The sequence below is a fragment of the Scyliorhinus torazame genome, chromosome 8 (assembly GCF_047496885.1).
Source record: "Scyliorhinus torazame isolate Kashiwa2021f chromosome 8, sScyTor2.1, whole genome shotgun sequence".
In the NCBI taxonomy this organism is placed as follows: Eukaryota; Metazoa; Chordata; class Chondrichthyes; order Carcharhiniformes; family Scyliorhinidae; genus Scyliorhinus; species Scyliorhinus torazame.
This window is the reverse complement of record NC_092714.1, coordinates 221,120,693-221,239,278: the sequence shown is the minus strand read 5'-3', so window position 1 is coordinate 221,239,278 and position 118,586 is coordinate 221,120,693. Positions and strand designations below refer to the sequence as shown.

The following is a 118,586-nucleotide window of genomic DNA, read 5'->3' as shown; positions in this document are numbered from 1 at the left end:
GGTGGGAAACGCCCGGGACGGGCTGTCCGGCGCACGGGGAGGTCCCAGATGGCGCTTGCACCTCCACTCTGCGGGGTAGGAGGGGAGGGCGGCCCGAAGGAGGCAACAAGTTAAGGGTTGGTATATAGAGGCGGGAGCGGCCGGGATCAGCATGGGTGAGCTGACCCACGGAAGCACAATGGGAGGGGAAACCAGAGCTAAGCGGATGCTTAGCAGGGGAGGGGGTCTGCGGGGGGTTTGGGGGAGGGGGAGGGGTGTTGCTTTGCTGACTGAAGGGGAGCCAGGTGAATCGGGCGAGGGGGCCGCCGGGGGGAGAGCTGGAGGAGGGAGGCGGGGGCACGCGGTTGGCCGAAAAAGGGAAATGGCTAGTCAGCGGGATGGTGGGGGGGGGGGGGGGGGGGGGGGTGGCTACCCCCCCGCCCCCCCCGCCCCCCCCGATCAGGCTGATCACATGGAACGTGAAGGGCCTGAATGGGCCGGTCAAGCGGTCCCGCGTGTTCTCGCATTTAAAGGGGTTGAAGGCGGATGTGGCCATGTTGCAAGAGACGCACTTAAAGCTCGCGGACCAGACGAGGCTAAGGAAAGGATGCGTGGGACAGGTGTTTCACTCGGGGTTAGACTCAAAGATCAGAGGATCATGGCGGATAAGGGGGGCAGGTATATAATGGTGAGTGGCAAGCTGCAGGGGGCCGGGGTGGTGTTAGTGAATGTATATGCCCCGAACTGGGACGATGCGGACTTTTTGAGTCGCATGTTGGGTAGGATCCCGGACTTGGAGATAAGTCATCTGATTATGGGAGGGGACTTTAATATGTTCTTGGATCCGAGCTTGGATCGTTCCAAGTCCAGAACAGGAAAGAGGCTGGCGGCGGCCAGGGCCTTGTGGGAGTTCATGGGCCAGATGGGGAGAGTGGACCCCTGGAGGTTTACGCGGCCAAGGACAAAGGAGTTTTCCTTTTTCTCCCATGTCCATGGAGTCTATGCGCGAATAGACTTCTTTGTGTTGAGTAAGACGTTAATCCCGAGGGTGGAGAGGGTAGAATACTCGGCCATTGCGGTCTCGGACCATGCCCCTCACTGGGTGGACCTGCGACTGGGGGTGGAACGGGGTCAGCGCCCTCTCTGGCGACTGGGTGTGGGCTGCTGGCGGACGAAGAGGTGTGCGGGCAGATAAGGAGGAGTATTGAGAATTATGTGGGAGCGAATGACACAGGAGAGGTGACGGTGGCAGTGGTTTGGGAGGCTCTGAAGGCGGTCATTAGGGGAGAGTTAATCTCCATTAGGTCCCATAGAGCGGAGAGGGCGGAGAGGGAGAGACTGGTGGGAGAGATACTCAGGGTAGATAGGAGGTACGCGGAGGCCCCAGAGGAGGGGCTGTTGAACGAGCGCTGGAAATTACAGGCGGAGTTTGACCTGCTGTCCACGGGGAAGGCGGAGGTGCAGCTGAGGAAAGCGAAGGGGGCAGTTTATGAGTATGGGGAGAAGGCGAGTAGGATGCTGGGGCACCAGCTGCGCAGGAGGGAGGCGGCCAGAGAGATTGGGGGAGTGCGGGATAGGGAAGGCAACATGGTGCTGAGGCCAGAGAGGGTCAATGAAGTCTTCAGGGAGTTCTACGGAAGGTGATACAAGGTCGGAACCCACCGTGGAGGGGGAAGGGATGAGGCGGTTGATGGATTAGTTGAGGTTCCCAAGGGTGGAGGCAGAGCTGTTGCAGGAACTGGGGGCACCGATTGGGTTGAAGGAGTCAGGGGGCTGGCAGGCATGCAGACGGGCAAGGCCCTGGGCCCGGACGGCTTCCCCCTAGAATTTTATAAGAAGATCTCGGAGCTGTTTGAGCCCGCTCCTGATGAGAACCTTCAGTGAGGCAAAGGAGAAAGGGATCCTCCCTCCGACAATGTCGTAGGCATTGATCATGCTTATCCGGAAGAAAAAGGATCCGCTTCAGTGTGGGTCCTACAAGCCGATATCGCTCCTGAACGTGGATGCCAAGCTGTTGGCAAAAATTCTGGCCACCAGAATAGAGGACTGTGTCCTGGGAGTGATTGGGGAGGACCAGACGGGTTTTGTTAAGGGCAGGCAGCTGAACGTGAATGATGAAGCTCCTGAATATTATCATGATGCCCTCGGAGGGGGGGGGAGGTGGAGGTGGTGGCTGCGATGGACGCGGAGGCCTTTGACAGGGTGGAGTGGGAGTATCTGTGGGAGGCGCTAGGCAGGTTTGGATTTGGGGAGGGATTTATAGGGGGGGTCAAGCTGCTGTATCAGGCCCCTGTAGCGAGTGTGTCCACAAATGGGCTAAGGTCGGAATATTTCAGGCTGCATCAGGGGACGAGACAGGGGTGTCCCTGTCCCGTTGCTGTTTGCCCTGGCAATCGAGCCGTTGGCCATTGCGCTCAGGACTTCAGGGGAATGGAGGGGACTGGTGCGCGGAGGGGAGGAGCACCAGGTCTCCCTCTACGCGGATGACCTGCTGTTGTACATTTCAGACCCGTTAGAGGGGATGGGGGAGGTCATGCGGATCCTGGGGGACTTCGGGAGGTTCTCGGGGTACAAGTTGAACGTGGGGAAGAGTGAGCTGTTCGTGGTCCACGGTAGGGGCCAGGAGGAGAGACTGAGGGAGCCCCTGCTCAGGATAGTGGAGAGGAGCTTTCGGTACTTGGGGATACAAGTGGCCAGGACTGGGATGCCCTGCACAGGCTCAACTTAACCCGGCTAGTGGAGCAGATGGAGGGAGAGTTTAAAAGGGGGGGGGGGGATATGTTCCCGCTTTCCTTGGCCGGATGGGTGCAGACTGTGAGGATGACGGTTCTCCCCAGGTTCCACTTCGTGTTTCAGTGCCTCCCCATTTTCATCCCCAAGTCCTTTTTCAAGCGGGTGAATAGGATTGTTATGGGATTTGTGTGGGCGAATAAAAACCCGCGAGTCAAAAGGGTATCCTTGGAGTATAGCCGGGGGCGGGGGGGGGGGGACTGGCACTGCCGAACTTCTGCGGTTATTACTGGGTGGCCAATGTGGCCATGATCAGGAAATGGATGATGGAGGAGGGGGCGGTTGGAGGAGGCGTTGTGTAGAAGCACCAGTCGAGGGGCACTTGTTACGGCTCCGCTGCCGTTCTCGCCGGTGCGATACACCACTAGTCCGGTGATGACAGTGGCACTGAGGATCTGGGGGCAGTGGAGGAGATACAGGGGAGAGAAGGGGGCCTCGGTGTGGATCCCAATACGGAATAACCACAGATTTGCTCCGGGTAGGTTGGATGGGGATTCCAAGGCTGGTATAGGGCAGGTATTAGGATGGGGTCTTGTCTATAGACGGGACTTTTCCTAGCATGCAGGTGCTGGAGAGGTTCGTCCTACCCCCGGGGAATGCGTTCAGGTACCTCCAGGTTCGGGACTTTCTTAGAAAACAGGTGGGGACATTTCCCCGGTATAGGATCCAGGACGGGGTGTTGTCTGGCATCTGGGTAGGTGTCGGACATATATCAGGAGCTGCAGGAGGTGGAGGAAGCCTCAGTGGAGGAGTTTGAAGGGCAAGTGGGAGGAGGAGCTGGGTGAGGAGCTGGATGAGGGCCTGTGGGCCGACGCCCTGGGCAGGGTGAACTCCTCCTCATCATGTGCCAGGCTCAGTTTAATTCAGTTTAAGGTGGTGCATCGGGCGCATATAACGTCAGCAAGAATGAGTAAGTTTTTTGGGGTGGAGGACAGGTGCCCGAGATGTGCAGGGAGTCCGGCGAACCATGCCCATATGTTTTGGGCATGCCCGGCGCTTTAAGAATTCTGGCAGGGGTTTGAGAGGGTGATGTCTATGATTTTGGACACTCGGGTGAAGGCGAGTCCAACAGCAGCGATATTTGGGGTGTCGAAGGATCCGGGAGTGCAGGAAGCGAAAGAGGCCGAGGTACTGGCCTTTGCCTCCCTGGTAGCCCGGAGACGGATCTTGCTAATGTGGAGGGACTCAAACCCCCAGGTGTGGAGACCTGGGTTAGCAATATGACAGGGTTCCTCAGCCTGGAGCGAATAAAGTTCGCCTTGAGAGGGTGCTCCCGGCAGTGGCAACCTTTCCTTGACTTTCTAGGGGAGCAGTGTCAGCAGCATCAGCATCTGGGGAGGCGGGGGGGGGGGGGGGGGTTCAGGTGGGGGTACTGTTGATATAATGTGAGTTGGGCATGGAGACAAAACCCACCTTGTTCTGTTTAAATAAAAGGAAAAACTTTTCTGTTGTGCAAGTAGTTTCACTGTAAGCTTTGGGATATGCTGATTGTTATTTTTTATTATCTGTGTTTCTATTTTTGTCATGTAAAAACTCTCTTTGTAAAAACTTTAATAAAACATTTTTATTTTATTTTTTTAAAAGGCAAGTGACTTGTTGGTCTTTTTGCAAGGGAATTGGAGTATATGAAAATTGTACAGTGCTTTGATGTGACCACACCTGGAAAACAGTGGCGTTTTGGGTCTCCATATTTAAGGACGGCTATATTTGCATTGGCGGCAGGACAGTGAAAGTTCGATAGATTGCTACCTGGATGAAAGAGTTCTTCTATGACAAGAGGCTGAGTAAATTGCATTTATATTCTCTGGAGTTTAGAAGATCTCATTGAAATAAACAAGCTTCTTACGGGTTTTGACAGGATACACACTTGGAGGTTATATACCCTGGCTGGAGAATCTAGAACATGGGGTGCAGTCGCAAAGTAAGGAGTTGATCATTTAGGACTGAGATGAGGACTCCAAGATTGTGAATCTGTAGAATTCTGAATCACAGTGGGTTGTGGATATTCCATCATTAAAAATACTTACGACTGAGAAAAACAGATTTTTGGTGTCTCAGGGAATCCAGGGATATGGGAAGTGGATGGGAAAAGAGAATTGAAGCTGCAAATCAACGATGGAATTGACCGCTGGAGCAGGCTTGACAGACTTTATGGTCTACTCCTGCTTCTGTTACTTATGATGCTTAGAAACAGAGAAACACAAGAGTAAAATAAGGGCCCATGATATTCGAGGCAAGGTACTAACATGGATTGACGATTGACTGTCAGGCAGAAGGCAGAGAGTTGGGATAAAAGGTTTTTTCGGAATGGCAACCGGTGACGAGTGGTGTCCCGCAGGGTTCAGTGTTGGGGCCACAGCTGTTCTCTTTATATATTAACGATCGAGATGACTGGACTGGGGGCATTCTGGCTAAGTTTGCCGATTATACAAAGATAGGTGAAGGGGCAGGTAGTATTGAGGAGGTGGGGAGGCTGAAGAAAGATTTAGACAGTTTAGGAGAGTGGTCCAAGAAATGGCTGATGAAATTCAACGTGGGCAAATGCGAGGTCTTGCACTTTGGAAAAAAGAATAGAGGCATGGACTATTTTCCAAACGGCGACAAAATTCATAACGCTCAAGTGCAAAGGGACTTGGGAGTCCTAGTCCAGGATTCTCTAAAGGTAAACTTGCAGGTTGAGTCCGTAATTAAGAAAGCAAATGCAATGTTGTCATTTATCTCAAGAGGCTTGGGATATAAAAGCAGGGATGTACTTCTGAAGCTTTATAAAGCATTAGTTAGGCCCCATTTAGAATACTGTGAGCAATTTTGGGCCCCACACCTCAGGAAGGACATACTGGCACTGGAGCGGGTCCAGCGGAGATTCACACGGATGATCCCAGGAATGGTAGGCCTAACATACGATGAACGTCTGAGGATCCTGGGATTATATTCATTGGCGTTTAGGAGGTTGAGGGGAGATCTAATAGAAACTTACAAGATAATGAATGGCTTAGATAGGGTGGACGGAGGGAAGTTGTTACCATTAGCAGGGGAGACTAGGACCCGGGGGCACAGTCTTAGAATAAAAGGGAGTCACTTTAGAACAGAGATGAGGAGAAATTTCTTCAGCCAGAGAGTGATGGGTCTGTGGAATTCATTGCCAGAGGGTGGGAGGAGGCCGGGGCGTTGAGTGTCTTTAAGACAGAAGTTGATAAATTCTTGATTTCTCGAGGAATTAAGGGCTATGGAGATAGAGCGGGTAAATGGAGTTGAAATCAGCCATGATTTAATGGTGGAGTGGACTCGATGGGCCGAATGGCCTTACTTCCGCTCCTATGTCTTATGGTCTTATAGGAGCAGGCCATTCGGCTCTTCGAGCCTGCTCCGCCATTCGTCACGATCATGGCTGATCGTCCAACTCAATAGGCTAATCCAGCTTTCTCCCCATAACCCTTGATTCCCATTCGCCACGTGCCATATCTAGCCGCCTTTTGAATGTATTCAATGTCTTAGCCTCAACTACTTCCTGCGGTAATGAATTCCACAGGCTCACCACTCTTTGGGTGAAGAAATGTCTCCTAATCAAACTATTGGCCCTTGACATTCAATGGCATTACCATCACTTAATCCCCCACTATCAACATTCTGAGGGTTCCCATTGACCAGAAACTGAACTGGACAAGCCATATAAATACTATCGCTACCAGAGCAGGTCAGAGACAGGAATCCTGTCGCAAGTAACTGACCTCCTGATTCCCCAAAGCCTATCCACAATCTAAAAGGTTTGAGTCAGGAGTGTGATGGAATGCTCTCCACTTGTCTGGATAAGTGCAGCTCAAACAACACTCAAAAAGCTTTACACCATCCAGGACAAAGCACGATTGATTGGCACCTAGTCCACAAACATTACTTCCCTCCCCCACCGGCGAATAGTGGCAGCAGTATGTACCATCTACAAGATGCACTGCAGAAACTTACCAATGCTCATTAGTCAGCACCTTCCAAACCCATGACTGCTATCATCTAGAAGTACAAGGGCAGCAAACAAATGGGAACACCACCAGGTTCCTCTCCAAGTCAGAAACCATCTGATTTTGAACAATATCAGCATTCCTTCACTGTCACCTGGTCAAAATTCTGAAACTCGCTAACAGCACTGTGGGTGTACCTATACCATATGGACTGCAATGGTTCAAGAAGGCACCTCACCAGCACCTTCTCAAGGGCAATTAGGGATAGGAAATAAATGCTGGCCTAGCCTGTGATGCCCACATTCTGTACATTAATTTTACAAAGTACTGCACGTAGAAATCTGTTTCTACCGTACTTGTGGTACATGCAAAAGACTCAACAATGCAATTAATTGCAAACATAAATCCATGATATTAAATTATGCCAGGGCAAAGTCAATGAATATCCTTTATTTAAAGAAACACAAGAATTTGTGATACTCTAAATTAGTTGAAATTGAGTTATTTAATCCAGATTATGAAGATTCAAGAGTTCAGAGAAAAACACTCCACAATTGGTATTAACGCAATGGAAAGGTTTGTGGCCAACGAACAAACAAATAGATAATCAAGTAGCCAAGAGCCAGAGGAAAGTAGCCAAGACATGAGAAAACAGATGGAAGGGAGGGAGGAACAGGGAGTGAGGGAGGCGGGGGGAGAAGAGTGGGGCAGGGAAGGAAGGACAATGGGAGGAGAATAATAGAGGGCTGCCAGAGGGGAGGAAAGAGGAGGGAACACAAACTGGACGGAGAGCGCGGGAAACGAAAACGACCACAACAAACACAGCAGGGCAACAGAGTAAGAAGGTACAGGAGGAAGAAACGACAGACGGCCGAGGCAGAGGCAAACGCACAAAAACAAAAAGAAAACCACTGGGAGAAGCAAGTAACACCAGGGGCACCACCCTGATGCCCCTCCCACCCAGCTTTGCTTTGCCTGTTCTGTATGTATTTTTAAATAAAAATCAGAAAGGGGGGGTGGGGGAAAAGAGAGAATCCCCCCCACCCCCAATAGCATGTGTAATGAAAATTTTCTCTTTGTTGCTTCTCTGTATATACACGTCCCGTTTTTATTTTACACCCCTTGGTTTTTTAGTTAGGTAGTGTTTTTGTTATTTCTTTTTGATTTCTTTGTGTGTACATCTGCAAATATACCATGTACAAAACCCAGTAAAAATATTCTTTAAAAAATTAATGCAATGGAACTCAGCAGCTCCCTCTAAATTATTGTTAATTCTGCAGGAATTCATCAGCTTAACATATGTACGTATTCAAAATTTTTTACTCATGACAGCCCATGATTGGCACGAAGCAAGATCAAGTTTTAAAAATAGCATGCGGTAACTAAATTTTCTTGCATGGTCCTTTTCAGGCTGCTGCGTGGATGCACACCTGTGCAGATTGGCAGGAATATAGTTTGCTACACTATTGTTCTATACACTTTAAATACAGTGCATAAACTATGGTACAATGCAAACCAATACCACTGATATACAACTTATTTAATTTGTGCATTTAACAAAGTAACACATGCCAAGAAGCATGTCACAGGAGGGAATAGCAGGACTGATGACCAAAATCCTGAGAGACAATGAGATTTAGGGTCAGAATTCCAGAGCTTAGCACCAAGGCACCCGAAAGCATGGCCGTCAATGTTCTCTATTATTCATTCATGTGGGCATCAGTGGCAAGGTTGGAATTTCTGCTGATCCCTAGTTGCCCTTAAAGAGATGTGAATCGAGCACCAGAGAACCACAGAAGTCATAGAATTTACAGTGCAGAAGGAGGCCATTCGGCCCATCGAGTCTGCACCGGCCCTTACAAAGAACACCCTACTGAAGCCCACGTATCTACCCTATCCCCGTAACCCCCACTTAACATTTTTCGGACACTAAGGGCAATTTAGCATGGCCAATCCACCTAACCCGCACATCTTTGGACTGTGGGAGGAAACCCACGCAGACACGGGGAGAACGTGCAGACTCCGCACAGACAGTGACCCAGCCGGGAATCGAACCTGGGACCCTGGAGCTCCGAAGCAACTGTGCTAACCACTATGCTACCGTATGAACTAGAAGTATGAACTAACATGGAGCCCAGGGAGAGAAAATGAGTTGTCTCCTTTCTATATTTTCCATCCTCCACACTTATTTGTCCACAATTCTGCTGCGCCAATTTCTTTACCAAGCTTTTATTCATCCCTTTATTCTCTTTCTTCCTGACCTGGCAACCATCTATTTGTGCAGCACCTTGGATCCAACCATGGGTAAACAAAGCAGTATTGCAATCAAGAATAATGAAATAAAAATGAGGTTGATTGACTTGAACATCTCTTTCTGTAGCCAGGGAAAAGGGTTCTCCCAAAGGGCAACTCCCCTTTTTTAACCCCTCCCCTCAAAATGTGCGTGGGATAGGCAAAAAATTATACTTTTTCGCTTAATCTTCCTAGATCAGGCTACTCTTACAAAATTAAGTATTCCAAGTAAAAACAAATATTTGTCTCAATGCTTTTTTTTGCCAGTTTGCATTACCAATAGCATTCAACAAGCTTTCCCATCATGGATGAGAATGCTTTCAGTTATTAACTTTAGGGGAAAAAGAGAGAAAATGCCAAACACAATAACACATTCTCCAGTAGTTTAATAGTGCTAAATGCTCAATACAAGTTCGGTTAGGATAATTTAGCATTCATCTTTTCTGTCTTTTTTAATATAAACTCTTTACAGACAAGATTATTTGGACGAAGCTTCATTTGAACATGCATGAAAAAGTTTGCTCACTCTTGTCGTTGGTCTATTTCCATTCATAATGATCCCTACTAGACATACAAAACAAGTTAAATTAGGTACAAATCACTAATGTTATTTATTTATTTTTAGATCTTAAAAGTACAGAAGAATTACATGTTTATTAACCATAACATCCATATGATTTATATAATGCACAATTCTTGATGATACATTATTAAAATCTTCAATTTAAAAATGCCAAATGGAGCATTAACACAGAACAGCAAGCCTCTGAAAAGCAGCATTAAAAGATTTGGGAAACTGTAGAGCTTCTAATCAAAACTGCCTTACAAACTATGAGAGATAACCTAAATTAAGAATTTCAAAATTGAACATGACCTCCCATCCCCCCAGCAACCTCCCCATTCTTATAGCTTTCAATAGGATGCAGCAAAGTGCATATTCATCTCGAGGTGATATTATTTCGGCTAAAAACATTGTTTTTTGTTTTATACAATGATTCAGTGCAATAGGCCCAATAAATGTTTTGCGGTATGCAATGCTTTAAAAAAAAAAAAAATCACTAGCTATACCATTTGGTTTCAGATTAGTTGGACTTTGTTTAATTCAGCAATCATGGTCAAACAAGAATGCAACACTCTAGTCAAAGTCACGGTTAGTGAGAACAAGAGGGGCCGCCAATGTCCAGACGTACAACAGAAGGCAGACCCAACTTGAAGTGATTTTCACCCACACAGCTGGCCATTTGCTCGTTATTGTCTTGTAATCAGCATCAGGGCTGTAGAGGGAAAACAAATAATTAAAAATAAAAAGTTGATAATGAGGTTTACAATCATTCCCAAACTGAACAAAAAGGATGTCATCACAAGAACATTTCCATTTTGCATATTCACAAGATTTCAGATAACAATAGTTTGGGATTGTAGCACAGACTATCTGCATTTAAGCCAAATTTGCTGATGATAGAAAGATAAGTGGTAAAGCAAGTTGGGAATAAGATACAAAAAGTGTCTGCAATTGGATATCAATAGGTTAACTGAGTAGGTAAAAAAAATTGGCAGCTGGAGTATAATACGGGAAAATGTGCAGAATAAAAAAGCACAACATTATTTAAATGGAGAGACTGAAGAATGTTGCAGTAGAGGGAGCTGGGTGTCCTTATTCATGAATGACAAAAAGTTAGCATACACGTACGCCAAGTAATTAGGAAGGCAAATGGAATGTTAGCCTTTATTACAAGGAGGAGGAAGTCTTCCTACAAATGTACAGAGCATTGGTGAAACCGCACCTGGAGTAGAATTTTAAAAGAGTGAGGGGTGATCTTATTGAAAGGAATAAGATTCTGAGGGGGCTTGACAGGGTCAATGTTTCCTCCCACAGGAGGAATCTAGAACTAGGGGTCACAGGTTAAAACTAAGGGGTCACCCATTTCAGACAGAGATGGAGGAGGAATTTCTTCTCTCCGAGGGTCGTCAGTTTGGAGTTTGTCAGTTTGGAATTCTCTTCTCCAAAGAGCAATGGAGACTGGATCATTGAATACATTCAAGGCCGAGTTAGACATATTTTTGTTTGACAAGGGAATCAAGGATTATGGGGAGGCAGAAAACAAGTAATAAAATGGAGTTTAAGGTCACTACCACTGGCTGCATCTCCAAGTCCTGCTGATGTCTACGGTATTTTGTGTGGCTCACCTGTCCCACCTGGGAACCCACTGTGGCGGGGGTGGCTGTCAACTTCAGTGGGACCGGAAGATCCCACTGGCAGGAAGGGCTGGAAAATCATGCCCAATGTGTCTTGATCATAACGATGGCACAGAATCTCCTACCTAGTACACCAATATGAGATTATCTGTTTTCCTATTGTGGTCTCCAAGCGTTAATTTGTAGAATAGATAGAAGCACAGAAGGTGGCCATTCATTCATTGTGACTATGCTGATCCCTTGATCAAGTTATTCAGTAAGTCTGACACCCCATCGCTTTCCCCAAACGCTTTCCTGTAAAACTTTAACTTTTTAAATATTTTCCTTTTTCCCCAATTAAGGGGCAATTTTAGCATGGCCAATCCATCTCCCCTGCACATTTTTGGGTTGTGGGGGTGAGACCCACTCAGGCATGGGGAGAATCTGCAAATTCCACACGGACAGTGACCCGGGGCCGGGATTGAACCCGTGTCCACGGGGCCGTGAGGCAGCAGTGCTCACCACTGCATTACCCTGCCACTCCTTTCAAGTATTCTCTTATGTAGATAATTAATTTATAGTTAGAAATGAGGAGATGTAACAGCAGCCAGCTCCAGGAAACAGACCAGCAGTGAAGAATGGAGCAGAATTAAATGTTACCTTGAATCAGAATGTATGGGGACTCAGGTGGCTGAGCACAAGTGACACTAAATGTCCACTTGACTTACGAGAAGTAGCGGGCTTTGCTTTGTTAGTTATTTTATGGCTGCAATTGTGGAGTTATTCTATTCTCAAATTATAAACCCCAAATACCGGTGTTATTTCAGTGGAGGCTTGTCCACCATCACATTTCAAATTACATTGAGTGCAGACATTCTCGACAAAACCAACTAAGACAGAGGAAGTATTGCTTGCATTCTGTGAGAATTTATATAAAAAGTAAAGGAAGCACATGTGCTAAAATTATTGGCAACCTTGTACTGCATTCCCACCAAAAACTGAGAGAATAAAGATTTATTTTCAGTTTATAAAATTACAGTGCATTTAATAATGAGGAATAATTCACCCTTGGAAAATAAGTCTTGGCTGTAAAATAATTATTTACCTGTACCAGTTTGTAAGAGTCATCATAATGTACAGTGAAGCCAGAAAAAGCATGAAATGGAAGAATGAATAGCTATACTGAACAGCATCCTGCTCATTGTCATGGACTCTTCGTACTCCATCTCCCTGTTCAATACCAGCAGCATCTCCAGCCAAGGAGTCATCCAACATGACAGTTTCACTGCCAGAGAGTGTCAGCTTATTCACCTGACTGTTGTTCGAGGAACGAATGCTGCAAACAGAAAATTACAGTATTCAGTACAACAGCATCAGGCATACCTAAAAATGAAGGGCCAAACCAGCGAAGTTACAACACAGGACTACATCCTTGCCAAACACTGGAAGTAGCTTGCGACAGTAGCCTAGAAATCTTACAATCAACAGATTAGATCAAAGCTCTGCAGGCTTGCCATATCCAGGCATCAATAACCAAGCAGGAGGCTCTACAAACATCCCCATCCTCAATGACGAGGAAGCCCAACATGTCAATGTAATCCAGAGACCCAGAGTCATGCTCTGAGGACATAGGTTAGAATATCTCACCATGGCAGATGGTTAAATTTGAATTCAATTTAAAAAGAAATCTGGAATTAAAAGTCTAAAGATGACCATTGTCAATTTAAAAAACCATCTAGTTCTCTAATAGTCTTTAGATGAGTAAAACTGTTGTCTTTACCTGGTCTGGCCTTTATCTGGTCTGGTCTACATGTGACCCCGGATCCACGATCTATAGCAAAGTGGATGACTCTTAAATGCCCTCAGGGTTGGGCATAAATGCTGGCCCAACCAGCGACGCCCACATACCATGAACAAATTTAAAAAAACACTTGCACCTACCCAACAATGGACAGTTTCCTAGGTATACCCTGTCCACAAAAGGCAGGACAACCCCAATCTGGCTAAATACTGCCTCATCTGTCTACACTCCATTATCAGTGATAGAAGGTGTTGCAACAGTGCTATCAAGCAACACTTATAAAGCAATAATCTGCTGACTGATGCTCAATTTGGGATCCACCGGTCAGCTCCAAACTTAGTTATAGCTTAAGACCAGACATTAACAAAAGAGGTGAATTCCAAAGGTGACATCAAGGCAGCATTTGACAAATGTGGCATCAAGGAGCCTCAGCAAAAATGAAATCAATGGAAATCAGGGGGAGAATTCCACTGATTGGAATCATACCGAGTATACAAAGGAAGATGATTGTGCTTGTTGGAAGCCAATCGTGTCAGTCCTAGGACATTGCTGCAGGAGTTCCTCAGCCCAGCTTCAGCTGTTTCACCAATGACTTTCGCTCCATCATATTATCAGATACTGAAGTGGTCCATGCCCAGATGCAGCAATACCTGAACAACATTTGATGTTCACATTTGTGTATTACACCTCAGTAATACATTCCGCAAAAGCAAATATTTAATTATAATATTTAAATGAGGCTTTTTTCCTGATATTCCGCCAGTGATTTGAATCATCTTCAACGAGAGAATCTAACCATTTTCCCTTGACGTTCAATAGCATTACCATCGCTGAATTCCACATGAACATCCTAGATGACCATACCATTGACCAGAAACTGAATTCAATCAGCCACATAGAAACTGTGGCTACACGAGCATATCAGAAGCTACAAAATCTGTGGCAAATAACTTACTTCCCCACACCACCTACAAGGACATGTCAAGAGTGATGGAATACTTGCCTGGATGAGCGATAATCCAGTAACACTCAAGAGGCTCAACACCATTCAGGACAAAATAGTCCACTTGGTCGGCACCCCATCCCCCACTTTAAACATTCACTCCCTCTTCCAACGGATGCACAATGGCAACAGTGAGCACCATTTACAAGATGCAGGAACTCACCAAAGCTCCTTTGACGTCACCTTCCAAGCTCGTGACTTCTACCACCCAGAAGGACAAGGGCAGCAGACGTGTGAGAACACCACCACATGAAATTTCCCATCCAAGCCAGACACTTCCGGACTTGGAAATATTTTACAATTCCAATTACAATATTTTACAATGGGCAGCATGGTAGCACACGTGGATAGCACTGTGGCTTCACAGCACCAGGGTCCCAGGTTTGATTCCCCTGTCTATGCGGAGTCTGCGCATTCTCCCACTGTCTGCGTGGGTTTCCTCCGGGTGCACTGGTTTCCTCCCACAGTCCAAAGACGTGCAGGTTAGGTGGATTGGCCATGATATATTGCCCTTAGTGACCAAAAAGGTTAGGAGGGGTTATGGGGATAGGGTGGAAGCGAGGGCTTAATTGGGTTGGTGCAGACTCGATGGGCCAATGGCTTCCTTCTGCACTGTATGTTCTATGATCTATGTATGTCCTTCACTGTTGCTGGGTCAAAAGCCTGGGACTCTCTAACAGCCCTGTGGCTATACCTAGAGCAGGTGCACAGCAATGGTTCAAGATGACATTCATTACCACCTGAAGAGTAATGACCAATAAATGCTGGCCTTGCCAGCAACACTCACATCCCAATGAAAACGTTTAAAAATTACTTACTGCAGCGGGAATGCACACATTAAGGACGCATTTGACTAGGTCTGAATCAAGACACCGTCTCGAAAAATGAAAATCCCCCAGAGTCAGAGTCATACCTTACTCAAAATGAGGATGGTTGTAGTTGTCAGAGGTTAATGATTGCAGCGTGCTGGAAATTTTTGCAGGAATTTCTCAGTCCAACAATCTTCAGCTGTTTCATCAATGGCCTACTCAAGGTCAGGAGTAGGTAATGATCCAGTGTTCATCTCCAATCACAGCCATTCCAAAAATGAAGCATTCCATGGCAGTGTACAACAGGACCTGGGTAGCATCCATATGAGCTGACATGTTCTAAGCAACATTCTTATAACTTAAGGATGAGACCCCCATCGCCATCAAGAAAAAAACCCAACTAGCTCTGCTTGACCTTGAACAGAACCATGATATATCATCAATATCTGACCTGGAGCTTAAATGGGCCAGCCGCATTAACAAATTTGGAAAATCTGTAATGAATGGTTCATCCCAATCTCCAAAGTTTCCCATGAGCTACAAGGCTCAAGTCAAAGGTGGATGGAATAGTCACAATTTGCATGGGTAGATACAGTTGGAACAACTTAAGAAACTGAAACACCATCCAGGAAAATGCTCCAGTACCAGACTCGATACTCAACCCTCCATATCCAGAGTACATGCCACAGCTACAGATTTTATTTATCACAACAAGGGGAAGTTTTAACCATTCCACAACGGGGTGGAGCGGGTCAGGGTGGTGGGGAGCCTTAATCAACAAATTCAGGGAACATGCTACCAGCATGCATGTTTCAGTTTTGATCAAGTTGAGTTTTGGACACCTCTGTAATCCAATCCGCAAAAGCAAGTCCTTAATTATAATATTTAAATGTGGCTCTTTTCCTGATATTCTGCCAGTAATTTGAATGCAACAGCCCTGTACAGATTCTCTATGGCTCACGAAACCCAACACCCAAGAAATATACCCATGAATGTTATTCACACACAATTCCAGAAGGCAATCAATTAGTTTCCATTTAAGAGATTAACAAAAGTGAGAACATACAGAATTAGAGTTGGCCTTTGACTTGAGTTGGGATGTAGGGCAGAAGAGAGTGAGGATGAAGAGTATGTTCTCTGATCGGTCATATGCGACAAATAGTGTCCTCTAGGGATTTGTTTTGATGATTGAACCACCTCTCCTACTAATTCCCCTGCCAGCCACCTCTACCCTCCTGATCAATCATCTCTAGGAACTTACCAAAGGTCTGCTTGTAGGTGAAGCCGATATTTAAGGGCTCTTCTCAAGTTGGCTGCCCACAAGCTACAAGACTCAAGTCAAAGGAGGGGTGACTATACCCATAGAATTCCTAAAGTGCAGGAGGCCGCCATTTGGCCCATTGAGTCTGCACCGACCGTCAAAGAGCACACTAGCTAGACCCATTCCCCGTCCTATCCTGCAACCCCACCTAACCTGCATATCTTTGGACACCAAGGGAAAATTTAACATGGCTAATCCACCTAACCTGCACATCTTTGGAACGTGGGAGGAAACCAGACAACCCGGAGGAAACCCGCGCAGTCACGGAAGAAAGTGCAAACTCAAAATGAACCCTGGTCCCTGGTGCTGTGAGGCAGCAGTGCTAACCACTGTGCCGCCCCATTAGGTGTCTCCAGCTCGCCAGTTCAATGAGGCCATTAAGCATGCCTCATTCAAACATGGGGGTCAATCTTTGTGCTCGTTTTTGGGAGCAAATGCAATTTTGCCATAATATTTCTAACAATATATCGTTCAGACTCACCTATTTCATGATTAATATTGATACATTTACAATTTCACAATTTCTTTTAATGTGACATTACCCTTCCTTCATGTGTTGACACAGCTGGTCTCCCTACAACCAAAGGTTTTAAGTTAAATGCGCTTCTATAAGAATAGGGAAATCAGGTTGCTTCAGGTCATGGATCAGATGCATTAGCCATCCAACCCAGTTCCAGCAAACACACCCACTACAATTCCAGTAAACAGCTGAACGAAAAATATATTTACATTGAAAAACTGTCAGATATAACAATTTTTAATGATAATGTGGCTTAAACATCCCCCCTCAGATCATACCTTGAATATAGTAGACACAGAATGAAGAGGGCGAGTCCAACAATACTCTGTGCATCCCACCACTGCATTGAGATTTGAGGCGATGGTGTTACATTTACTAAAGATTCACTCTGATTGGCTGGACTCAATGTAGGTGCAGCCAACTGCTTAATAAGGTTCAAAAGACTAGGATTGCATTGCCGGTCTGAAAATAAAACACAGGAACTTAGCTTAAATATTGCTCCGTCTTGACCTACAATTACACTAATTTACATGAGCAATTAAGTGAGCAATGTTTTTTTTAGCTGATTAATGAAACAAAGTGCAGAAGCTGAATAGCAAGGAGCGCCATTGATTAAGATGCTACAAAATATTTCTATAGGAATAATGGGCCAAATTTCAACCCATTGGCATCCATTCACTTGAGTAAAATCAGGCCCAATATATTTGGTAGGTTATCCACATGAAAAATTCATTTCAAACTGGAGTTGGGAACCCGACACCCAGATAACTTCCAGATTCCGAACTTCACAGCAATTGCATGCTCACTCAATGGTGTCTGCAAATGTAAATGCCCTAATTGGGCTGGAGGCAAGCTCAGTGTCCAAATAGTGTCCAAGCACGGTCATCAGGGCAGGGCAGTAAAGACGTGCCTGCAGAGTGCAAGCTGCAAAGGCAAATAGCAACCATGTTTAGGCCTGCCTTGCAGACGAGAGGAGGTACGCTGCACCTCGGAGGGTTGTAGCTTCACTGAACACAAAAGTGGTCAAATTGCCAAATGCAAGTTGAGGTGCAAGATCCCCCCAGCTCCAGGGCGGCACGTGGCACAGTGGTTAGCCCTGGGACTAGGGAGCTGAAAACCCGAGTTTGAATCCCGGCCCTGGGTCACTGTCCATGTGGAGTTTGCACATTCTCCCAGTGTCTGCGTGGGTTTCATCCCCCCCACCCAAAGATGTGCAGGTTAGGTGGATTGGCCACGGCAAATTATCCCTTAATTGGAAAAAAATAATAATTGGGTATTCGGCTCCCCCAGCTCCCAAGATACTTGAAATTTTAAAACTTAACTTCTGCCCACTTTGCACCCAATAGCCATGCCTTATATGCACCAAATTGTTCGGGTATGGCGATTTCAGCTTTGAAGATTGCATTCTCATCTTCAATGGCAAGTTAACAATGAGCTGAATGGACTGTTGGAAGCAAGTGGGTTCCCTGTTCCTCCTCAATTGGCCCTTCATTACCCTGCCCTTGGAATTTGCATCAGTTTCCGGAGACAGCAGGATCCAGTGAGACCCTCCAGTAATGCAATTTTCATATTGCATTTATCGTTTGAAAGCACCCCATAGCACTTTATCCTTAGCCAAATCATTTTGTAAAGCATGTGGGGGCTTACCGGGTTCATTAGACATTGCAGACCATGTGAGATACATAGTATACAATGTGATGACTGACGACTGAAGAAGACCAGACCGAGGTTGTGCTTCCTATAAAAGTTAAAACAATATAGTTTAGAAAAATATTTTAACAGTGCACAAAGATTTTGAACCCCAACATAATAAAACATTTTGAGTAAAAATGTTTCTGGAATTCAAGTAAATCCTATAGTGGAAGAAATTAGTCAGTGGACTGGGGAAAATCAGCAACACATCAATTCACGTGGCAGCATGAAGATTATTTTCAGTATATAGAGCAAGCTACAATTTCGGAGTCATTCTATTATTTGACTGGAAACTGGCAATGAAAGGTTTACCACTAGCAAAGAAGCAGAGAAACACCATGAACATTTAAGATGGAGGAAATAAAAATCCAAGTTGCTTTGTCTTTCCATGCACTGAAACTAGAAATTCTTCTTTTTCCAAGTTGCTTTCTTCTCCTTCCCGCTTTAGTCTATCAGCAAGTGTAATTTTCGAGGTGCAATAGATTGGCAACTCCAATAACAGACTGTATACTACAGAAGTCAAAAATGTACTCATTCTTGAAGGGAAGTCAAATAAAAATAAAAGGGAATATATAAATGAATTTGTTAAATAGGGTCACTGGGTTAAGGCTCCCAAATATGATCTTTACTAGCCTTCCTTCAATCTTTTCAAATACAGAGAGTCATTTAAATGGTTGTGTTCCTTAAAATTGCAAATAAATGAAATGACTAAGTGAATCATGGGTTCATCAGGAGAGCAAAATCAGGCATGGTGGTAGGTTGGAGAGCAACATCAGGTGAAGGCGGTGTGTGGGGGTAATAGGCCAGAGAGTAATGCCGGGGGAGTGTACGCAGGCCAGACAGCAACATCGGCGGGGATGGAGGCAGGTCAAAGAGACAATGCTGGGACAAGGTGGCAGCAGGGGTGGGATAGAACTGAGGGCAAGAGCACAAGTGCTGTGGGAGAGGCTTTGTGCACAGGCAGAAGATGGAGTCTATGGCAAATGACTTTTATGTGAAACTAGCTGAGTCACTTAGACATACCGACACTTCCTTATTACTGACATTAAAGTGAAATGTTAAATGAGTCAAAGTTAAGTAAAGACTTGCTATAATCCAATGTAGATTTTGAAACTTCACTAAAAGGAGTTCATACCAAAGATTTTGACATATTGCCCAATCTAAAATTTATTTTTCTCTAACGTTTGATTCAGCTTACACGAAGTTAACATCAAAAGGTGTTTTCTTCAACATAAGATAGCAGTTTGAAAATTCATTTACACTCAGGATATTTTGAGATATTAATTAGAATGGAAAGATTGTTATTCAGAATATCAAATATTTTAGACGGTTATGACCAGAATGTCCTTTAGCTAGGCATAATGAAATGGTTGAAGTTGTGCCTCACACAATGAGTGTTTTACAATCATCTTTCAAAAGAGATAGAATTCACGTGTAACATTAGAATACTTCCAGGTATATGAAGCAAGGGTTCTGCTATCATCACAGAGTCATTCTATCAATTTTTAAAAAAATGTTTTTATCAAGGCATTTATATATATATATATATAATATATACACATATACATATATTTACACGCACACATCAAACACAACCAAAACCAAAAAGAGACGAGGAAATCTCATAACTAATAAATAACAAACACCCTCGCGCCCCTCCCTCCCTGCTGTTACTTTACACCCACCCACCCACTCTGCCTCCATTTTTAACCCCCCCCCCCCCCCAACTTAACTTTCCTGGAATAAATCAGCAAACGGTTTCCATCTTCAGGCAAACTACTCCACAGACCCTCTCAAGGCGAACTTGATTTTTTGGAAAACCTAAGGAATTCCGCGAGGTCACTCACCCACACCCCCGGGTTTGCCTGCTCCGAGTCCCTCCATCCCAACAATATCCATCTCCGGGCTACCACGGCCAAAATGTCATCCTCTCTCACCCCATGGACTCCCAGGTCTTACGACACTTCAAAAACTGCGACTTCTGGACCACCTTCACCCTCAGCACCTCCGACATCACGTCAGCAAACCCCTGCCAAAATCCCTCCAGCTGGGGGCAGCACTGGTGGCGCAGTGATAGCATTGCAGTCTCACGGCGCCGAGGTCCCAGGTTCGATCCCGGCTCTGGTCACTATCCATGTGGAGTTTGCACATTCTCCCCGAGTTTCGTGGGTTTCGCCCCCACAACCCAAAAGATGTGCAAGGTAAGTGGATTAAACACGCTAAATTGCCCCTTAATTGGAAAAAATGAATTGGGTACTCTAAATTTTTTTTTTTTTTTTAATCCCTCCAGCTTTGGACGGGCTATAGCCATCTGGGATGACCCCCTCCCGATTACAAAATGGACAATTTGCAAAGATTGCAGGGAAAAATGGACAATACTGAGAAAGCAAGCAGGTGCAGGGTTTGTCTGTTGATTGGAGCCGTAGCTCCCAGACAAGACCGATACTGCAAAACCATTACCATACTAATGAGCCATCCCCGGGCACAAAAGGGTAACATTTAAGTAAACAATACCAAGACAGGCACCCGGCGCTAGAGGAGACCAGAACAAAGCAAGCCAACGGCCACCTAGGACACGCCCAGCCATCAGGGCACCCACCCCTCTATTGGAGGAAATTGATAGGAACGATTGGGAAACGGCCTAATTAATTGGGGCCAAGTTCAAGGCCCGCCCAAAAGCGCGCGAAGCCCCTTTTGGGTATAAGAAGAATCCTCCAAGAGAGAATCGCTCTCTTGTGGCTCTAGCTCTCACCAAGGAGAGACCTGCCCAACAGCAACATCAGAACAAGTAAGTCCAAGGTCAACGCACGCTACGAGACAGACGCTCCTGGTTGTTATTCCGTACCAAATCGACCCCAACAGCCTCAGAACCGAACAACGGCCATTGTTCCTCTGACTGAGTGGGCACCCGAAGCTAAGTATAGGCTTCAGCAGTAGTGATAGTTTAGTTTGTAGAGTTTTATGCATGAGTATATTTGACTGTGTGTGTAAATAAATGAGCATTGAGTTTGAACTTACTAACTGGTGTATCGAGTCTTTGGTCAGTATTCGGTTTTGAACCTTGTGGCGGTATCGAGAAATACCTGGCGACTCTAGAGCAAACGTAATTAGAATTAAGGAAGGTGACCATATTGGCCACCATCTTCAGAGCCAAATTAAGAGAAACACAATTAGCAACAGGGCCCAAAACTTGTGGACATAGTTCGCGCCCTGCCCACACCTATCTTCCACCCCCTCAAAAAACCTCCTCATTCTGGCCATCATCATATACGCCCTGTGAACTACTTTAAATTAAATGAGGCTAAGGCTAGCACACAAAGAGGATGTATTCACCCTTCTCAGAGCCTCCAGCACCCTCCACAGCTCTTCCTCCCACTTCTGCTTAACTTCTCCCATAGGGGCACTCTCCCATTCCATTAATACTTTGTAAATCTCGGACACCCTGGTCTCACCAACCCTGGCTTTCGACAGCACTTTGTCCTGCAACCCCAGGGCCGGGAGGTCAGGAAAGGACAGCACCTGTTTTCTCACATAGTCCCGAACCTGTAAGTACCGGAACCCATTCCCGCTGGGCAGCTCATACTCTTCCACCAACCCCTCCCAAGTTCAAAAAGCTGCCCCCACAAACAGGTCTCCAAACCGCTCAATCCCTGCCCAACGCCACCCCCAGAATCCCGCGTCCAGCACCCCCGGAACAAACCGTCGATTCCCACAAATCGGAGCCCAAACCAAGGCTCCCCCGAGCCTCAGGTGATGCCGCCACCGTCTCCACACCCTCAGGGCCACCAGTACCGGACCTGTGGACTACATGGCAGGCCAGAACTGCAGAGGCGCTGTCAAGAGTGCTCTCAAGCTAGAGCCCTTACAAGAGGCTGCCTCCATAACGACCCTTCCCCTGCTACCCACATCCTTATCATCGCTAGATTTGATGCCCAGTAATAGTTCAATACGTTTGGCACGGTCAGCCCACCTCGCCCCCGCTCCAACAGCACTTTCTTCATCCAAGGGGCTTTCCCCACCCACACAAAGCTCGCGATCAACGCACTGATCTTACAAAGAAGGCCTTTGCAATAAAAATCGGAAGATTCTGTAACACGAATAAAAACCTTGGGAGTACCGTCATCTTCACGGACTACACCCGCCCCGCCAATAACGGAAGCACGTCCCACCTCTTAAAATCCCCCTTTGTTTGCTCCACACACAGGCCAAATTCAATTATGTAATTGCTCCCATCCCCGAACCACCTGGGCGCCCAGATACCTGAAACTCGCCCCCACTACTTTAAACAGCAGCTCACCCAAACTCCTCTCCTGCCCACTCAGCTGGATCGGAAATGATGCCTTCTCCCTGCACTCAGACACTGTCCCTCTGGCCTCCGCAACTGCCCTACCCACGGACCCCAGTCCTAACTCCATCGGAAGCTTCTGCCTTTCCTTCAACAACCGAATACCTCCTGTCCACCCGCAGAATCTCGGCCACCAAACTTTTGCTATCTCTGCTCGCTCCTCCTTTTCCCCATATTTAACTTATACCCAGGGCACCACCCGAATTCCACCACATTGTCCACGATACCTCCAATACTTCCAATCCATGATACCTCCAATACTTCCAATGTGTCCGATATGTAGAGCAACAAATTGTCCGCATATAGCGAGACCCTATGCTCCACCGGCAACACCGCCCCCCACACTATCCCCTGCCAACCCCTTGTTGCTGTAAGCGCAACAAGGTCACCTCAGCACTTCGCTTTACCGCAAACCTACGGATAACCTCATGATGCTCCACTTCTCCAGCTTCCACCCTAAACACATTAAAGAAGCCATCCCCTATGGACAAGCGCTCCGTATACACAGGATCTGCTCAGACGAGGAGGAGCGTAACAGACATCTACAGACGTTGAAAGATGCCCTCGTACGAACGGGATATGGCACTCGACTCATCGATCGACAGTTCCAACGCGCCACAGCGAAAAACCGGACCGACCTCCTCAGAAGACAAACATGGGACACAACCGACAGAATACCCTTCGTCGTCCAGTACTTCCCCGGAGCGGAGAAACTACGTCATCTTCTTCACAGCCTTCAACACGTCATTGATGACAATGAACATCTTGCCAAGGTCATCCCCACACCCCCACTACTTGCCTTCAAACAACCGCGCAACCTCAAACGAACCATTGTTTGCAGCAAACTACCCAGTCTTCAGAACAGTGACCACGACACCACACAACCCTGTCATGGCAATCTCTGCAAGACGTGCCAGATCATCGACATGGATACCACTATTACACGTGAGAACACCACCCACCAGGTGCGCGGTACATACTCGTGCGACTCGGCCAACGTTGTCTACCTCATACGCTGCAGGAAAGGATGTCCCGAAGCGTGGTACATTGGCGAGACCATGCAGACGCTGCGACAACGAATGAACGGACATCGCGCAACAATCACCAGGCAGGAATGTTCCCTTCCTGTCTGGGAACACTTCAGCAGTCAAGGGCATTCAGCCTCTGATCTCCAGGTAAGCGTTCTCCAAGGCAGCCTTCAGGACCCGCGACAACGCAGAATCGCCGAGCAGAAGCTTATAGCCAAGTTCCGCACACGAGTGCGACCTCAACCGGGACCTAGGATTCATGTCGCATTACATTCATCCCCCACCATCTGGCCTGCGAAATCCTACCAACTGTCCTGGCTTGGTACAATTCACACCTCTTTAACCTGGGGTTACCCCATCTCTGGATCTGTAAAGATTTAATCACCTGCTAATGCTCGCATTCCAAGCATTGTTTGGCATCTTTGAATTTGTCTATATATGTGTTTCTGGAACAGACCTCTTCATTCACCTGAGGAAGGAGCAGCGCTCCGAAAGCTAGTGACATCAAAACAAACCTGTTGGACTTTAACCTGGTGTTGTAAGACTTCGTGCTGTAAGCGCAATTAGCAGTGGCTCTATTGCCAAGGCAAAGAACAATAGGGAGAGTGTGCATCGCTGCCTCGTCCCATGATACAGCCCAAAATATCCCAAACTCACCTTGTTCGTTCTTACCGGCATCTGATACAACAACCGGACCCAGTCCACAAACCCCTACCTGAACTCAAACTGCCCCAGTACCTCCCACAAATATTCCAATTCTACCTGATCAAAGGCCTCCTCCGCATCCATAGTGACCACCACCTCCACATTCCGTCCCTCCGAGGGCATTATTATAACATTCAACAGCCACCTAATGTTAGCCGACTGATGCCTCCTCTTTACAAACCCTGTCTGGTCTGCCCCTATCACCCCTGACACAGTCATCAATCCGCGAGGTCAAGATCTTTATCAACAACTTGGCATCAACATTCAGCAGTGATATCAGGTGTAGTATCCTTATTGAGGCATGCCATAATGTTTGGGGGGGGGGGGGGGGGGGGGGAGGAGGAGGAGGAGGAGGAGGAGGAGGAGGAGGAGAGAGAGAGAGAAAGAGAAGATCTCCCTTCTCCCACGCCACATTGAATGCCCTTACCAGCAGGGGCCCTAATCACCCAAATTTCTTTTATAAAATTCGACTGGAAAATCATCTGGGCCTGGTGCCTTCCCTGTCAGCATCGTCCCCATACCCTCCATCCAATAGGTGCTCTCAACCGCTCTACCAGGTCCTCCTCCACCTTGGGGAACTCCAACCTGCCACATTCCCTCCCCTCAGGCTGGGGGCTCTGATTTATAAACTCTCTTATAAAACTACTCAAATACCCCATTTACCCCCACCAAGTCCAGTCCACCCCGACTGTGCCACATCCTTCCAATCTCCCTCGCCGCCTCCTGCTTCTTCAGTTGGTGGGCCAGCATCCTACTAGCCTTCTCCCCGTGCTCATACACTGCCCCTCTGGCCTCCATAACTGCCCTACTGCCTTCTCCAAGGACCCCAGTCCTAATTCCTTCGGAAGCTTCTGCCTATCCTTCAACAAATGAATACCTCCTTTCCACCCGCAGAATTTTGGCCACCAAACCTTGCTATCTCTGTTCGCTGCTCCTTTTCCCTATATGGCCTGATCGATATGAACTCCCCACTAATCTCTACCTCAAGCGCCTCCCAGTGTGGTGGTCGAGACCTCACCTGTGTCATTTAGTTCCACATACCCCCGAATGGCAGCCCTCACCGGCTCACATACCTCTCCTCCGCTAACAATCCTATGTCCAGTCTCTACTGTGGACACTGGGCCCGCCCCCCAATCCACTTGCAAGTCCACCCAATGCAGCGTGTGGTCTAAGACTACGATCGGCGAGTACCCAGAGTCGATCAACCCGCCAATAACATCTTACCCACCACAAAAAAATCAATCCGGGAACGGACTTTTGGGCTCTTAATAGGAGCCCCAACGGCAATTTAAACGGCCAAAAACACTGTGCGGTAAACCAGAAGGGAATCCCCCCGGACACGCATGGATAAGGGAGAGGATAGCGGCCGGATTACGGAGGATCCTCTGGAGCAGCGGCAAGGAAGGGAAGCTCAAAGCAAGATGGCGTCGGAAGGTGGCCGTTTGTTATGGGGCCCGGAGCAACAAGAGTTCCTGCGGCGCTGTGTGGAAGAGCTGAAGAAGGAGTTGAAGAAGGAGCTGTTGGCCCCGATATTACAGGCGATTGAAGGGCTAAAGGAGGAGCAGAGGACCCAAGAGCTGGAGCTTCGGGTCGTGAAGGCAAAGGCTGCTGAAAATGAAGATGAAATACAGGGCCTGGTGGTGAAGACAGAGACGCACGAGGCACAGCACAAAAGGTGTGTGGAAAGGTTGGAAGTACTGGAGAATAATTCGAGGAGGAAGAATTTAAGAGTCCTGGGTCTTCCCGAAGGCGCAGAAGGGGCGGACGTCAGGACATATGTGAGCACGATGCTTCACTCGCTAATGGGATCGGAGGCCCCGACGGGCCCTTTGGAGGTGGAGGGAGCTTATCGAGTTCTGGCGCGAAGACCGAAGGCTGGAGAAATACCTCGAGCTATAGTGGTGAGGTTTCTCCGCTACAATGACAGAGAGACGGTCCTCAGATGGGCGAAGAAAACTCGGAGCTGTAGGTGGGAGAACACGGTGATCCGCGTATACCAGGATTGGAGTGCGGAGGTGGCGAGAAGGAGGGCAAGCTTTAATCGGGCTAAGGCGGTGCTTCACAAAAAGAAGATCCAGTTTGGAATGTTGCAACCGGCGAGATTGTGGGTCACACACCAAGGGAAGCACCACTACTTTGAGACGGCAGAAGAGGTGTGGACGAGAAGCTGGAATAGTCTGGCGAGAGAAAGAGCTTTTGGGACAAAGTGGTGGGGTGATTATGTGGGGCGAGAAAAGTGGGGGGGGGATGATTTTTCAATTTGTTAATTTTGTGATCCTGTAACTTTTCTCTCTTCCCCATGTTGGGGGGGGGGGGGGGGGGGGAGTATGAGGAACTGTGGGCGCTGGCCATTAGGGGCGGGGCCGAGTGGGAAACGCGGGCTTTGTTCCCGTGCTATGGTAATTATGGCGGGAACAGGGACGCAGGAAGGAGAGGGCCTCGCACAGTGGGTTGCCGAGGACAAGGGGGGAAGCCGAGGTCAGCCAGAGTTCGCTGACTTCTGGGAGCAACATGGGGGGTGCAACTACGCTAGAGGGGGATCTAGCGGAGGGGGGGGGGTTAACTGGGTTGCTGCTGCTAAGGAGAAGGGGGAGCTGTTATGGGATGGGGTGATCGAGGCAGGAGGGCGCCGTCGGGGGGATATACGGGTACGTGGGAACCGGGTGAGGAGCTGGGTTAAAAAAGGGGATGGCTAGTCGACAAGGGGGGGGGGGGGGTAAAGAGCCCCCCAACCCGGCTGATCACGTGGAACGTGAGAAGGCTGAACGGGCCGATTAAAAGGGCACGGGTACTCGCACACCTAAAGAAATTAAAGGCAGATGTGGTTATGTTGCAGGAAACGCATCTGAAACTGATAGACCAGGTCAGACTACGTAAAGGATGGGTGGGGCAGGTGTTTCATTCGGGTTTAGGTGCGAAGAACAGGGGGGTGGCTATCTTAGTGGGGAAACGGGTACTGTTTGAGGCAAAGACCATAGTGGCGGATAGTGGGGGTAGATATGTGATGGTGAGTGGCAGATTGCAAGGGGAGGCGGTGGTTCTGGTGAACGTATACGCCCCGAACCGGGATGATGCAAATTTTATGAGGCGTATGTTGGGACGTATCCCGGACCTGGAGGCGGGAAAGTTGGTAATGGGGGGAGACTTCAATACGGTGCTTGATCCAGGGCTGGACCGGTCGAGGTCCAGGACCGGGAGGAGGCCGGCAGTGGCCAGGGTGCTCAAGGACTTCATGGAGCAGATGGGAGGGGTAGACCCCTGGAGATTTAGTAGGCCTAGGAGTAAGGAGTTCTCATTTTTCTCCCATGTTCACAAAGTATACTCACGGGTAGACTTTTTTGTCTTGGGAAGGGCACTGATTCCGAAGGTGACAGGGACGGAATATACGGCCATAGCCATTTCGGACCACGCTCCACACAGGGTAGACCTGGAGGTCGGAGAGGAAAAAGAACAGCACCCACTCTGGAGAATGGATATGGGCTTATTGGCGGATGAGGGGGTATGTTTAAGGGTGAGGGGGTGCATCGAAAGGTACTTGGAGCTTAATGACAATGGGGAGGTTCAGGTGGGAGTGGTCTGGGAGGCGTTGAAGGCGGTGGTTAGAGGGGAACTAATATCCATAAGAGCACATAAAGGGAAGCAAGAGGGTAAAGAAAGGGAGCGATTGTTGAAAGAACTTGAGGGTGGACAGGCAATATGCGGAGGCACCGGAGGAGGGACTGTACAGGGAAAGACAAAGGCTACATGTGGAATTTGACCTGCTGACCATGGGTAAGGCAGAGGCACAGTGGAGGAGGGCACAGGGTGTACAGTATGAGTATGGAGAGAAGGCGAGTCGGCTACTGGCCCACCAATTGAGGAAGAGGGGAGCAGCGAGGGAGATAGGTGGGGTGAGAGATGAGGAGGGAGAGATGGAACGGGGAGCGGAGAGAGTGAACGGGGTGTTCAAGGCATTCTATGAGAGGTTATATAAGGCTCAGCCCCCGGAAGGGAAGGAGGGAATGATGTGTTTCTTGGACCAGCTGGAATTCCCTAAGGTGGAGGAGCAGGAGAGGGCGGGACTGGGAGCACAGATTGAGATGGAGGAGGTGGTAAAAGGGATTGGGAGCATGCAGGCGGGGAAGGCCCCGGGACCGGACGGATTCCCGGTGGAATTTTATAGGAAATATATGGACCTACTGGCCCCGCTTTTGACGAGAACCTTTAATGAGGCCAGGGAAAAGGGGCAGCTGCCCCCGACTATGTCGGAGGCAACGATATCGCTCCTTTTGAAGAAGGAAAAAGACCCGCTGCAGTGTGGGTCCTACAGGCCCATTTCCCTTTTAAATGTAGATGCTAAGCTCCTGGCCAAGGTGATGGCGACGAGGATAGAGGACTGTGTCCCGGGGGTGGTCCACGAGGATCAAACTGGGTTTGTTAAGGGGAGACAGCTGAACACGAACATACGGAGGTTGCTAGGGGTAATGATGATGCCCCCACCAGAGGGGGAGGCGGAGATAGTGGTGGTGATGGACGCCGAGAAAGCATTCGACAGAGTGGAGTGGGATTATCTGTGGGAGGTGCTGAGATGTGTGTTTTGGAGAAGGGTTTATTGGATGGGTACAGCTGCTGTATAGGGCCCCGGTGGCGAGCGTGGTCACGAACAGACAGAGGTCTGACTACTTCCGTCTTCATAGAGGGACGAGGCAGGGGTGTCCCCTGTCTCCGTAACTGTTTGCATTGGCGATTGAGCCCGTGGCCATAGCACTGAGGGGCTCCAGGAAGTGGAGGGGAGTACTCAGGGGAGGAGAAGAACACCGGGTATCTTTGTATGCAGATGATTTATTGCTGTATGTTGCGGACCCAGTGGAGGGGATGCCTGAGATAATGCAGACACTCAGGGAGTTTGGGGAATTTTCGGGGTACAAATTGAATATGGGGAAGAGAGAGTTGTTTGTGGTGCATCCGGGGGAGCAGAGCAGGGGAATAGATGACTTACCGCTGAGGAAGGTAACAAGAGATTTCCGGTACTTAGGGATTCAGATAGCCAGGAGTTGGGGAACCTTACATAGGCTTAATTTAACAAGATTGGTGGAACAGATGGAGGAGGATTTTAAGAGATGGGACATGGTGCCCCTGTCACTGGTGGGTAGGGTGCAGGCGGTCAAAATGTTAGTCCTCCCGAGATTCCTTTTTGTGTTTCAGTGCCTTCCGGTGATGGTCACGAAGGCTTTTTTCAAGAAAATTGAGAAAAGTGTCATGAGTTTTGTGTGGGCCGGGAAGACCCAGAGAGTGAGGAGGGGGTTCTTGCAGCGTAGCAGGGATAGGGGGGGGGGGGGCTGGCACTACCGAGCCTAAGTGAATACTACTGGGCCGCCAATATCTCAATGGTGTGTAAGTGGATGGGAGAAGGGGAGGGAGCGGCGTGGAAGAGATTGGAGATGGCGTCCTGCAAAGGAACCAGCCTACAAGCAATGGCGACGGCGCCGTTGCCGTTCTCCCCGAAGAAATACACCACAAGTCCAGTGGTGGTGGCAACACTAAAAATTTGGGGGCAGTGGAGACGACATAGGGGAAGGACGGGAGCCTCGGTGCGGTCCCCGATAAGAAATAACCATAGGTTTGTCCCGGGGAGAATGGATGGGGGATTTGGAGCATGGCAGAGAGCTGGGGTTGTGCAACTGAGAGATCTGTTCGTAGACGGGACGTTTGCGAGCGCTAACGGAAAAATATGGGTTGCCACAAGGGAATGAATTTCGATACATGCAACTGAGGGCTTTTGCGAGGCAGCAGGTGAGGGAATTCCCGCAGCTCCCGACGCAGGAGATTCAAGATAGAGTGATCTCAGGGACATGGGTGGGGGATGGTAGGGTGCCGGATATATACAGGGAAATGAGGGACGAGGGGGAGATCGTGGTGGATGAGCTGAAGGGGAAATGGGAAGAAGAGCTGGGGGGGGAAGAGATTGAGGAGGGGCTGTGGGCTGATGCCCTACGTAGGGTAAACTCGTCGTCCTCGTGCGCCAGGCTAAGCCTGATACAATTCAAGGTTTTACACAGGGCGCATATGACCGGAGCAAGGCTCAGTAAGTTTTTCGGGGTAGAGGATAGGTGTGGGAGATGCTCGAGAAGCCCAGCAAACCACACCCACGTTTTGGTCATGTCCGGCACTGCAGGGGTTCTGGGTGGGGGTGGCAAAGGTGCTTTCGAAGGTGGTGGGGGTCCGGGTCGAGCCAGGCTGGGGGTTGGCTATATTCAGGGTTGCAGAAGAGCCGGGAGTGCAGGAGGCAAAAGAGGATGTCTTGGCCTTTGCGTCCCTAGTAGCCCGGCGAAGGATATTGCTTATGTGGAAGGAAGCCAAACCCCCGGGCGTGGAGACCTGGATAAATGACATGGCAGGGTTTATAAAACTAGAACGGATAAAGTTCGCACTAAGGGGTTCGGCTCAAGGGTTCACCAGGAGGTGGCAACCGTTCGTTGACTACCTCGCAGAACGATAAAGGAAATGGGAAGGTAACAGCAGCAACCCGGGGGGGGGGGGGGGGGGCTCGGGGGGGTCCTCAGGGGTGTTTTTGCATAGATATTTGTACTAGGTTATGTATAATGGATTGTTTGATTTTATTTTTGGAGCGTTATTATTTTTGTTATGGTAGTTGCCATTTAGTTTATATATTATTTATTTATTTGTTAAAACGGCCACATTTATTTATATTGTTTTATTGTTTTAAAAAGGAAAACCTTTGTATTGTTTTGTTTGGCCGAAAAATTTGAATAAAATATATATATATTTTTTTTTAAATCAATCCGAGAGTACACCTTGTGCACATGGAAGAAGTACGAGAACATCTTCGCAATCGGCCTTCCAACCTCCACGGGTTCCACCCACCCTCATGTGCTCCATGAATCCCTTCAGCCACTCTCCCCAACCTCGGGCTCGACTGGTCCAACCTCGGAACAGTGACCGTGTTAAAGTCCTCCCCTATAATCAGCCGCTGCGAGTCCAAGTCCGGGATCTTCCCCAGAGCTCCGCCTTCAAACTACTCAGGTGCGCGAAAACACGCAACCGTTTAACTGGTCCATTCAGCCCCCTCATGTTCCATGTGACCAACCTGGTCGAAGGGCACCCCGTCCCCCTCCCCTGCCGATCAACCATACCCCTTCTTAGAGCAGCCCCCGGCCCATGCCACACGACCCTTCAGGCCCACCGTCAGAGGTCCACCGTCACCACTCCCTCCCATGCAACAACAGCTTTGACAGCAGCCCCCCTCCCCTTAAACAAAACTACCCCATTCCCCTCTGCTACACTAACCACCTGATCACCCCCCACTGTGCTCCCATTAACTAGCCCTCCCAGCTAGCTTGGCAGCCCCTGCCCAAGGCGCTAATCCTCCTAACCCCCACTGATTTACCCCCCGCTCGCACACCTCACAATCAACAATGAAACAAGAAAAAAAAAAAAAGGTGCACTCGCTCTCAATCGCAACAAAACATCTCGAAGGAGAAAAGTTCTCCAACAACCAACAAAAACAAAGATTCAGGAAACAACGGACATAAAAAGCACCCATCTCCTCACACCACCTCCACAGTTCAATGCCCTCCTCCTGTCAGTCCACTGACTCTTTAAAAACACCATTGCCTCCTCTGGTGTTCCAAAATAATGTTCTCGACTATTAAAATTCACCCAGAGGCGGGCGAGTACAACATCCCAAACTTCACCCCCTTTTTAAAGAGGACAGCCTTCACCCGATTAAACCCAGCTCTCCTCTTCGGCAGGTCCGCGCCAGGTCCTGGTACACCCGGAGCTCACTCCCCTCCCAGGTCCATCTCCTGGTCTACCTTGTCCATCTCAGTATCTTCTCTATGTCCAGGAATCGGTGAAGACGCACCACCATCGCCCTGGGTGGCTCATTCGCCTACGGCTTCCTCATCAGTGCCCTGTGCGCTCGGTCGAGCTCCTGGGGCTGGTCAAAGGCCCCCTCCCCCTACTCCAACATCTTGGCAACATATGTGCCAGCGTCCGCTCCCTCAATGCCTTCAGGCATCCCCACGATTCTAAGGTTCTGTCTCCGGGAGCAATTCTCCAGGTCCTCCACATTCTCCTTTAACCGCTTCTGAGTCTCCCACATCGCGCGTATTTTGGCCGCCAACGAGGCAAGCTGCTCCTTGTGCTCCCCCACCGCCTCTTCCACTTTCCTAACAGCCTAGTCCTGGGACTCCAGCCTCTGCTCCACACGGTCAATTCCTGCTTTTAACGATTCCACCACCATGGCTAGGTCCTCCTTGGCCTCCCTCCTGTCGGCTGAACTTTTCATATAAAATGTCCAGCAGTTGCCCCATCGACCATTGGGCTATCAAGGCAGACCCTTTACCTCCGCCATCTTGACCTGTGGCGCACAAAGATTTTCCAACTCCTCCCTTCTTCTCGAACCACTTCCGGTCCGTGGATCTATCCACCAGCCCCACCAGTGGAGTCAAACTTTTCTCCAGTCAGCCCTACACCTTTTTCCGCAAATCATCCACCCTACAAATGGAGAAAAGGTAAAAAAAACAAAAATAGCCTCAAGTGGAGCTGCCAAATGTGCGACCACTCACACCATGGCCTCCAATGGAAGTCGTTATGCTATCATTTTACTAGAAATAGGTTGTGAAAGGTGTGCTTCAGATCTTAGATAATCTGAAATCAGTTTATGAGAGAGAGTGGTGATCCGAACACGAGAATATTTCGCACAAAAATTCCTGAAAGCTGAAACTAGCATTACAGAAATAAATGACAATAATTTAATTGAGGCAAAATTCAAACTCTCAAAAGGATCATTCGGGAAACCTGGATTCTTTGTGGGTACCACCTCCTCTTTATGGTTAAGCTTCAAAGTTTGCCCCGATTTCTTCTTTAATATTTAAAATATGCTGCCGTAAGTGCACAACAGGTAGATGGTCAGCCTTCTGTAAGAACTTAGCCTCATTTTTCAGGAATATTTGACTTAGCGATGTGTCCCATTAAGTTACAACTCCCTCTCAATTTAAACAAGTTCCTCAAAAAAATCAGTCCAACCCTCAATACTAGATAAACTAAGGAAGTAATTTTAGGCACTCAAGCAGCTGGTTCAAGATTAGAGTAGATGGAGAACTTGGACTGATCCAGAGCTTTCATATTAATTTGTAGTACGAGAACAAAAAAAAAAAAAAAAAAAAACAGGAAATCATGGACATTCATACCTGTATTTTTGGAAGGATAGACGTAATGGACACAGCAATGCAAAGAATCATATTGAAACTAATGAAGAACTTGTTTTCAATACATCCTTCAGGCTGAGTGTAAAACACATAGAAAAGCACAATTGCGATGAAAGACAAGATGTAATTCAGGCTAGTGATGGAGATCAAGGCTGTAAAAGAAATCAGAAAAATTAAGTCTATATTATAACTTAAAATAAAAACTCCAAAAATGATTTATCAACAAACAGAACATACATCAAAAATGAATTATCAACTAACAGAACAAACTTTTTCTTTTGAACACCATACTTCTGGTCAATTAAGGTGAAATCATCCGAAATCAAATGTCACTGTGAAACAACTTTGTAACAGGACTGTGTGTTGTGTAGCAGTTCCTGCAACTGCATTGTGTTAAATTTGGTCTCTGCAGTGCCTCTCTGTGGGAAACATGGAAACACTTTTCTCTGGGATTGTCAAAATGTTCACTGAGTAGAAAAGGATCATGAGCTTGATAATATTGTTAAAGTTGTTTCACAGTGACATTTGATTTCGGATGATTTCAACTTAATTGACCAGAAGTATGGTGTTCAAAAGAAAAAGTACTGTGTGTTGTGTAGCAGTTCCTGCAACTGCACTGTGTTAAATTTGGTCTCTGCAGTGCCTCTCAGTGGGAAACATGGAAACACTTTTCTCGGGGATTGTCAAAATGTTCACTGAGTAGAAAAGGATCATGGGCTCGATAATATTGTTAAGGAAGAGGACTTCAGAAAGATTGCACAAACAAATAAAAAATCAATTCTCAATACTCATATTCTAAGCCTTAAATGTACAACGCCAATGTACAACTTAACAACATATTTGTATTTGTTTGGATGGTTCAAACGTCAGAGAATTCTTATCATTTTTTACATCCCTTTGAGTTTGAAGACAAGAACATGAAAAAAAGTCATGGATTACAGATACCCATTTGCCCACCAAGGTTCGTCCCAGAAGTAAATTCACTTCCTTCAGGATTCAATTGAATAGCAATAATATTTTACCCTTTATTACATTTCTTGGTACATTATTTAAAATACTTTTTACTGTAAGGCTTTTTCTCCTGATGTCTAACACCCGATTATGATCATGCTTCTTTTCGTACTTGAAATAACATAAGAGGAACAGTAGGTCACTGACCCTCCACCATTGCTCCACCATTCAGTACAATCATGGCTAATTAATCTTAACTCCACTTGCCTCACATTACCTCCATATTCATCAATTCAGTAGGTCACCAAAATCCTATTGATTTCTGTTTTATACTCAACATAGTCAACAACAGACCATCTATAACTATCTCAGGGTAAAGAATTCAAAGATTCCCAATGTTTTTGAGTGAAGCAAAAACAGAAAATACTGGACCATCTCAGCAGGTCTGACAGCATCTGTGGAGAAAGAAGAGAGCTACGTTTCGAATCTGGACGACTCTTTGTCAAAACTATCAAAGCTTTGATAGCTTTGACAAAGTGTCATCCAGACTCAAAACATTAGCTCCTTAGTTGTCCTATATTTTCTCTTTTTGTTTCAGCTTCCAGCATCGCAGCAATTTGCCTTTAGTTTGTAAGTGAAGATTTTTTTTCTCATCTCAATCCTAATGTCTAACCTCTTATTCTGAGATTGTGACACCCAGTTCTAGACTCCCACTACAGGGGAAGTTATGCTCCCATTTAGTGTCCAGTCGCCAAATAAATTTATATTTCAATTAGATAGTCTCTCATTCTTCTAAATTCTAGAGAATGTAGGCCCCGTTTCCTCATCCTCTCCTTACAGGACAATCGTGTCATCACAAACATCAGTGTAGCCACTGCATACTTTCTAGAGATTTGTACTGAATGGAGTTCTGCAAAAGGGAAGCACAAAAGGAAGGTGGGATGGAAGGAAAGTTCGAGGGAATTAAAAGGTAACATTTCACCTCAAGACACCACAAAGTACTTTATAACAAATGGATTCATTCTGAAGCAAGCCACTATTTTCAGGTAGGCAAAAAGCAACAAATTTGTCCGCAACTATGGGTGGGATTCTCTGATCCTGAGGCAAAGTGTTGACGCCGTCGTCAACGCCGTTGTGTTTCTCGACGGCGTCAACATGGCCTCAGGAGCAGCGATTCTGACCCCCTCAGTAGGCCAGCACGGCACTGGAGCGACCCACGCCACTCCAGCTACCGACCCTGGCGTCAGATGGGTGCCGCGAGTTTGCACATGTGCAGTGGGACCGGTGCCAACGCGCGCATGCGCAGTGGGACCGGCACGATTGCCGCACATGCTCAGTGGCTCCCTTCGCCGCGCCGGTCCCACGCAACATGGCATGGGGCTACAGGGGCCGGCGCAGAATAAAAGAGGCCTCAAAATGAAATGTCTAATCCTTCTTCTTGAATGCAGGCTGCAGAGGGTTAGAAAATGGGCAGAGAAAGATCCAGCTTCCATGAGAAATGCATTTAAAAAAATCTTCCTTGCATTCTTCCAGTATTACACTGGCTCCCAGTTTCTTCCAGTATTACTCCAAGTGGTTACTTACTGAAGGATCTACAATTTGGACGAATAGTTCCTCAGATCTTCTTACACCTGCATTCGTTCTCAACTGTTTGGTGGCAGAATTTCATACTGGCATGTCTTACAACAGTATCTTGTAATCACACTTCACATTAGAAGAAAGTAATAACACAGCCTTTGTATGGGAATTTCCAATTCCCTTCCTGCGCCTAGTAGTTCACTAAAGCAGACTTTGTCCATTTCCACAGTAATTCCCAGAACAGGTTGTTAGTTTGTCACCAGAGGCTTAGATTTTGAGGGGCGCCATTCTACATCAAGCGTAGCTGACCAGGAGTCTCTCCCACTCTTACCACCATGCCACAGGCATGTTGGAAGGATTTTTCAGGTTGACACACTCAACCCGTTTGACCAGTTACCTTCACCTTCCTTGGTCATAAAGTCCTGGGGTGGGACTCAAACCAGAGCTTCTGGCTCAGAGATAGGGACACTACCCACTGTGTGAAAAGACCTAATCCATGGGAATTAAGGGATGCTAACAAATGATTGTTCAAAGAGAAAGGTTTAAGATTTTAAAATCAGTGACAGAACTAGACAAAGGAGGGAGTTGCAAAATAGAACGGAGATAATTTAAAACTCTAGTCAATGATGAAACAGAGGGAGAAATTGATGCAATGAAGGTCAATGTCATATATCTAGAGATGCAAGGTTAGAACTGGCTGTTGTGGTGGAGTGCAGTGAAGTTGCGAATTGGTAGATGATGATAAAGATGTTAAATTTGATGAGTAAAGGGGAATAATTGTACGTCCACTTGAGCACAGCTGCCAGACAAGCAGACTTAATTCAGGGCAGGGTGTGAGCAACGGAATTCTGGGAAAGTCAGAGTTCAGGGAGGCTGGAATAGGGGAGACAAACAGGAAAGACTTTTTGAGAAAATTGCCGTGACAAAGTACAAATAAGGTTTCAGCAAAGTGAAGGTAGTGGTAGAAGCAGGCAATGTTATGAAGATGAAAATAAATAGATCTTGGTGTTGGATAGGAGACAGTTTAACGTATAGTTGCAAACAAGGTGCTGAGATTGCACAATGTCTAGTGCAGTCTGTGTTCGCATTCGGAGAGGGATGGCACTACTAACAAAGGAGTACATTTTTGGGGTAGTGGGTGTGAACTGAAAACAATAGTTTTTTTGATACGCTGGGAGAAATTTGAGGTTCATCCAGTCCGGCAGGTAGTTGTCAAGAACAAGACAGTGTTGAGAGGTAAATATAAGAGGAGTACATTTATCTCACGGCTTTGAATGATGTCTTCAAGGAATAGCTATAGACGACAAAAGTAAAGCAAACCTATACAGTGCCAAGAGCTGCCACTCGAGATGCAATTTGAGACAGGAACCGTGCAAGCCCATAAATTTAGCCCACAGAGAAGAGGCAGTGGAGCAGGATGGCATGATCAAATATTATAATATTATACAGGTCGAGTAGCCTTTATCCGTAAAACAAAACAAAAACTGAACTCTTTTTTTTTTTTTATAACCTCAATGACCTTTTTCATAGGAAGTGTAGTTGGTTGTCTACATTGTTTACCTAATTATTTGTGTGGTGAACTTGTCAAAAAGAAACTCATTACAGTTACCCTTTTCTTATTCTCCTACGTTTCTAGCCATTTTATTTACTTTAGACAATAGCTGGTCTAAGCTTAGGCTATTATAATGTAAGTTTATATGCAGTATCCCAAAACTGAATTATCTGCAATCCGAAATGCAATTGGATAACGATGCTTGGCCTGTATAATATTTAAAAAAATAAATTTGGAGTACCCAATTTATTTTTTCCAATTAAGGGGAAATTTAGCCTGGCCAATCCACCTATCCTGCACATCTTTGAGTTACGGGGCAAAGCCCACACAAACACAGGGAGAATGTGCAAACTCCACGCGGACAGTGACCCAGAGTTGGGATCGAACCTGGGACCTCGGCGTCGTGAGGCAGCAGTACTAACCACTGTGCCACCGTGCTGCCCCAGCTCCCACTTCTAATGAAACACAACATAATTTCGCAAAACAGCATCTCATTTTTCAATTATGCAATTTACAGTTTTAAGATAATCCTTATTAAAAATTGACTTTAGGTTAAAGATTGACCAAATTACCATCATACTTTGAGTGGGGGACGGTTCTGTTTCTGTTAAAATCTGATAACTATTATTCCATAATAATGTATTCCCAGACAGTTCTATCAAATTGAACAAAGTCAGGCTGTTTAGAGATGAAACGTCTGTGCTTGAAATGTGCTAGCAGACCTTGAGAATGAACGAGTTTAGACCAGTTCAGATAAGATACCAACAATATCTGGCAGGCTAAAGAGACCAACTCTTCTAGTAGAATGCTAGCATAGCCGAGTCCAGCCAAACATCAGAGGTTAATAACTATCCCAAGCACCCTCCTACTGATGGAATCGGACCGAAAGATGTAATAATAATAATCGCTTATTGTCACAAGTAGGCTTCAATGAAGTTACTGTCTAAAAACGATTGGAACAAGGCAGGCTTGTTTAAACAAAGGCAAGGTATATTGACCTAATCAAAATACAAATAGAACTAAATATATATCAGCATACCTCATAGAACTGAGGTATAAAAGATACTGTTAAAGGATCAGCAATGTTACAACTGTAGGGAAGGAACTCCAATCAACATGAAGTTGATCACTCGTAGGTATTTTTAATATTTCACTGTATATTTTGAGTGACAGCACTAAGGTTAGATAACTAATCCAAGTTTGAGTGCCCTCCATTATTCCCTGTAATTCTCATGTCTGAATCAAAACAAGTGAGCAAACAAATTTTACAATCATCACCTCCAAGTTCACAACTGCCCTCACACTCCACCCCTTTTGTTTAATTACTTTTGCTGTTGGACGGCAGTTGGTAGTGTTAATTTTACTTTTCCTATTCCACCTCTTCTAGATTTGTCATGTTTCCTAACTTGTCCCATTACCAACTTAACCTTACAACATCATCCACTCTGTCATTTAATGCCTCCTGTTGTCTATTCTATTGCAGGCCCATTTTGTTCTCCCCCACCAAACACCACCATTTCTTGCCTGTGCATTGCACTTAATTCTGTTGTTTTTAACCTTTTCCAGGAATGATGAAAGATCAATCTGAAACTTTTAACTGTGTTCCGCTTTCCATAAGATGTTGCCAGAGTATTTCCAGCATTTTTAATTTCAGATTCCCAGTATCTGCAATACTTTGCTTTTGTTTCAGCATATTATTACATCATACAATCTTCTTAAAGTGCATTTGTGCTCACAGACTTTGGAAGTTAAAATTATCTTGATATTCCTGTCTAGAATTAAGATTGGAAACATTATAAATTAAATTATTCAAATAAATTGGAATGCTATGACAAGTTCAAAAAGTCTTCAAATACCCTCAAAATATCCTTATCCAAAATACTTCCAATACTCCGACACAAGAAAAATCTGCCAACTCAGATTTGCTACTAAAGTGTGAATGGCACATTACCTAAATAAACAAGGACACACTACAGGAAATTATGCATTAATCAAAAATGTTCCTGTAAACAAATCTATCAGAAATGCGAAATTAACTAAATTGCTGCAAATAGATTAAGCGGTTTCAATTCATAAATTTTACAAAAGCACATGTACTGGACTCATTGCGATTTGAAAGAAAACTTAGTTTCTAAAAGCTTGACATGAAAGCTGTTGAATATTTCCTAAAGACTGTTTCTGCAAGTACAGATTGTTATTTTTTACTCACCTGCATACCAGCATTTTGAATTTCCATCCTCCATCTTCCCTACCCACGACTCATTCCAGGAATGAGCAAAATCAACCAACAAAACCAACTGGATTAGTATGAAACAGAATGCACCAGCTGTACCAATGGCAAACAGGGCTAATGGAAAAAAAAACAGAATTTAGCAAGCTGTATGTTTAACATCTAAGAAAACATTGTTTTTTTCATCTCTCCCCTTGTTTTTATAGGGAGGGAAACAAATCGCAGTTGTTTATCCAGTTCTAAATAATCAATTATCAAAGTCCCTTCTACTATTTAAGGCAACATTCTTTTATTTATTTTAACTGTTGGTTTAATAAGAAAATTATGAACACATAACCAATATACTTCTCCTTAAAATATATCTTATTGCTCTACCTCTTGTAAAAGGTCCTTCAGGGATGTAAAAGGCTCCTACTGTAATAGCAATGATGGCAGCTATTTTGAAGAACCAGAATCTGTCAAAAGCAAAAAAATAAATAACAATGCAAACTTTCAAATAAATCAACTTTGAAAATATGTAGATAAACGAAAAGGAGAAACACAAGTCACATCTTGCAGAGTCAAAAGTCTGAGGCTTAGCTCCCAAAAGCAGGTGGGATGGAGTCAGGTGAAATGTTATGTTTAAAATTGTCAAACTCCAATGTCATGCCCCAATCCAATCCGTTCCAGCTTTAATGGATGCAAGACAAAGGATGAGCAGCCAGTTCACGCCCAGTGAGACGGTCTGGCCAATTAAAAATTTAATGAGACTAGCATCCCTTAATTTAAGCTGCTTTTGTTTTAACCACCGTGGTCAGCTTTCTCAGCCTCAGAAAACCCAGCAGCTGATGGAAGGCAAGGGACAGTTTCAGCAAGGACAGCTTCCCACCAGCCTCCGAAGCTCCATGCCCTCAGACCAAGCACCCACAACATCCACCCCTTCCCACTCCACCACAGGGTCAAAGGTCAGGAGCACCACTTACCCCACCCCTCCCCGGTCAAGAATTGGATATGCTCTCCACCCTCATCAAAGCCACCCTCTACTTAACCTGGGGGATACTTTTTTTGAACCCACATCCTTCCTCCATCCTGGCTGTTTCAGAATAATGTGTCATGTAAACAGGACAGTTTTATCAATTACAAGACTGGAACTTGGATCGGCAGAAGCAAAGCATAAAACTGTGCAACAGATTTTGCAAGCATTAACCTCGCTTTTACTACAAAATTATAAACAAGGAATATAAGAAGATTACTTACCCATTATGTATTGCAGCTCTGGGATCCCTGCTGGATTTCACATTGATTAAAAGCAGAGAGAAAAGAAAGAAGAAGACAGCCAATCCAAAGCAGATACGGTAAACTGACTTGTAGCTAACTAACACATCACAGTTCACGGACCCATGAACAGTTGGAATTTGGGAACCAAAGCCATCTTCACAGAATCCTGGAATCTATCAAAAAGAAGAATTGAATTACATCTAAATTATAAGTTAACTGAATGTCTTTCCTTCTACATGTTTCTCATTATACTAGCATGTTACGATCAGGTGAGATGGGGTAGAATGGCTTCCCTCCTTTCACACTATGTTCCTTTCACACTATATTCCATATGCTGCACCCAATGTGTAATGTTTATGTATTTACATTGTGTATTTATTCATGTATGGAGCGGTCTGCCTGGACTGTACGCAGAACAATACTTTTCACTGTACCTCGGTAGACGTTACAATAAATAAATCAAATCAAAAATCCTTGTTTGGCCATGATAGGTCTTTTAAAAAAGATTCCTTGTCAATTCAGTGAGTGTTGAGCAATTTACAGACTGTGACTGAGACACAAATAGACAGGTTTCCTTGCAGGTTTTAAAAAGAAAATAGTAACAATAATATAATTGTGGGTGGCACGGTGGCGCAGTGGTTAACACTGCTGCCTCACGGCGCAAAGGACCGGGTTTCGATCTGTTCGTGTGGAGTTTGCACATTCTCCCCATGTCTATGTGGGTCTCACCCCCACAACCCTAAGGATGTGCAGGGTAGGTAGATTGGCCATGCTAAATTGCTCCTTAATTAGAAAAAATATACTTGGGTGCTCTAAATTTAGATTAAAAAAACAATAATATAATTGTCTAAGTACACATAATGTTGACTGCAGGCCTCAATTGGGGTGAAGATTACAATCAAAAAATTTCCCTCTTCACATCTCCTCTCCCAAATTCATTCTCGCATTACATGTCCTGCCTCTTCATACCACTCACTTGCTCCTATCACTATCCCTACCCCTTCTTTGAACTATCCATTTAATCTCTATATTCTCCATTTCCATATTGTTCCAATCAAGTCACGTGGTCATTAACCTTCCCTTCACTTCCAACACTTTCCCCCAAACTGGAGGTCAGATGCCTCCACTCTTAACCAGTTCATGAGTTACTTTAAACGATAATTTCTGAGGATATCATAATACAAAGAGAATGTCATGAATGTTGTATGTATGGAATTTCAGAAAGTGTTTCCTAATGTGTCACATAAAAAACTTACAAAAAGCAGATGCTATTAAAGGGAATTCAGCCACATGGATAGAGATACGCATGCAACAAAAAGCAAATAAATATTTCCCCATTCCAAGGACATTAGTGGTTTGCTGCATAAATCTTTGCTGGGGCACCTTTATAAACCTTTTACATAAATAATTTGGACACCAGCAAAAAAGGAACAAACTTTGTTTAGACATCAAATACGTGCCAATCGGTAAAAGGAATGCAGGGTCACAGGTAGGATTGGAAGTTGCAATGAGGAAATAAGAAATGTATAAATGAAGATAAACAGGTTAGATGAGTGGGCCAAAATTTGGCAGATGGGAGTTTAACATGGATAAGTGTGAGGTTATCCATTTCAGTCGGAACAATGGAAAGGCAACTTATCTAAATAGAGAGAAACTTCAGAGTGCTTTAGTGCAGAGGGATCTGTGTGTCCTCGTGCATGAATCGCAGAAAACTAGCTGCAGGCACAGCAGGTAATAAGGAAGGCAAATGGAGCTTTGGCCTTTGTAGCTAAAGGAATAGAGTATAAAAGTAGGGAAGTGTTGCTGCAACTGTACAAGGCATTAGTAAGACCACACCTGGAATACCGTGTACAATTTTGGCTCCCTTATTTGAGGACAGGTGTAGTTGCATTAGAGTTAGTTTATAGGAGGTCCATTAGATTGATTCCAGAGATGAGGGGTCTGTTTTATGAAGACAGATTGAGCAGTTTAGGCCAAAACTCTTTCAAGTTTAGAAGAATGAGAGATCTAATTGAGGCACATAAGATGACAAAAGGTATTGACAAAGTAGATGTAGAGTGCCTGCTTCTTCTTTTGGGGCAAGAGGTCTAAAGGGGTAGCAGATTTAAAACTGAGATGAGGAGAAAATACTTTTCTCAAAGGGTCGTGAAACTGTGGAACTCACTTCATGTTAGAATTTCAAACTCAAATTCAGATTGAGCAAGAGGAAACAGAGTGCCATACTCGAGTTTTGCTGTTGGGCAGAGGTAATGATACAGGTCTGAGGAAAGAGTTGGCCCAAGTTGATTGGGCACAACAGATAAGTGAGGGTAGGACAGTTGAGGAACAATGGTGGATGTTCAGGGAGATATTAAATACCTCTCAATTAAAGTGCATTCCTGAGAGGAAGAGGAATGCTAAAAGGGAGAAAAACATTCCATGGCTAAACAAGGAAGTTAAGGAAGACCTAAAGGCCAAAACTAGGTCTTACCATACTACAAAAGATAGTGGTTAGCGGGAAAATTGAGAGAACATTAAGGTTCAGCAAAAGGGTACTAAAAATAAAATCAAAAGAGCCAAGATGAACTACGAAAGAAAACTAGCAGAAAACAAACACTGATACCAAAAGCTTCTACAAGTATATAAAGAGGGAGAGAGTAGCTAAAGTAATGTTGGCCCTTTAGAGGACAATACAGGTGTGGTAATAATGGGGAACACAGGCAGCAGAGGCACTGAACTACTATTCTGCCTCTGTCTTCACGGTAGAAGATAATACAAAATTTCCAAAAACTACAGTTCATGCGGAGAAACTTGGTGCAATAAACATCACTAAGGAGACGGCATTGAATAAACTGATGGGATTAAAGGCACACAAGTACCTGAGACCTGATGGCCTGCACCCTAGGGTATTAATGGAGGTGGCAGCAAAGATAGCGGATGCATTAGTTATGATATTTCAGAATTTCCTGGATTCTGGAAGAGTCCCGGTTGATTGGAAACATGCTAATGTGACGCCCCTATTCAAAAAGGGAGAGGCGCAAAAAGTAGGAAACTATAGACCGGTTAGCTTGACCTCTGTGGTGGGGAGGTTGCTTGAATCAATCATTTAAGGAGGAGAAGACTGAACATTTGGAAAGTCAAAACTCAATCCACCATTGTCAGCATGCTTTTATGAAGGGCAAGTTGTGCTTGACAAACTTGACTGAGTTCTTTGACAACGTAACCAGCAAGGTGGATAATGGAGAACCTGCAGATGTGGTATATCTAGAGAGAGAGAGAGAGAGAGAGAAAGAGCACTAGACTGGATTGACGATTGGTTCACTGTCAGAAAGCAGAAGGTTGGGATAAATGGGTCATTCTATGGCTCGCAAACTGTGCCGCAGAAGTTAGTCCTCGGACCTCAACAGTTTACAAACTATATAAATGATCTGCAACTGCAAGGTAGGCGGATTGGCCAGACTAAATTTCCCCCTAATTGGAAAAAAAAGAATTTGGTACACTAAATTTAGTTTTTAAATTAATAAATGATCTGCAAGCAGGGACAGAGTGCAACAAAGCAAAATTTTCAGATGATACTAAAAGAGGTGGGAAAGCAGGCAGTGAAGTGGAGATAAAAAAAATTACAGATGGATATAGATAGGCTAGGAGATTGGGCCAAATTGGCAGATGGAGTTTAACGTAGATAAGTGAGGTTATCCATTTTGGCTGAAAAAATAGAAAGGCAAGTTATTATCTAAACGGAACGCAGATTCAAAATGCATCAGAGATCACAGAAAGTCAGTATGTAGGTACAGCATGCAATTTAAAAGGCAAATGGAATGTTAGCACTTATTGCAAAAGGACTGGAGTATAAAAGTAGAGAATTGATGTTGCGATTGTATACGGTGTTGGTGAGACCACATCTGGAGTATCGTGTCCAGTTTTGGTCTCCTTATTTGAGGAAGGATGTGGTGACATTGGAGGCAATTCAGGGGAGGTACACCGGATTGATTCCCGGAATGAAAGGGTTGACATTTGAGGAGAGATAAAACAGTTTGGGTTTATACTAGCTGGAGTTTAGAAGGATGAGAGAGGATCTGATCAAGGTATATAAAATACTAAGGGATTGATAAAGTAAATGAAGACCAAACATTCCCCCTTGTGGGGCAATCTAGAACAAGACAACACGGTAAATAGGTTGAGAGGTGGTAGATTTAGATCCGAGATGAAGAGGAACTACTTCTCGGAAAGTGTGGTTAATTTGTGGCACTCACTGCCCATAGTGCGGTGGAATTGGAGTAATTAAATGGTTTCAAGAAGGAGATAGATATATTTCTGATGAAAAAGTACCGGTTAAAGCAATATGGGGAATAGGTGCAGAGGTGCATTTGAGACCAGGAAGAGACCTGCCATGATCTGATTGAATGGTGGAGCATGCTTGCAGGGCTGAGTTGCCTACTTGTGCTCCTAACTACCCCAGAGTGTGATTGATGCTGCAACAGTGAGTAAATTTGAGGAGATAGGCAGATTTTTAGTTAGTAAAGGGTAAGGATTATGGAGAATGGGCAGGAAAATGGAGTTGAGGCCGAGATGAGATTAGGTGGTCAGGTCAGGGCCTTTCATGCAACGGTGCAGATACGATGGGCTGAAGGGCCTGTTCTGCACTGTGGTATTCTGTGATTCTGTAAGGTCAGCCATGATCGTATTGAATGGTGGAGCAAGCTCAAGGGGCTGAATTGCCGAATCCTCCTCCTAGTTCTTATATAATATAATAATAATCGCTTATTGTCACAGGTAGCTACAATGAAGTTACTATGAAAAGCCACTAGTCGCCACATTCCGGCGCCTGTTCGGAGGCCGAGACGGGAATTGAACCCGCAATGCAGGCACTTTTTTACATTACCAAGCCAGCTGTTTAGCCCACTGTCCTAAACCAGCCCCTGTTTAGCAGATTCTTATGTTCATAGAATCATAGAATGTACAGTGCAGAAGAAAGCCATTCGGCCCATCAAGTCTGCACCAGCCCTTGGAAAGAGCATCCTACTTAAGCCCACGCCTTCACCCCATCCCCGTAACCCAGTAACCCCACCTAACCTTTGAGACACTAAGGGGTAATTTAGCATGGCCAATCCATCTCACCTGCACATCTTTGGACTGTAGGAGGAAACCGGAGCACCTGGAGGAAACCCAAGCAGAAATGGGTAGGGAGTGCAAACTCCACACAGTCACCCGAGGCCGGAATGGAACCCGGGTCCAAGGAGCTGTGAGGCAGCAGTGCTAACCACCGTGCCACCCATATGTTCTTATGAAAGGGCCAGAAAGAGTGTTACAGTTACGAGTGTACAGATAAGAGTGTACAGATAGGTGGCAAATGCACAACAAAAAATGCTGTAGGTACTCAGCAGGTCAAGCAACATTTGTGGAAAGAAAAACAATTAACGTTGCAAGTCAATAAAAGCGAAAGGGAAGAGGGAAGGAAGGAACAAAAGGGAAGGTCTGTGATAAGGTGAAAAGCAAGAGAGATTAAATTACAAAAGGGATGAGAGCGCAACACAAAGGTAATGGGACCATTACAAAAATCAGTACTGTAAATGGGGGTCGCAAAATCATCACCAACAACTGCTGTCCAACAAAAATAGGGGCAGAGTCTCTGATATTGGGTTTTTAAATTCAATTTTGAGTTCAGAGGCTGTAAAAAAAAAAAAACAGGCAATCTACATTTCAAGTCTCGCCAATATAGAGAAGACAGCATTGTGATTGGTGAATACAGTATTAGGAGGGGTTATTGGGTTACGGGGACAGGGTGGAAGTGAGGGCTTAAGTGGGTCGGTGCAGACTCGATGGGCCGAATGGCTTCCTTCTGCACTGTATGTTCTATGTTCTATGTTCTATACTAAATTGAAAGTCAAACAAGGAAATCACTGAGTGACACTGGCGTAAGCCGAACTGAGCATCCGTGAGGATATTATTGCTGACCGCTTGATGACCATGTCGATGGCAACTTCCATTACTTTGCGGATGATCGAGAGTAGACTGATGGGGCGGTAATTGGCCGGGTTGGATTTGTCCTGTTGCTTCTGTACAAGACTATCTCGGCAATTTTCCACATTGACGGGTAGATGCCAGTGTTGTAGCTGTACTGGAACAGCTTGGTTAGGGGCGCAGCAAGGTCTTCAGGACTATTGCTGGAATATTGTTTTTGCAGGATTCAGTGCCTTCGGCCAGTTTTTGATATCATGTGGACTGAATCGAATTGGCTGAAGACTGACAGCCGTGATGCTGAGGACCTGAGGAGGAGGCCAAGATGGACCATCCATTCGGCACTTCTGGTCAGTCTTATCTTTTGCACTGATGTGCTGGGCTCCTCCTCACTGAGGATGGGAATATTTGTGCAGTCTCCTGCTCCAATGAGTTGCTAATTGTCCACCCCCATTCATGGCTGGATGTGGTAGGACTGCAGAAAGATCTGATCCACTGGTTGTAGAATCGCTTTGCTCAATTACTTGCTGTTTGGCACACTAGTCCTGTTTTTTTTTTTGTAACTTCACCAGTTTGACACATTATTTTTAGTAGATATGCCTGGTGTTGCGCCTGGCATGCCCATATATACTCTTCATTGAAACACCTAGCTTGGTGGTAATGGTGGAGTGGAGGATATACCAGGCCATGAGGCTACATAATGTGGTGGAGTACAATTCTGCTGCTGCTGATAACCCAAAGCGCCTCACGGATGCTCAGTTTTGAGCTGCTGGATCCGTTCCAAGTATATCCCATTTAGTAGGGCGGTAGTGCCACACAGCACAATGGAGGGTATTCACAATGTGAAGACAGGACTTTGTCTGCACAAGGGCTGTGCAGTGGTCAATCCGACCAATACTGTCATGTACAGAGGCACTGCAGCGGGCAGCTTGGTGAGGATGAGATAAAGTATGTTTTTCTCTCTTGTTGGTTCCCTCATCACCTGCTGCAGTCCCAGTCCAAAAGCTAAGTCCTTTGCAGCCCAGACAGTTCGGCATGTGGTGGTACTAGCAAGCCACTCTTGCTGATGTACATTGAAGTTCCTACCCCGATTACATTCAACACCCTTGCCACTCTCAGTGCTTCCTCAAAGTGGCGTTCGACATGGAGTACTGATCAGCTGAGAGGCGAACAATACAGAGGATTACTTGCCCATGTTTGACCTGTAGCCACCTAAATTGGCCAACTCCCGATTTAAAATGGCGAACGGCAAAGGCTGAAGGGAAATTCAGCCAACACAGACAGAAACCAGCAGGTGCAGGTTTGCCGTGTATTTAACTCTGCAAAGCCCAGACAGCATCGATACCAGCGACCATCAGCATAATAATGTGGCAACCATTTACATACTAATGAGCAATCCCCGGGAACAATAGCAACATTTGGGACACACAAAACTAAGCCAGACTCCCCCGGCGCCAGCAGGAGCCAACACAAAAGAGGTTAACGAACGCCTCAAGACCGCCCATCGATCAGGGAACCGCTCCAGTATTGGAGAAATCAAACCAAGCGATTGGAACAAAGTCCAATCACCTAGAACCAGGTACAGGGTCCGCCCCGAAAGGCGGGAAGCCCCTGGGGACTATAAAGTTAAGCCCCCAAGTTCAACTCGCTCTCTTCTTCCTGCTCGGGTCACCCAGCAACGCGAACCAACCTTGACCGTGACCGGTGCAGTGACCGCCGAAAGAAGTAAGTCTCAAGTCAACACTCGCTACGAGATAGGCGCTCCTAGCTACCAATCCGTACCAACTTCGAATCCCACTGACTCAGAACCCGAACAAAAGGCCATTTGTTCCCCTGACCTGGTGGGCCAGTCCAAAGCTAAGTGTAGGCCTGTTAGTCGTAGAAGTAGCTTAGACGTAGAATTTGTGCATGAGTAGCGATTACTGTGTATAATAAATGTGTTTTGATTTGAATTTTACTAATCGGTGTATTGAGTTATTGATCATTACTTGGACTTGAACCTCATGGCGGAATCATAAAGATACCTGGCAACTCGAGAGCAAAGGTAATAAAACAGAGCAATTGAACCAACTGGAAAGTTAGCAACATTATTTGGCGACTCCGCCGGGACCCGATCTAGAAGTGGCATAACCACTCCGGCAGAACCCAGAATTTGAATTAGAGATCCAATTGGGAACAGCAAACCACAAGTTTTCAAGCAGTTCTGATCAATCCTCATAATTCGGAAGTGTGTGTATGCATGCGTAACTAACAGGGCGATAAGGTAAAACTGATAGATTTTTTTGTTACGACAAAACTGTCAGGAGTTTGTATTTCGGAAAGTAGCGCAAGCCGTACGCATATTTACAGCACCGCCTTAATACCCCTGTCCCAAATTTGAAGAGCAGCATTCGGATAGGAAAGATGGCAATGCAGGCAATGCAACGCCTCATGAACCCAGAGGAATTTGCGGTCGCAGCAAGCAGCAGCAGTAGAGTGGGACAATGTCCCATTTGGGAGGAAGAAATCAGGAAGTACCTCAAATGGAAAGGATGGCCCCTTTGGAGCAAATTCTGTGACAACGAGGAATCAGGCGCCGGGAGTATAGGACATACTTGGTGGGAGACCCTGAGCGAGATCCACAAGAAGAGCTAAGGAAAAGCTTGCAAGCCGATGGCAATCGTGTCCTGCTTGGCACAGTTGCGAGGCACAGAGGAGGTCGTTAGAACGCTCCGGAAAGAGGTAGAAGGCATACATCGAATGAGTACGGTCGATGTAAGCGAGGTAGAAAGAGAGAACTTAGAGTTAAGGAGGAAGTTGGCAGCAAAAGACGGAGAGGTGGAGGATGCCAAGTGAGCACCCCTGTCTTGTCTGGCAGCTTCCAGTCCCAGTATGAAAAGGCCTATCAGGACATGCAACGTGCAGTCCAGGTACGAGAGGAAACCGAGAAACAGGTAGAAGCATTGCAGAGGCAGTGTAGTGACCTGAAGGCAGCGTTAAGAGCATTCCATGCTGCCACCACGGAGCAAAGACAAAGCTCACTAGACCACGCAAAGTGCCGGAAGCAGATTGCAGAACTGCAATCTCGGCTTTCAGTCCAGAAAGGATTCCAGGAAACCTTTGGAGCAAAATTAGATGAGGAAGACGGCCCTGATTGGGAAGAGTTAAACGAGACAGCGCAGAGATATGTTCAGGGAACATGTGCGCAGGCAAAGCCACAAAAGAGGAAAGCACCCCAACCCACCACAGAGCAGATAGTTCAGGCTCCAATGAACCCTGTAACCACCCACCGCACAGCCACATCAGACGACACAGAATTTCTGTACACCACCCCCTTAACAGTGACCCAATTACGGGACGCGTGCGAGAAAATCACACCATTCCTCCCCAACTCAGACCCCCACCATTTCTTTGCCAGAGTAAAGCAGCAGGCAACCATGTACGGCCTGGATGAGCGAGAGCATGTAAAGCTCACAGTTTTAAGTTTAGACCCTTCAGTCGTAGCAGCCCTTCCTGACCCACAGAATGTAGGAGGAGGCACCCTTGCAGAAATGCATACCGCGATCCTGGATGCGATTGGGTATAACCGGGGTGACCCCGTAGGTGGCCTCAACAAATGCAGGCAAAAGAAAACCGAGCACCCCACAGCGTTCGCTGGACGCCTGTGGATCCACTTTGCAGCAGTCTTTGGAGACTTAGACCGCGCCCATTTGTCCCCAGACGACATGGCCAAATGGACCCGCACCCTTATCTCCCATGCTACAGAAACAGGACAGAAAGCGTGCGCAAATTATGATCCCTCAGAGGAGGCTCATAATGAAAAATGGGTAGTAAAAAGATTGTCCCGCGCCTGGGAGCAATCTGTACAAAACAAACCTGCAGTTAAAAATCCCGAAGAAAAGCAGGCCGACGCAGATATACAGGCAGTTACAACACACCAGAACCCCGCATGGGTGAATGAAGGAAAGAACAGCCCCCCACCCAAGTCACAGGAGTGTTACAACTGTGGATAGTTGGGACACTTTGCAAGAGAGTGCAATGCCCCATGAAAGCCACAGAGAGCCCAGCAGACAGGCACGCTGGAGTAAGAAGAAGCCAGAGCCCATTCATAGTATTAGCGCCCGTTCAGATCAGACGGAACTGACCGGAACGGACTGACGATGTTCGAGCTACACCAGTTGGGTCTGCGACACCCTTTGGGATAGGTCCGGACGACCGGTAGTTGCAGGGGACAGTCCATTGAATTTCCATGGGACACAGGAGGGTCCCGTACCACAATAAATACCTCCACCCTGTTTCAAAAAGACACGTGGCCCACTACAGCCACCCTCAATGGCTTTACAGGCCACTCACAGCAGGGACACATCACAGCCCCTGTACCCACTCAAATCGGCAACATCACCACCAAGCACCCCGTGGTTTTAGTCGATCTGCCCCACACAGCAGAACACATTCTGGGAATCTACTTCATGAATTCCCACAATCTTTCATTTGATCCAGTCAACCAGTGTGTCTGGAAAATGGCAAAGTCTGCAAGAGCCCCCGCAATGCTCAATTTAGGAGAATACGCGAACAAAATTAGCGCAGTAGGCGAATTTTGGTTCAACCCGACCACGCTCAGCGCGGACAAGCAGGTTAGGGCAGTTCTGCAAAAGAGCAGGGCAGCATTCGCGACCCACAAACACGACTGTGGCCGGATGACTGGCTCCGTACAAATCACCGGACCTGACCCTAGACCCCAAAAACAGTATGGATTTCCCCAAGAGGCAGAGGGAGAAATCTCAAAGGTAATAGACAGCTTATTAGAGCAGGGCGTACTTAGATCAGTAGCCTCCACTAATAATGCCCCGAATTGGCCAGTGAGAAAGCTCGATGGATCATAGCGACTGACCATCGATTACCGGGAACTCAACAAAATCACCCCCGCAGCAGCCCCCACAGTAGCAACAAGTCCCGAGACCATGCTCAAGCAGGGACTCAATTCCCGATTCTTCACGGTTTTGGATGTCAGTAATGGATTCTGGTCCATTCCATTGGCAAAGGCATGCTAGTACAAATTTGCCTTCACTTTTAAAAATCAGCAGTACACGTGGACATGCCTGCCACAAGGATTCCACAACTCCCCCTCCATTTTCCACCGACAGCTGGCAAATGGTTTAGCCAAATTCTCTCGCCCCGAATGTCTGGTCCAGTATGTAGATGACCTACTACCGCAGACAGACACCAAGGAAGAGCACATCGAGCTTCTGTCCAAACTCCTGGAACTCTTACACTCAATTGGTTGTAAAGTTAACCCCAAAAAGGCCCAGATTTTGGAAGATAAGGTGATATATTTGGGAACAATTATCACGCACGATAAACGCGAGATCGAGCATAAAAGGATTGACTCGATTGCTAAATTGCCCCTTCCCCAGAACGTTTCAGCCCTCCGGTCGTTTTTAGTACTGGTTGGCTACTGCCGAAACCACATTGACGGTTTCGCCAGCAAGGCAGTGCCCCTCTCAGACCTCCTAAAGAAAGGAGCCCCCTGGGAATGGCTTCCGCAGCATACAGATGCTGTGGACTCTTTAAAACAGGCACTCATAGCAGCCCCCGCACTACAAGTTCCAGACCAGCTTTCCCCTTACGCTATAGAGGTAGCAACCACAGACCGCACCCTTTCGGCCGTGCTCCTCCAGGAACGGCACGAACAGTTAAGGCCCGTAGCTTACGCCTCCAGAATTTTAGATGCTGTGGAGCAGGGATTTTCAGCCTGTGAGAGGCACCTGCTCGCAGTATTTTGGGCAGTTCAGTATTTTTCGTACATTACCGGACTGAACTCCATCACAATCCTCACAGAACACACCCCCACCCAACTTTTACTGGACGGACGACTCAAGGACGGCACAGTCAGTCAAATAAGAGCAGCCAGATGGACCCTTCTCTTGCAGGGACGGGACATCACTGTGAAACGGACAAAGACCCACACCTTTTTAGACGACAACCTACAGTACCCCGGAACCCCCCATGAATGTGAAATTGTCTCTCCACACCACAACACAGACCCCTTTATTGCTAAACCACCCACCCAGAAAGATAGGTAGTTCAACCCAGAGCCCCCAGCACACAGACAGGTGTGAGCCCATTAAGATTTATGTGGATGGATCTTCCACAACATTAGAAGGGAAGCGCATAACAGGTTGCGGTATTTATGTCGAGGCCGCGCAGGGACGCGCCCTAGAAGAAATAGCAATAAAACTTCCAGAACACTTAGGCACGCAGGCAGCAGAGCTTGCGGCCATCGCATATATAGTGGAATACCTAGATTCCTTCCCCAGCCCAGCAGACATATACTCGGACAGCCTCTATGTCTGCAACAGCCTTACGGAATTCCTGCCCCTGTGGAAAGCAAGAGGATTTGTTTCCGCAGACAGAAAACCCCTCCCTTCAGCCCCATTGCTCCGTCACATCTTAGAGAGAGCACAGAACAGGACTTTTGGTATAGTCAGAGTTCGAAGTCACCATCGTTCCTCCCCCCCTGGAAATGTAAAGACCGACGCACTGGCTAAAGCAGGTTCCAGGCATGGATACTTTTGGACACCCCCCGAAAGCGCACCAGTGAATGCAGTTCAGGTCTCGCAGATTAAGATCGAGGATTTAGTGCAGCCCCAGAAGCAGGACAGCAATCTCAGGGAGATTTTAAAATAAACTATCCAGCACCCTACGAGAGATTTAAAAATGCTCTGACCGCACATGACAGTGTGGTGTTAAAAGACACCCTTTATGTGGTTCCTGAACAGGACAGGAATCAACTGATTTGTTTGTTCTGTGACGGTCATGTACATCAGGGAATCGATCCCACTACAGCCCACCTCAGGCAGCTTTGTTGGTGGCCGAATTTAAACGACGATGTAAATCACTACATCGAGAATTGTCTTATCTGTGCCCAGAATAATCCGGACAGCTATGCCAAAAAGGCTGAGCTTAGTCACACCCGACCCGTTAATGGCCCCGGACTAACCTCCAGATTGATTTTATAGGACCATTGCCCCCTTGCAGGAATGGTTACAAATATGTACTCGTGGTGATAGACACGTTGACAAAATGGGTGGAAGCATTCCCATCCAGAACTAACACGGCAAAGACCACAGCCAAGATTTTGACCCACCACATCTTTACAAGATGGGGACTCCCCCGCAGCATTGAATCCAACCAAGGTTCCCATTTTACGGGACGTGTCATGAAGAACGTCCTCACGATATTTGGCATTACCCAAAAATTCCACATTGCATACCACCCACAGTCGAGTGGTATCGTGGAGCGCATGAATCGGACCCTAAAATCCACCCTCAGAAAAATGGTCCAGTAAAACAACACCACTTGGGACTCAGTCCTCCCTTTTGCGCTGATGTTTTTGCGAAATACAGTTTCCACATCCACAGGTTACAACCCACACACCGTCATGACCGGACGCCCCATGAAAGGTACAGAATTTTTATTAGGTTTAGACTTGACCAGCCCGAAGTGACGGCCCTCACACACGAGAACGCAGTCAAACGCAGTCATTAGTGGATGATGTTAAAACGGCTCAGCTAGCAGCCGCAGTGAAATTGGGCACAAGAAAGAAACAGAGCAAGGCCTGTTTCAACAAGACAGTGCATGCGACTGAGTTCTGTGTAGGACAGCAAGTCATGCTCTCCGTATACAACCCCAGCACATTCCTGTCACCAAAGTACTCGGGTCCGTACTCCATTGCGGACAAAGTAAGCCCTTCCGTCTACAAGATAAAGTATCCCAACGGAAAGACTGCGTGGTTCCATATCAACCAGCTGAAGGCATATGGGACACAGTCTAACCACGCACACCACGTCATGCTCGACGCAGCACACCACACCCCGCCCACAGCTAACGTAACCCTACCATCCCCCAACACGTCCAGCCCAGCAACGGACTCAACCTCGACTCCACCCCCGAACTATAGACTCCGCCCCGGAACACCCACAGACTGCAGCAGCAGAGACAGCGACTGCGACTCGGACGATAGCCACAGCACGCCTCCCTACTATCCCCATGCAACAGGACCCACACCCAGCGAATCGGACCGCGATTCGAGTGATCCCTTCACGATCACTTTCCTACACAAATCCCACCACCGACCTACCATGACGACCCCGATTCCGTCCCCACATAACTAGACACCATCTATTGGCACAGAGACAATTCGTACAGACTCGTCCGGAATGACGAGAGCGATCCAAAATCATACCAAGCAGCCCTATCAGCCCTGATACATTCAAGAGTTTGGCATCCGGGAGAAGATGACGACCTTGAGTCTGACTCCCAAAACGAGAACCCCTTTGCGGCCCTGTTCGCAACCGATAACGGAGGTATCCAGATGATGTTTTAAAAGGAACTGCTTGGGAGAAAACGGTGTCCTTTCTGATGGAACCTGCAGCATGTTTTATGTTGTTTGTAGTGTTTGTTAAATGTTGTATGTCAGACCGGGAAAAAAACATTTCCACGGCCCCACGACTCCACCCCTCTGGCGCCCACTGGCAGTCAGAGAAACTAGTTTGGCCAGACGCTAGTTCAGAGGAACTAGTTTGTCCACAGAGACTTGTAAATGTCCCAGACACCAGTTCATAACTGCTCTTCTGGTTCGAGAAAAGAACCAATACGGCAGCCCCCCACGATGACTACATTTCTTGGCCTTTCTTGTCGATTGCTCAGGCAGTGGAGAAACGGCTTGGGACCCACCCTGCCTGGGAACCCCCCCTCTGGTCAGCTACGCTCGGGTAGGAGACACGGCATTGGTCGCCGTCCTACCCGGGGACTCCATCCAACTCTTACCCGTCGCGGCCCATACGCAGCTCATTTTGGAATGTTTTAGTTCAAAAAGTTGTTTGGTTTCAGGTGACCCTTAGGTTGCCAACCATATGCTATTTACATCCTCAGACATTTGGATGGTAAATCGCACAGTCTGCGAGACGGCTCGCACTGGTTCATTATTTGTAAGTGCGTCTTGTCCTGAAATTCGGTTTTTGAAAAAAAAACGAGCGAGTCACACATAGTGACCAATTATAAAAGGAGTAATTGGCACTAAAGGACAGACAGGCTATCATACGAGATGTTAAATCAAGATAGTAACAGACACTATGCTTGTTTCCACAGAAGTCCAGAAGCTCCAGGACAGAAGAGAAGAGAAGTGAAAGAAGAAGAACCATGAGGACATCCTCCGCGTGGTTCATCGTTATAATGGACATTTGGTTGCGCGCGAACGCGAACCCCATGACCTCAAGCCCCCCAGCTGTTAATGATTCACTTCCCCATAGTACCCAGGGCCCAGTCGCCAGCGACACCACACCATCTTGGTGTGACAGGTTTATAACCTGGTACTCCCTGTCCTACTTGATAGAATCCCTATTGGTATTGGCGATACTCTGCTGCATCGTACAGACTATGCGTCTGAGAAAATGGAGAAGGAGAGCCTACCGCGCTGACACCCCGGTATATAGGATCAGATCCCCTATTTTCAGATACGACCAGACCCCCAACCCCCGCGATCTATAATAAAACAGCATTCGTTTGTGTTTTTGTTGTAAATAAAGAAATGTTCACGAGCAATTGTACGATCCTGAGCTTGACTGCCAAGCCAGGAAAAATGTGTATGAACTGCTATGATTTTGTTTGCATGACTGAGGAAGTTAGTGTGATGAAATGTTTAAGTGAGTGTAGTTTATTAAGGATAGTTAGAGGTTCCCATTTTCTTGCTTTGTAATGCATGTCCCTGTTTGACATAGCGCCCCTTAGAATTGTCAGTTAAAAATTTTTTTGCATAGTTATGGCCAGTGTAGAGGCCATGAAAGAAGTGCTCACCGGGTCAGGGAATGAAAACAACGCAGTTATGTGATCCTTCACGCTTCGCGTTAGGATCAGAAGGAGCGTGTGTAGTCACCTAAATTGGCCAACTCCCAATTTAAAATGGCGAACGGCAAAGGCTGAAGGGAAATTCAGCCAACACAGACAGAAACCAGCAGGTGCAGGTTTGCTGTGTATTTAACTCTGCAAAGCCCAGACAGCATCGATACCAGCGACCATCAGCATAATAATGAAGCAGCCATCTACATACTAATGAGCAATCTCCAGGAACAATAGCAACATTTGGGACACACAAAAGCCAGACTCCCGGTGCCAGCAGGAGCCAACACAAAAGAGGTTAACGGACACCTCAAGACCGCCCATCGATCAGGGAACCGCTCCAGTATTGGAGAAATCGAACCAAGCGATTGGAACAAAGTCCAATCACCTAGAACCAGGTACAGGGTCCGCCCCAAAAGGCGGGAAGCCCCTGGAGACTATAAAGTTAAGCCCCCAAGTTCAACTCGCTCTCTTCTTCCTGCCCGGGTCACCCAGCAACGCGAACCAACCTTGACCGGTGCAGTGACCACCAAAAGAAGTAAGTCTCAAGTCAACGCTCGCTACGAGATACGCGCCCCTAGCTACCAATCCGTACCAACTTCGAATCCCACAGACTCAGAATCTGAACGAAAGGCCATTTGTTCCCCTGACCTGGTGGGCCAGTCCGAAGCTAAGTATAGGCCTGTTAGTCATAGAAGTAGCTTAGACGTAGAATTTGTGCTTGAGTAGCGATTACTGTGTATAATAAATGTGCTTTGATTTGAATGTTACTAATCGGTGTATTGAGTTATTGATCATTACTTGGACTTGAACCTCGTGGCAGTATCATAAAGATACCTGGCGACTCGAGAGCAAAGGTAATAAAACAGAGCAATTGAACCAACCGGAAAGTTAGCAACAGACCTGGTCCAGGAGACTTCATTGGGTGTTCTGCCGGTGGCACAGGACATACACGGGAATGGTGATGGTGGTGTCTGAGATAGTATCTGTAAGGTGTGATTCCATGAGTATGACGTCAGACTGGTGTGACTGGTCGGTGAGACAGCTCTCCCAATTTTAACACAAGCCTCCAGATGTTAGTGAAGAGGACTGGGTTTGCCATTCTCATTTCCGGTGCCTTGCTCGCTGACAGGTGGTCCATCTGGTTTCATTCCTTTTTGTTCCATTTGTAGCAGTTGAATACAACGGAGTAATTTGCTAGGCCACTTTAGAGGCCATTTAAGAATCAGACACATTGCTGTGGATTTGGAGTCACATGTATACCAGGCCAGGTAAGGACGGCAGGCTTCCTTCACTAAAGGACATTACTGAACAAGATGGGTTTTTCCAACAATCGCCAATGGCCTCATGACCATTAGACTTTTAATTCCAGATATTTTATTAAGTTTTTAAGTCCCACCCATCTGCCTTGGTTGGATTCAAACTTTGGTCCCAAGAGCAATACCCTGGATTTCTGTGCATTTCCTGTGCTTGAGTGGGAAAAGCAGTTATTGAGGAGTGGAATGGAGTGTTAAAGAAGGAACAGGTCCTTTAAAATGCTGAAAACACGGCAGAAGAGGAAGATATATCTGCTAGTGGCAACACACTGCAGTTAGTAGGAAGATGACCAGTTGAATATGGAAGCTCGTTTGGTGGAAGGTGAAGACAAGAGAAACTCTATTGTGGCTTTAGTAAGGGAGAGAAAAGCGGTGGTAGCAGTGGGGGAAATGGATCAGACAGTATCTTTTCTCATTTTTTTTTTTTAAAAAGGAGCAATTTAACGTGGCAAATCCAGCTACCCTGCACATATTTGGGTTGTGGGGGCGAGACCCATGCAGGCACACGGGCAACGTGCAAACTCCACATGGACAGTGACCCGGGGCCGGGATCGGCCTCGGGTCCTCGGCGCCATGAAGCAGCAGTGCGAACCACTGTGCCATGTCACCCCAAGGAGCAGGCACAGTTGAGGGAAATCCTCAGACAAGGAAAAAGGAAGACACATCAGAAACATTAGTACAGAAGGTGGCATCATCATAATAAATGTAAGGAAGAAATTGGGAGATGGCAAATACAGTTCGAGAGAAATATGAACCATATTTCAAGAAAGCAAGTACACCTAAAACGAAGTTCTAGGAGCAGGATTCTCCAATCCCGCGGCAGAGTGTCCACGCCGCGTTTTACGACGGCGTGAATGGGCCGCTCCCACGCCTAATTCTGGCCCCTACAGGGGGCCAGCACGGCGCTGGAGCGGTTCATGCCGCTCCAGCTGCAGATCCTGGAGCGAATTGGGATCCGCGGCATGCGCAGTTGCGCCGGCGCCAACGAGGACATGCGCAGTGGCGCCGGCAGCAACCTGCGCATGCGCAGTGGCCTCCTTCAACGCGCTGGCCCCAACGCAACATGGCGCAGGGCTACAAGGGCCGGCGCGTAGGAAAGGAGGCCCCCAGCCACAGAGGCTGGCCCGCCGATCGGTGGGTCCCGATCGCGGGCCAGGCCACATGGGAGGCTCCCCCCTGGGGTCGGACACCCCCTCCCCACCCACAGGCCGCCACCCGACCCTTACACGCCGAGGTACCGCCGTCCCAGAGCATGTTAGAACGCGTCGGCGGGACTCGGCTCTTTTGAAACGGCCACTCGGCCCATCCAGGCCGGAGAATCGGCGGGCCGGCCACGTAGAGCAGCCCTCCGCAATTCTCCCCACTGCAGAAAATCACGTACCGGCGTCGGGGCGTGTGGCCCGTTTGCGGGGATTCTCCGGCGCGGGGTGGGAGAATCTCGCCCAGGATTTATGCTTGCACCCATCCCTCAAACCCTTGAACCACCTGTCTTTGCAATTACCATCCCATCTCTAGCCCCATCTTTTTTCTTCAAAGTTCTTGAATGCATGTCACTTCCCAAATGTGCCTAATTTGCACACAACTCCATGTTTGAACCTCTCCAACCTGGATTCCAACCCTGTCACAACACTGAGCACACTAAAGTCACTAGTGATTTCTCCAAGAATGTAGTGAACCATCCCTCATTATTTTGAGAGCTTCCTCCAGCCTGGAACACAGTTGCCTAAACCTTCATCCTCCTATGTCTCTCTCCTATTGCTCAGCTGAGAGGAAGTACCCTTGCCTATTTCCATTTTTACCTATCCAATTATACCCAAGGAATATCCTCCGGTGACTTCTTTCCAACCCCAACATTGTTACCTTTGGAGTCCTCCAAGGACTTTTCCTTTGCTCTGGCCTCATTCTCATCCATATGCTGCCCCTCAGCAATATCAAAATTACTTCTGATTCAACGTGTAATCTGATGACACTCAGCTCTGTCTCACCGCCACCAATCTGAACCCCTCCACTGCCTGAGCTGTCAGGGTACTTGTCTGGCATGCAGCCTTGGACGAGCCGAAATTTTGTCCAAGTAAATTCTGGGAAGACTGAAGCAACTGACTTTTCTCCCCGCCACATACCCTGTTCCCCAACTATCGACACCATTCCCCTTTCGGCACATTCTCAGTCTCAACCAGACTGAGCATCCAATTAACATCCTCTCCATCACTCGATCACAAAGCCGTCGACTTGTACTTCAGTAACATTACCTGAATGTTACTGAACCTCAAGTTTCTCTGCTGCCGAAACCCCATTCTGAAGGAACTGTTCCTTCCGCAATATTCCATTCACTGACTCACATTGGCTACCGGCCCACAGCTCTATTTTAAAATTCTTATTCTAGTATTCAAATTCCTCCATGGCCTTGCCCCTTTTGGCCAACTCCCCAGTGCTATAATCTGAGAACTCTGAATTCTCCAATTCTGATCTCAGAGGCTTCCCCACTTCCTCCACCCCAATATTGGCAGTGCGCCTTTAGCTGTCTCGGCCTCAAATCTAGGATTCCCTACAATTTTCTGCTTCTCCATCTCTCTCTCCTTTATGTTGCCCCTTAAAATCTACCTCTGATCAAGCTTTTGGTCACTTGTCCTCAATTCACCTTTGTTTGCTTCAGTTTGAGTCTTTAGCTGATTATGCTCCTGTGAACTGAATTGGGACATCTCACTACATTAAAGACGCTATATAAGTACAAGTTAATGTGGTTGAGCTATATAGGTGGCACTGTAGATGGAAAATGTCAAAAAAAGGGCAAATAAGATTCTGGGTTTTCTACTTAGAGGTTCTAATTTAAAAGCAAAGAAATGAATTTGTACAGCATATTGGTTCAGACAGAGGAGTAACGTGAGGGGTCCTGAAGAGCCAATTTTACGAAGGGTTTTAGAGCCATGGAAAAGGAACAGCCAAGATTCACAGAAAGGTATGAGGAAAGACTAAAATGGATTTGCCATCTTCAACTGAAACAGAGAAAACATCGCGATCAAAGAGGTTATAAAAAGTTTTGGTGAGAATGATTTCATTGATTGCCAAATTGACAGCAAGAGGGCATGAATAAAGATCATTACTAGAAGAATAAAAAAGTTAAAATTTAATTTCCAGAGGATTAGTAGAAACTAGAAATCTAGCAGTGATAAGGGACAATACATTTAAACGTCTTCCATGCTGTAAAGATATACACACAAGCTCTAAGCAGTTAGTTTTCAATGCAACATGTGCAAATGGATAAGAACCTGGCTGAAAGCAAGGAACAGCAAATACCTGAATACCTGGGAATTAATATTGTATTGGGATGGTTTGCATGGGGAGTGGAGGTGGTAGAAATGACAACTACCAACAAGCGTACATCAGGATTCAGTGTTGGGACCTAACTCTTCCTCAGGTACTTCCAGGATTGGACTCAAACTCAACCAAAAATGATCAATGCGGATGACTCAACAGGAGTAGACTGGGCCCTATATCGAGAAGTAGAGAAAATCTGTAAATGGGCAGAACAGTAACACATACAATCTGAGAGAGAAGTGTACGGTACTGGAGGGAAAAAAATTGACGTACATACTCTATGAATGGTTAATAATTGCTGAAAGCATGACTGAAAGATGTCTTTGAAAACGTTTTGAAGGAAAGTAACAAAGTAGGAATCTTACAAAAGTATATAAATGCAAAACTGTGTTTGAAAAGTTAACCAGGACGTTACCTCCAAATAAACTCAAAAGTAAGTCATGGGGACATAGGCTCAAACTTGAAATGCAAATATAAGGCACACATCAGGAAGTATTTCTTCATATAAAACCTTCAGTCATTCTGGTGCGTATTTAATGGCATTTACGAAGCATTGGTCACTTCGTTGGTCTATTTATCGACTACAGCTCAGCCTTCAACACCATCATTCCTACGAAACTCATCTCCAAACTCCGTGGCCTTGGCTCCTCCCTCTGCAACTGGATCCTGAACTTTCTAACCCACAGGCCACAATCAGTAAAGATAAACAACAACACCTCCTCCACAATCATCCTCAACACCGGTGCCCCACAAGGCTGTGTCCTCAGCCCCCTACTATACTCCTTATACACCTATGACTGTGTGGCCAAATTCCCCACCAACTCGATTTTCAAATTTGCTGATGACGCCACCGCAGTGGGTCGGATTTCAAACAATGACGAAACAGAGTACAGGAATGAGATTGAGAATCTGGTGAACTGGTGCAACGACAATAATCTCTCCCCCAATGTCAACAAAACGAAGAAGATTGTCATCGACTTCAGGAAGCGTAGTGGAGGACATGCCCCTGTCTTCATCAATGGGAACGAAGTAGAAAGGGCCGAGAGCTTCAAGTTCTTAGGTGTACAGATCACCAACAGCCTGTCCTGGTCCCCCCATGCCGACACTATAGTTAAGAAAGCCCACCAACGACTCTACTTTCTCAGAGGACTAAGGAAATTTCTCAGAGGACTAAGGCATGTCAGCTATGACCCTCACCAACTTCTACAGATGCACCATAGAAAGCATTCTTTCTGGTTGTATCACAGCTTGGTATGGAGCCTGCTCTGCACAAGACAGCAGGAAACTACAACAGGTTGTGAATGTAGCCCAGTCCATCATGCAAACCAGCCTCCCATCCATTTACTCTATCTATAATTCCTGCTGCCTCAGAAAGGTAGCCTGCATAATTAAGGACCCCACGCAACGGACATACTCTCTTCCACCTTCTTCCATCAGGAAAAAGATACCAACGTTTGAGGTCATGTACCAACCGACTCAAGAACAGCTTCTTCCCTGCTGCCATCAGACTTTTGAATGGACCTACCTGGTATTAAGTTAATCTTTTCTCTACACCTTGCTATAACTGTAACATTATATTCTGCAGTCTCTCCTTCCTTCCCTATGTACGGTATGCATTGTTTGTACAGCATGCAAGAAACAATACTTTTCACTGTATACTAATACATGTGACAATAATAAATCAATTCAATTCAATTCAATTTATATTTTTCAGATGGATAAACTAAGTTGGACCAAATTACCTTCCCATATTATAATCTTTGTCAAGTGAGTTATGAAAGGACTGTCACGTTTGATACAGGTGCTTACTGTCAACTCAATGTTACACACCTCAGAAACTTGGTAATGTGCATTTCTGGACAGTTTGCAGTAAATACATTTTTGGAATTAGAAGAAATCTAAACTATAAGCAGCAAATTCATTGGTGTCAACATTTCCTCCTGGCTTCCACCATTCCCATCTTTGGTGATCTTCTCAAAAGGGAGTTCCAACTTATTGTCCAACTACTGCCTGTTCATGGAATGTTAGATATTGTGTTTTAGACCTGCCCTCAGAAAATATTATGAATTATTCATAACATTATTAATCTACAGCAAACTTTCAAAGTTATATCGTTGCACAGTTTTATCACAAATGAGATTAAGTAAACATAGTCATACAGAACTTGAGTATGGTTGAAACAAGGGACATGCTGTCAAAGCTCAACAGGGACAGATTTACAAGACCAATAGTAAAGGGAACAACAGTGTGAGAAGAGAGCGCTGATTGAAAAGCATCAACAGCATGTCTCTTTTTTCAATCAATACTAACCAGTGAACGAATGCCATGGATCTTTAAACTTAAATATGGGTCCATGTGACAATTGACAAAAATAACGATTCATATATTTTTGTACCCGATCTAACAGCTTATGTGAATGCAACTCATTTAGAGATAAACAAAAACATTCAAAAATGAAAAATTAATGTTTGCCATAAAAACAGGTTGCAGTGCTAATCCCTTCCAAGTTCATTGTACTTAGGAATAATAGAATAAAACATACCTTTTTCAACTGTGTTTCCATTCCAGGTGCCAGCATAATACAAGCCACAAGAGTGCCCACAAGTAGAATGAATGCATAGATTAATCTGGTCACTGTGGAATTCTTGCTGTTGGGGCAGCAGGTGCACAGCAAACAAGGAGCAGTGCTGCACAGACATGGCACCTGAGACAATATTACAAACAAATATTAGAAACGACTAACTCCCTAAAGCAAATCAAGTTGAAACATAAATTCAGAAACTGTGTGTTAGCATCACAGATGAAATAACTAGGGGTGTGGCGATCTAATTTGTACATCCAGATCCTATCACAGCATATTGAAGCTTCAAAGAATTTATTCCCACATTGTTCCTTATAATTGTTATGGGGCAGGTTTTAGAGAACCCCAAAGTGTATCATGGAGTTCACCTGACCCACAACTTTTACTAGATTGTGGTATGGGGAGCAGACGGCCCACTCTACAGGTGTGGTACAGCAGAAATGGAAAAGTATTTTTTAAAACAAAACAATGTTTATTCTATGAACTCAAGTTAACCTTTTTGAAACATAGTGAACATCTTAGCAACCATCAATTCAAATATCACCCCCAAAGAATACAACACTAAGTAATTCTTAATAACTTCCCAAACATCCAGAAACACCTTTTAACAGAAGCACATTAGGTTTACATTCACTACTGAGAACATTTATAATTCTGAATTCACCAAATGATCAAGAGATAGTCTTTTCATGGCAGAGAGATCAACAGTACACCCGCTCTGTCTGGCTTCAGCTCCAACCCTGAAAATGAAACTAAAACACACCCTGCAGCAAACAGCCTAAAACAAAAGTAAAAAGCTGACAGACAGCCCAGCTCCACCCACACTCTGACATCACTGATAAACATCCATTTCTTAAAGGTACATTTCTTAAACACCCATTTCTTCAAGGTACTCTCACATGACATAATGATTATGGTCCAAGCATTTCTGAAGAATTGAAGTGGTGCGTTTATGGTATACATACAAAATCATAAGAAATGCGAGGTGTAGGCCATTTGGCCCAACAAGCCTGCTCCACCATTAAGATGATACGTTATCTGTTTGGATCCTAACTCCACTTTCCTGCGCCCTCTGGTGCCCCATTCCCAACCCTTGATTTCTCTACTCTGCATCAAAATCAGTCTAGCTCATCCTTGAATATATTCAATCAGCCAGCCTCCATTGTTCCCTGTAAAAGAGTATCCCAAAGACAAGTGATTCTCCGAGAGAAGAAATTCCTCTTTTTAAAAAAAACTGTACTCCTAGTTCTCGATTCCCCCAGGAGAGAACATATTCCCTGTCTGCCCTGTCAATCCCTCTCAGAATCTTATTTGTTGCAATAAGATCACCTTTCATTCTTCTAAACTCCAATGAGTATAGGCCCAATTTGCTCAACCTTTCTTCATTAGACAGGCCTTTCCTTCCAGGAATCAGCCTAGCGAACCTTCTCTGAACTGATGAAAATATTTCCCTTCATAAGACTTAAATTGTACTGTGTGGTCTGACCAATGTCCTGCACAGTTGTAACAAGGCTTCCCTACTCTGAAACACTATCCCTTTTGCTATAAAGGTCAACATTGCACATGCCTGCCTAATTGCTCGCTGTACCTACATGCTAACCTTGTGACTCATGTACAAGGACACCCAGGTTCCTCTGTACTGCAGCATTCTTCAGTCTCTCGCCACTCAAATGACACTCTGCTTTTCTATTCTTTCTACCAAAGTGGACAACCTCACATTTTCCCACATCATACTCCAGCTGCCAGATTTTTGCCCATTTATTTCATCTATCTATATCCTTTTGCAGGCTCTTTGTATCCTCCTCTCAATTTGATTTCCTACACATTTTTGTAGTATCAGCAAATTTGACAATACAGTTGTCCCCTTCATCCAAGTCTTAATATATTGTCAATAATTGAGGCCCGAGAACAGAACCCTGTGACACTCCATTTGTTAGTTTGACAACCTGAAAATTAACTTTTCATCCGGTTTCCTGTTAGTTAGCTAATTTTCCAGCCCTTATGCACTGCATATACTGGCACCCCTTTATCCACCCTGCTTCTTACATCCTCAAAGAAATCTAATAAGTTTGTCAAACATTATTTCTCTTTCAGAAAATCAATTTGAGTTCTATCTAATAGTAGAATGATTTTTTAATGTCCTGCGGCAAGCTCCTTAATAATAGATTCTAGGTTTTTGCCAATAACAGGCGTTAGGCCAACTGGTCTATACTTTCCTGCATCCTGTCCTCTGCTTTTGTTGAATAGAAGACATTATTATAATGACATGAAACTTTCAGAAAATTATGGCGTAAGGTCAAGCCTTTACTTATGCCAAAACTTCCTGGTACCTTTTATACTGAGAAACTCCCCAAAATAGAGAGAATTTTTCATGATATTGCCACTCCTTAAAAAATTAATGGTGATGTCCAATTTGCTGTATAGATCGAGTATTCTTTACTCCAAATCCGAAAACATCCAAAACATGGAATGTCTCTGACCAGAGTCAACATGAATCTCGCCGGCTGCACCCGACCTTTAGCGTGGGATGTCTCTGACCCTAGTCAGCATGAATCTCGCCGACTGCCCCCGACCTTTAGTGCGGGACATCTCTGACAAGTCGAACCTCATCGACTGTACCCAACATATAGCATGGGGTCTCTGAACCTGAGCCAACATGAACCTCACCGACCTTTAGCACAGGAAGTCTCTGAACAAGAGCCAATATGGACATCACCGACCTTTACTGCAGGATGTCTCTGGCCCAAGACACCACAAACCTTGCCGACCACACCTGGCCTGTAGCACAGGGAGTTTAGTTGTTTGACTGCATTGATGACTTTGTGAACCCTCTCCCACAAGTAGGGTTGCAGTTGGAGCCGTGGTGGGAACTTGCTACTTTCTAGCCATTTTACATTAGTCTATAGGTAGCCTAGGCTTCAGCTATTATAATGTAAAGAGGCCACAAAAAAGAAAACAGAGATTCACCATTCAAATACTTGGGACAGCCATTCAGAAGCAGTATCATTGAGAAATGTTTTCCATCCATTTCAATATTGGACAGTATTTAATTTCAGTTATAATCCACCAGGTGTGAAGTAGCTATACTTACACGATAAACAGACTAAACTCACCAGAAAACATTAGCACCTATCCATTCCAGTGTAAGTAAACCCTTAATGGCATGATGAGCCAAATTACTATAAATAACATTACTGCCATTCAAAATTAACTACTTTGGATTTTAATTATTGTTGATGGTTTGAAAAAATAAAATAAGTTTGTTTTAAATGTTCTTGATGTCTCCTCCCTGCCTTTTAATCCCTCTCTTTGTTTTGATTTATGTTCTTGATTTGGTGGCCCTGTGGGAAGTGGGAGCTGTGGAAAAAGAAAATTATCAAAATGGAGTTTATGGTCTGAAGTTGTTAAACTCAATGTTAAGTCCAGAAAGTTGTAAAGTGCCTACTCAGAAGTGTGCTGTTCCTCCAATTTGTGCTGGATTTCATTAGAACATTGCAGGAGGCCAAGGATGGAAATGTGAGCTTGAGAGCAAGATGCTGAATTCAAATGACAAGTATAAGATCACCCAGTCCGTTTGGTCTCCCCAATGCACAAGCCGTATTGTGAGCAGCGAATACAGTAGACTAAACTGAAAGAAGTGCAAGTGAATCGCTGCTCCACCTGAAAGGATTATTTGGGTAGTGAAGAGGGAGGAAGTAAAGGGGCAGAAGTTGAACCTTCTTAGATGTAAACAATCCCATAGCACTCTTGGAAGAGAAGTAAGAGTAGGGGATCTATTCTTAGTGTCATGGCCAACATTTGTCCCCCAATCAACATTACTCAAAGAGATTATTTGGTCAATATCATCTGTTAGGGACATATTAAAATAAGTTCTCCAGTGAAGTTTGGCATAAATCCACCACTGATGGATCAGCATACAAGGCCATAAGACATTCAAGGCCAAATTGCCATTCATGCAAACTGCAGATATGTTATACATTTGAGGCATAATTAGATGAAGAACAGTTTGAGATGCAATACGCTCAGTTTCAAGAGTGTAACTGAAAATTCCAAAATGAAATAAAAAGATAATTGTTGAATTATTGACACTTTTAATAATTGGGCAGCATGATGGCACAGTGGTTAGCACTGTTGCCTTACAACTTCAAGGACCTGGGTTCATTTCTGGCCTTGGGTGCATGCTGTCCTTGTGTCTGCGTGGGTTTCCTCCAGGTGCTCCAGTTTCTCCCACAATCCAAAGATTGGCCATGCTAAAATTGCCTCTTAAGTGTCCAGGGATGAGCAGGTTAGTTGGGATTGTGGGAATACAGAGCTAGGGCAGCAGAGTGGGCCTAGGTAGGGTGCTCGCTGAGGGTCAGTGCAGTCTCATTGGGCCGAAGGGCCTCTTTCTGTGCTGTAGGGATTCTAAGGTTCCATGCATTTAAAAATATATCAGTCAAGACTGACATTTTATGTGCAGTCTGAGGTTGTGCTGCGCTGTCAGGATGTTCCATCTTTCAGCTGAGGCATTAATGCTTGGCTTCCTCAGAGATTGGCATGTACTAGTTTGCAAAAGAACAGAACGATTCTACCTGGCATCCTGCCTAACAGTTATCCTTCAACCAAAATCACTAAACAGATGATTTGTGCTGTTTGTGGGACCCTAGTTATGTATATACTGGCTGTCACATTTCCCATATTGGAACAAGTAACTTTTGATAGTGTGGTTGTAAAGTGTTGCAAGGTCATGAACACGGTGTTATACAAATGCAAGTCTTTATCAGCAATAGTAATTTGCACCTTCCAGGTTAATTTTGGCAACATTCACGAAAATAAAAACAGTAACATCTGGGAAATAATACCGGTCCGAATTGGTTTTTTTTTAAAAAGGGAATTCCCAACTGCACCACTTTCTTAATACGTTTAGTCTACTGTCGCCAGAATGTCAACTTGTAAATATTTAATAAACGGGTCCTTTTATGTTTTTCACTTAATGCGATCAAGTTTAAAAACATCACATGATTGCATACTGTAGCAGGAAATAATGGTGCAGCTGATTTGTACAAGGGTGGGGGAGAGTCAGTCCACACTTCAAAACGGCATTAACCCCAGGGGTGCGGTGGCCGGCGCGCCGCTGGCACGGTGTAAACAGAGACTGGTGAAGGGCGGAAGAGCCACCGCCACACCTTTAGTCGGAATCTCCAGCCGCTTCTCGGTTTCAATTGGAGTGAACATAAGCGCCGCGGACGGCCGGTGTGTTAATCTCCGGAAACTAAACTCCATCGTTAAAGCTCGGAGCCGCCGTCAACCAACCAACCGGCCGGCCGGCCGGGTCGCAGCTTCTGCCGCTGGGAAAACAAACCACCCACCCGGCCTAAACGCCCGGGCCCGCTGCTCACATTCCGTCCTTACCAAGCCGGCGAGGGAGCACACCCCTAATACCGAGCCCATCGCTTAGCGACCAGGCGAGCAATCCAAATGGCAGCGGAAGGAGCGGTCCTCTCTCTCCCTGCAAATGGCCGCGCGCCGTCCCCGTTACCAGGCAGCCAGGATCAGCGAGCGGCGCCCGATGCGTCAGCGAGCCCAGTGTGCCTGTGACGTGCGCGGGCTAGCGCGCATGCGCGGCTCTCCGACCCGCTGGAGGCAAACGACGCAAAATTGGAGCCGTGTGCGCAGCAGTGGTTTCCCAACACGCCTCTCTGCACTATGAAAATATATTAAAGTTTTGAGGCACATCTCCTATTTTCTTCCCTTGTTGGCAACTGTGTTTTGCATTTCTTGTCTTTTCTCCTGTGGCTTTTAAAAATCTTTATCTTCCCTTTATCTTTGGCCCTTGGCTGTGCAATGATTACAGTGATGTGGAGATGCCGGCATTGGATTGGGGTGGGCACAGTAAGAAGTCTTACAACGCCAAGTTAAAGTCCAACAGGTTTGTTTGGAGTCACTAGCTTTTGGAGCGCAGCTCCTTCCTCAGGTGAATAATTACAGTCACCAGGTTTGTACAGTGAAATACAAATACTGTTAATTGATAACAGAAATAAAGATGAAACATGCAGTAATCACAGCTGGATAACAAGCGAGTTGACCGACAACCTCTTCTATCTGTTCCCTCATCTACCCACACACACAAGACAGACAAACATAGAGGGTGGCAAAGGGTAAAATAAGGGTTAAGAGCAAAAGATAACAGTCCTTACTTCAGATGATAAGTTATTTGCAGCAAGTTTTCCTTCCAACCTGCTGGTTTACAGATGGTCTACTTGTGAATCATTAGTTCAGTACTCAAGCAGTAGGCTTTCCTCTGAAGAGACACTTTAGATTTTATTAAACTGGGCCTTCAACTCAAAGGATCACCTTCAGGCCTATTTCTTTCTTGAGACCTTTTGTCTCATATCAAAACTGGCTTCCAGCCCTTGGGTTGATTTCAAGCCTTTGCAGTTCCAAGAGAATGGCACTCAGACTTAGGAAAGCGAGCGTTAATGGATTAACTTTGGAGAGGCTTTGCAGCAGTTTTTCTGGAGAAGATTTAGCTAGATTTTTTTATCTCCACTGCCAGAACCAAAAGTGAAATAAAAAAACAGTCTTGGCATTCAAAAGTACCTCAGAGTAAATATATCCAATTGTCGCCTGTTGCCTGTTTTCAGTTCATTCATTGATCACCAGCCAAGTCAATCAAATCGAGTCAGCACTGATGTCAGCCAATCTGCAATCACCAGCCTAAAACAGCACAGCCTTCTGGAATCTCCTCGTTTGAATTAAAGTCACTTTGCCTTAAAATCAGAGGTCCATTAATCTTCCATGGATCAAAATTGTAATAGGAAAATTGTAATAGGAAAATAAAAGAAGAACCAGGGTTTAAACAGGACGATCCTTACATACCTACAAAAATGAAACCTCAGGGCACAGATCTTTCATCATTAGGTATGCAAGACATAAAACACAAACATAGCCACCTGAATCATCTCCATTATGCAAGTTCCCTTTCCCAGTCTCTAACATTGGTAATTAACCAATTGGCCTTTAACCATGTGACAAAGCATCCTTTGCACGACGCTGATATTGTAATTGGCGATCGGGCAGAGAATCCCTTCTGACGCCAAAATCAGGGACGGCGCCGGTTTGACGCCAGTTTTCGATTCTCCAACCCCTCCGAAATAGCATCATCGTGTCAGGCGGCGCACGCCACTGGAATGGCGTTGCCGTGTCACCTGAATGTCCTCGCCGATGCTCTGGCCCTGAAGGGCCGAGTTCCCGACCGAGCGGCTGCCGTGTGCTCTGAGCAGTCAGGAACCCGGCGTGGCAACCGGGGACTGTGTCCAGCGCCGCCACAGTCGGCCTGGAACCATGCTGCTGGCTGGGGGGCTTCCGCAAGGGCTGAGGAGACAGTTGACGGATGGCCAGGGGGTGGCCAGGGGTTGTCCTATGGGATAGTATTTGGCAGGTCGAGTCCACGCACGGCCACGGACCCGGTCATTCCCCGACCGTTTTTGGCGCGGGAGCCGGGAGTTTTACCTGGTCCGGCTGCTAGCTCCTCACCGGTCCCGGAATCGGTGAGGGTTTGGCCCTGATTGTGGCATCGTAAAACACCACAATTCCCACGCCGGCTTCGGACTTAGCCGCAAAATTGGAGAATCCAGCCCATGATCTTTTCTGAGAATATGTACAATTTTAGCATTAAGCTGCTGTAATGATAAGTTCCAACGGACAACCTTGTGTTACGGGTTTGAAACTTTTCTGCAAATGCACGTGGATTATGGTCTGGAAAAGTCTGGGGCCGCCAGCATCGGTTCGTCCTCCAACATGGCCGCCGATTTCCCAAACTCTACTTGCCGTTCTATGGACCAAAGTGGTTTGCTTCTTTCTGAAACATGTCCAACATGTATTGTTCTTCAGTCTCCAACCAAGCCAGTCTCTGTGGTTTTAGTCAAGATGAATGTGGCTGTAGTGGTTCAATGTTTTTTATGTCTACGTCATGATTAGTTAACAGAGTGACCCCTGGTGTTTCCCCACAACTCCGTCTATACTCCTTCAGTACCTTTACTAGATCTGTCTCTTTACGTCTCTGGTGTAATGCAGTCAGTCTTTCCTGATTGTCCAATGAATGTTTCACCAAATTTTGAGGATCTTCTACAACTAAATTACAAGTAGGATTATCGACGCTGAGGGAAATATTTGGTTCATTTTTAACTAATAGACTCTGTTCAACCCCTCCATCTTTACATTTTCTCTTGTCCTGCACATGGTCACCTTCAGCAACATGTGCAACAGAGTTTTCAACCCTCACAGAAATGGTTGACGCGATATGCACTATTCCTTGGGTGACAACTTTTACCTCCTCATCAGAGTTTTTGTAACACAGTCTTTATTTCCAATTAGTAATACGGACTGACATGATTTGTGCTTTCCAGATTTAAATTGTTCCTCTTTACTTCCAGTATCAGATGAACTATGAACTTTTTGCTTTTTGCTGACATATGTGGTTGCAGAACTGCTACAAGATTCTCCATCCGCCTTCCCCTTAATTCCCAAAAGGAATTGATTACTGATTATTTCACCTCCCTTGCTATCTGCTTCTTTTACCTTGAAGATGCACTGTGGACCTTCAAAAGGATGTGGATTAACCAGCCGCTCATTTGGTATCACTTCACAATCCTTACTGCCCTTATCCTGAAGAATTGATGCCATGCTATCATGTATACTTTGCTTCAAAGCAAGCATGCTCTGGGAAATTCTTTCACCTGAAGCGAATGGCAATGAGTTTACTGCAACAGGCAGTAACAGGTTACATTTAGCAAAGTCCAATTCACTTTCTTCTCCCGCTCTGCTATCTTCCTTACTAGCTTTGGAAGAATTACTTTCCAATTGTTCATTAGTGACGGGTCTATTCGGTAACAACTGTTTATCATTGCTTCATAATCAGAACAAGAATTGAAGACAAATCTCTGGTCTGACTCTTCATCACTGTCACTCTTAACTTCAGACTCCACTTTCTTATAGTCACCTTCGGTCTTACAATTCTGAGAATCTGTTTCATTACCACTGTCCTCTGATATGTGATCAACGTCTATCAACATTTCTTTATTTGAGTCATTCACTGCCTAATGAGATTTCCTAACTCTCACATTCTCTGCTATTGGCATCTCATGTGCTATCTGCAGTAGTATCTTCAAACTATCTGTAATCAAGCTTGAAGCTATAACCTTCACTCCTGCTAGATAATTCCCCAAAATTAAGTCTAGTCCTTCCACTGGGGAATCCTTAATCACTTCAACAACTATTGGACCTGATATTAAGTCACACTCCAATTGTACCTTATAAAATGGAACTGGGATATATCTTTCACCTATCCCATTCACTAATACCTCCTTTCACTGAGCTCTCTGGCGGCAAAACCAAATCCTTCTCCAAGACGAGAGTTTGAATAGCATCTGTGTCCCTTAAAGTTTTTATTGGTTTGAGTAGCACTGCTGCCTCACGGCGCCGAGGTCCCAGGTTCGATCCCGGTTCTGGGTCACTGTCCTTGTGGAGTTTGCACATTCTCTCCGTGTTTGCATGGGTTTCACCCCCACAACCCAAAGATGTGTAGGGTAGGTGGATTGGCCACGCTAAATTGCCCCTTAATTGGAAAAAATGAATTGGGTACTCTAAATTTTAAAAAAAAATTTTAATGGGTTTGGCTACATCAGTGGAGGAAAATGTGGTGACCTTCCCCTTAGATACAAATCCTGCATTTCTCACATTTACTTTGCTGAGTATGAAAGATGGGCAACATTGTGCCGTGAGGCAAAATGCTAAAAGAGGACAATGGCTAACATTACGAAGGGGAACAGCATGAATGTCAGGTCTTGACTATAAACAATCCCAAGGGACCGTTCGTACCAAAACAAAAAGGGGGGAAGCCCGGAGCACCAAGGCCAGGGCCGGGGAGGCTGGGGCCGCCGCCGCCCCCACTCTTAAATGTTTTTGTCGAGGCACAGAAAGCAGATGAGGATTTGGAACAGATCAGGGATGGAGTGTTTCCGGCATCTTCTGTCAAATGGAAAACTAACATTGAAACAGTCACAGCCTTGCCTATGAAAAGGAAGTTATGTGGTGTCGATCATTAATGATCTGGAGGAAGGAACGGAATGCACGGTTGCTAAGTTTGCAGATGATGCAAAGATCTGTCGAGAGACAGGTAGTATTGAGGAAGCAGGCGGGCTCCAGAAGGACTTGGACAGGCTAGGAGAATGGGCAAAAGAAGTGGCAGATGGAATACGATGTGGAAAAGTGTGAGGTTATGCACTTTGGAAGGAGGAATGGAGGCATAGATTATTTTCTAAATAGGAAGGGGCTGAGGAAATCAGAAGCACAAAGGGACTTGGGAGTCCTTGTTCACGAATCTCTTAAGGTCAATGTGCAGGTTCAGTTTGCAGTTAGGAAGGCAAATGCAATGTTAGCATTCATGTCGAGAGGGCGAGAATACAAGACCAGGGATGTACTTCTGAGGCTATATAAGGCTCTGGTCAGACCCCATTTGGAATATAGTGAGCAGTTATGGGCCCCATACCCAAGGAAGGATGTGCTGGCCTAGGAAATGTTCCAGAGGAGGTTGACAAGAATGATCCCTGAAGAGCTTGTCGTATGAGGAATGGTTAAGGACTCTGGGTCTGTACTCGTTGGAGTTTAGAAGGACGAGAGGGGATATTATTGAAACATACAGGAAACTGCGTGGCCTGGATAGAGTGGACGTGGCGAGAATGTTTCCACTTGTAGGAAAAACTAGAAGCAGAGGACTCAAACTCAGACTAAAGGGACGATCCTTTAAAACAGAGATGAGGAGGAATATCTTCAGCCAGAGGGTGGTGAAACAGAGACAGATAGGTTTTTGATCAATAAGGGGATCAGGGGTTATGGGGAGAAGGCAGGGGAGTGGGGATGAGAAATATATCAGTAATGATTGAATGGCGGAGCAGACTCGATGGGCCGAGTGGCCTAATTCTGCTCCTATGTCTTATGGTCTTATGATCCACGATCGGAAACTGATAATCTATCACAGTCACGATGTCCAAGGATAGCAAGGTGCGAATACGACGACGGAAAGAATTAATAGTTTATGTTGGTGGCCTGCAGTAGATGGAGACGTAAAGCATTATGTGAGCAATTGTCTGGTTTGTGCCAAAATAATCCAGACCATTATGCTCAGAAAAAAGAGCTTAGACACACCAGGCCAGTAAATGGGACATGGACAAATTTACAAATAGACTATGTGGGCCCCTTGTCACCATATAAGGGGAGTTTAAAAATACATTTTGGTCATCGTTGAAACCTTGAGCAAATGGATTGAAGCATTCCCTTCCAGGATAGACATGACAAAAGAAGCAGCAAATGTGCTGGTACAGCAGGTGTTCACTCGATGAGGCACGCCGTAACATTGAATTAGACCCAGGAACTCATTTCACCGCTCAGGTTATACAGGATGTAATGACTCTATTAGGAATAAAACAGAAATTCCACATTGCCTATCCCCCTCAGTCTAGTGGAAAGAATGAAACTAACGTTGAAAAACATGTTTCAGAAACAGTCCAATAAAATAACTCTCCTTGGAATGCAGTCTTGCCCTTTGCCCTAAAGATACCGTATCCAGTTCAGCAGGTTTTGCTCCCCGTATCCTGATGACAGGATGCCCCATGAGAGGAGTGAAACCCTTGATGAGATTGGACGTATCACAGCCAGAATTGACGCTGTCAGCCATGCAAAGGCTGTACAACAATAATGGATAATATCAAAGCTGCCCATATGGCTGATGCAGCTAAAGTGGGACAGGAAAAGGAGGGCAGCGAAGTAAATTTTGACGAGAGGGTCAAGCCTGTGGAGTATGAGATTGGGATTAAAGTCATGCTCCAAGTTCACCAACCTGGAATGTGTTTGTCCCCTAAATATAGTGGACCACATTCTACAGTAGACAAAACATGTCTTGGTGTACAAAGTCATGTTAGACTCTGGTTAAACCGTGTGGTACCATGTAAACCAGTTAAAGCTATTCAACCCTGAGAGCAATCACCAGCACCATTGGTTGTTGGATGCAGGTGAGGAAGACGCAGTTACACTTTCTGCCCATTCCCAATAGAGAATGGAGCATCTGCAGGCGCTGCCGCCGACTCTAATCAGGCAAGAGGCTTGTAGAAGCGCCAAAAGCAAAATCTCAAACGATATACCGCCAGGTTGAAAGAGGGAATAAAGAAGATTAGTCCGATAAGAACCGAGTGAAGAAGAAATTTTGGCCGATTCACTAGTAAGATTGAAACTGTAAATAAGAGCATATACTATCCTGATCTCAATAATAGGCATGAAAAGATGGACTGGGAAACATACTTGGTGATCATAAGTGTGGTGACTCGCATGACTGGTGGAGCCACAGCATTAACAGAGGTAGCCATCCATGAAAATTCTACCATGATATCTGAGACTCCCAAAGTGGTAACCGTGAAAACATGAAACAGTGTCCGATCGAGAATCTTCAATAAAAATTAATAGGCTGTGATAACTGTAACAGGACCTGAAAATGGTAATGTTGAGGAATATTGGAAACACTACGATAATGAACACCATGAATTAATACCAGTAGGTTGAATATTGTAAAAATAGGACACCCGGCTTGGTGTCCTCACCAGATCAAGAGATTATATAGCTGACAGGTCAAAATATTGTTAGGCCAAGAAGTAGGGAATGATGAGAAAAAGAGAAAAAGAAAGAGGGGTGTGGTAAATGATGCAACAACTATGCACAGTATAGGAATGAGTACTGTTAACACTTTAGATTTGAACAGTAAGAGGTCTTACATCACCAGGTTAAAGTCCAGCAGGTTTGTTTCAAATCACTAGCTTTCGGAGCACTGCTCCTTCCTCAGGTGAATGAAAAGGTAGGTTCCAGAAACATTTATATAGTCAAAGTCAAAGATGCAAGACAATGCTTTGAATGCGAGAATTTACAGGTAATTAAGTCTTTACAGAACCAGAGAGAGGGGTAATCCCAGGTTAAAGAGGTGTGAATTTTCTCAAACCAGGACAGTTGGTGGGATTTTGCAAGCCCAGGCCAGATGGTGGGGGGTGAATGTAATGCGACATGAATCCAAGGTCCCAGTTGAGGCCGTACTCATGTGTGCGGAACTTGGCTATAAGTTTCTGTTCGGCGATTCTGCGTTGTCGGGCGTCCTGAAGGCTGCCTTGGAGAACGCTTACCGGGAGATCAGAGGCTGAATGCCCTTGACTGCTGAAGTGTTCCCCGACTGGAAGGGAACATTGCCCCATCCAGTCGGGGAACACTTCAGCAGTCAAGGGTGTAGCCATCTGGGATGGCTACTTACAACAAGAAACATGGACATTCGCAAAGCCTAAAGGGAAATGTGGACAATGTAAGATTCAGGCAGGCACAGAGCCTGCAGGTATATTTGTGAGCAGAGAATCCAGACAGAATCAAAACCCCCCAACCGATTAGCATTTTTAAAATATATATATATTTTATTGAAATTTTTCAAACAAAATGTTTTCCCGTTTTTACAACTCAACAAGGGATTATACATTAAACATTATTTAAATAATATAGTGAGCTTACAACAAAACTAAGAAAAGAAAAAACAAAAAACAAATAGCAAAAACACAAAATAGTGCTCCCCCCCCATCCCCCCCTCCCCCCTGGGTTGCTGCTGCTGTCCTTTCTGTCTTTTCATTATCGTTCCGCGAAATAGTCAAGGAACGGTTGCCACCGCCTGGAGAACCCCTGAGCCGTTCTTCTTAACGCAAATTTTATTCGTTCCAATCTTATGAACCCTGCCATGTCGTTTATCCAGGCCTCCACGCCCGGGGGCTTCGCTTCCTTCCACATAAGTAGAATCCTTCGCCGGGCTACTAGGGACGCAAAGGCCAAAATGTCGGCCTCTTTCGCCTCCTGCACTTCCGGTTCTTCTGCAACCCCAAATATAGCTAACCCCCAGCCTGGCTTGACCCGGACCCCCACCACCTTTGAAATTACCCTTGCCACACACCCCCAGAACTCGTGCAGTGCCAGACACGACCAGAACATGTGTGGTTCGCCGAGCTTCCCGAGCACCTCCCACACCTGTCCTCCACCCCAAAAAACCTGTTCAGTCTTGCTCCCATCATATGTGCTCTATGTAGAACCTTAAATTGAATCAGGCTAAGCCTGGCACACGAGGACGAGGAATTTACCCTACTTAGGGCATCCACCCATAGCCCTCCTCGATCTCTTCCCCCAGCTCTTCTTCCCATTTTCCCTTCAGCTCCTCGATCATCGCCTCCCCCTCATCCCTCATCTCCCGGTATATTTCGGACACTTTGCCCTCTCCAACCCATGCCCCCGAAATCACTCTATCTTGGATCCCTTGCGTCGGGAGCTGAGGAAATTCCCTCACCTGTTGCCTCGTAAATGCCCTCACTTGCATGTATCGGAAGGCATTCCCTGGTGGCAACTTATATTTTTCTTCTAGCGCTCCCAGACTTGCAAACGTCCCGTCTATAAACAGGTCCCTCAGCTTCCTAATTCCTGCTCGCTGCCAACACTGGAATCCCCCATCTATCCTCCCTGGGACAAACCTGTGGTTATTCCTTATCAGGGACCACACCGAGTCACCCGTCACTCCCCTGTGTCGCCTCCACTGCCCCCAGATCTTCAAGGTCGCCACCACCACTGGGTTTGTGGTGTACCTTTTCGGGGAGAATGACAGTGGCGCCGTCACCAGCGCTTTTAGGCTCGTTCCCTTACAGGACGCCATCTCCAGCTTCTTCCACGCCGCTCCCTCTTCCTCCCTCATCCACTTACAGACCATCGACACATTGGCGGCCCAGTAGTAGTCACTCAGACTCGGCAGTGCCAGTCCCCCTCTGTCCCTACTGCGCTGCAGGAACCCCCTCTTTACTCTCAGGGTCTTTCCCGCCCACATAAAGCTCATAATGCTCCTGTCTATTTTTTTTAAAAAGGCCTTTGTGACCAGGATGGGGAGGCACTGAAACACGAAAAGAAACCCCGGGAGGACCACCATTTTAACTGCCTGCACTCTGCCCACCAGTGACAGCGGCACCATATCCCACCTCTTAAAGTCCTCCTCCATCTGCTCCACCAGTCGCTTCAGGTTAAGTCTATGCAGGGTTCCCCAGTTCCTGGCCACCTGAATCCCCAGGTATTGAAAATTCCTTACCACTCTCCTCAGCGGCAGAGCATCTATCCCCCTGCCCTGTTCCCCGGGGTGCATCACAAAAAGCTCGCTCTTCCCCATATTTAGTTTGTATCCCGAGAACTCTCCAAACTCCCTAAGTATCTGCATTACCTCTGGCATCCCCTCTACCGGGTCCGCTACATATAGCAGTAGATCATCTGCGTAGAGCGACACTCGGTGTTCCTCTCCCCCTCTAAGCACCCCCCTCCACTTCTTAGAATCCCTCAGCGCTATGGCCTTTGGTTCAATTGCCAACGCGAACAGTAACGGGGACAGGGGACACCCTTGTCTTGTACCCCTATGTAGTCGAAAGTATCCCGATCTTTGCCTGTTTGTAACGACGCTTGCCATCGGGACCCCATATAAGAGTCTGACCCATCTAATAAACCCCTCACCGAACCCAAACCTCTTCAGCACCTCCCACAGATAGTCCCACTCCACCCTATCGAATGCCTTCTCTGCATCCATCGCCACCACTATCTCTGCCTCCCCTTCTGGTGGGGGCATCATCATCACCCCCAGCAACCTTCGTACATTAGCATTCAGTTGTCTCCCCTTTACAAACCCTGTCTGATCGTCATGCACCACCCCTGGGACACAATCCTCTATCCTTGTCGCCATCACTTTGGCCAGCAGTTTGGCGTCTACATTTAGGAGTGAGATGGGCCTGTATGACCAACACTGCAGCGGGTCTTTATCTCGTTTCAGGATTAGCGATATCGTCGCCTCCGACATTGTCAGGGGTAGCATCCCCCTTTCCTTAGCCTCATTAAAGGTTCTCGCCAAAAGCGGGGCCAACAGGTCCATATACTTCCTGTAGAATTCCACCGGAAACCCATCTGGTCCCGGGGCCTTCCCTGCCTGCATGCTCCCAGTACTTTAATCACCTCATCCACCTCGATTAACGCCCCCAGACCTGCCACCTCCTGCCCCTTCGCCTTCGGGAACCTTAACTGGTCCAGAAAGTGTAACATTCCTTCTTTTCCCCCCGGGGGTTGGGACTTGTATAGCCTCTCATAGAAGGTCTTGAACACCTCGTTCACTTTCCCTGCTCTCTGCTCCATATTTCCTGCTTCGTCCCTAACTCCCCCGATCTCTCTCGCCCTCTTCCGAAGTTGTTGGGCTAGCAGCCGGCTCGCCTTTTCCCCATACTCATATTGTATCCCCTGTGCCTTCCTCCACTGTGCCTCTGCCTTTCCCGTGGTCAGCAGGTCAAACTCCGTCTGTAGTCTTCGTCTTTCTCTGTATAGCCCTTCGTCTGGGGCCTCCGCATATTTTTTATCCACCCTCAAAATTTCCCCCACTAATCTCTCTCTTCCTTTGCCCTCTTGTTTCCCCTTGTGGGCTCTGATGGAGATCAGCTCTCCTCTAACCTCCGCCTTCAGCGCTTCCCATACTACCCCCACCTGAACCTCCCCATCGTCGTTGACCTCCAGGTATCGCTCAATACACCCCCTCACCCTTCCGCAGACCCCCTCATCCGCCAGTAGTCCCATATCTAGTCGCCAGAGTGGGCGCTACTCCCGTTCCTCTCCTAGTTCCAGATCCACCCAATGCGGGGCGTGATCTGAAACGGCTATGGCCGAGTACTCCGTTCCTGCCACCTTCGGGATCAGCGCCCTTCCCAAAACAAAAAAGTCTATCCGGGAGTATACCTTGTGGATGTGGGAGAAAAACGAGAACTCTTTACCCATCGGCCTGGCGAATCTCCACGGAACCACTCCCCCCATTTGTTCCATAAATCCCTTAAGCACCTTGGCCGCTGCCGGCCTTCTCCCGGTCCTGGATCTGGACCGGTCTAGCCCTGGATCCAGCACTGTGTTAAAGTCCCCCCCCCCCATTATCAAATTTCCCACCTCCAGGTCCCGGATTAGTCCCAGCATTCGCTTCATGAATCCCGTGTCATCCCAATTCGGGGCATATACATTCACCAGCACAACCGCCTCGCCCTGCAGTCTGCCACTCGCCATCACATATCTGCCCCCACTGTCCACCACTATGTTCTTAGCCTCGAAGGATACACGTTTCCCCACCAATATTGCCACCCCTCTGTTTTTCGCATCCAACCCTGAGTGGAATACCTGTCCCACCCATCCTTTTCTTAGTCTAACCTGATCCACCAACTTCAGGTGCGTCTCCTGGAGCATGACTACGTCCTCCTTCAGTCTCTTTAAGTACGTAAACACCTGTGCTCTCTTAATCGGCCCATTTAAACCTCTCACATTCCACGTGATCAGCCGGATTGGGGGGCCTTTCACCCCCCCCCCCTCGTCGACTAGCCATCCCCTTTTTCAGGCCATCTCCTCATCCAGGTCCCACGAACCCGTCTGTCCCCCAGGCAGCGCCCTCCTGCCCCGACCACCTCATCTCTTACCAGCTCCCCCTTGCACTCAGCAGCAGCAGCCCAGTTAATCTCCCCCCCCCCCCCCCCCCGCTATATCCCACTCTAGTTTGATTACTCCCCCCATATTGCTTCCGGAAGTCAGCTAACTCTGGCTGACCTCGGCTTCCCCCGTTCACTCTTTGACCTCCCTGCGTGTGAGGCTCCCTGCCTTCCTGTGCCCGTTTTCCTGCTATAATTTCCATAGTGCGGGAAAATTCCTCTCAGCCCCGCCCCCTATTGCGAAGTTCCCTCATTCCCCTTCCCTGTCCCTTTTTCCCACCGGCGCCCACATTTCTTCGTGTCCCCTCCGTCGGGGGGAGAAAAATTCCCCGTCCAACATTGCTATACAGTAGCCCTCCCCTTTCCCCGCTTGACATTTCTGTACCACCACCTCGCTTCTTCTCTCCAAACATCAAACTCTCAAATCTAGTCCAGTTTCTCTTCTTAGATGAATGTCCATGCCTCCTCCGCCGTCTCGAAGTAGTGGTGCTTGCCTGCGCCAGCACCTCTTTCTTGAGCTCCTCCCCACATCGTCGGAGAAACTCCTGCTGGTCCGGGCCCTATACCATCTGGGCTCCATCGGCCGCCATCTTGCTTCTCCCTTCTCTTCTCTGCCGCTGCTCCAAAGGATCCTCCGCAATCTGGCCACTACCGCCGCTCCTTTCCATACACACCCGGGGGGACTCCTTCCTTTGTCACCTCACACTGGGTTGGGTCGAAAAAAAATTCCGTTGGGGCTCCCGATAAGAGCCCAATGGTCCGTTGGAACCATATGGTGCCGAAACGTGCGGCTTAGCAGTGCATCGCCGCAACCGGAAGTCTCAACCGATTAGCATTTTAATGACCCATCTCCGTAAGACAAAGGACTGATACTCAGGTAACCAATACAATTCCAGACACATCGGCGCCACTCCCTTTACTCAGGAAGCATAAACAGCAAGGTCAATGACCGCTTAGGATATGCCCAGCCATCAAGGCACCCGCCCCTTTATTGGCTCAGATCGAAGGCAGTGATCGAGAACTGCCCAATTAATTGGGACAAATCTAAGGACCGCCCAAAAGAGCGTGAAACCCCCCCAAGGATAAAGAGAGACACTGCCACGTGTTCGATCTCTTTTGGACCTGGCGCTTCGGCAACGTCCATCTCCAACTGCAGCACCACGACCAGAAGCAAATCCAAGTTCAACGCTCGCTACCAGACGGATGAGCCCAGCTGAACAGCAGTTACTTCTCCAGACTCAGCAGATCCAGATTCGAACAAAGGCCACTGTTCCTCTGACCTAAGCCGGGCGCCTGAAGTTAAGTACAGGTTGTCATAGTTGTTAGGTGTAGTTTAACTCGTAGTGTTTATGTTGCATGAAAAAGTAATCTTGTGTGTAAATAAAGTATTATTGAACTTGAATTAACTAACTGGTTGTTGGGTCTTTGATCGATACCCGGTTGAACCTTGTGGTGGTATCATTTGATACCTGGCGACTCTGAAAGCAATATAATATCAATATCTAGACAAAGGAAGGGCAACCTTATTGACTGCCATATTTATAGCAAGTAAAAAGAGCAACAAGGGCATTCAGCCTTTGATCTCCAGGTAAGCGTTCTCCAAGGTGGCCTTCAGGACGCGCGACATCGCATAATCGCCAAACAGAAACTTATAGCCAAGTTCCGCACACATGAGTACGGCCTCAATCGGGACCTTGGATTCATGTCGCATTACATTCATCCCCCACCATCTGGCCTGGGCTTGCAAAATCCTACCAACTGTACTGGTTTGAGACAATTCACACCTCTTTAACCTGGGATGAACCCTCCCTCTGGATCTGTAAAGACTTAATTACCTGCAAATGCTCACATTCAAAGCATTGTCTTGCATCTTTGACTTTGACTATATATATGTTTCTGGAACCTACCTCTTCATTCACCTGAGGAAGGAGCAGTGCTCCGAAAGCGAGTGATTTGAAATAAACCTGTTGGACTTTAACCTGTGTTGTAAGACTTGTTACTGTGCTCACCCCAGTCGAATGCCGGCATCTAAACATCACGATTAGATTTGGATGAAGATCTGTATGAAAATTGAGAGTTTTAACAAGACAATTGAAAAGTATATTTAGGAAATTAAATTAAGATATTAAACAAGAAATAAAGAAACAAATCAAGCAGGGTTGGATATTATGAAAATACTGAAAGGACATGCAAAAATAATTAACCAAATAATAAACAAAAAGGCAAATGATTCAGACCAGAATCAGAATCAAATTCTTTGCAGTATTTATGGAAATTGGATGATAGTGTATTGAGGGAAAATTTGGAAGGGATGAATAAAGAATTAGTTTGGAAAGGGAGCTAAAATGCATTTAATTTGAACTACTATGCGTTTCTGTTTAAAATAAATTTGAACAATACTAGAATTCGAAAGGATTGTGCTTGAGTTTGAGATAAAGCAGTTGTGAAGGTCTGTCTATTTCAAAACAAAGATAAGATGAACTTGGCAGCAATCCAATTTGAGTCTTCCAGAACATTTGAGTTATAAAAAATTTTGAGAATCAGTTAACAACCCATTTTACCAAATATCTCTTGTAACTTTGATTACGTATCAAAAATTGGAATTTGAAATTGGTTATAAAAAAGATAGACAAAAGAGTTGAAATTTTTAAGCAAAATTGAAGGAATAGAACAAAATAAGTTTTAAAATTACTTAAAGAACGCAATGGTGTGCCAAGTTTTTTCACCCACTCACTGCCCCTTTTGCAGGAAAATTAACCATTTCAGCAGACTGCTGGTTTGTTCAAAATCGCCCAGAAAATTGCGTATCTATGATTATGGATATGTCTATGTTAATTTATATAAGATTTAGTTGTGAATTCAACAATACCAGTTAAATGTGAAATTTTAAGCATATTGCAGAGTAATTTGGAATAAGTGTGAGAATTATCTTATGTTTATTAATCCCCCAAGATAAAGAACAACACATTAGTAGGAATTATGCTGGACAAAATGTCAGCAAGCCAGCAAAAGTATAATCTGTCCATATCCAGTATACCCCTCCAATCAAGCCAAGTATGTTATATATATATACACATTAATGTAATTGCTTTAAGCAGTTATGATTAGTTGTAACACAGTTTGGACTTGTGTATCTGCCTGAAGGAGAGAACTGGCTAAGGTTTTTTGTGATGCACTTTGCTCATTTCAGAGGATCAAAAAGGGGAGGGGGGTTCTGAGCATGAAAGATGGCCAAAATGTGCCGTGAGGCACGATGGTAAAGAGACCAACAGATATGTCTGTGTGAAAAACTGTCTATCTGCAGAATGACTTTCGTGGGAGACAGAATGACTGCTTGCAACTGGACATTTCACTGTTAACACTTTGTTTTGAAACATCAAAAACAAGGCTCTCTCAAGGTCGAATGATGCCTAGAAACTAAAGGATTGTGTAACTTAAACCTTATAAAATAGCAGGGACTTCCGATATTCCATGGCGATAACCCAGGGACCAACCTTCGCAAGAGCAGACCTGAGTTTGGAAGCTCACAGACATACACCCTCCAGAACAAGCCTGGCCAAGTTCTACCTATCCGGGTAGTATATTTTTGTTCAAGTCGTGCGTCTTGAAACTTATGTAACTGTTTAAATTGACACATAGCTAAGGAATTGGGTTAAAGAATAAAAACTGTACAACAATAAATCGAACTTGAGACTTCCGGTAGTGGCCATGGAGTGAGTGATCGCACATTTGGTGGTTCCCACTCAAGGCGGATTTTTTTTAGTCTTTTCCCCGCTCGCAGGGCAAAGTATTTGAGCGCAAGAGGTGCAGGAGAAAGGTTTTATTCCTCTGGTGTGGCTGGTGGATGGACCCATAGACTAGCAGTGGTGCAAGAAGGAAAGAGCTGCTAGAGCAGGAGAGTCTTCATGGTGCGCCACAGGATAAGATAGCGGAGGGCAAGGGGAATGCTCTGCCTGCCCAGAGGTCGATGGAGCAGTTAATAGAATTACTCAATGAAAAGTTTTGGCTGCAGAGGAAAGATGCCCTGGAGGACCTGGTCAAGGTAGTGCAACCGAGAAAGTCGCGGATCGAGCAAGTGGAGCAGAGGCTGGAGTCCCAAGGCGTGGCGATTCAGAAAGTGGAAGAGGAAGTGAGGGAGGATGAGGAGCAGTTGGCCTCGTTGGTGGCTGAGATGGGAGTGATGTGAGAGACCCAGGCTGAGGGAGATGGTGGAGGATCTGGAGAATCGCTCCAGAAGGCAAAGCCTTAGGATTTTTGGGATGCCTGAAGGCATCGAAGGTGCGGAGGCCTATGTGTACATGACAAAGATGCAGTAGAAATTGGTGGGGTGGGAGCCTTTGACCTGCCCCTGGAGATCAACCGAGCGCATAGGGCGTTCATGAGAAGGCCGCAGGCGGGCGAGCTGCTGAGGGCGATGGTGGTGCGGTTGCACCGCTTTCTCTACAAGGAGAAGGTTCTTCGATGGGAGAGGCAGATCAGGAAATGTACCTGGGAAGGGAACGAGCTGTGGGGGTACCAGGACCTGGGAGCAGAACTGGCGAAGAGAGGGCTGGGTTTAACTGGGTTAAATCTGCCCTCTTTAAAAGGGTGGTGAAGTTTGGAGTATTACACCCGGCCCGCCTGTGGGTGACTTTCCATAAGCGAGAGTATTATGTTGGCACGCCAGAGGAAAACATGGAGTTTGTGAGGGACGATGGACTGGGAGGAGTGAGAGGATATTGAACTTTGGAGGTGTTGGTGTGTTCTTTAAAGTTTTTGATGGTGGGTTGTTTGGAGGGCAGGTTTTTTCATGGGGGAACAACAATGGTGAGTGCACCTTTTGTTATTCTTTAGTGGTGTATGGTTTTGGGGGAGGGGAACTGGGGTAGGGAGGGAGGTTGGAAGCCTTAGGCGGGGCCACCGTGCTAGCTGGGTAGGCTAGTTAACGGGAGTGAAGTGGGGAGTTGCCAGGAGGCAGGCGCAAGGGTGATGGGGCATGTTCTTTGTTCGAGAGTGGGGTGGGGGGGAGTTGGGGAGGGTTGCTGACAAGGGTTGGTGTGGCGCAGTTGGAAAGGGATCGATGAGGCTGGACATCCGAGGGCGGGCCTGGAGGGTCGCGTGACATGGGTCGGGGGCTGGCTCAAAAAGGGATAGGGGTGATCGGCAGGGGGAAGGGGCAGGGAGCCCCACAACCAGGCTGGTCACGTGGAACGTGAGAGGGCTGAATGGGCCGGTCAAACGGTCGCGTGTGTTCGCTCACCTGAGGAGTCTGAAGGGGAATGTGGCCTTTTTGCAGGAGACCCACTTAAAGATCGGGGACCAGACGAGAATGAGGAAGGGATGGGTGGGGCAGGTGTTTCATTCGGGGCTGGATATGAAGACTGGGGGGTTGGCAGTGTTGGTTAATAAGCCAGTGGCTTTCGATGTGGGGAGCACTGTGGCCGATCCGGAGGGCAGGTATGTGATGGTTAGTGGAATGTTGGAGAGGATGCCGGTGGTTCTGGTAAATGTTTATGCCCCAAATTGGGATGCTGTAGAGTTTATGAGGCAGGTGTTAGGGAAGATTCCTTACTTGGACTCGCACCAGTTGATTATGAGGAAGGATTTTAATACGGTTATAGAACCGAGCTTGGACTGGCCGAGTCTCAAGTCGTCGAGGGTGTCGGCAGTGGCGAAGGAGCTGAAGAGGTTTATGGAGCACATGGGGGGGTGTGGACCAAGGAGGTTTGGGAGGCCAAGGATGAAGGAGTTTTTGTACATCCCTCATGTGCACCTGGTGTACTCCTGGATTGATTTTTTGGTGCTACATAGAACGTTGTTGGTGGGGGTGGCCGATTCGGAATATTCGGTGATTGTGGTTTCTGACCATGAGCTGCACTGGATGGATTTGTGCGTGGCCTGGGGGGGGGGGGGGGGGGGGGGGATGCTGTGGCCGCAGTGGAGGCCTAATGTGGATTAGTAGGTGTGTGAGCAGGTGAGGGCAGGTACTCTGGGCTACATGGAGCTAAAGGACGGGGAGGTCATGGCCACCATGCTGTGGGAGGCACTCAAGGCTGTGGTTAGGGGGAGTTCATTTCAATTCGGCCGCACAGGGAGAAAGCAGAGTGGGCGGAGATGGCAATGCTGGGGGACGAGAATTTGTGGGTGTACAGGAGGTATTCGGAGGCACCGGTGGCAGGGCTGTTGAAGGAGAGACAGGGGCTCCAATGGTGTTTCGACGAGTGTCTACTGGGAAAGGCCAGAGGCCATTATTTGAGAATGGGGAGAAGGCGAACAGGATGTTGGCCCATCAATTGAGGAAACGAGAGGTGGCGAGGGAGATTGGCAGAATGAGGGATGATAAGGGTAAGGTGGTGATGGACCTGGAGGGGAAGAGTGGCGTGTTTGAGGCGTTTTATAGAAGGCTATATAAGTCTGAGCCCCTGGCCATGGGGGGAGAGGACATAGTGGTTTTTCGACAGGCTGGAGTTTCCACAGTAGAAGAGGAGCTGGCTCAGGGACTGGGGCACCAATTGGGTTGAGGGAGGTGATGGAAAGTATGTGGGGATGCAGGCAGGGAAGGCCCCGGGGCCAGTGCAGTTTTACAAAAGGTTTGGGGTGGACCTGGGGCCACTGCTGGTGAGGGCGTATAATGAAGCAAGGGAGCGGGGGAACTCCCCCTACATTGTCGCAGGCTTCCATCGCCCTGATATTGAAGAAGGATAAGAATCCGGAGCTGTGTGGGTCGTACCGCCCGATATCATTACTGAATGTAAACGGCAAGCTGTTGCCGAAGGTGTTGGCCTCGCGAATTGAGTACTGCAACCCGGGGACAATAGGTGAGTATCAAACGGGTTTTGTGAAAGGGAGGCAGTTGATGGTGAACGTGAGGAGGCTGCTTAATGTAATCATGATGCCTTTGGAGGTGCAGGAGGTGGAGGTAGTGGTGGCGGTGAATGTGGGGAAGGTGTTTTAATCGGTGGAGTGGGAGTACCTGCAGGAGGCGTTGGGGCGGTTCTGGTTCGGGCAGGGGTTTGTAGATTGGGTCCGAATGCTGTATAAGGTGCCGATTGCGAGTGTGCAGACGAACCTAGTGAGTTCGGGGTATTTTGGACTGCATCGGAGGATCAGACAGGGGTGCCCGCTCTCCCTATTGCTCTTCACTTTGGCGATAGAGCCACTGACAATGGCGCTTAGGGCGTTGAGCGACTGGAAGCATTGAGCGGGGGCGGGGGGGTGGGGGGGGGGGGGGCGGGCTCGAGCACAGGATCCCATTGTATGCTGTATAGTTCAGTTGGGCAGTATTGGAGGCATCATGGGGATTTTAGAGGAATTTGGCCGTTTTTCAGGGTACAAGTTGAAGAGGGAAAGAGCGAGATGTTCCGATTGAGTCTCGAGGGCAGGAGAGGAGGTTAGGGGAATTGCCGTTGAGGGTGGTGGGGCGAGCTTTAGATATCAAGGTGACGCGGGGCTAGGCGCAGCTGCACAAGTTGAACCTGGCTCGGCTGGTGGAGCAGATGGAAGTGGATTTCAAGTGGTGGGATGCGCTGCCACTGTCGCTGACAGGGCGGATGCAGACAGTAAAAATGATGGTGCTGCCAAGGTCTCTGTTTGTGTTTCAGGACCTCCCAATCTTCTTCCCTATGTCATTTTTTAAGAAGGTTGATCTCTGGGTTTCTGTGGGTGGGGAAGACCCCGTGGGTTCGGAAGACTTTCCTGGAGCGGGGGCACGGGGAGGTGGGTGGTGGGAGGAGTGGGGGGGGCGGGGGGGGGGGGGTGGGAAGCTGGCACTGCTGGACATGATGAATTACTACTGGATGGCGAATATCACTATGGTTCGGAAGTGAATCGTGGGGAAGAGGTCAGATGGAGGGATACATGTTTGAGGGCTTTTTTGTTGGCGCCTCTGCCATTCTCGCCAGCCAGGTACTCCATGAGCCCAGTTCTGGCCCAAAGGATGTGGGGGCAGTGGAGGCAGCATTTGGGACTGGAGGGTGCCACGCTGTGGGCACCGATCTGCGACAACCATATGTTTGCCCCTGGGGGGATTGGATGCGAGGTTTCGGGAATGGCAACAGGCAGGGATTGAGCGATTTGGCGATCTGTTCATAGGGGGCAAATTTGCGAAGTTGGAGGATCTGGAGGAAGAGTACGAGTTGCCCAGGGGGAAGGGTTTTAGGCAGCTGCAGGTCCGTGACTTCGTAAGGAGAGAGGTGCCGTCCTTTCCTGAGCTGCTGCCCCTGTGGTTGCAAGACAAGGTGCTGTCGAGGGATGAGATAAGGGAGGGAAAGGTGTCCGATATCTATCAGGAGTTGATGGATTGGGAGGGGGCGCTGATGGGAGACATAAAGCGCAAGTGGGAGAAGGAGCTTGGAGTGGAGGTGGAGGCCGACACATGGGCAGTGGCCTTGAAGAGGGTGAATGTGTCCTCGTTGTGTGCGAGGTTAAGCCTCATCCAGATTAAAGTAATACATAGGGCGCATATGACGGTAGCATGGATGAATAGGTTCTTTGAGGGGGTAGAGGTTGGAGTGGGAGGTGTGCAGGAGGGTCTGCGAATCACGTCCACATGTTCTGAGCAAGTACAAGGCTGAAGAGGTTCTGGTCACGGTTCGCAGACATAATGTCCAAGGTGCTGGGGGTGGTCCTGAATCCAGAGGTGGCGATATTCATGGTGTCAGAAGGCTCGGGAGTCCATGGGGTGAGAGAGGCCGATGGTCTGGCCTTTGCCTCCCTGATAGCCCAGAGACAGATTTTGCTAGGGTGCCGTGACTTGGAGTCTCTGAAAGTGGGGCGTGTGGATGAGCGACCTGGCGGAATTCCTGAGGCGGGAGAAGGTCAAGTTCGTCTTGAAGGGTTGGTGGATGGGTTCACCCAGAGGTGGAAACCGTTTACTGTTTTCTTTAAAGAGGTTTGAACGGTCAACAGGGAGGTAGGGATGGTGGACGTAAGGGGGTTAAAATGAGGAAGGCGGGAGCTGAGGAGGGGACAGTATTAAGGGAGCAAGGGGGGAGTGGTGTGGGTTGTTTGGTTGTTCTTCAGCTTTTGTTTGTTTATATGAAAATTCCTTGAATCAAATATATTTTAAAAACAGTAAATCAAACATGCAGTGAGTGTTCAATTTTGACTGTGTCGCTAGTTGATGCCAGCAGAGAGCAGCAACAACCTCATTCTTCACATCTGCTCCCACAGCAGTGTTTACCTCAGGTCTCCTAAGCCCAGTTAACGCTACAGTCTGCCCTGTAGTATTCTCCACTTTTGTTCTCTTTTCAACCTGCTCCTTATGAACTCCCACGAGTTCCACGGGCTTTTCTTGTCACTTCAAACACGCTGAATGAACATGTGCCCCCTTATTACAATGGTAACGTCCAAGCTTACAGGTTTCACTTCCACCCTTAGTACCTTCCTTCCTGGTCTGAGGGGGAGATCTCAGAGCATTCCCAGCAATCCATTGCTTCCCTCGGCTACCTGCTTTCCTCTCATTCTCCAACTTCCTGGACAGATTTCTTCGCCCCGCCGTGCCACATTTCTGCCCCGATCCGCCGGCGGGATTCTCCGTTACGCCGGCCAGTCAATGGGGCTTCCCATTGTGGGGTAGCTCCACACCATCGGGAAACCCCGGGCTGCCGACAAAACGGAGAATCATGCTGGCGGAGAATCCCGCCGCCTATCCTTTTCAGAATTATGGGAGTGATGGAACAAAGGTTTAAATTTATGGATTGGCTCATAATTATCAGCCATAATTGTTCCTTGTCTAGCAGTTTTTACCCTCTGGTCTTCAACATGGGTTCTTATTGTAGAAGGGAGGGAATTCTTAAATTCCTCTAAGACAATGATCTCTCTCAGAGCATCAAATGTAGTTTCAACTCCAATGCTCGTACCCAGCTATAAAAGTTGTTCTGCTTAACCCTTTCAAATTCTGCTTAAATCTGTCCCGGCTGCCTCCTTAAATTCCAGACGTTCTGCCTATGTGCTTCAGCAACCAATTCATATGCATCCAGAATAGCTTTCTTTACTGCCTCATAATTCACCTGCTCTGACATGGAAGCATGAAGATCCTGGGCTGGATTCTCCGCAGCCCCATGCCGATATTGTGGCTGGCGAGGGGGCGGAGAATCCACTTTCACACCGTAATCGGGCCCTGCATTCTCATGGCCCCGAAAATCGGCGTAACCGCGAAGTACGTCCGCTGAGCAAACCTCCGCTCCCGACCGGCCGAGTTCCCGACGCCGTGGAACTAACCACCTATTGGCGGTCGGGATGCTGGCGTGGCGGCTGCTGACTAAGTCTGCGGCCGCCCTGGTCAGGTTGGGCGAATCGGAGACCAGACTTATAGGCTGCCGGGGATTAGATGTGCGGGGTTTGATGCTCGGGCGCGCGGCCGATAGGGGAGTTTATTTTTTTTATCTGGCTCCACGGTCCGCGTCCGCCATAGAGCAGGGCATGGCTGCTGGAGGTCGCTGTCGTGCGCACGCACGGCCTCTGACCCGGAGGTGGGGGGGCCCGTATCTGCAGAAAAAGCGAGATTCAATCTAGGGGGCGGGATTCTCCAAACCCCGCCGAGTCGGAGAATCGCCGGGGGGGCAGGCGTGAATCCCGCCGCTGCCAGTTGCCGAATTCTCCGGCACCAGATATTCAGCTGGGGCGGGAATAACGCCACGCCGGTCGGCGAGTCTCCCCCCCCCCCCCGGCGATTCTCCGGCCCACGATGGACCGAAGCTGCTGGAATGCCTGTCCCGCCGGCGAGAATCAAACCACCTCTCTTCCCTGCGGGACTAGGCGCTGTGGGTGGGCTCTGGCCCCGGGGGGTGCCCCCACGGTGGTCTGGCCCGCGATCGGGGCCCACCGATCCACGGGCGGGCCTGTGCCGTGGGGGCACTTTTTTCCCTCCGCCTCGGCCACAGTCTTCACCATGGCTGACGGGGAAGAGACACCCCTCCCTACGCATGCGCGGGGATGATGTCAGCAGCCACCCGGCGAAGTCCTTTCGGCCCCGGCTGGTGTGGCGCCAAAGGCCTTTCCCGCCGGTCGGCGGCGTGCCAACCACTCCGGCACGCGCCTAATCCCTCACGGTGAGGGCTTGGCCCCTAAAGGTGCAGAGAAATCCAGAAGATGGAGTGGTTAACGCCACTCCATCCCGCCGGGACCCCCCCGCCCTGCCGGGTAGGGGAGAATCCCGGTTCAGGTCCCTGCAAGCCAACTGCATGTCTAACTTTTTTCTAGGAATCCTGGGAGTAAAACTCCACCATTTGAACGCCGGCGTGGTGGGGACATAGTCTCAATTTGGGAGAATCCAGCCCCCTGTGCCTGCCCCGTCAAATTACTCTGCATGGGTAATGTCAACTTTGCTCTTGGTCACTCCATCGAGGTTGTTATTTTCTTAAAAGCCCATAAAAATGTATTGCTTCCTCTCCATTTCTCTTTGCTGCACCTCCTTTTCTTTTTGCCACATCGCCATTTCTTTTTCACTTTGTTTTTGCTTCAGCTCCCTTTCCTTTTGCTGCCCCTCCATTTCTTCTTGCTTCAGCTCCATTTCTATTCTTTTTCATTCCCTTTCATGCTCTAACTGCAAGTGAACTCTCTACAGCTCAACATCCTCACCAGAAAACATCCCTGATGGTACACTACCTCGCGGACTCCCCTAATCTCCTCGCACCCCCCATCAAATTCAAATGTTGAGCAATCACTTCAATTATCTCCACCTTCTTAGCTCTCGCTCTTACCTCTATTTTTAATTCACCTAACAATGCGACCAGCGTTCCTTCATGGAGCTCTTTTGAATAAATCAGAGATACATTGTCCACCTTGAGAAAACACTTAGCAGCTTCCAAAGCCATCCTGTTATATTACTATAAATTTATACTTTAATTTATACTGTAACCCAAACTTCGCCGTTTAACGTTCCAAAGATCCGGGACACCCTGGGCTAGTGCACAATCAATTCCAGCCCCACACACCCCGGTGTCCCAGCACAAGTGAATTCACCAATAATTCATATAAAATTCCCAAAATCTTTGGCCCTTGGCTGTCACCAGGTGTTTAAGCTGAAATAATACTGCTTATTTATAACAGAAATAAAGATGAAACATTCAGTATTCACAGCTTAATAACAAGTGAGCTACCTACAACCCCCTCCGACTGTCCCACCATCTACCCTCACATGCACAGGATAGACAAACACAGAGGGGTGGCAAGGGGTAACATAATAAGGGTTAAGGGCAAAAGATAAGAGTCCTTGCTTCAGATGATGTTATTTGCAGCAAGCTTTCCTTCCAACCTGCTGGTTTACATTTGGTGATGGTCTACTTGCAAATCATTCATTCAGTACTCACAAGCAGCAGGCTTTCCTCTGAAGAGACACTTTAGCTTTTATTAAACTGGGCCTTCAACTAGAAGGATCATCTTCAGGCCTATTTCTTTCTTAAGACCCATTGTCGCAAACAAAGGATGTAGTATCTCTCTCCAGAGGTTTATAGCTTGAGGGGCACCACTCCACATCAAGCATGGCTGACCAAGAGTCTCTCTCGCTTTTACCACCAACCACTGGCATGTTGGAAGGATTTGATCTTCCTTGGCCATCAAATCCTGGGGGTTGGACTTGAATGTGGAGCTTTTGGCCCAGAGGCAGGGGCACAAACACTGAGTCATAAGAGCTTTCCTATTTAAAATGGGCACCACTGATGCACTGACCAGAAAAAAAAACTTAAATCAAATTAAAATAATATTTTCAGGGATGATGCCAATGCCTCCCTGTGACATAGAAATTGGATATATAAACATATTGGGACCAAGACTGGATATCCCCAGAAATGAGTACAGGAAGACAATGCAAAATTAACCCTTGTCCACCCAATCCCCCCAACACAAGCAGCATGCAAACTTTGAGCTTTCTTCTGATTAACATGTTTGCAGTACGCTGAGAGTACTGTTGAGTGGAGTAGGAGGCAAATCATGAGAGGCTAGCACAAGTTTAAGCTGGTTTGCACCTCTGATTTGATTGGAGGATGTGTTGGAAGTTATTTTGAATGTGAGATTGCCCAGGGAAGGATATGTGGCATAACATTGGCAGAGGCCATGTATCAAGGTTTCCCAATGCAGCGGGTGAGTGAGGCTTTGGTGCAGGATGTCAACAGGAGGAGAGGTCCACAAAGTTCCACAAGGCCTTTCAAATGGACACTCTGAAGGCAGTAGGAGCAGATGATCATCATGGTCAGTTCCAGAAGTCAAAACCTAAGAATGCAGTGCTGCAAGATATTAATGTCCCATAACTTGCTTGGAGTGACAATCTCCAGCAGATTGCCACTATGGATGGATTTATCCATGCCATTAACGTAGGAATTTCAGATATATGGGGTGCTTTGGAGGTTAAGTGCCGACTCCGGCATGGGAACTGTGACGTTGAACGACGGGAGAATTGGCGGCGAACCTGCGACCGGTGAGGGGCTAGCAGCCATGCTGGGTAAAACTCCCGGCTCTCTGGATATAAATGCCTGGAGAATGGCCAAATCCATGGCCGCGCATGCGCACGGCGAAGACCTGCAGCAATCGCACCGTAAAACATGGTGCCAGCCGTGCGTGGACCTGGCCTGTCAAATACTGCCCACCTGGCCAACCCCTGCCACAAGTGGGTTGGGGCTCCAGTTCCCTCAGCCCTCACGGAAGCCCACCCTGACCAGCAGCATGGCTCCCGGCGACACTGGACACAGTCCGCAGCTGCCACGCTGTGTTCCCGACCGCTGAGACCACAAGTGAACTGCGCCATCGGGAACTCTACCCATCGGCGGGGGTGAATCGAGGAGGCCCCGGAGAATAGAGCGTCAGACTCGCTAATGATTTGCCAAGAGTACTTAAACAGCGCACGGCGAGCAACGCATTAAATATTGTTTTTTTTTGTCCAGTAGCCTAGCAACTGTTGGGGTCTGGTCCAGGATCGTAATACGAACGTTGAAATTCCAAAGCTCCTGTCTTGCCTAAACCTCTTCCCTCAGGCTGGGTAAGACAGGAGCAGTGAAGCGTGCCCCCAGCTGCATTAGTGCAGAGTAACTGGAGCACAGAGCAGAAGTACATGCCCCAGTTTTACAGCACTGGCTGCTGTAATGGAGTTTATAAAGGACAATTTAAAAGAAGAAGGTAAATGGTGGCTCAGACATTGGCAGGGGTAAACCCAGTGGGGATGATGTCCGAAAAAGCGGGGGGGAGTGGGCGGAGGGGTGAGACCGGGAGGGGAGGAGGGGTCCTCATCAAGCAGCCACTGGTAATCACCCAGCAATCGGCAGATGACTCACCATGCAGGAAACTTGAAAAGTGAACCCTGTTAGGTTATTTGCGAGCTTCCGGGTGGGTTGGGGCTCCTAATTCAATGACACTTAATATCTGATTGAGGGACCTGGCACTGGGAAAGGGGGCCCACTGAGAGCCACCCCCTCTTTCTGCCTTTCTGCTGATGCTTCTACCCTGCGAACCTCCCCCTCATCCCGATCATACCTGTGCCTCGATCCAGGATCCATTGGTGATCCTGGGCCTCAGCTGGGTGTAGTATCACCAGCAGCCACCTCTCCCTGGTGGTGCTGCTGAGTAATTGGCCTCCGATTGGCCAGCCACTTCAAGCAGTTGGGACTTCTGCCCCGAGGTCCTTGATCCCAGAGAAGACTCATCATTGCTCAATTAACTGCCTGAATGGCACTTAATACAGTGGGCATTCCTGTAAAGACGTGATGCAGCACTCCGGCTTGTGGGTGAGATGCCTCCATTTAGTATCATCCATTGTTTCTCACTAATGTTGAACTCCCTGAAGACCATGGTGCATGTGGCTCCTGCTGTGGGCCCACCTCCATTGCAAGCAATTTGTCCGCCTTCCTATTGCCTCTGCTCATTCTCCTTGCTTTTAGTGCAATTCAAGGTGAATGGAAACGAGTAGACTCATGCCTGTGGATCTCTCCTCATGTTGACCTGCACCAGGGCCGCCCCCGCGTGAGGGAAAAATGATTCTTGCTCCAAAAATTGGAAATGGAGCTCGTAGCTCAAGGGAGAGAAAGGCCAAACAGCTGGCCCCAATGAGGAAAAATCTCTCCCTACCTGATATTAACCTATACCCTCCTAACCCAGGACCACTCTCTGAGTCCCTCACCTGTGCTCGATTTATTCTTATATTTGAATAGAGTGATGTAGAGCCATTCTTTGCCACTTTTGAGAAAGTGGCAGGACAGTTAAAGTGGCCTTTGGAGATCTGGACATTTCTAATTCAAGGGCAGTTGTCAGGGAGAGGTCCATTCCATGCTGACATCTGATGTGGCCTTGAATTATGAACAACCCAAGGTTATCATCCTAAGCATCAATGAGTTAGCCCAAGTTGCATATCACCAGGTATTCCAGAATGCTCATAAAAAGCCCAAACAAACTTCTTTCATGTTCAAACATAGAATCATAGACTCCCTGCAGTGCAGAAGGAGCCCAATTGGCCCATCGAGCCGACATCGCCCTTCCGAAAGAGCACTCTACCTAGGTTCCATCTCTTGCCCACACCGCCCTAGCCCTATAATCGCGTAACCTAACTTGCAGATCCCTGGACACTAAGGGGAAATTGAGCATGGCCAATCCACCTAACCGGACTTTGGACTGTGGGAGGGAACTGGAGCACCCGGAGGAAGCCCACGCACACACAGGGAGAATGTACAAACTCCACACACTCATCCAAGGTCAGAATCAAACCCGGGGCCCTGGCGCTGTGAGGCTGCCGTGGTAACCACTGTGCAGTCGTGCCATCCCTGAAGCAAATTGTATCTGGCCGACAACGAAGGCCCCTAAAAATCCCATGCAGCTATAAGGGGTATTGTTAGGGAAATTTTAAAATGCTTACCTTCCAATCTGTGAATGCAGTTAGAGGGATGTAGAATCCTCACAGCTAGGCATGGAGCTATCACAGCAGAGAGATATGATCTCACTCATAGGCCTGTAAATTCAGGCAGACTGTTTCCAAACTATTCCCATGAGCATTGCAAAGAAAGTCATGGTGATCAAGTTAGGAAAGACCCCCCCCTCAAAAATAAAAAACACAAATCAAAAATAAAAACTCAAAAGAGGGTGCAAGCAGCCTTTATGTAGCCCAAAAGGAGAAGCCCTGGGGACCAGTGTGTACACATTACAAAGAAATGGGCTATTCCAGACTTGAGGGCTGGACAATGTGTGGTATGCTCATGGATCTAATAGCACTCTGCATGACTAGTCCCCCAAATAGGTAGTGTGTCATGTGAGTGTCCCTTTGAGAAACATTTGGTCTCTTCTCTTACCATATGACTTATAGCATGGCTTCAGTGATGTCATTTGTGGGTGGAGCTAGGCTGTGGCTGTCAGGGTTTTGGGTTTCAGTTTTGGTTTTGCTGCTTTAGACTGCAGAAGAAAAGAGAAGCATTTCCCTGTTTTTCTCTGTTTCCATTTTAAAAGCTGTTCCAGTGAAAATGCACATTGGGTGTGGTAAACTGCCTTGGTAACTTTAAAGATAGAGTTGCTTTCCGGAAGGAGTTTGAATCTGCTGGTTGGAACCGGATAGGAATTTCAGGGAAAGGACCAGTCCCATTCAAGTGAGAATACAGTGTGCTGGGCCACGCCCTTGAAAGGGGTTTTGGTTTATTGGATTTTGTTATTGAATTGGAACAGCTATAGGGGGATTAATTAAGTGTTACATACAAAGATTACTGTAGCTGTTGTGTTGTCTTTAGTTTGTAATTGATAAAACAAATTCTTCCTGTCTTATATATATGTTAACTACATTCTTAGAATATACCTTGTTTCAATTAAAGCGACTAGGAAGTCTGATGAATCACACCTGAAGTGAAGGCTTTTGTGCTCATTGTAGCCAAATTCAACATAAAGGTTATTGGTTAGGTGAACTTTATTATACACTTTGGAATTTATTAGCCCTTGCCCATAACAAGTGCAACAGGGCAGGCGGAGACTCTCACAACAGAAACTGAGACCTTGGAGGGCATGGCACTATGTGTGTCTAAGCCGAAACTCCCAGAGAGCTTCCACAATTTAGTCCTTTCAGGAACAGTGTCCCCATACCCATCCCAGAATATGAGCAAGTCCGTTGTACTGTTCCAGGACACAGGGCTACTCAGTCTTTAATGTTGAAGGGAGACTTAGACCTCCCCTCTGCTTAGTCCTCCATGAAGGCCAAAGCCTTGATCAGTGGATTGGGAGGAGGATCCGTGATTGTCCTCCTCAAGCTTGTTTCAGGTCTTGTGGGGAGGCGGTGGTACAGTGGTATTGTCACTCGACTAGTAAACCAGAGACCCAGAGTAATGCTCTGGGGACCCAAGTACAAATCCCACTATGCCAGATTGTGACATTTGAATTAAAATTTTAAAATTCTGGAATTAAAGTCTAATGATAACCTTGGGTGGCAGTGGCAGTGCCAGGGTACAACCTTGCCCAGAGCCCGACCACCCAGGAGTATCCAATGGTCTGGGAGATCCACCCAGGTGCTTTTATGCCGAGTCTATATTTGGCGAGGTCACCCATATAAGGCAGTTCGTTCCCGGGCCACGGGAGAATCGGGCACTGACATATTTAAATGAGCCTAACGTCCTTTAAAGGTGGACCCCTGATCTGTGTAGCGCTGGGGTTTCCGTCTCTACGAGTCCCCACCCCGCCAGAGTAAACCAAGCACACGCAGTTTTTTGGCAAAGAGGCTCAAGATTCCGTGCGAAAACCGGTCTGTGGAACTGGAGGGTTCCACACACCAGTTTTCTGAGAGTCTGACACTTTGCCAAATTCTGGTAAGATTCCCCCCCCCCCCCCCCCCCCCCCCCCGACCCCCCCACTGTCTTGTGAACTCCTTGAAGGTCAGTTTTATCTAATTTGTAGCATGTTACTTTATTCCCAATGGCTGCCTGGAATTGCTACTGTTTCTGTTTTGACTACTTGATGCAGTCTTAACTAAAGGATGCTCCACACTCTGAAATGAGTTCAACGTGTTTATTGAACTATTAACACAGTTCTCAAATGAGTTCGACTCTCTGCTAATCTAACTGTAGTAACTCAGTCTAACTGTACCAGCTTGCTCTAAGCCACGTGCTGGGGTGTGATGCTGCTGATCAACCCTGTCTAACTCTCTAGATGTCTGTCTGTGGAAAGAGGCAGGGTGTGAGTGCCTCATCCCTTTTATAGTGTTTATGTCATGCCCTCTTGTGGTGATGCCACCTCTGAATGTCCTGACTGCCCATTGGTTGTGTCCTATTCTGAGTGTTCATTGGTTGCATGTTTGCATAGCATGACCCTTTTTTTTTAGATGAATATACATGTGAATGTGTCTGTCTAATGTGACTGACTGAGGAATACAGAACACAACAAATAAAACAAATGCTCATAAGTCCAGTCTCTGAGGCTTGCGTCTGATCCTCGTCGACCGCCGGAGAGGTGGTGTAGGGGATGACGGTGTGTTGACAGGCGAGTGGGAGGCACGACTGGTGGCCTTGTGGTTCGCGGTGTCTGGAGGTGGCAATTCGACATGTGGAAATGGAGGGGAAAGTGGTTGTGGGAAAGCAACTTTTCGCAGTGCCCTTCGATTCCTTCGCACAATGGAGCCATCAGCCATACATATGACATAGGATCTGGGCGCGGCCTGTCGAACAACGACAGCCGGAGCTAACCACCCACCATCCGGTATCTTGATCCTGATGGTGTCTGCCGGGGATAGCACATCCAGATCGGTGGTATGTGTGTTATACCCCTGCTTCTGGCTGTCGCGAAGCTGCTGCATCTTCTGCAGCACCGGGAGGTGATCAAGGTTGGACAGGTGTATGGCTGGAAGCGTCGTCCGCAGGTCCCTGTTCATCGGGAGTTGAGCTGGCGGCATGCCAGTGGACAAGGGAGTCGCCCGGTACGCAAGTAGTGCAAGGTGTATGTCGGAAGCGGAGTCCAAGGCCTTGCAGATGAGCTGCTTAACGATGTGCACCCCTTTTCCGACTTTGCCATTGGACTGCGGATAGTGCGACTGGAGGTGACATGCCTGAAATTGTAGCTCTTGGCAAATGTGGACCATTCTAGACTGTGGACGCACGGGCTATTATCGCTCACGACGGTGTTCGGGAAGCCATGCCGTGAGAATGTCTCTTTACACGCTTTGATGACGGTCCGTGAGGTGAGGTCTGGCAGCTTCAGCACCTCAGGATAACTTGAAAAGTAATCGATGATTAAGATATAGTCGTGACCATTCGCGTGGAATAGGTCAATGCCAACCTTGTACCACGGAGAGGTCTCTAGGTCATGTGGGTGGAGCGTCTCCTTGCTCTGCGCTGGTTGGAACCTCTGACAGGTTTCACAGTTCAGGCCCATGTCCGTGATGTTCTAGTTGATGCCGGGCCAGTAGACAGCTTGCCGGGCCCTGCGTCTGCACTTTTCTACGCCCAGGTGTCCCTCATGAATCTGCCGCAGCACCATGCTCTGGAGATATAGCGGAATGACTACCCTGTCCAGCTTGAGCAGGATGCCGTCGATCAGCATCAGGTCATCCTTGACATTGTAGAATTGAGGGCATTGCCCTGTCTGCCAGCCATTGCTGAGGTTGTGGATGACTCGCTGCAACAAGGGGTCTTTGGCCGTCTCTTCTCGGATGAGAACGATCTTCTCATCTGTTGCCGGGAGAGTGCTTGCACACAGTTGGACCTGCAATTCAATGTGCTGGATGATCTCCAGTGGTTCACTGGGTGAGTTGACGGAGCAGGACAATGCACCGGCGATAATGCGCTCCTTGCCAGGTGTGTACACCAATTTGAAATCATACCTCCAGAGTTTGAGCAGAATTCTCTGAAAACGAGGCATCATGTCGTTCAGGTCCTTTTGGAAGATGTGGACCAGAGGCCTATGATCCGCCTCAACAGTAAATGTTGGCAAGCCGTAGACATTATCATAAATTTGATGATGCCGGTGGGAAGACCAAAACACTCCTTCTCAATCGGCGCATATCTGGTCTCAGTGGGTGTCATTGCCCGTGACCCGTATACTACTGGTACACAGGATGATGTGTCGTCTCTTTGAAGCAACACCGCCCCAATGCCATCCTGACTCGCATCTGTGGATATCTTGGTCTCGGTCTGTGTCAAAGAACGCAAGGACGGGTGCAGTGGTGAGCTTGGCTTTCAGCTCCAGCCACTCTGTTCGGTGCTCCGCCTTCCACTCAAACGCGGTTGATTTTTTCACCAGGTTGCGTAGGGCCATGGTGTGTGTGGCCAAGTCCGGGATGAACTTGCCAAGGAAATTGACCATTCCCAGGAAGTGCAGTACTGCCTTCTTGTCCTTGGGTCTTTCATTGTCTCGATGGCTTTAATTTTGTCTGTGTCTGGGCGCACACCGTGTAGCAAAATCTGATCGCCCAGGAACTTCAGCGTGGATGTCCCAAAACAGCACTTGGATCTGTTTAGCTTGCGGCCATGTTCATGTATGCGTCGGAATACTTTCTTGAGTCGCGACACATGTTTCTCTGGGGTTGTGGACCAGATTATGATATCGTCAACGTAGACACGAACTCCTTCTATTCCCTCCATCATCTGTTCCATGATGCGATGGAAAATCTCTGATGCCGAGATGATGCCAAATGGCATTCGGTTGTAGCAGAACCTGCCAAAAGGCGTGTTGAAGGTGCAGAGCCTTCTGCTGGATTATTCAAGTTGGATTTGCCAAAATCCTTGGGATGCGTCCATTTGTGTGAAGAAGTGCGCGTGTGCCATCTCATTCGTGATTTCTTCCCTCTTTGGGGTGGGATAATGTTCCCGCATAATGTTTTTGTTTAGATCCTTGGGATCAATGCAGATGCGTAGGTCCCCCGAAGGCTTCTTTACGCACACCATCGAGCTGACCCAGTCGGTTGGCTTAGTGACCATTAGTAATGATGCATTTTTGTTGTAGACTCGTGAGCTCTGCCTTCAGGCGCTCTCTCAGTGGAGCAGGGTCACGTCGTGGTGCGTGGACCACTGGCTTGGCATCAGGCCGCAGTAGAATCTTGTACTCATACGGCAGCGTGCCCATCCCGTTAAATACATCTGGGTACTGGGTTAGGATGTCGGCGATGCTGGCCTGAAGATCCGAATGGGACGACGTTGTGGTGTAGACCCTTTGAATGAGGTTCAGTTGCTTGCAGGCATGCGCACCTAGCAGGGATGCCTGTCTGGTTTAACAATCTCAAAGCGGAAGCTTGCTTGTGTGTGTTGGCTGGACCCCAGTGCCTTGATTGCATTTCCATTGTTGCAGGCAGCTGGAAGGATTGTGGTGGGCTTCTTGATTCTCTTGAAGTCCACCTGCGAAATCAGGTTGGTGGATGCACCTGTGTCCAGTTTGAACTGGATGGGGCAGTGGTTGACCTTCATCACTGCATTCCATTCGTCCTCGGAATCCACGGCCAGGATTGATTTGACTTGCGATGTATCCGGTATGGCGTATTCGCACTTCGTAATAATGCCCACTCGGTAAGTGTTGTCCAGGTATACGTCATCTGGATCGGTCGCACTGCCTGGGTCAGAGTCATGTATTCGGTGTTGCACACTTCTGATGCACCGCTGTCGGAATTGGGAGCACTGGCCCCTGACTGGTGGTGCAGATCTGCACAGGGCTGATTAGTGGTTTGGTTTCCCACAGTTTAAACAGCGTTTGCCTCTTGCAGGGCAGTTTTTTAAAAAATGGGTGGTGCCGCAGTTCACACACGTCATGGCGTCGGCGTCATGACACTCAGTGCGTCGTTACGCATGCGCGGTGCGGTTCTCGGACGTCTGCACCTGCGCAATGCAGTTTTCGGCCGTTTCGTGTTCCCGATGGCATTGCGAATGCGTTGGGCCCCGAGAAGAGCGCGCAAAATGGCCGCTTTCGTGAATGTGGAGGCACTGCATCCAGGAGATGGCCTGAACACTCTCCACCTCGTGGGAGGCTTGTTTTTCACTTTCTGCCATTTTGTACTGTGAATTGCGATTTTTATAGTGCTCATGTACAGTGCACGTTTCAATCGCGACTGGCAGGGTCATGTGCTCGATTTTCAACAATTGCTCTCGCAGAGGATCAGAGTGGACTCCAAAAACGATTTGGTCTCTAATCATGGAGTCAGTGATATCACCGAAGTTGCAGGATCGCGCTAGCAGTCTAAGGTTAGTTAGATACGAGGTGAAGGATTCGTCTTTACCTTGCATCCCCTGCTTGAAGATGTAGCGCTCGAAGATTTTGTTGGTGTCCACCTCGCAGTGGCTGTCGAATTTGTCTAGAATGGTTTGGTACTTTGTTTTGTCTTGCCCTTTGGAAAAGTGAAAGGAGTTGAAGATCTCTATTGCATGGTCACCCACAGTGGTGAGTAGAAGAGCTATCTTCCGCGCATCGGTCGCGCCGTTGAGGTCGGATGCTTCCACGTATAGTTGCAATTTCTGCTTGAATGATCGCCAGTTGGCACTAAGATTGCTGGTGGTCCTGAGCTGATGAGGAGCCTGAATCCTGTCCATTGTGCCTGTATTCAGTAGCTGGTTGTCACGGAGCTTGCTGAGTTGAACTAAATAGATTGAACAGTCACTCCTGGCATCATGTTGTGTTATGCTGCTTCGGATAACACAGGCTGCTACTTGATGCAGCCTTAACTAAAGGATGCTCCAGACTCTGAAATGAGTTCAACGTGTTTATTGAATTATTAACACAGTTCTCAAATGAGTTTGACTCTCTGCTAATCTAACTGTAGTACCTCAGTCTGACTGTACCAGCTTGCTCTAAGCCACGTGCTGGGGTGTGATGCTGCTGATCAACCCTGTCTAACTCTCTAGATGTTTGTCTGTGGAAAGAGGCAGGGTGTAAGTGCCTCATCCCTTTTATAGTGTTTATGTCATGCCCCCTTGTGGTGATGCCACCTCTGAGTGTCCTGATTGCCCATTGGTTGTGTCCTATTCTGAGTGTTCATTGGTTGCATGTTTGCATATCATGACAAAGTCGTAATATGAGAATTTTACCCAAGCACATTTGCCAGTGCATTTAAACAGAACAGAGTGGAATTTTAAAAGAATGGTGAAAGATATACGGCTGGATTCTCCGTTCTGGGGCAAGATTCATGGACTTCCACGACAGCAAAACTGGTGCCGCAGCTGGACCGATTGAGCGACTATTGACGGTCTAGCACCAGTACACAATCGATTCCAATGAGAAACCGTGCCGGATTTGCTGGATTCGCGATTGACACTCAGGAGGCCGATAAGCTGCAGCCGCATATACACACTTCACTCCCCACATGCACCATCCCAGCCAACAAGATGGCACTGGTTGTGCTGGAGTGTGCCCATACCGCTGATAGGCTGGCTTGGGCCAGACGTCACCTTGGGTGGTGACCTGGAGATACACCCATACGATCTGTGGCCCTAAGTTCACAGTAGGCAGTCAGTGGCGTGCGCAGCTGCATGGCTGCCTTGCTGGCTGCGGCAATGGTGTCCATGCCCGTCCACCCTGTTTGCACAGCCCACCTCCTGGCCACCCCCCGCTACTCCTCCCGGCCCTGGCAGAGGCCTCCCGGCCAGCAGCACAACTGTCAGCAAATTATGGCGATGTTGGACACTTTCCGTACTCCCTCTCTCTCCCTCAGCAGCCATGGCACCAGTTTTACGATTCTTAAAAGCAGAAGTGAACCTTGCCATCAGGCATTTGACCCATTGGTGATGGAGAATTGCTGAGGCCCCGGTGAATACCGGGTTGGGCCCGCTAATGATATGCCAACAGCGTTTACTGTTCGTGCATTCTGGAACACATTGACCCCCCGCTGTCGAGGCGACGGAGTATTGCGATTTGGTGTGAAATTGGCACCCGCCGCGATTTTGGCGCGGAACCAATTCTCCGCCCAATTGCTTTTCCCGATTCTGGCATCGGCCGACGGGGAGTCCGGCCCATAATTTTAGACAGCTTAAAGAATTCAGATTGATGCTACGGTTTTCAGTTCCTGAATAATCATGAATCAATGTTTTGGGTCTGGAATTTTGGGCACTGACCTGCAAATAGAATCATCGAATGATACATCACAGAATATGATAAACAGTTCATATTGTCTGTGCCTCAACGATAGAGCTATTCAATTATCCTTACCCCCCAACATAGCCTCAGAATTTGTTTTCTTCAGGTATTTATCCAATTTCTTTCAAAAATCACTGTTGAATCCACCTTTACAAGGTCATGCATTCCAGATCACAACAATTTTCTGCATAATAAAACATTTGCTCATGTAACATCGTGTACTTTTGCAAATCGCCTTTGATTAGCGAACCTTCTGCCAGTGGAGCCAGTTTCTTATTCACTCTTTGGAACGCCTCTTGCAAATTTTCTTTTAAGCGTCTCTGCTTTAAGGAGAAGGACCCCAGCTTCTCTGGTCTCTCCACAAGTCCTTCATCTCTCGTACAATTTTAGTAAATCTCTCTCCCCCACCTCGACCCCTTTGTTTTCATTGCATTCCATTTTAACTGTCTTTTACCTTTTATTTCTTTCTTGGCTTTCTTGCACTCCCTTGCACTCTTTCCACCTATCTTATCCCCCCTTTCCTTACCTTTTATCCCCTTTGCTTCCCCTTCCCCCCCTTTTCTCATTTTAGCTGTCTCCCACCCCTGTCCCCCCTCCCCCCCCCCACATCTACATCTGTCACGGCTTACCCTCTGATTTTAGTTTCTCTGCGTTTGGCCTTTCACACCTTTTATTCGCTCTGGGGACTGCCATTAGCACTCTCTTCCCTTGGTTTCTGTGGCTATGACTCATCTTTCATTCCCTCAGCCTACAGTATGAATATCTCCCACTTTCTATGCCTTTTAGCTTTGACGAAGAATCATCTGGACTCAAAAGGTTAGCTTTTTTCTCTCCTTACAGATACTGAAGCATCTGAAGTAATTTGCTTTTATTTGGTAAATCTCTTCTGGGCCCTCTGCACGCCCTAGACATCCAAGTACTCAGAATTGAACAGAATACTCCAGCTGCAGCCTGCTAAATGTGTTATAAAGGTTTAGGAAATTCTTTGCGTTTCTTATCTATGCCTCTATTAATAAATCCAAGGATCCAGTATACCTTTTTCTGAGTTTCTTTAACCTGTCCTGCCACCTGCAAGGTTTTGTGTACACGCATTCTCAGGTCCCTCAGTTCTTGTGCCTCCTTTAAAATTGTAAGAAGTCTACAACACCAGGTTAAAGTCCAACAGGTTTGTTTCAAACACTAGCTTTCGGAGCACCTTCCTCAGGTCCTTTGAAATTGTACCATGTAGTTCATATTTCCTCACCTTTTTCTTCCTACCAAAATGTATCATTTCATATTTTGCCGTGTTAAATTTCATCTGTTTTGTGTAGGTGTTATTGACCATTCTATTCCAGTTCTCATGGAGTCTGTTCAATCCTGTTCATTGTTTACTACATTTACAAATTTCATGTTGTGCAAACCCAGGTCCAAGAGCTGATTTGACAAAACTGCATCTGGTGTGCCTTTGAAAAAAAAGGGAAACTGCAAAAACTCTATTAGATTGAGCTCTAAGGGCAGCACAGTGGTTAGCACTGCTGCCTCACGGCACTGAGGTTCCAGGTTCGATCCCGGCTCTGGGTCACTGTCCGTGTGTAGTTTGCACATTCTACCTGTGTCAGCATGGATCTCACCCCCACAACCCAAAGATGTGCAGGGTAGGTGGATTGACTCCGCTAAATTGCCCCTCAAGTGGAAAAAATGAATTGGGTACTCTAAAAAAAAATTTTTTTTAAATTATATTGAGCTCTATAGGGGTTGATTTTTGAGTTGTACAGTGGAATCTCATTATGAATGCTAGACTGAGTTCCAAACCCCAGTAATCGATTGAATTCAGCAGGTGTTGTTGATAATGCTGTAGAGAGGATAATGTGCATGGTTTTATCAACAGTTTTCTGAGGAGATAATAAGATTAAATGTTTTGAAGAACTTGTTGAATGTCTGTTAGTTTATTTTGACATATTACTGAGCACTTGAGAGAAGAAAGTTTTTTCAAAGGGAATTTCAACGACTGTGGGTGGGAATTTCCGGTCCACCAGCTGCGGTTTCCTGGGCAGTGTGTGTTTGATTGACAGTTTTCTGAGCTTCTAATGGAGTTTTTTTCAACTAGGATTTCTATTTCTTTTATTTCATGAGCATTTCAAAGACTTCATAGTGTTCGTATATGGCTCACGAGTTCTGCTCATTTTGGAAACTGGGTGAGTGCATATGATGTATGCAGTAGGCTGTATGCAGGGAGTATGGGGGCTAGAAAGGGGCATGGGCACACGGCGGGGGCATGAGGATCTGAGGAGTATGAAGGGGGCATGAGGCAGTAGGGGCGGTGAGTGGAAGGATGAGGTGAAAGGGCTAGGGAGATTAACCACCATATAGAGAACTCGGCCGCTAATTTTCAAATAGGAATTTCATAATAAGGTACAATTAGAACATTATTATTTCCATAATAAGTAAAATAAAGTACAGTCTTGTCAGATAAAACTCTGTAGAAAGAAGTTCAAACATTGGTTTGGTGTTGCTAGTCCATTAATAACTTTGCTATTATTCATTGCAATATTCCGGTGAACAGTTAGACGCACACACCCAAGGAATTCATTTTCACTCATTTAATTGCAGAGTGTTGAGCTCTCGGAGAACATTCTAAGTAACAATCCCAGGCATGGCCTTTCAAAAGTATAAGTGTTTTGGGGGCATTTAAACACCTTGAACAGCCTCAGTGCTTACTTCCATGTTTGACACTTAAATGGCACATATGGGGTGTCATTCTCCGACCCCCCAGCGGGTCGGAGAATGGCCGTTAGCCGCCGTGAATCCCGCCCCCGCCGGTTGCCGAAGTCTCCGGTACCGGAGATTGGGCGGGGGCGGGAATCGGGCCGCGCCGGCTGGCGGGCCCCCCCCCCGCTCGATTCTCCGGCCCGAATGGGCCGAAGTCCCGCCGAGAAATTGCCTGTCCCGCCGGCGTAAATTAGAGTACCTATTTACCAGCGGGACAAGGCAGCGTGGGCGGGCTCCGAGGTCCCCCTCAATGTTGGGGCTCGGCCCCCAAAGATGCGGAGCATTCCGCACCTTTGGGGCGGCGCGATGCCCGTCTGATTGGCGCCGTTTTGGCCGCCAGTCGGCGGACATCGCGCCGTTTGGGGAGAATTTCGCCCCTGTTCTCTATGAATTGTTAGCCAACGTTGAGATGCTAACTATGTTCTGCCAGACGTTGCATGAGCTGTTTCATTATTGGAGGAGCTGTAACAGTGGAATCTTTGAGAAATGGACTCACTCCCGAGTTTCTTGACCAGCTTTTCCTTTGAAGAACTGCTCCCTTTCTGGCTTTTACACAATAAGCTGCATTAGGTTTTCCTGGTGTCTGTCACTTATTTGAAAGAGTTTGGGCTGCGATCATAAAATTCAGCATGGCCCACTTCCATGCTTAAGGCATGTGCAGATTCAATTTTGTTGAATTGACAGAACTGACGGTAAATTATAATGTGTGGGCTGAATCAAAAATAAAGTATTCAAAAAGTTCATTGTCTTTTAAGTTCAGCCTTTTTGGTGTTTTCTTTCTAAATGATTGCCAGATTGCATTAAATTTGATTTCACTTCCAAGATTCAACCGACAAACTATTTCCAGTTTTATAACATACACTACTTCTTTTGTCAATTTACTGCCAGCTGAGAGCTGCAATTGCAGTGTATGTGAAGAATAGGCGCCAGGATATTGCAATGAATGTGACAAATCCATTAATAGACTAGCAACACCTAATCAATGCTGGAACCTTATGCTACAGGGCAAGGTTGGAGGGAGGTGGGGTGGGGAGAGGGGGTGGGGGCATTGGCAAGGATGCAAGAGAGCAGGAAAATCAAGTTTCTCACCTGCCTGGTCACAACCACCCTGTTCAGCAGATTTCCCCTCCAAAATGGTAGCCAAGTAACTGTGGCCATGGGCTAATTGTGAAGTTTGAAAAATTGCTTACAGGGTGCCTTAAGTTGAAGGCTGTGTTTTGTTATGTTTTCTTTGTAACATAAGCGGCTTCCTTATGTTGCATTTGTCAAGGAAGGCCGAGACGTGTAAATAACTTCAACTCATTTATTTACACTATGTACACTTTTATAACTTGAGTTCGACACTACTGCTAATCCTACTGTAGCTACCTAACTAACTAACCATCTACTGTCTTCCACGTGGTGGGTGTGATAATGAATCAACCCTGTGCCTCTCCTCACTGACTGTCTCCACTGGCCAAAGGGGTGATCATGTGTGTGGTGTCCTTTATGTATGGGTTGGTGTAATGCCCCCCTGTGGTCGTGTCACCTCCTTGTGTATCGTGAATGTCCATTGGTCGCCTCCTATCTAACTTATCTATTGGTTGAGTGTGTGTGTGTGATGTGTCTGGTGCTCCCTCTAGTGTCTGTCTAGCTTACATGTATTTACAGTGATGCACATCACCACAGGCTGCAGCTGTTTCCATGCTGGAGAGCCCTGCCGGCATCCTTAATTGGACAGAGAGCATGCCCTTTGGTCACTAGTTGGCCAATTCAGGGACAATCGCCGCTGGGTGACTATTTCCCTCACTATGATGAGTCAGAACCCCCATTTGACCCCAAGGTCAGGGGCAGTATAGGTTTGGTGCATTTATCTTTATGATCCAACTTTTGCAGTCTCACCTGCGTTTATTCATATTTTAATGTCTTTTCAAATTTAGAGCTTTATTTCCTGACATTATAAAGAGACATTGTAATCTGTGCAAATGAACAATCCCCTCATTTAAAAAATAAACACTTTTGTCCAGTTGACCTTAACTGCAGAAAATTCCCAAACTTTGCTTTTTATTCCTGCCAGGCTCAACCTCAGTGTCACATAGTATTCTGCACTTTTGATTATTCGCCTATTTCCAGGCCTACAGTTCAATATTGCCACTATACTTCGTCTCCAAACTTGCTGTGTATAATTTTCAGTTGCTGTGATGGGGGCTTGTACTTGTGCAAGTTTCCAACCATCTTTGTAACACTTTAAAATCCTGCAAAGAGGGAGCAGCCAGACACTTCACTGAGCTGTTACACCGGGCGTGAGTCTTTTGCATAGTGGCTCTTTGTATATCCAAGAATGTTTGTTTCTTTCCTAGCATCACAGCTGTATATTGCCAGCGTATCACTGAGGAGGAACTGTGCTGAGACAAAGAAATAGTCAGCGAAATAAGGCAGCGGTAATATATTTCAGAAATAACATTTGGGGATTATTTTACATTTGCGTCACTGCTATGCTGCTTGCAATGAGTGTAATATTTTATTTAACTTCTTGAAAGCTTCAGGCACCATAGCCAGTAAGCAGTCAGCCACACTGCTGACATATGTAGCTTCCCTTCTATGAGTTTGGATCAACATTTTTCTCACCCTTGGACACTGATTTCTCGAGTTTGCTCCATATTTCATGGCAATTACACCAAAAATGGAAAAGAAGAACAGCTTAGATTGATATCACCAGAAACAGTTTTGCAATTCACACATCAATTTTCTTTGCAATCAAGCTGACACATTTCATCACATCTCCCCTCCTCCCTCCTTTCCGTCATCCATTATTCAATCTCTCACCCCACCCCCACTTTCCTTCCCAGACCCTCATGCTTTCACTAGCCCCCTTAATTTTCTTCTCACCTTCTTTCTCTCTCGCTCCCTTCCTCACTCTGTTTTACACCATTTTACATCCCCCTGAAGCCTTCCATCTCCATCCTTGTCCACGGACTGTGAGCACATGAAAAACCCTGTTTTTGGATGGCTGCCTTCCTTTTCAGTCACCCATGAACCCGCCACCAGGGAGAGTCAAAGAACCATTTCAACGACACAAGGGGCGGGATTCTCCGACCCCCCCGCCGGGTTGGAAAATCGCTGGGGGTCGGCGTGAATCCCGCCCCTACCGGCTGCCGAATGCTGCGGCCCCCAAAAAATCACGCTGACGCGAATCGCGCCGCCTGCCTCAGAGAATGGCGAAGACCAGCGCGACGCTATGGGCGCCGGGGCCGCCCGAATTCTCCTGGCCGGATGGGCCGAAGTCCCGCCGACGTAACCACGGGTCACATTGGTGTAAATTAAACCACCTATTTAACGGCGTCAACCAGTTGTGATGGTTGACGCCCGCCAGCGCAGAGGTAGGTCTCAGCGTGGGGAGGCCGCAGGAGAAGTGACGGCGCAGCCGCAGTTGGTGGGGAGGGGTGGCTGTGTGTGTGGAGTGGGGCGGGGGGTGGAGTGGGGGGGGGGTGTGGAGTGGGGGGGTGGAATGGGGGTGTGTGTGGAGTGGAGGGGGGTGGAGTGGGGGTAGTGGAGTGGGGGCTGTGTGGAGTGGGGGTGGAGGGGGAGGTGGAGAGGTAGAGAGGGGAGGGCGAGTGCCGGGGAGGAGAGGGCAAGTGCCGGGGAGGGGGGCGAGTGCCGGGGAGGAGAGGGTGAATGCCGGGGAGGAGGGGGCGAGTGCTGGAGAGGGGGGGAGTGCGAGTGCCGGGGAGGGGGGCGAGTGCCGGGGAGTGGGGGGTGGGTGGGGGTGGGGAGGTTGTCTGTCTGGCCAGGTGCCAGCTTCCAACAGTCGCGACCATGCAGCCCATGGCACCTGGCTGCGGGGGTGGTGGGGGGGGCAATGGTGACATGTCGTCCATCACCCCCCCCCCCCCCCCCCCTCCCCACCCCATGCAGGCCATTATGTTTGGTGATCACCCAGCGATGTTGGCCGCCGTCACGGGAGCCGCACTCCTACATGTTGCCCTGGGGAGGAGGAGGAGGAGCGTGCCAGGGAGGCGACAGAGGCTGCCGCAGAGGAAAATGCTGCAGGGAGGCAGGTGGCAGCCGCCCAGGCTGGAGGGCCGCCCGCACAACAGGAAGAGGAGGAGGAGGAGGTGGTGGTGCCATGGCGACGGAGACGTCCGATGAGGCCCCGTGTGTACCGGCCCCGCTTGTCGTACCAGGACTTCACGGACTGGGCATGCAGGAGGAGACTCTGGATGAGCCAGGAAACCGTCGCCCATATCTGCCACCTGATGGCACACCTGGCACCACGTGGCACTGGGGGTGGACACCCTCTCCCCGTGGCTGTCAAGGTTACGGTGGCCGTGAACGTTTATGTCACAGGGTCATTCCAGGTGCCAAGAGGGGATCTGTCTGGCATCTCGCAGGCATCGATGCACCGTTGCATCCGTGCATTGACAGACGCCCTATATGCCATTGCGGACCGTTACATCCAGTTCCCTGTGGACCGGCCCAGCCAGGATGCCCGGGCAGCGGGCTTCGCAGCGGCGGCCGGGATGCCCATGGTCAGGGCGCGATTGATGGGATGCACGTCGCCGTGCGGCCACCTGCGGATAACAGGGCCGTGTTCACCAATAGGAAGGGGACCTATTCCATGAACATTCAGGTGGTCTGTGACCACCGCATAATTATCCTGCACGTCTGCGCCCGGTACCCGGGCAGTGTACATGACTCATTCGTATTGGCGCAATCTTTCATACCCACCATGGTCGAGGGATGCCCCTCCCCCGGCTGAGGGGCTGGTTGCTGGGTGACAGGGGTTAACCATTGCGGTCGGGGCTGATGACGCCTATACGGAGGCCACAGACTGACGCGGATAACCGCTGCAACGATGCCCATGCAGCAACCAGGGGTGTGATAGAGAGGTGCTTTGGGCCGCTAAAGATGCATTTACGGTGCCTGGATCGCTCTGGAGGGGTCCTCCAGTACCCATCAGATAGGATTGGCCGCATCGTTGTGGTCTGCTGCGTCCTGTACAACATAGCCCAGCAGAGGGGCGATGTGCTGCAGGCCGAGGATGGGGGAGGGGAGGAGCAGCAAGACGAAGCGCAGACCTCCCAGTAACAGCCTCCCCGAACAGGCGCCGGAATGTGGCGACTAGGGGCTTTTCACAGTAACTTCATTGAAGCCTACTTGTGACAATAAGCGATTTTCAATTCATTTTTCATGAGGAGGATGGGGGCAATGGTCAGGACAGACGGGCTGGACATGGACGGGAGGCTGCCCACCGTAACCGGCTGGGCCAGCAAGCACGGGACAGGCTGAGAGCCGCCCGGGCTAGGGGGAGGCATGGGAATCGCCGAGTATGGGCACAGACTGCACCCCACGGCACCAGCCGACCACCCTCACCCCACCCACCCACCCGCCACCAACCACCCTCACCCACCCCACCACCAACCACCCTCACCCCACCCGCATGCATGCCACCCCTCCATTGCACATCCACCTGCGGCACAACAGGCCAGGCTCACACGGTCGCCGGTGGAAGCGTGTCTATTGCAGGCTATGCAGGATATTGATAACCCGCTCTGCTATGAGCTCTGGGCTCTACATCGTTGGACAACGCTTGTCCCATGGCCACAGTGCCACCCTCCACCCGGACCGTCCCTGCATGCGGCCGTGACGCTGCAGAGCACGGTCCCGTCGTCTGCCCGGAGGATGGCGAGGGCGACCCGGGTGGGGAGGGGGGGCACACTCACCTGAGGCCGACGTTCTATCACCCCTCACACACACACTGGCGCTCACCTCACACCACACCCCCGCACACATTGGACAGAGCACAAAGGCAGCTTCTGTAGGTGTGAAAGTGATTTTAATAACAAACAGTTCATACACTTGCCCTAACCCCTATAACTAATCTGTGCCCTGCACCCGTGCCAACTTACTCAGTGTCTAATTGTTTGGCCTTATGGGCCCTTTGACTACGTCTAGGTGGTTCCCCTGACGGTACAGCAGAACTGGAGATGGACTCCTGTGATTCCTGCCCTGTGACTCGGGATCCCTTTGGCGGCCGTTTCCTGGGGCGGCCCGGCCTAGATGGGACAGGCTGTGGCTCGGGCGACTGGGATGGCGAGCTGCCAGCCTGTCCTGCCCGTTGTCCACCAGATGCACCTGGGATGGAAAGGGGGGAGTCCGAGGTGTCGCGGTGTTCCGGGACCTCCCCTACAGGGGGACCCGGAACGGGCCTCAGCACCTCCTCCTCTCTCGGGTGCCCGATGGCCCCCGGGCCTTTATATGGGTCGGGGATGCGAACGGACCGACCATCTGATGCCCCCCGACACCTGGCACTGTCAGTCCTGCAGGCCTGCCCTGGTATCAACAAGGGTCTGCAAGTTTTCAGCCATGGAGCTCAGGGAGTTGGCCATCCCTGTCTGTGTCTGGGCGACGCCGGCCAGCACCTGGGCAATGGCGCCGATGCCCACAGCGATGGCCTGCTGAGACTGGGCCACTGCCTGCAGCGACTGGGCCATTGCCTGCTGAGACTGGGCCACGGCGTTGAGCGCCTCTGCTATCTGCTGCTGGCTCTGGCTCATGGCTTCCTGTGAGAGGGCAGCCATGTCCTGGGCCACAGACGCCGCCTACCCGGAAAGACCCAGGCGTTTGCATACTGCTCCCCATGTCTGACACCGTCACCCCCATTGCCTCTACCGTGGACGCAACCCTTGCAGTTTCGGCCTGGGTGGCATGTATGACCGGCACCACTCCCTGCTCCTGCACGCGGGTGGACTCCTCCACCTTCATCTGCAGCTGCCGCAAGCCGGCCGTCGTCCCCTTCGATCGTCCATTGGTCCGTGACTGCATTGGGTCTATGGTGAGTGTGGTAACTCCAGGAACCCGGGACCCGTCTAGGCGGCAGGTGGTTCTTCCCGCCGGGATGCCCTCCGACCGCCCGGTCCCTCTGCTGCTCCTGCCTCCACCTGCTGTACCGGGATGGCTGTGCTGTGCGCACCAGTTAGTGTACCAGATGCCTCATCACTAAAGTGCCCAACCGAGGTGAGTGTCTCTGCAATGGTGGGAGGTGTAGGAGGTAACGGTGGCGTAGTGTCGTGGTCCTCATCCGACCCAAAGTCCATGGTCCCCTGGAGTGGTGGTTCTTGTCCATCCGTCCCCTGTATGTCAGTGTTGTGTGCGTCAGTGTCATGTGTGTCTGTGTCCTGTGCGTCCGTCAGTGTCCTATATGTCAGTGTCCTGTGCGTCCGTCAGTGTTCTGTACGTCAGTATCCTGGGTAGGTGTGTCCTGGGTAGGTGTGTCCTGGTAGGGGTGTCCTGGGTAGGTGTGTCCTGGGTAGGGATGTCCTGGGAAGGTGGGTCCTGGGTAGGGGTGTCCTGGGTAGGTGTGTCCTGGGTAGGTGTGTCCTGGGTAGGGGTGTCCTGGGTAGGGGTGTCCTGGGTAGGGTGTCCTGGGTAGGTGTGTCCTGGGTAGGGGTGTCCTGGGTAGGTGTGTCCTGGGTAGGTGTGTCCTGGGTAGGGGTGTCCTGGGTAGGTGTGTCCTGGGTAGGGGTGGCCTGGGTAGGTGGGTCCTGGGTAGGTGTGTCCTGGGTAGGGATGGCCTGGGTATGTGTGTCCTGGGTAGGGGTGGCCTGGGTAGGGGTGTCCTGGGTAGGGGTGGCCTGGGTAGGTGTGTCCTGGGTAGGTGTGTCCTGGGTAGGGATGGCCTGGGTAGGTGTGTCCTGGGTAGGTGTGTCCTGGGTAGGTGTGTCCTGGGTAGGGGTGTCCTGGGTAGGTGTGTCCTGGGTAGGGGTGGCCTGGTAGGTGTGTCCTGGGTAGGGGTGGCCTGGGTAGGTGTGTCCTGGGTAGGGTGTCCTGGGTAGGGGTGGCCTGGGTAGGTGTGTCCTGGGTAGGGGTGGCCTGGGTAGGTGTGTCCTGGGTAGGTGTGTCCTGGGTAGGTGTGTCCTGGGTCGGGGTGTCCTGGGTAGGTGTGTCCTGGGTAGGGGTGGCCTGGGTAGGGGTGGCCTGGGTAGGTGTGTCGTGGGTAGGTGTGCCCTGGGTAGGTGTGTCCTGGGTAAGTGTGTCCTGGGTAGGGGTGGCCTGGGTAGGTGGGTCCTGGGTAGGTGGGTCCTGGGTAGGTGTGTCCTGGGTAGAGATGGCCTGGGTAGGTGTGTCCTGGGTAGGGGTGGCCTGGGTAGGGGTGGCCTGGGTAGGGGTGGCCTGGGTAGGGGTGTCCTGGGTTGGCTGCGACGGGGGTCTGTTCCTGTGGCAGCCCCCCTCGTCGTTGGGTCTGGCCCGCCGTCATTGCCGCACTCGCACGAGATGGGGGTGTCGTCTCCCTGGGCTCCGGGTCTGTCCCTGGCTCGTGGCCGCCCCTGCATTGTCCTGCGGGCATCGTTTGCCTGATGGGCCGGGTCTGTCCCTGGCTCGTGGCCGCCCTGGATCGTCCTGGGGGCGGTTGGCATCCGCGGGGACGGGTGCGTCAACGTTTGGTCCTGCAATACACAATACAGCATGCATGGTTAGACACGCAGATGGGATCAGGGGCAAGGTGGATATGGGGGAAGGGGGATATGGGGGATATGGGGGAAGGGGATATGGGGGAAGGGGAATATGGGGGAAGGGGGATATGGGGAAGCGGGATATGGGGGAAGAGGGATATGAGAGATATGGGGGAACGTGGATATGGGGATGGGGATATGGGGCAAAGGGGATATGGGGGAAGGGGGATATGGGGGAATGGGGATATGGGGGAAGGGGATATGGGGAAGGGGATATGGGGGAAGGGGGATATGGGGGAAGGGGATATGGGGAAGGGGGATATGGGGGATATGGGGGATATGGGGGATATGGGGGATATGGGGGAAGTGGGATATGTGGGATATGGGGGAAGGGGGATATGGGGGAAGGGGATATGGGGAAGGGGATATGGGGGATGGGGAATATGTGCAAGGGGGATATGGGGGATATGGGGAAGGGGAAAAGGGGGGAAGGCCATGGGGGGTCTCACTTGGTGGTGCACCCCCGACCTCTGCATCCACAACCTCCCGGTCCTCGGTTCCGCCTGCAAGTTCCAGCAGACGGGGATCGGGGCAAGGGGGATATGGGGGAAGGGGAATATGGGGGAAGGAGGATATGGGGGATATGGGGGAAGGGGGATATGGGGGAAGGGGGATATGGGGTTATGGGGGAAGGGGGATGTGGGGATATGGGGGAAGGGGGATATGAGGATATGGGGAAGGGGGATATGTGGGATATGGGGCAAGGGGGATATGGGAGAAGGGGGATATGGGAGAAGGGGCATATGGGGAATATGGGGGAAGGAGGATATGGGGATATGAGGGAAGGGATATGGGGGAAGGGGGATATGGGGTTATGGGGGAAGGGGGATGTGGGGATATGGGGGAAGGGGGATATGGGGATATGGGGGAAGGGAGATATGTGGGATATGGGGCAAGGGGGATATGGGAGAAGGGGGATATGGGAGAAGGGGGATATGGGGAATATGGGGTTAGAGGATATGGGGGAAGGGGGATATAGGGTTAAGGGGGAAAGGGGATGTGGGGATATGAGGGAAGGGGGATATGGGGATATGGGGGCAGGGGGATATGTGGGATATGGGGCAAGGGGGATATGGGAGAAGGGGGATATGGGGGATATTGGGGAAGAGGACATGGGAGATATGGGGGAAGGGGGATATGGGGAAGGGGATATGGGAGAAGGGGGATATGGGGGAAGGGGGATATGGGGGAAGGGGGATATGGGGGATTTGGGGCAAGGGGGATATGGGGATATGTGGGATATGGGGGAAGGGGGTTAAGTGGAAAGGAGAATATGGGGGAAGGGGATATGGGGGAAGGGGGATATGAGGGATGTGGGGTAAGGGGGATATGGGGGACATGGGGGAAGGGGAAAAGGGGGCAGGGCGTGGGGGCTCTCACTTGGTGGTGCGCCCCCGACCTCTGCATCCGCAACCTCCCGGTCCTCGGGTCCGCCTGCAAGTTCCAGGGCCCTCTCCTCATGAACAGTGAGTGGTCGCAGTTCAGGTGGACCCCCTCCGGTCCTCTCACGCTCCCGGTTGTTGTGTGCGGGCTTCTCCTGTGGGGGGGCGGGTGGGTGGCAGGGATAAAGGGCAACAGTGCT

General features: G+C 47.8%; 1 protein-coding gene across 1 annotated transcript; it reads right to left on the bottom strand.

Moving 5' to 3' along the window:
* Positions 1 to 9,383: 9,383 nt before the first annotated feature.
* LOC140428391 (serine incorporator 1-like) lies at positions 9,384 to 69,786 on the bottom strand. The gene is made up of 10 exons (XM_072514798.1): positions 69,610 to 69,786; positions 64,180 to 64,341; positions 41,173 to 41,366; positions 40,312 to 40,391; positions 39,916 to 40,053; positions 33,608 to 33,777; positions 18,291 to 18,381; positions 16,922 to 17,105; positions 12,295 to 12,525; positions 9,384 to 10,288 (listed from the first exon to the last, which is right to left on the bottom strand). Exons 1-10 carry the CDS (start codon positions 69,646 to 69,648, stop codon positions 10,150 to 10,152), a joined length of 1,428 nt encoding a protein of 475 aa, XP_072370899.1. The 5' UTR covers positions 69,649 to 69,786; the 3' UTR covers positions 9,384 to 10,149.
* Positions 69,787 to 118,586: the final 48,800 nt, after the last annotated feature.

Bases quoted from the DNA above. Each gene is read 5' to 3' on its own strand.
- LOC140428391 (XM_072514798.1), bottom strand. From the start codon at position 69,648: ATGGGCTCGGTATTAGGGGTGTGCTCCCTCGCCGGCTTG. The intron at 18,382-33,607 runs GTATGAATGTCC...TAACTTTTATAG, and splicing joins CTATCCTTCCAAAAATACAG to GAAGCACAACCTCGGTCTGG. The intron at 10,289-12,294 runs GTAAATAATTAT...TTCCCTCTACAG, and splicing joins ACTCTTACAAACTGGTACAG to CCCTGATGCTGATTACAAGA.